The 121,896-nt window shown below is 38.4% G+C and overlaps 3 protein-coding genes across 7 annotated transcripts; all 3 read right to left on the bottom strand.

Moving 5' to 3' along the window:
* Window positions 1-234: 234 nt before the first annotated feature.
* On the bottom strand, window positions 235-23,976 carry tm9sf4 (transmembrane 9 superfamily protein member 4). Its single transcript, XM_042491645.2, has 18 exons — window positions 23,913-23,976; window positions 19,467-19,577; window positions 16,993-17,092; window positions 14,193-14,349; window positions 13,613-13,754; window positions 13,361-13,484; window positions 13,068-13,189; window positions 11,897-12,008; window positions 8,718-8,788; window positions 8,386-8,518; window positions 8,128-8,209; window positions 7,918-7,993; window positions 7,286-7,369; window positions 6,684-6,859; window positions 6,504-6,567; window positions 5,005-5,124; window positions 3,759-3,848; window positions 235-2,099 (listed from the first exon to the last, which is right to left on the bottom strand). Exons 1-18 carry the CDS (start codon window positions 23,928-23,930, stop codon window positions 1,950-1,952), a joined length of 1,932 nt encoding a protein of 643 aa, XP_042347579.1. The 5' UTR covers window positions 23,931-23,976; the 3' UTR covers window positions 235-1,949.
* Window positions 23,977-25,402: 1,426 nt separating this feature from the next.
* Window positions 25,403-54,192, bottom strand: hck (HCK proto-oncogene, Src family tyrosine kinase). The gene is made up of 13 exons (XM_088082614.1): window positions 53,956-54,192; window positions 41,753-41,893; window positions 38,515-38,548; window positions 37,686-37,779; window positions 37,409-37,504; window positions 36,525-36,628; window positions 34,482-34,628; window positions 33,494-33,646; window positions 33,217-33,399; window positions 32,525-32,601; window positions 30,416-30,569; window positions 29,945-30,076; window positions 25,403-29,131 (listed from the first exon to the last, which is right to left on the bottom strand). Exons 2-13 carry the CDS (start codon window positions 41,882-41,884, stop codon window positions 28,929-28,931), a joined length of 1,509 nt encoding a protein of 502 aa, XP_087938740.1. The 5' UTR covers window positions 41,885-41,893; window positions 53,956-54,192; the 3' UTR covers window positions 25,403-28,928.
* Window positions 54,193-59,991: 5,799 nt separating this feature from the next.
* Window positions 59,992-78,895, bottom strand: rbbp8nl (RBBP8 N-terminal like). 5 transcript variants are annotated; one of them, XM_042492663.2, is made up of 14 exons: window positions 78,762-78,895; window positions 75,481-75,569; window positions 74,658-74,700; window positions 72,973-73,068; window positions 70,475-70,587; window positions 69,030-69,105; window positions 68,529-68,713; window positions 68,372-68,415; window positions 66,962-67,023; window positions 65,283-66,006; window positions 65,096-65,192; window positions 64,948-65,009; window positions 64,674-64,818; window positions 59,992-63,605 (listed from the first exon to the last, which is right to left on the bottom strand). In XM_042492663.2, the coding sequence occupies exons 1-14, from the start codon at window positions 78,764-78,766 to the stop codon at window positions 63,544-63,546; spliced, it is 1,803 nt and encodes a 600-aa protein (XP_042348597.2). In that variant the 5' UTR covers window positions 78,767-78,895; the 3' UTR covers window positions 59,992-63,543. The 5 variants fall into 5 exon arrangements, with proteins under 5 accessions (XP_042348597.2, XP_042348599.2, XP_042348598.2 ...); XM_042492665.2 differs by having other exon boundaries at window positions 64,948-65,006; XM_042492664.2 differs by having other exon boundaries at window positions 68,529-68,710.
* Between the last annotated feature and the right edge of the window lie 43,001 nt (window positions 78,896-121,896).

Raw genomic sequence — 121,896 nt, 5'->3', positions numbered from 1 at the left:
GTTGTTATTGTACTAAAATCTTGCCCAGAACATCCACCATTCATTACATTGCAATCTTATATCAAAGTTCTGCTAAACTTGTGTTATCAGTCAAATGGCAGCAGAGAACAAATATGTTCTAAGCCTGAGATATATCATCAAGGTTCGAGCATTGTTGTCTTTAAAGAAATACTTTTTCGTTTTGAGATAAATGCTCAATATCTCATCTAAATCTGGTCAAGAAAGCCCAATGAGTGTTCTTCAGAAAATGTCAAACTTTTCCTTTAATTTCATAAATTATGATGCAGTGTAAATTAATTTATTTGTGTAATTTAGCTACAGTAAAAGACATTGGTTTTCCATGGTAAGCCCTTAGCTTGAGATGCTTTTCAAACAAAATCCACAATGAGGCTCAACCTGCGCTCTAAATGCATTTTCAAAGTTTTTGGCTGAAAAAATCTTATGAAACAAAAAACAATCACATTTTTTGTAACCCCCAAAAATGCAATTTGAAAAAAAAAGGGGAAAAACATGAGCTGTTATTCAAGAATACGTTATTACTATACAGATCTATTAAGAACACTGGCTTACATTTCAATGCTCTGCAACCCATGGCACCCAATCACTGTCAGAATGATACAGTATCTACCAGTACTGGTAAAAACACACCGAGGTGATCTTGCTGGCTTTCAGAGTGTTTTTTCATATTATACACAAAAATGTATCATACATTAGATTCAGACTTAAATGAGGCATCTTTCCTCAACAAAAAACAAACAAACAAACAAAAAAATGGTCCTTTGAAACAACCTCCACAAACAGCTATTTTGCACTTTCTTTCCATTACTGCATAGTTCAGCAGGCGTCCAGCACTGCTAAAGGCTACACTGACGGCACGGTTAATGAGCGGAAACAGTTGTACTTTTTTTCGTACGTTTCTACTAGAAAAGCTTCAAACACATATTTGTGTTGCAGACTTCCAAATACATACTGGTCCTTGTAGTTTTTGTGTTGTCTAGCTTTTCCTTTTTTCTCCGGTGGCTTCACCCGACAGTCCGCTGCTTGAGAGCATCGGGTTCACAGTCCCATTCAGAGCTGTTCTGCATCATTTAGAGCGAATGGACCAATATTTTGACATTATAAGAGACCCATTGTTTTGGAAGGAGAAGCGAATATCTTGATTACAGTGGTGGTTAAGATGGTCACACCAGGACATGGAAACTGGAGTAAAAAACAACAGAACATTTAATTTATCCTTTCTTGTGTTACAATGTAGAACTTCCCAGCATAATTTCCATCCATATTAGTTCCAACACAACAACACCATAACCACAGTTAGACTCCCCGATCCTTCCCCAATCTCCAAAGTCTCTCCAATAAAACCAAAGTGACATTTGAAAACAGCAACTATGGAAAAATTTATGTAAAGAAATTAGATAAGAAGATGATTTGAAGAAAAAAAAGGTCAAAGATAAATCCTGTGATGACAAAAATAAAAACCTGGATAAGTTAGACTCAAAACACAAATGAAAAAAAAAAACAAAAATGTGCAGAAACCATCGTTAAACAAGCTTTGGCCCACTGTGTTGTGTGCAAGGTGAAACAGCAGGAGACATTAACTGTCCCATCAGAGGACAATCCCTCTAAGTCTCTGTCCTGGAAAGAGTAGAGAGGGGGTAGGAGTGAGAGTGAGAGGGAGAGGGAGAGAGAGAGAGAGGGAGGGAGAGAGAGAGAGAGAGAGAGAGAGAGAGAGGGGGAGAGAGACAGCTGGTTTCGCTGTTCTTCCCCCATGAGGCCAGTGGGTGGGGCTGTTTCGCCGTAAAAAGCACCCCTCTCCTTCCCTCCACACACAAGTCAGTGCTTGTTGGACATGAAGAATAAAAAATATATACATTAAAAAAAAACAGAACGCGACGAGAAAAAAAAAAAGACAAACCAAAAACAACGAGAACAGCAGCGACAGTGACGACTCAGTCGATCTTGACTGCAGCATAGATTTTCCTGATGAACATGTAAGCTGCGTAGAAGCCGATTGTGCCCGTTAGCAGCCAGAAGGACAGGACCATCAGGGTCGTATAACCGAAGTACAGGAGGGAGGGGATGAACTCCACAATGTCCAGCTGAGGAGAGATGAAGACAAGAATCTGTTTTAATGTGTCAATTACCCATTTTATTTTTTTTTTCTAATAAAAATGTCCATTACAAATTTTATTTGGCTTTCTACTAAAGGGTCATTCCAGAAATTAAGTATCCACTTCCAGATGTTAGCAGAGTTGCCAGAGAGAGACTTTAAAAAAGGTAAAATCTAATCAGCAGGAGCAGAAATACTCTAAGTTCCCTAAGTCCCTCCAGGATTTTGTGGGCTGTTTTTGTGATTGTTGCTGCCTGAAATGCTGATTTCACGGCAGCTTTTCGAAAAAACTGCAATGAAAGTTGTGACATTTTTAGCTGTCTTTTGCAATGAAATTTCGGGGGGCAAGTGATGACTTGCGATTTTGCAAGTCATCAATATGTTGACGCAGCTTTCAGTGAAGAGATTTTTACCCGTTAAATCTGCAGTAAAGTTGCTGTGATTGGACAAAATTGCGAGGTTGTTCAGAATTCACAGGAATTGGCTGAATTTGCATTGTCGCAATCGCAAAACCGTGGAGTTCTGGAGGGACAGGGTATTAGCTCCCTTTTCAGTCACTGAATACACTGCACGATTCATTAAGCTAATAAAATAATTGCTTTTTGTCATTCAGACACAGTTCAGATTCACTTACTTTAACACCTTTAAAGAAAAAACAATTCTTCACACACCAGCTTATATACATGTCCCCAAACCCACAGACACAGACTGCTGACAGGACATGTCAAATTTCAGCAAGGTCAATTACAAATCTTTCTATTCTGATTTTTTTGCTGAATTTTATCTTTGTTTATCTCCCCTCAAGCTCAGAAAAATGATTTTAAAATCTGTGACGTCATCACAATGTTAAGCCTAGGAGCTGAGCGGGAACTCACAGGCGGAGCCAGCCGGAGGAACACATATTAAGCGAGGGCTTGATTCGTTTGTTTACAGCGGCGTAGATGAATGATGCACGCTGACTGTGTTTTTTCTTACGTACTGACGTCGATGTTTGTAGGTTGCAGCCTGCGATTCAGCAGGTGATGTCATCGCACAGTCTGCACACGTCCAACTTGACGTTGTACCCAAGTTTATTCAGATCCATGTCGTGGAGTGGAGCTGCACTAAACTTATTAAGATTGCAAAAATCGAACAGTCTGCCCGAGGCTTAAGGAAGCGTTCACACTGGAACAATGCTGACACATTCCAAGTGGGCGAACACAAACGTTAGCCTGGGGCCTGCTGGCCCTGCACCAGAGCAGTCTGCAGTGTAATGCCTGAAAATGGACTTAACCCAGGGCTAAAAAAATACCACGGCGAAACAGATCTAGGTGAAAAATAGACCTTTAAAATGATAACATGAGTGACTTGTTCCACCTAACAAAACCCGATGCTGTTAGAGGCGCAGTGTAAATCTGATAGCCCTGGGCTTAGGCTAACCCCGGTTTAACAATGTGTGTGTGAAAGGGGGAAAGTTAGCACAGTCCTAAGAGAATGCAGTGTGAAGACCCTAAATGTGTGCAAGCAAGAAGAGCTCATAAGTGACGTGTCGTCATTCCAAGACTGCAAGAAGTACCTAGTATGTGTGTTCCTAAAACATTTCTTCAGCTGCAGTAGAATCAAAAGTTATCGTTATCAGAAATGTGCGATCCAGCCGCCGAGCTTTTACCTTGTTGACAAAGTAGAAGATGGCGTAAATGAGGACGTAGAACGCCGAGCCTCCTGAAACCAGGAAAGTTCTCCACCACCACCTGTAGTCCTGAGAGTGAGGAACACAGAGGAAACACAGCAAGGTTTGTGTTTGCACACATGAAGCAGGTAAGAGTCAGACACAAGCAGCAGACATGTTTACTGATGGATGATGTTGGCAACACACACTGTTGGTTCTACAACCACTTGTTGGATGTGCTTTTGACTTCATCATACTGCAAACGACACCATTAAATACTGAGGAGGAACTCATGCTAAGAGTTCTACTTTTATAAAAATTTATGTCGTAACCTTTGCTTTTGTTTTTTGTAAATAAATGATTTAGTCCTGCTTTATAATTTGTTGCATGCTTTTAATGAGGACTCATTTTGGCCTGCTGGCAGGTGTGTATCCTTCTTAAGCATTAACATGCGTTGTTTTTATTAGCACTTTAACCTATGGAAACCGCCGCTTTTTGCTCTATTTTCAAACTCTTTATTTGTAGATAGACATGCCATGTATTGTCTAGCTATATATTTTTCTGCTTGTATGTTGACATATTTTCAATACACAGTAAACAGAAAATATCAGTATATTAATTGCCGGGAGAGTGTGTGATAAAGGAACAATCTGCATGGGACACTCACAGTTGAACGATGTCAAACTATGTACTATGTAAAAAAAAATCTTTTCACTATATTAACAACATATTACAAACCATCAACATGCCACAAAACAGGTAAAGAAAAATAAAATGAATAAATAAAATGTATGGGGTTTTTAAAACTTTGTTGTTCTTTTAAGTTAGTAGTATTCTATTCAGTAAACATGTTCACTGTTTTTGAAACAAAGATCCTTGAATATTTTAAGGGATGCAAGCAGGAAGTTGAATATTGCTGTGAGTCAGTAAGTTAGATGTGTTTTTTTTGTTTGCATGCATCCCATTACATTTTGAAAAATCTACACCACAGAGTCGTGGTTTTTAGTTACTAACAAGTAATGTTTGCACTATAACCTTACAAACAGGAAACCATCACAAGGTGATCTGAAGTAGATTTATGCGAGTAAGATATTAATACTGGAAATGGGTTCGAGTAATGGGTCAATTGAGTACCTGTTGGACATGTATTTAAAACACAGTACTGCAGTCTTTGCACTGCACTTAAAAGAAAAAAATAAAGTGTACAGTACTTGTGTGTACTCACACTTAGCCTGAATGAACTTACCTCTGCACAGAGCTGGAAATAAACCATGACAATGCTGATCTGAGAGCAGGACACCACCAGGATGATGAAGACCAGAAACAGGAAGCCAAAGAGGTAATAGAACTGATTCTCCCAGATGGCCTGTGGATGGAGACACAGACACAGACACACACACAGACACACACACACACACACACACACACACACACACACACACACACACAGACACACACACACACACAGACAGACACACACACAGACAGACACACACACACACACACACACACACACACACAGACAGACACACACACACACACACACACACACACACACACAGACACACACACACACACACACACACACACACACACACACACACACACACACACACACACACACACACACACACACACACAGACACACACACACACACACAGACACACACACAGACACACAGACAGACACACACACACACACAGACACACAGACACACAGACACACACACACACACACAGACAGACAGACACACACACAGACACACACACAGACACACACACACACACACACACACACACACACACACACACACACACACACACACACACACACAGACACACAGACACAGACACAGACACACACACACACACACACACACACACACACACACACACACACACATTAATTCTGACACAACTATACGTAAGAGGACTAGGCCACTGACTTTTTCAGGAAAGTTCTGTCTGTTTTACGTAAACACACTCAGTTGTACAGCACTGACAGAAGAAGGGATCTGGTCTTGAACTAACACATTTAAAGCAGAGCTGGAGCTCTGATCAGGCCTACATGAACCCTTACAGTTTCTGTCCAAACCCGACCTGAGCCTGACCCACAGCAGCAGTTTTGGGCCTGAGCCCAATCAAAAACCCAAATTTATGCTGCAAAAAAAGACCTATAGAATATTACATTTTATTTATTATAAAATAAAACTAAAAACACATATTACAAGCTAAGGGCTGGCACGTGTCCTCGCAGTACTTCTCCTTCTTCTCTTCCTTCTGTTAGTCTTTCATCTCGTGCATGACAGGTTCGGCACAGCAGGCAGCGCCCCTCAGTGCATTTAGTACATGTTGATGATCACTCTCCGCTGCATGTTATTCACGTCTCTCTAACTGCTGGAGAGGCAGAAGCAGAAACTGCCAACCAATTCTCCTTGCAGCCCCCCTTTCTCTGATTTACAGTCCCTCTCTCGCCTGCTCCGTCGCTTTCCCGTCTCTCCACCTTTCTTTCTCTTTCCCTCTTGATTCAGTCCATTAAAACTCCTGCCAGAGTGCCATTTTAAGCATGGGGCGGTTCATAAAAAAACAAATAAAAATTAACTTTGATTTGACGAGAATCCGACCTGATTCACGCCCGAGTGAATAGTGAGAAAATACGGCCCGGCCCGAACCTGACGGGCCGCGCCAGGCTTAACCAAGTTCGGACAGAAATTCAAGGCTTTAAAGCTGAGCTGTTATACTCACGCTGAAAATGAAGAAGAGCTCAATGAACATGGCGCCAAATGGCAGGATCCCAGCCATCAGGATTCTAGTAGAAAGAAAATACAATGTTTTGATCACAGGAACACTTGGTGCTCTGCAGAACCTCAGCCATTCCAGTGACTGTACGTCAGAAACAGATCGTTAGATCGCTTCAACACTCACCCTACAAACTTGTTCATGTACCAACGCTGCTCTGGGACCTGCCGAGGGATCTGGTTGGTGCGTACTGGGTTATCATACGGCTGTTTGCGGAAGCCGAAGTAGTAGCCCAGGTAGACCAGGGGCATGGAGATACCGAACCACATACATAGCAGAGCCAGCATCGTGGTGAAGGGAACCTGTGTGGTGAGAAAAGAGAGCAAGGACAGAGGAGGAATGGTCATTAAGATGTGAAATTGAACTGAGAATCTTGATATTATAATCCTGATATATCATGCTTCTTATTTGTGTACAATTAGGTATTTTTTTCTGACAAACTCGAATGTACTCACACAGACCTATCTCACTTTAGTTATGTCATGTTATTCATACAATAACATTCATACAACCTGAGTCCAGTAAAAGTCTATGTGAGGGGTTTACATGACCGAATAACTCAACTTCCAATCGAATTATCTGGGCGTGTTTGTCCTATTTTGAGAAATTGGATTTCGTCTGATTTCAGTCAGGGCCGAAATCTCAAAAGTCCAGCTTGAGTGGGGCTAACACAATAATTCGACTTTTTATAAAAGTGAAGTGCAGTGTGTGTGAGTCCTGATACTCACTGCCCCAGAGGAGTGCTCTCCCCAGATGAAACAGTTGAGGATGAAGCAGATTCCAAAAACCACAGCAGGATACAAAGTTGCTGTCTGCAGGGGAGACAAAACAAACACAACCTAAGCCTCTCTGTTCACAGAAATACCAATTTACAAAAACACTTCTTCATGTATACAAAAGAGGTGAACGTAAACAGCCTCGTCCTGTCGTAGAAAAGACGGACAAGGAAAGAGAATTTCTCAGAAAAGAAGCCTTTCAAGAATGTATGATTGTAGGGAAATACAATACTATAAAAAGTTTCAACAAAAACTCATCTCTGATACAATATTCACAGGAAATAATCTGCTCAAAATTCATCATAGTTGATAATCTAACACCAACTTCCTGCAGTTAGGCATTTAGGTTATTTGTATAGTTTATCAGTTCTTCTCTGATGTTGTTGTTGTGAATTTAATAAAATATGAAATATCACCAAAATATGTCGTCCGTTTACTCTGATAGTAAAGAAGAATTTCGCTTTCAAAACCGACATCAGGTATGCAGCTTTAAAAAAAAAAAAAAAGCAAGTGTGCTAACTCAGGAGTGAGAGTTTGAGAGTCAGTGTTTTTCACATTAAATATTCAGGTTATCATTGACTTACACAAAATGCTCCTTTCCTCCACCGATGGCCCTTCAGTGTACGGTACAGTCTGCCAGCAAAGTAGCCACCAAATACACTGAAGGAGAAACATCCACAGGAAGAAGCAGGGTCAGATCAGAAAGACACTATTTGAAAACTGGTTACCTCTTTCTATTTGATTCTGTGGGTTTCTGTTGTTAAAGAGGATTAAGAAATGAATATGGCTCTCACCCCATGAACATGAAGAGGAAGCACGCAGTGGTCATTAGCGCTCCTCTGCTGGAGGGAGACAGCATGCCCAACATGGCAACAACTACGACAAACACGCAAGAGCACGTGGTGGTAAGAACATTTCCATTAACCCTCACATCATGAGAACTTTTCTCTGACCAAACTGTATATGTTGCTTTAGCCATGTGAATAAATGATAGAAGTTTTTGGTTTACGGAGAGATGGACAGGGACCTGATTATAGAGAAAACAAACTCACAGATGACAATGAGGATCATGCAAAAGAGCTGGATCCCTGAGCCCAGCAGAGAGCTGAGGATCATGGGATACTGAGGCGGCCTGAAGACATCTCCGTGTACATTCTTCCATCCTGACTCCTCCATGGTGTCTTCCTGGATAGATGAGACACAAATGTGGTAAAGTACCTCAAATATACCGACATAATAAACATCAAGAGTCCAAAGTGAGTGAAATCAGTTCCTTGAAATCAAATCATTCTGATCTATACAATGTCTAAGACATATGCATTAATTCCCCAGTGACTTGCTCAGTCTCAGCAAACTGTCTTTTGTCTGGTGTGTATTTTCGTACTATGTCATCCTCTCGGTTGTAGTTAGCGATGTCCTTCCTCAAGGTCCTGATAATGATCATACTCAGAATACCTGAAAGAGAAAAGGCAGGGAATGTGAAGGACGCCAGTCAGCTAGAAATACAGACATTTCAACACTTCCACTGCTGTCATTAAAGGAATACTTAACCTCTCAAGTGACCATTTCTATATCAATAACTAACCCCACCTGACACTGAATTCATAAACAAAACTTTGTTAACCATGGTGGCATGCAGGAAAAAACAAAGAAAACAAAAGATGAGAAAATTCTTGATGAATTGGAGTCATACAGTTCTGGGTTAAACATTAGCAAAACTATTTAAAAAAACATCCGTGACAAACACTCATACAGCTCTTTCAACATAAACAAGTCTCATTTATCCAGCTGTATGCTCACTACTTCCCTAAAAACAGCCCTTTCTGACAGGGAACTCATAGTTTGAAGTTTTTCACTGCAACATGTCTTTCAGGTCATTATCGTATCACGTGTACAGTTATCTATCCTATCCTATTATTGTCATTCTAACCATCAGAATACTTATAGTTACAGCTATACTTTTGGACTGATGGAATTTCTCATGTTGTGTCACTTCATTATAATTTTTAGAATTTTTATTTTTTTCCACGTCATTGTCATCTTTATGTCATTGTTGTTATGTATAGTTTTTTACCATACTGCTCTGCGTGCCTTACAAATTGCCCCACAGGGACAAATAAAGTGTTTTGAATTGAAAACTTATGTACAGTAATGTTACCTCAATGAACACTAAAGCTGCTCTTTTACTGCTGCCTCTATCAGTTAGCCTTTTTTTGTGTGACTTTGATGAATCTGAACTAAACCTTTAAAATCCAATGACACTATCATCCCTGCAGCAGAGTAGCATGAGTGAGATTGTTTTTGTGCTTAACCTCAGATTCCATCTACTCTGACAATATTATATCTGTTTACATCCACGGAGAAGCAACTAAACTGGCTGTACCCAGTCAACTAACTGTTATTACTCTGAAGGACTGTTACAGTGTCGCCAGCTTATGCTGTGCAAAGCGGTCAATATTTAAAAAGTAGTTTATCAATTTTATTTAATCTGAAATGAAATTATTTCTTGATACTTATCAAACGCCAGGAATGTCTTCTTCAACTATATGGGTATGTCTAAAACCATATCTACGGGGCAAAATCATTTCTTATTGTGTGAATAAAAAGAAAACAAATACAGCGCGCCTTAAAGAGCTTACTGATCAGATACTTGGACTAGATACATTATACAGCCATCAACCACCTGTCGACATAATGAAAAAAAAGTCTGTCCTTGCAGACCAAATTTGATATCCTATCAACACGACAGGCTGAATATCTCCTCTCCAAATCTCAACATGGATGCTACGAACATGGGGAAAAAACTGGACGAGTTCTCGCTCATCAGTTACGACAAAGAATTGCCAATCAGCCTATACCTGCAATCAATGATGAACAGGGTTTGAAGTGCACAGACAGCCTCAAGATTAACTCCTGTTTCAAAATTACTATCAATCATTATACACAACAGAACCTTCAACAACACCCTCCGCGATGGAAGATTTTTTAAGATCCCTACATGTTCCATCCATAGACCCAAGTATAGCTGATACATTGGAGAAGGACCTCTCGGCCCTGGAGACAGTATCTGCAATCAGATCTATGTCTCAAAGAGGCAAGTCCCCAGGGCCGGATGGCTATCCGACGGATTTTTTCAAAAAATTCTCAGACCAACTTGCCCCTTTACTACTGTCAGTTTTTGAAGAATCACTTTCACTTAAGACCTTACCTCTGACCATGTGCCAAGCAGTTATCTCTGTAATTCTCAAAAAAGTAAAAAAAAAAAAAAAAACCTCTGGAGTGCAATTCATTTCGGCCAATTTCTCTTCTTAACGCTGATGCAAAAATCCTTGCCAAGATTCTGGCATGCCGGCTGGAGGGTGTTTTTCCTTCCATAATATCACCCGACGAAACAGGTTTTATAAAGAATCGTTGCTCTTTTTTCAATGTCAGACGCCTTTTTAACATCCTTTATAGCCCCTCTCCATCCGGGGGGGACCAGAGGTAGTCCTCTCACTTGATGCTTGATGCATTCGACCGGGTGGAGTGGCGCTATCGTTTCATCACACTGGAGAGGTTTGGATTTGGCCATAAGTTCATATCGTGGATCAGACTTTTATATACATCTCCAAAGGCCGCTGTTCGTACTAATAATAATCCATATCAAGTTGGAGAAGATTGGATACACAATCAGGGGGTCTACTAGAAAATGTTATAATACCTGGCAGCCTTTCTTAATGTTTGATATGGAGGCAGATAATATAGTACTGTAAACTTCTGTTTTTTTTTCCTTCATGTCTGGCTATGTGAATTTTGTATTTTGGACTTTGTATTTTAGATTTATATTTTTTATTTTTAACACTGTAAATCTGGTATTTGGGGAAAAGGAGGGTGGGCTGGGGTTGAAGGGGTTTTACTGTCCTGTTTACGTTTTGTTGGGCCTATGTTGAACTGTAAACTGTTAATTGTAAAACCTACACAAAAAGACCTTGATTAAACTAACTAATCAAGGCAGCAGTAGACCAGCAGGCTTGAAAAAGAGCATTTTTAAGTTTCATATTCAGTTTGGTCTATTTGGGAGGTAATGAGCATGCCACTGTATAAACAAGACTTGGGTTAGTTTTGCTTTTGTTAAATGTGGACCCTAGTGAATGCAATTCATCAAGAGTTTTCTCTGTTTTTGGATTATTCATTCACCATAGAGGCATGCAGGGAAAACAATGTTCCTTCACTTATTCAATGTAACACAGGGTGAGTAACTGATATTCAGTTTGTCATTTATGAGGTAATTATTCCTTTAAACTATGCATTCCCTAAATATGACTGTATGTATGCAATATGAATTTAATGGATATACATTAAATCCACAAGTTTTATTTTTCTCTGAGTCCAGAAAAGTATGAAAAACACAAGACAAATACTATGAATTAAAATTTCAACAATTCAATGCAATTCAGGACATAACGCATAATAACTACATGTAAATTCTGCAATGGGCCTAACAACTTACAGGACTTTAACAATGCTGATATAAACATTTTTGACATATTTGTCTGAGTAGGATTAATCAAAAATTGGACATACCAGAAAGGAAGAAGACAACCACCACAGAGTTGACGATGGAGAACCAGTGAATTTGGACATCGCTCATGGTCAGGTATGTGTCCCATCGAGACGCCCACTTCACCTCGCTCTCCTGCACACAAGAAATAAGAGGCTCAATAGTACTTCCTCTACATCTATCTCTCTTTATTTAACCCTTGATCCTGGTAAACTGAAACAGCTGAGAATAAATTCAGAATTTTATTATCTGTTCTTGTTGTTTCGCAATTAATTTTACACTTGATAAAAGATAATTTTTCAAACTGCAATCTGTAAATATTTGGATGGCTACAGTTTTTATAATGTTTTGACTTTGTAGCACTCCAGCACACTGGATTTTAAATATATATATATTGTTTAAAAATAAGCTCTACAGAGAATCTTAAAGAGCCAGCCCCGACATGATCACATTAATGAAAATTAATCAACATGTTTTGATTTCAAACTAATCCCTAGGTAAATACAAATTTGGGTAGTTTTACAAATCTATTCAGGGTTACAGACTGGTCTGGTTACAAGTAGGACTGGGTGATATGGCTTTAAAATATTATCTCTATATTATCTATATACTATAGCATTGGCAGACATTTAAACAGATATCATGGCGCCTTTAACCCTGACGATTCATTCACTGTGAGCGGACAACAAACTTACAACTCTCTAATTGATATATTACTAATATTTGCAAGTTACTGGTGCACTGTGGTTGCTAACTGTAACTTTAATAGTCAATAGTCAAAATCAGAGCTATGCAAATACAAATACACGCCTCATCTGCTCACACTACGGCCCCTACCACTTTGTAAGCTGGAATCAAACTAACAGCTCTTCAGTTCATATATTAATAGTATTTGCAAATCGCACTGGTGCTCCATAGTTGTGAAATCTGTCTAGTCACAGTCTGGAGCTCTGTAAAAGCCCTGCTTTGTGTGTGTGTCTGTAAGAGGCCGACAGCCATAGAAGACAGCAAGAGAACTGAGACACCAGTGGCTAATAAAAAGAACGAAACAATTTATATTTGATGTTCGCTATAAAGTCATTTTATACATCTCACGGGGAACAAGCCGGGACACATTAAGTACATTCAATATAACGCCCAGCCCTAGTTACAAGATGTTTGAAGTCACTGAGAATCCATGCAGCAGTCACTGACCTCCCAGTGGACAGAGTAGGTGAAGAGGACCTCGTTCTCTTTGGCAGGGTCAATCTCCTGAGGAGCAGAGCCACTGGCCTCGGGCAAGGTGCACGTCTTCTCTTTTTCCACTGCCTTCAGATCTGAGAATAAAAACATACAGAATTAATATTACAGGAAGTGAGGGATAACACATTGTAATTTACTGGCCACTATGAATGTGACACTTGTGTTTTCTGCTTCTATTAGAATAGTTTTTAATCGCTATAGGTTAGAAACTTAAGCTATTTAAAAAAGAGTGTGAAGACACCTACCATCTACTTTTACACTTTGGGGAACGACCTCAAATCGCACCACCCTGTAGTTGTGTTCATCCCCTTGCTCAAGCTTCTCTCTGTGGAAGTACAGGATGAAGGACAGGTGGTTGTGCAGATAAAACTGCAAGTGGGGAAAGAAGGAGCAAAACTGAAATTAGTATCCTTCAAAAAAGCAAGCAGACTTATCATTTAAGTCAACTATATATGTAAAATATATCAGGACAAATAGAGACGCTTTATAATATCTACCTTGTTGTTGTCAACAAAGCCCAGTCTGTAGCCATGTTCAAACTGGATATCTTTCACTATGTCCTTCTTCTGCTCCTCCTCCCCTCCTGCCTCTCTGTTGGGGTACTCTAACCTGGTGGCAACTGGCAGGTTATCTGCAATACTGAAAGAGACAGGAGAGTGTTCAGTTAGCTTGGGTTTGCATGTAGTATATTGAAAATAATTCATTTGTGTGTGTGTGTGTGTGTGTGTGTGTGTGTGTGTGTGTGTGTGTGGTGGTGGTGGGGGGGGTGTTTTCCAAAAACATAGTGGCATCATGACAAAAACCTGGCATTTGAAGGGTTACAATCCTGAAAATTAATGAATATTTGATATTCATGATGAGGTCTGATATTGGTTAAAAAAAATAAATTAATGAAAGTAAAAAATACGAATAATGTACAATATTTTCTACAGCCTGATTTTTTTGCAATGTGTGTGATATTAAGGCCTCAAGGGTTAATTAAGTCATGTATTAAGTCATGCAGGGTTTTTCTTATGGAAATAGGTCAACATTAGCATTGTGGGAGATTTCCCTGGGAACTACAATGAGGCTGCTCACAGGTGAACGTAATACTCCTCCTGGATTCGCTCAGCAACCAGCTTGCTTTCTTCTATGCTGAGCTTTTTCTTGTTGCATACCATCTCACATTTCTTATCCTTGTTCATCTCCACATTGTAGAGGGTATTCACAATACGATCCCCGCGTAATACCTCACCTACAAAAAATAGAAATAAGTAAAAATATATAGGAAACAACTTTTTTTACATGGAAAAATGTAGAACAACATTGCTTCTCTTGAATGAGAAGAAGTCAAATTAAAGGGATAGTTTGGATTTTTTGAAGTAGGAGTGTATGAGGTACTTGTATGAGGTAAGACAGAAGGTGTTCAGTTGAGAAAATGTGCCAAAGGAAAGGTCTGTCTGATGGTAGGGTAAAGTGGTGAAAATATTCTCAATATAGTGTATACTTTAAAGTTGAAAGCGATACCTTTTCCACTTCTCAATTTTACCCCCACATAGCATCTCCAAGTGGGACTATTGTTGACGCCACTGTCGTGAAGACTTGCAGGATCGCTTTCCTTCTCCTCAGAGTTTTGCAACTATCCATAGATGAGCAATCAAAACTGAAGAACATCACCTACGCACGCAACATTGACCGAGTAGAAAAAATCCATTCACTAGGAAGGTAAAGTTACTTGTAACTGACTGATCTAACAGGAAGAATGCCAACTCAACATTGGTTTTGAAACCTCTCAGATCCCGAAGCTCCCTCCATCATATAAATACCCTTCCAAGAGTCATCCTCGTTTTACCCCACTTTCAGTCACTCTCTCTCTTTGCCTTTTTTTGGTGCCGCCGTTAATTGGCCTTTTTTCTTTTGCTATGCAGAATTTTTGCAGTTTCTTTACTTTTTCCTCCCTTTTTCATTTCCACTACTAATGTGAGGATGGAGACCTCAGGGAAACACCGGTTTGGGTTGGACAGCTATGGAGAGAAGGATTCCAGACAGAATCAGGTTTGAGAGGATATATTAATTTCCAAATACAGGAAATCACAACAAGAACAAATACAGGAAAACACAACACACAACAGTGTGTGTGTGGTTCTCAATCACTCACACGCACATACCAAAAAGGAAGAAGGAAAAAGGCCTTAATTGTCCATGCTGAACTTAACTGGAGCTCTCACTGCTGAACTGTTGCTGCCTGAAGCTGGCGCTGGTGATGTGCGTACATGCGCTTATTTGTTTGCTTTGTACAACTACTGTGGACAGTAATGACAACTGCAAAATCAATCCATCACTGCAAAATTACTCCTTTACTGTGGATAGCTAGGGCTCGAATGTGAAAAAACAAAATGCACAGTTCTCTTCCTGCTTTGTTACCAAATGTAGAGGTGGGCAATAAATCTAATATACTCAATGCATCGCAGCTTGTTCCACATGCGCTGTATAAAATGACTTTATCATGAACTTCGAATATAACTTGCCTGACTGTTTTTTTTGAGCCAAGGCATGAGACTCGCTTCAGCGTTTCATTTTTCCTCTCTCTCTCTCTCTCTCTCTCTCTCTCTCTCTCTCACACACACACACACACACACACACACACAAAGCAGGGCTTTAGCAGAGCTCAAGATCGTGACCATTTAGTTACATTTTGTGACCATGGAGCACCACTATGACTTGCAAATACTATTAATATATAAACTGGAGAGCTGTATGTTTGTTTCCAGCTCACAGTAAATACATTATGTTTAACAGCACTGCAGTAACAGTAACAATGAATGGTAGTTACAGTTGTTTGACCAGGTGAGCTCTGTGTTTTTCTATCTGCAGAGCTCCCATTGAAACTATTTGGTTAATTTTGTGATCACAGAGCACCAGTGCGACTTGAAAATCTTTCAATATATGAACTGGAGAGCTGTTCTCCAGAATCTTCATACTGCGGTTACAGTTTCACTTTCTGCTAACGGAAGGAAGTGACAGGAAGCTTTAAGTCCACAGCAACATCAACACTTCCGTCCCGAGAAAAGCTCAGTCCTTCAAAATAAAAGCACCATGGGTTCCACTTTGATTTATTTAATTGCAAAAACACTTTATTTAACTTTACTATAACAGTACTATATTTAACTTTATACTTTACTTTATTTAACATTATTTTATAAACTTTATTATGACAGTTGTTTGTTCATTTTTTTTTACACGAGTAGCTCTTTTATTTGTAAATGTAGATCATCATCTATCAACATCAATAGTTTTCTGTCTTTAGTTCCTTGCAGTAGTTTAGAGAAGATTTTAAAATATTGAGATATATATCGTGGATATAGCCTAAAAATATTATATCAAAGCCATATCGCCCAGCCCTAGCACAATAGTTAACGCACTTCCCTTTGTGTTATGAATCAATCCTTCATTTTTCTCAGGAGACTGTACCTGGAAGCAGATTTGCATAATGAAAGCTAGACTAATAGAAAACCAATTTTAGCACAGTTTTTTTCTTTCTAATATTCTATAGCCATTTCATTGTGCAGTCAACATTAAATTCTGAATTAAATGGTTAACATAAAAGTTATCTCTAGAGGCTGTAACTAATATTGTTTTTTTTTTTTAGATGGCTAAAACATGATTTACTGCTGCCCCTGGGAAGAGTAGCACATTGTTTTGCTCCCTTGGTGGGACTCCAGCCTGCTTCTCCAAACTGGGAGCCTGCCAACCGCCATCTACTGTATGTAATACACTGACTATGGATGAGTACCTCATATAACCCCACTTCAACAGATCCGAACCATCCCTTTAAATGAGACAATTGGGGAAAACTTCCCAGACCACACTCTGCACATGTCAGCATCAGTGCACTTACCCAGGTTCTCTCCCTTGTAGACAACAGCGTCCGGCTTGCAGAAAGGCAGGGAGTAGTATTCATAAGGAAGCTGCGTGCGGGAACTGGTCAACTTCACTGCCTGAAAAACAAATGATATGAGTGATATGCAAAACTACACACACAGCAACTTGGTCTGAATGACAATGGGAACTGTGCTTTGGGTGTGGGCTTTCTAATTATGATCAGTGGGACCAATGTTTGTTAAAAAAAAAAAAGAAAGAAGTTTAACATCTCAGGGTCTGAATAATAACTGGAAAAGAATCAGTCACGTCAGTAGAATCCCATATATTATGAAATCTAATTTATAACTCCAGCATGTACAGTATGTGGAACCTCAGTAATGACCTAGCAACAAATTTTCTAGTCCCTGTTGAATCTGTCAATCGACTTGTACTTACACTTTATAGAGATCGTGGGATTTTTAAAACTGAATTAATACCCCATACATACACACAAAAATGCTTAGCTTGCTAACTCTTGTTACAGCTAATAAGAATCTAAAAAGATATCTGTTAAAAAAATACATACATATACAGATTTAGCTACTACATCTGCGAATTTCACCTGTACTTTTTAGTTAGTAGCTCTGTGTCACCTGCACAGCAGTTGACGCCAAGCATTTCCAACATGGTTAACTCCAAAACCAAAAATTCATTAAAAAAAAAAAACAACAAAAACACATGTAAATATTTCCAAACTACACAACATGTTATTATCTAACGAAATGTTCTGCTTTAACTGATATTTGATGGTGTTTAGCCTTCCAAAAACAACTTCAAAACAACTCACTGTGGTCACATGCATTTAGCATGCAAAACTGGGACAAAGTCGCAGGCCAGACTCGATATTTATTGAAAAATTTACAACAATTGAGCATGTTTTCCCTTCTCTCCAGATATATAATGATAAACTTTTTCATATGGAAAGAAACTTTCATTCTGCTTAACCACTGAATCTAGAACAAGCAAAGCTTATTAATATTATAAACACATGAGAAATCAAATTACAAATAAAAGACACATCAGTGGCATTCATTTCTTATTTTTATTTAAATAAATAAAATAAAATAAAACAAAAAAATGTGTATGCCTCTCTCTCTATCTGTAGCCTTTTGAGCTCATTTTCAGTGGAATTTTTTTTTTCACAGGCCAACAACAAAACAACCAAAAAATATATATATATAATTTTGTTCTTTATATTCATGAACAGATACTCTGCCTCCCACCTGTCTGGAAAGCTCCTGTTTTCAAAGTCCACCTTTTGTTTGGCCATTTTTTGGCAGGGATAGCTTAAATTTCCCCGAGGTGACTGACAGCACGAGATTGCTAATGAATGTCAACAGAGGAGGAGGGGACGCTTGCAGGTCTTGATTAACGCGCCAACGCACTTGCAGGGCATTCTGGGATTTGTACTATAAGTGGTGCATGCGCTATATACCGGCGGGCCAGCTCTAATAGACATTTGACATTATCTCGTGGGCCAAATAAAATTACACTGTGGGCCGGATTTGGCCTGCGGGCCTTGAGTTTGACATCTCTGATTTAGCCTATGTAACTATTATAGCGACGCCCACTTTCCCATTGTGCCCAAATTTGGATGGAGTAGTTTGTAGTTTGCAGTGAAGTAAGAGTTTTTGTGTTCTCAAATGCAAATGTCACTTTTTGTCAGTGTTTATAATGTGTTCAGAACATGGCGGTTTATGCTGGTTACTGACATCTTGTACTAGTTTATACTTTACACCATCAGTGAGTTGATTGCTACTTTTTATCTCAGCTGAATTTCTTCAGCAGCAGTTACAAGCACTTACATATTAATAACTTACATTCATTGATTCTGCCCTGAAAAGCTCCATGCCCCCTACCTGATATATAGTATCACAATTGTGGAGGTTAAAGTGCAATAGCTGAGAGGCGTGTCTGAGCTGTGTGTCAGCTGCAGTACATCTAGAAAAACGGAGTGGAATAAGCTCTTGCAGTAATTTTATTTTGGAGAGACTTTATATTAGACTGTAAAACACAGATTACCAGTTAGGACTGGGCTGTTTTTTGTTGGGGAATAATGCTCTGCAGAATATGACAAGTTTTAAAATGTTATTTTCAGTAAATTCATTGTTATTTTAACTGAGTAATAAAAAAAAATAATAGTTAGATCAATAAAAAAAATAATTGATAGATTAATCGAAAAAATAATTGCTAAAAAAATAAACATTAGGTGCTGCCCTAGTTGAAATTACTTATTTTATAATAATGTTTCTTAATTTTAAAGATTTTATGATTTTATTTTGTCTGCAATGCTCACTTTATCGATATATGAATATAATTAATTATTTGTTGACACAGCATGTTATTATAATCAACCCTATTTAATAGTTGCTGAGACCTGAGTACTACATCTGGTTCTTTTCATGTATTCACTTGGCTGGAATGACAATTTAGTTATCCTTTTAGTCTTACCTTAAGATCTACTGTGTCACCCTCATGGAAGTCACGGGGAGCGACTCCGGGAACATAAAAAGGCCGGACAACAGGCAAAGAGGACAAAAGCAGCAAGGCCCACCACGTCTCCTGCAACACACACAACAGCAAATATTTCACCACACAGACACAAACACTATATTATGAGATCTGACAGATAAAATATGTTGAGTGTATGCAAGAAAAACAACGATAAAAAAGTAAACATGAACTAACTCCATCATGACATATAAAGTAAAAAACACTAAAGCTAATTACAAATATTTAAATTTATAACAGATGTGCCGACCATGGCCGTGACACACCAAGCCAACGGTCAGCCGTAGGCTCAAGTTCGGCCGATGGTGCGTGCCCTCAGCCCTCGCCACCAGGGTGTGCTCTGCACTGTTTGCCCTCATCTGCCATTTTTTTTGACAATTCAGCGTGTTGAATCGGTTGTGGAGTCTGTGGAGCCCTTCGCCAAATGAAATCACTCTGATTGGCTGTTCAGCTCAGTGCACATGAAACAGAAGTGTAAACCGTAAACAAAGGGCTAAAGTTAAGAAGGAGGGAGGTCCAAACAAACTGGTTATATGGAGGTAAGATGCTTTTCTTTAACAATTGAGCTCTTAACAGAAATGTTTCTTGAAAGTTTGTGTTATTATTCACTGGTGCACAGTATATATGCTTCTTTATTCCAATATTGCGTGGAGTTGTTAATGTGTTATCTGGCAAACTAGCGTTAGCTGGCTAGCTGTCAGCCGTTCAGTTTTTCCATTTTGAATGACTATTACGGATGACCGCTGTCTGCTGCTATTGAGGGCAATCTCCTCTTACGCAGGCGCAGAACATATGTGCTGGTTTGCTGTGTTGGTGTGTTTCTGTGGAAATTTTTGGCTGAGAAACAGCGAAGCGGGGTGGCGCAGCAGGGCGCTTTCGAAGCCACTAGTTCTCGGATGTCGGCTTGGTGTGAGAAAGAGTGTTGCTGTGCACTGATAGCTGAGCTGCTTCAAATCTCTTTCAAGAAATGCTTTCAGGTAGAACAACCCTGGAACTACATCCTGACAATTCCCTCTCATGATGTAACCATATGCACACACACAGGCGTCAAAGCTCATTTATAACAGGTTCACACCTCAAAGCGTAAATAAATATTTTGAAGTCACTTTATCCACCAGAGCACAGTACGGTAGTTTTCTATTTATGGAAAACCATGGCACAGCTGTAAATCTAACTGTGACGGACCATCATAAGAAGAGATCTGTTAAGAAATCTGTAAAGATTCTTAGTCATACAAGACATAAAGGCCTGTGGACAGTGCAGAAGCTACAGGATTCCAAAGCTGAGATGATACTGAGACACTGTGCATACAATTGTTGCCCAGGTGATTCAGCAGCTTCATGGCACCGAACCAAAAATATTCACCTAAGCCAGTGTTTCTCAAAGGGTGCATAGGAAACAGAATTCTTGTCATGACTTCCTCTGAACTGGCTGTATAGAGCACTAGAACAGACACAAGAGACAAAACTTGGCTTTTGAGAAGACATCGGTCGGAAACAAAAAACCATAGCAACAGAAAAATCAGCAGATGTCTACCTTTTAAAAAACTGTTGATAGCCTTATTATTGTAAAAATAACCTAGTTATTATTATTACTATCGCTGTAATTTTGCCTAAATCATTTGTTTGAATAATAATTTAACTGTTTTGTGGCTATCTATGTTCATTAACAGGCTGTTTGTGTCATTTTATGTCATGGACCGACTTACAACAATAACTCAATGTAGCCTATAAATTCCATTTTTATATTGCACTTTGTAAAGGCAAAATCAGGCTATGGCCTAACTATAATTTTTATTATAGCTGTAATTTTTCCCAAAATATTGCTGTTTGAAGAATAAAGAATACTGTGTTATGACTTAAATTGTTCATTTTATGTTTATTTACAAGCTGTATGCCTTCTTGGCCCCGGTTTTTAGAGGAGGGGGGATAAACCGCCAAGGCATGATATGTTGTTTTTTCCCGTCAGTGAGAAAGAAATCCATACTGTCACAGCCATACTTAGAATATCATTGTTTAGCCGGAGTGGGTGAGTCAGCTTTGACCCAAATCGCTTTGTATTTTACTTCCGATTTACTCATCTCATTCAAACATGCCAATGATAACAAGCTACCATGCAAGGCCCTGGCCTAACAAGAGCAGGCAACTTGTGGTTCTGAGTTTCACTGAGTAATGTGGAATGCGAGAGCCGGGTATTGAAATCAGTGAACTTTTTGCTGAGCCACAGCCGGCCCAATTTGTGGCAGAACTCAAGCAAGTTAACAGAGCTTAAACAGCAATAATCAATGATGAAGAAAAAAACTGCATTGTCCTGATATGCAAAGCTGATACAGACCTGCCTATACGTAGAGTTAAGAGGGGATACGAGATTCCCACACATTTCATGGACAAAGTTCCAAAACTTTTCCATGACTATGGAAAAACTATTTTTTTGTTTCTAGTAGTTATCATTTACTTTTAGTAGTTGCACATTTTAGTATATGCACCTATTAGCTGCAGCAAGCAAGCAAACGTTTAACTATAAAGCATAGACTGAGCATAGACTGAGATGTCATAAATGCATAAACATGGTGGGCAAAAGTCAGTGTTTGGTCAATGTTAAGAAACTTTTTTTATCAATTCACATGTTAAATACCAATTTTTGATCACATGTAAAGTGTAATGTGGTATTAATGTTAACTGCTGCCCATGCAGAGTGACCTAGACTTAATATACACATATATGTACAAAAAATAAAATATATAAAAATACAAATAAACTGGAAACAGCAATCAACCTCTTGTTTTAATGCTCTTAGCATTAAAATGCACTCACTTCTTTGTAGCTTCCATGCTGTTCCTACTTTACAACCACAAAGCTCATGAACACAACAAAGTCACGACTTCCCAACTCAGAAACTACAACCTTCCAACACCATATAAATGCAGCGTATGTGTAAATGAATTGTGGTAAACTTCCCTCCCTCTAACCAGTGCCTACATGCCAACCAGCCACCACTGGTTTACAGATACGAGCTCGCAATCTGGTAGTTGTAGTTTTCTACCTCTTGAGCAAAAGCGTCCTTTCTCTGGTCACGTACAGCCAATTTCAAAAATATTTGCATCTTTCTACTGCCTGGTTTTAATGGCCATCACTCCAGCAGTGAAATACTTCTATAAGGCTGTAGTTACTGCGAAGGGTGTTTTGACTTAAATTCTAAATGGAGAGCGGAGGCGAGTACTTTTTGAATTTACCATAAATATTTTGTTTATTTTGACACATGGTTTCATTTTTCAGATTCATGTGCACTCTAATATCACCCAGCAACTTTGTTCATGTCTGGCTGGGTGAAAATTTTAATTTAAAAAAACCCGATTGAATAAAAATAGCTCCCTGAGGTTTTACAAAGTAAAAGCTCCTCTCGTGCTGATACATTCTTTGCATGTATTGCAAACTGCCTTTCCTGGTGTTGGTTGAGGGTAATGCACACACTTTTTCATTGATTAATTTGATCAGCTATCATAAAATAAAAGGCCTGTACAGATAATCGGAAACATGCCAAATATTGGCCCCAATAACACGCCAGGCTGATAATCTGTCGACCCCTAATTTGCATTTTGTATAATACTGACAAAATCAAACTTGAATTTATGGCACTAATTCACTATATTTTGACACAACAGACTTTTATTTTTCACTGCCAGATAGTCTATTTATGATTGTATGACTCAATAGCGGAAAACAACAAATAACGTCAATGAACAAGTCCACAAGGAGCACATGTATTTTATGGGTATTGTGAGTTATGATATGGCAGTGAAAGGAGTTAGCAACCGTAGCTTCTTCTTATAAACCAACATTATGTCATCAGATCATACCAGCATAATGACATGAGAAAGACAGCTGACGCTGTTTTTGTCTTTTATAGCTGCTGTGCTGCTGTCATTTTGACATTTTTCAGCACTACTGTAACTACACCGACAACAAAACCGACGCTGCTTGGCAGAGCTGCTAACAGCTAACGATAAGCCAAAGTTCGGCTATCTCATGTCTCTTGGCCGTAAAGCAAATGACAGTCAAACAGCCGAGTATATGTCCATTTCTCCTCCGTCAGCACAGTTGGATAAAGCAGGCAAATGATACAAACGAGTGTTCTGAGCCGCAACTCACTGACAGTCAAGCTAGGTAATGATAGCTAGCTAACTCCAGCAAGCAGTTAGCAAAATGTCCAACATTCAAACAGCGGCCAACTCCAACAAATCCGCACCCAGTAAACGTAAAAATATCTTTTATCGCCCGAGATGTAAATAAACTCTACCACAAACACACCACTATGTCTGAGTTTATTTGGGAAGACAGTGAAAGCGACTGTGTAGTTTGAAGAAAAAGAGTTCGCTTTTCCACTCACCATAGCCGCGGCCGCCATTTTGAATACGTGTCATTGGTGACGTTGCGGAAGTACTGAGGGTTTTCGATTAATTAGTTTCTTTTTTATTCGGCACACCCACAAATGTTGTATTTTTAAAAAGCTGTTCGCGGTTTTTTCAATTATGTGAAATACTTTTTTAAAAAATAAGTGATATAATATGATTTCAAATAGGCTAATTAGGATTTGTTTTCACCATTAGTAATACAATCCATACCTAGAAACAAACACATTAATTATAAATGTTTTATAATAATAAAAACAGTGTATGTGTATTAAAAAAATAGAATTATGGCTTGTAGCCTATAGGTTTTAGATTTCACAGGATTTTAGTTTTTTTTTTAGTTTTTTAAAATTTTGGTCTTTTTTTGGTATGTCGTAAAATGCGAACTGGATAAAATACTCTCAGTGTCTGCTGCTACAGAATGTAACCCATTGACCATGTTGCTCGGAATAACAGATGTCACTATCACTGGAAAACATGAAAGGCAACTCTATAGGATGCTTACATTTTGTGCGAGGAAATATATTCTTTTGAACTGGATTACGGACAAAGTACCATCTAAAACCCAGTGGCATCGGACAGTACTTGAATATGTGTCCTTGGATTATTTAACCAGCAAGTTACACAGCAAAGATCATGTGTTTCACAAAATGTGGGACCCTTTTATGTCATACATTGGTCTGGACATTTCTGCTATCTTTCATAGAGGCGTAATGTGAACTCATTTATATGACAACATTACAGTCTTATATTGACTGACTCTTAAGTTTTGCCACCTGTTTTTGATCTGAGCCGGAATGTTCTGTTTTCTAGTTTTGTTTCCTTTCTTTTCTATAAACAAAAAACCCGATAAACATATATTGGAAAAAAAAAAAAATATTGGTCTTTTTTTTAAATTCAAATTTTCATTGAACTTTATGACAAACATCTCGACCCTGTAAATTTCATATTCACAGATCTAAATTTACAAAATCACCCCCCTTTTTAAATGTTTAATTGATTTTTTTTAACTTCAATGAAGTCTCTCCAACATGTAAATAATAAGAAAAGTATATCGACCTTCCATTATTTGTGTTTATTTTTTCTTTATTGTCCATAATAATTCAGTCACTTCTGTTTTAACTAACTGTGCTTTCTACAATATCTGACTCTGTAGCATTCATCTTTTCAATGTCGTTGAATTTTTTTTTTTAGAAAAAAAGTAAAATAAAAACACAACAGTTGATTAAGAATGAGAATTAAAAGAAAAACTAATTATGGCATAAAAAAATGAACAAATGAGCAAATGAACTGATTATACATTTAAATGTATATATATATATATATATATATATATATATATATAAATTTTATCTTTATCTTTTCTTTTTAAAAAGTTTATTTGCACATACACACACACACACACACACACACACACACACACACACACACGTATATATATATATATATATATAACAGGCCCAGAATGTAGTATTACAGTATTTTCATCTTTATTCATCTTTATTTTCTTTGAAGATTTCCAACAAGTAGGATTTGTCTCCACCTTCATTAATACATGTAATGCCTACAAACAAACACATTATTTATTGGTGTAAGAAAGTGAGTTAAAAAAAAGAGAGAGAGTGCTGCTATAAAAATGCACATTTGGGTAGATAATTGTTTCTATAACAATTTATTTGGAAATGTCCATCACAGTTGCACTGAACCAAGCACCTAACAAAATATGCAAAGAGTTTCGTTAAGAAAAACACAAAAATATTAGTAACCCCATGAATACATGTACAGTGCTGGGCATTCATTGAATATTGTCACATATCACCTCTCTATAGAAATGGCCCACAGAGAACTTCCCTCAGATAGGCTGCTGTTTCTCACAGTCTTAATGCATACCAAACCCTGAAATGATAAGAAATCTTTAATATTTGAAAATAAAAATGAAATATTAAGATTTCGGTCCACCCAAAAAAAAAAAAAAAAAAGAAAAAAAGAAGAATATAGAAAAGGCAAAGATCATTTCAAGATACACAAATATTCAAGAGCATTACCATTTGAACAAATAAATTATTTTTTTCACAGAGAAAAAGCAGAAGCCAAAAAGATGTGAAATTCCGTATGCACTGCTTTTTCATAGTTCCCAAAAACAGAGCAAAAGTTCGGTGGGCCAAAAGCATCAGCAAGCATGACCAGTTAATACAGCTTTATGATAAAGACTCTATGCCTAAATAATTGCATTTATTTGTGTACACCTGTTGTATATATATACAGAGGAAATGTAATATATTAGAAATGTTTTGACTGAGAGAAAAAAAATATGGAAAAAGGCACAATGAAGGAGTAATGCTAAAACATGCCACAGCATACTGGAAAAATATCAATGGAATATAAATAGAAGATTTAAGCATTTATCAGTCATACAGTACGTGTTGCACTTTGTAAAGTCCACAACTCTCCTTTCACAATGTCAAACACTGCACATTTCACAGGAGGACAGTGGATTATGACAGCTTTGCATTGACACAGTAGACTTTTGTCAGAGCTGAACACAGCACATATTTCACTCTTAACATCAGTGTTGTGGTTTCTTTGATGCACAATATGTGCTGGAGCGGACCCACTAAATATTTTTTCCAGGTGACAGCTTTCAGGTGTTTTTTTTGGGAACATTCGTTGTACTTATGTAAAATAATATTGTATGTGTGAGACTCATGCTTTTACTATACAGTATGATCTACCACATGCTGCATAGGGTCAGTGGTGAGGTAAAGTGGGACATCAGGTAAAGTGAGAAAGATAAGCATTTTAAGGATTTGATATGTAATCTTGATTTGTTGCTACAACACTTTTTTGCCAGGAAACAATGGTTTGGAGTGGTCTGACATCATCAGAGTGGGTGTGGTCTGTCCTTTTCATCGGTAAGGCTATTATTGGAATTGAAATTAGTCAACATATTGTACTACTGGATCATAATAAAGTGGTTAAAACACCAAAAAAAGTGCAAAATAATGTTTGTTTGTTTTTCTAATAAAATGTTTCACTGTCCCACATTACCTGAACATGTTAGGTAATAGCTTTGTTCAGGTAGACATTTCTAAATGAATAGCTCCTCCTCAACTGAAATATATTGCTGTTCCCTGTTTTAAAATAGTTTTGTATTTACTTAGTTATTAAGACGCCTGTTTGTTTTTATGTAAAAATAACTGTCCCACTTTACCAAACAAGCTGTCCCATGATACCTGAGTGAGAGAGGGGTCATAGTATGTTTGATGGTGTATAGCTTCTAGAAACTCGTGTATTCACATTTCATTCCAAGATAAAAATGTCAGCAAGTCCTAAAATGACTTATTGACTGATTTAGGCTGGGGTTTATACCAAAAAGTGTCCCATGTTACCTGAATTCACTTTATGTAATGTAAAAAACCTTCAAAGCTGTTGGAGTACTAGGGACTGTACAAACATTACATGAGTGATGAGGGCAGAAAAATGAGTTGGCTATTTATCTTTCTTTTAGTTTGGGGAAAAAGTAGTGTGATTTTTTTACAGCGCAGTAAAGGGCATATTTTTTTCCCCATATTTGATTGATCTCAGCCTGCCTTTGCATATGTGTTAGAAGTATCCAGTCTTGCTGTCCTTGCCTGTGCACCAGCAGGGTTTGTCCAAGCACACTTGCTAAGTTCACTGAATATGAGAAGAGTTTTGCATGGGTCCAGTTTTGCAACCCTCCCTTCACCTGCAAACGTCATTAATGAAACTGACCGGTTACCAACAATTATCGCTAAATAAGGATATGTTCAAAAATGCCAGGTCACATGTTTATGTAATGCTGGTGTATATTCATTTGCAGGTTTATCCTACAATATAGTGATACACAGAACATTTGAAATCTGCAGTAAAGCAAAATTAGTGCAATAAAAGTAAAAATATGTCTGCACATTTCATATACTGAACTACTGAAGATATGCATGGATGCCTCCAATCACCTCTCTGTCACCCCCGTATATATATATATGTATATATATAGTATAGTATAGTATATAAGTATATATATATATATATATATATACTTTTTGATCTATAACTTTTTAAAATTTTAAATATATAATTATAATAATTAAAAATATATTTTTTTCTTTTCTTTTCTTTTAATTACTATTTTCTACTAATCCTCCCCCCTTTGTAAAAACAAATTTTCAGTTCATTTTCTTGTCACCTGTTGCTTTTTCCCCCCATATTTTTTTATTTAAGAAATCAAACCAATTTGCACAGGTTTCAAAGGGTCATACAGCTTGTGTAATGTGTTTGAGTGCAGCACAAATTAACTGATATCTCTCCAGGTTTCAAAGGGTTAAAGGAGTTTGGTGGGATCACATTGCACTGGTGTTTTATCCTGTGTAATTCCAAGTGAAAAATAAATTATTAGTCACTGTATATTTCAATTTATTTACAAGACTGCTGCTGGTGTGCATCCAGATGATTTATGGCTTTTTTGTGAAACTATACAGCAGAGGCAGCTATGATCATGTTATCCTGTAACCAAGCCTTCAGGACATCAGCAGACATCATGCGTGCTGCAGTGCCCCTGACTGAAGTTTGAGGTAGGATTGTGTTGTCCTAATTTTGTCCTAATTATTTGAATATTTTTAGTAAAAAAGAATCATTACTGATTATATTATTTTTATATTTTGCATTACTAAATGTTTCCTTTGTGATTATAGTACATTAAATTGTTTTCATTCAAAGGCCCAGTAAAAATATGAAAAATATTAGGAACAGTGCCCCCTAGCTTCTTAAAAATATATAGAAAATAAAGTTTCAGCCCTCCTTCCACAGTAATTTTTGTACAGCCCCTTGCTATGATACATGAGTGTGACTGAGAAAGAGAGAGCGGTAAAGATGGATCATGTGTATTTGCTCTGACCTGCACTGCTGGGTGTAGAAACTGGACTTGCTGTGAAGTATTTATGGAACAGTACTACAAGAGAAAACGTGTGTAAGTCTCATGGCTGTTGCTGATACTGGCTCTCTGTGGCTGTGTAGAAATCCTCCAGGACGCTCTGCAGGTAGTCAAAGGTGGGACGGTCCTCAGGCTTGTTCTTCCAGCACTCCAGCATGATTTCATAGAGTTCGGTGGGACAACTTTCCAGACGCTGCATTCGGTAGCCCTTCTCCAGGGAGCGGATCACTTCTGGGTTGGTCATGCCTGAAAAAAAGAGTGACAATGGGTTAAGAGATGCGGCAGAGATACAGGCTCATGGGCTGACATTCAATGACTTCAGCTTTATGGCTCATTCAGCCTCATGCAGCAACATTTCTTTTTAAATTCTCTTAGATTTTCTTAATTTTTTGATAAGATAAAATATAAAAGAAGTCAACTCCAGATGTACCAAACATTAACCACTCAAATCTGCTCTGACTAGGTGTGCTCAGTGCTGAATCCCACTTCATCATAAGTCACCTATTAGCAGGTAACACCTGTTAGCAGGTGACTCTGGCACATGGCCAAGACTAGAGACATGACACCGAAAAAATGTAAAAAGAGGAATCTTCTTCCGAGTATCATTTATGTAGACCTATTGTTTAATACACTTAAACAAAGTGAATGTGATTTTACGGGAATGTACTGAAGTTTTTAAAGTAAAAGTATGTATGCAAAAGGGTTTAAATAAATTCAATACATCAAAATAATTAAAAGAAAAACAGCAAGTCCTCTCTCTCTCTCTCTCTCTCTCTCTCTCTCTCTCACACACACAAACACACACAAACACGTATATGTATGCACATATATAAGTGTGTGTGTGTGTGTGTGTGCGTGTATGAGGACTCACTGCTTTTAAGAAAAATTACAATAAAGTTAGTGGGAACTGATACCAATTACACAATTCTCATTGGACTGATGCCATCTTGGGGTCCAGTATCCAGATCTAATAATATATCCATGGTAGAAATAGATAACTGCATGTGTGCTGCTCTTCTGAGATATAGAGCTCAAAAATGAAATCAAAGATCAATTTACCTGGGTATGGTGTGCGTCCATAGCTGATGATCTCAGTCAGCAAGATGCCAAAGGACCAGACGTCAGATTTGATGGTGAAAGAGCCGTAGTTGATGGCCTCAGGGGCTGTCCATTTGATGGGGAATTTGGCTCCTGTTACAAAAGGGGAAATTGCAAACCGGTCAACTTGATGCAATGTAAATTAACTGGTTCCTAATGACACTGCTGGGAAGTTTAAAGCTGGTCACACATCCTGCCAGACTCTAACGTCCTCTGCACATTCAGTCAGCCATACTCTCATCTTTAGTCCCTTCTATTTATGTCCCTCGTGTTGTAATCCGACATCTCGCTGACATAAAGTAATTTTCCCAGAACTGATGAAACTGTGACTGCTCCCATTTAACCACTTCTGGGGAATCAGTTCCCTAACTTTTTGAATCACTTTTGCTGACGACACATAGACAGTACGTGACAGTGGGTATTGCGTTATACCTTCTCTGGCTGTGTACTCGTTGTCTTCGATGATGCGAGCGAGACCGAAGTCAGCAATTTTGCACACTAAGGCCTTGTTGACCAGGATGTTGGCAGCTCTCAGATCTCTGTGGATGTAGTTCCTCTGCTCAATGTAGGCCATGCCCTCTGCGATCTGCAGACAAACAAATCAGTGTTAAAAAAGCAAAACGTAGTTCCCAATAGCAACTGTCACACAAACACATTGAGCCAAATAGCGTGAAACAGGATATTTCTGTGCTGGCAGTGTTTTTTTTGTTTTTTTTTTTGGTACTATGTCTTTATCATTTTTTGAAAACACAGTTAGTATTGTAATTGAAAACATTATACTGCAGGTTTTACCATTACAACCTCACATAAATAGAAGCACAGACTCACACAAACACCCCCCCCCACCCCGACAAACACATTAACAGATGTTCTTTCTTTCTTTTAATGTTTCTCTTGTAGTATGACCAAGGTCAGTATAGATCCTGAGGCTACATCTTGTATAAAACTTAAATAATTTAATGGTACTTCTAAAACAATGGAAAGACAAAATAATTCATCTTTTTCTGGGGTTTATCACTATAAATCTTAATATATCTTATCCCAAGTCTTCCTCCTGTAGACGCTCTCTGAAATCTGCACTCTTCATAATGTTTTTGAATGGTTTCCGAAGCTCCTCATGAACATGCAACTTATTTTTCAGAGTGTATGATAATGTGATTTGGAAATTGGGCTATTCTGTCATGTAAACATCTCAGTCAGACTGGACTCAGCATTCTGCCCGTGCTCCTAGTTGCTGCACCAGCCTCTAGGTGTTGACAGATAGGGACTGTTCATTAAATGAGAGGGGGAAAGGGTTGCTGCAAAATGGGTCAGGCATTTTTAAAAATGTAAGCACTGAGGGGGGTTTTGTGCTTTCAATTTTGGTTTTGGTGAGGGAAATACAACTTAAAAAGATAGTTTTTTCTATTTATTTCAAATAAAAGTCACGTCCCAGCCACCCCCCTCCTCTGATAAATAAAATACAGTCCCACAACACTAGCACAGAAGCTAAGCGATGTACTGCTGTGGATGGGACCACAGCTAAACATATTATATACACCTTAAAATAAAAATATTACCAGTATAGTTTAGACTATATTTGAATATTTGCTCCTCTTTACCTTCCATAACAGCTGATGGAGGCAGCGGTAGAGCAGCAAATTTATATTAATTTCACGTTTATACATTTTATATTTAAAAATACATAAAAAATATACATTTCAGCACTATTTTTGGTCATCTTCTTGTTTGTTTATGGCTTTAATTTGAAAAAAATCATTATTATTATTATTTTCTTTAAAAAATATTTTTTTGCTTATTTTCAGGTAATTTTCTTGAAAATTTTAAATAATTTTTTGCTCATTCTTGGGCCATGTCTTTGAACGAAATCAAACCAATTTGCTCAGGTTTCGAGGGGTTAAACTCTTTCTGTTCAAAGATCTAAAGGTTTATCAGGACTATCACAGTTTACAGGTTCAAAATACACAACAACAAAGTGTACACATGGGTGTGTACTTTCTGAGAGGTGGTGCAGGTCGGACTGGAACTACAGCTCTGATAGCGCGGGCTCTCTGTCTTTGCAGCTGGATCATATTGACTGGGTGGAGTTTACCATTGACACTGGGTTTCCTTATTTAGCCATCCACCTATTTTTCTGCATTACTGCACCCTGGATAAAGTGTCGTCTTTTCCTTGCAATCACTATTGTGTATTGCTCTCTGAAGCACCATGCAAACAAAGAATTCTGAACTTCTTGTATGGAGTCAGGTATACAAGAACAATGACATTGTTTCACTAACAGCCAACTGTCGAAAAACTGTATTTTATGTTGCAAAATTACAGAAATCTTAACTTTTTCAATAACTTTATACAGAAAAAAAAAACTACTGAACTCAAGAAATGATGGAAGTGTTCATATACTGTCTGTGTGCTATATTTTGCAGACAAACAAAGGCTTCTTAGATATAAAACACAAAGCAGCCAAACAACCGGAGGAACTGGTCTGACAGGTGGCGTGTGCAGAATGTAAACGGATGTTAAATTTGACAGAATGAGTCTCACCTGGGCAGAGAAGTCAATGAGTTTTGGGAGCTGGACACGGTTTCCCTCGTCACTCTTTATGAAGTCTAATAAACTACCTGTAAACACACACACACACACACACACACACACACACACACACACACACAAGAACAAACACATGCTACATGTAAAAGCTCAAAGTGCTAGACGCATCTTCAACATAAGCATATAACTGTTGGTGGGGAAAAGCAAAAAAGACAAAAAAAAAAACCCCAAAACAAACTATGGATATCCTTATACATATTTATTGACAGAGGTTTGACCAGTATTTTTACACTGACTACATGTCCACTGTTAATAATAAGGAGCTCCAACTATTGCAACTTTTTTTTTTTTTTTAGCTGACCACAGGGACTTGCTTGCTCTCTACATTGTTTTTATGCACTTTAATATGCAACACACAGTGTTTTGATGTTAAAAAATATCAAATTAATTATTTTTCCTTGCTTCTGCTCTGTTTTTTATTTAAATTGTTTGTTTCTCTTTCTGTCTTCACATTATGTATAATAAAGCAAGCCCTAAGGATTCATTTAAAAGAAGACAGTAACTGCACACAGGGGTTCTGTACATGCATCTCACACACACACACACACACACACACACACACACACACACACACACACACACACACACACACACACACACACACACACACACACACACACACTCACCTTTCTCCATGTACTCAGTGATGATGTAGATGGGCTCCTCCTTGGTGACCACAGCATTGAGTCGGACCAGTTTGTCGTGCTGCAGAGTCTTCATCAGGTTGGCCTCCGCCATGAAGGCTTCAACCGACATGCTGCCGGGCTTCATGGTCTTCACTGCTACTTTTGTGTGTTTATTGTATGTGGCTTCAAGCAAGAACAATAGTCTTATTAGAAAATGAATATTAGCTGCCCATCTCCATCAATAACCGGGCTGTAAAATTAATCTAGTTTTTCTCACCCATCCAGACTTCTCCGAACTGTCCAGCACCGAGCCTCTTCTCCAGTTTGAGTGATGATCTTGGGATTTCCCACGCGTCCTTCTCCCAAGGTTTCTCGGGTTTGGGGCTCAGGCACGGACTGGTCAACGTTTGGCACAGGCCATCTCCCTGCTCTGGAATAACCAAAAATAATATTTTATCATTTAATTTTATTATGTATTTATGGTCAGGTCATTAATTTTTTTTTTTTTTATTGTATGCAATGTTTTTGAACTATGAAAATTAGTAGTATCACCAGTACTTTTTGTCTTAACTGCAAGAAGAATTACACAGTCCCACAAAAACTTTTAAGCCTATTTAACATCTTGATCAACATCAGAAAAACAAAACAATATAGGCATGAATGACAAACTTGGAAAGAAATGCCCTGTAAACTGCACAAAAAAGTAAAGAAAAAAGTAAAATGTCTGTTACAGAAAAAAGGAAAAAAAAAAATTTTTTTTTAGCACTTTCCTGAGAACTATATCTCTAATTCTCTTGATTATCAAAAAATCTGTTACGGATAAAAATTGAACTTTCTTAGGGTCATTTTCTTGATGTTCTTTTTTTATTTTATCTTATTTTAAAAAAAAAAAATTCAAGTAGTTTTCTTGTAACTTAAAAAAAATCGAAATAATTTTGTAAAGTTTGTTAACTTGCTTTCTAAGGGTTATTATTTTCTCAGGCAAAATTAATTAAACCCCCCCAAAAAACAATTTCAGTTTTTTCAAACAGTTCTGAAGTCGGCCAGTAGAGTGTGCTGTGCGTCATTCGACACGATTGACTGAGGTGAATTTATTCTTTCCTGAGACCATTAAATGAGAAACATTTTGAGAAAATTTACCCTTTAGGATCACTAAGGATTCCTCATTTTCTCCTTATATCATCATTACAGCGACAGGTAGTTTCTTAGCTGGAGGTGAATTCATTCAGTGACTAACGTCTGGCATGTGACGGCAGTGAACTCACTCTTGTAATGGCTGACCAGCTCCTGCAGGGTGCTGAAGGTGTTGCGGGGTGAGATGTAGAACCCTCCGTTGTCCAACGTACGGATCTTATAATGTTTCACTGTGTCACCGCTCTGGTCATGGTCCCTGACTGACAGCGAGTAGCTGCCTGTGGTCAAAGAAGAAGAAAACAGCAGTTACTACGTGGTCCATAGGGGATTTTTTTAATGCTGATGCCAATATTCTGTTCACTGATACTAGCTCATATTTTCAGATGATTCAACAATTTAAACTCTTTTTTGTATGTATTGTGTGTCTTTGTTTGTATTCCAAAGATTACTCTTGAGAGGGACCGCCTGCAGACCAACATAGGATACTCAGGGTGCTCTAGTGAATTAGTATTACACTTACAAAAATTAAGGGGAATCTTAAAAAACAGACTTAAAAAGAATAATCAAAATTGAAGCAACAGAGGCCAAAATATCCTGGTTTTTAGTCTCCAAAAATACTGGATCCTACTTTTCCCATAATGCAACTCATAGCATCTTTAATTCTTCCTTAATGGCTTTCAAACCTCACGCCTCCAGTCTATAAAAACTGAAGTTTCAAGTCAAAAACTGATAAAAACCTGAGGACATTATCATGTTCATGTTTCAGATGCTGCAGAGGTCACTCCAAAAGACATTATGAAACTGTTTTCTCAGGTTGGGTGATGTTCCCCCTTAATTTACTCACCATATGTAGTTGGAGGATTACTCATGCATTCATGAAAAAAATAAATTAATATTTATTGGGGTAGCAGAAACTGTGAAAAACATAATGGACATACTATCACTTTTCTGAGCTGATGTGGCAAACCAGGGTTCCTACAGCTTACAGCATGTGGACTTTAAGACTTTTTAAGACTTTTTCTATGGTACTCAGAGACTATTTTTTTTTTTAAATTCACCATCATCATTTGTTTTAGAGTTAGGGAAAATTTTTGCCCAAATATTTACTTAAATATAAAACACGACTTTTGTGTGACAGTAATGCAAGCGATATTCTGTCTTTTTTATGTCAACTATTATTTTGAGATTTAAAAATGCAATGTCCGAAAAAAAGATTCATAAAAATTTTATCTTTTATGTCTTAGCACTTTTAAGACTTGTGTAAAATAATTTTTAAGACATTTAAGACCAATAAAGGCCTTATTTTTAGATTGAGTTATTTAATGCCTTTTAAGGCTTTTTATGGATCCGCGGGGACCGTGGCTAACATGTTAGCAAACAGACGCCATCTGACACATCTAGGAAACACTGATCTACATTGTTCCTTTTTCTTTTTCTTTTTCTATTTCTCTGTCTTTTTTGTTGCAATATCCATCAGTGCAATATTTTAACATGTGCAGTTCTTTAAAGTGCAACACTAGCAAATGTACAATTACTTCACAAGTGCAATATCTTTTATTTAGTTATTTAGTAATTTTAGGATATGAATTAATTATGTAGTGAGGTATATTTGATGTACATGTGTCAGTGATGAATGTGTATGTATGTTTTTCTGTTCTGTGCCGTAACAGGACAGAGTCCAAAGCAAACTTGCCTACATGGACAATAAAAGTATATCCTATCTCTCTAGCTGCTTTTTTTAATTTCATTTTTTTTGTTTCACCCATGTTTAACCAAGAGACCATAGAGATTAATGATCTCTCTCTCTTATTTTTTTTTAAGGCACACCTGGCCAAGACAGCAGCATAAGAAAAAGTTACAAACAACAATAACCACTATAAAAACAAAAGAGAATATATAGTAACATGTAGAAATATTAAAAACTTCTACACATAATGACAACCGATTCATTCACCCTCGCTCTTATGAGAGTTTTACAATCAGGCAGAGAGCAGTTCTCTTAGTTTAAAATCTTTCTGAAGGATATTCCAAGTGAGGGAATCTTGTCAGTCTGCTGTTTGGTGCTGAGCAGAGAGTTTTTAAAGAGTGCAAAATAGGCCAAAAAGAAAAGAAATGAAGTTCCCATGTGTCTATCTGTAAAAGTGTTTTTGCATGTTTGAACGTCTTTTGCTCACCCTGTGTGGTCTCACTGTCTCGGATCATGAAGGATCCCATTCGGTTCCCAGGGGCCAGCAGCTGCCTCTCAGCATCTTTCCTGCTCACGCCCTTAAAGAACCACCTCAACAACAGGAAACACGTCAGTTAGAACAGAAACCTTCCTGTGCAAGCTGTGGTATGCTTTGTCCTAATTAATTTACACTTTACAAATAATAGGAGGTGCAATTTAAATTCAGTACACGTTACAAATACTTGTTTTGAAAGGCAAATTATATTACCATAGTAAATTATCATTTACCCTTTAGACCCTGGATCAACATTAGTTTTGTTATGCTGCGTTCAGATGCCTTTCAGAAGCATTTAAACCTCTGAAATCTGTGAAAATTGGTTTGATTTGTAACGAAAACATGAGTGGAGGGGGGGGCAACTTGGCAAGAAATGTCCAGAGAACTGCAAATAAATAAATAAATAAATATGAAAAAATGACTTGAAAATGTGGAGATTTTTTGAAGGTTATAGAAAAAAACTGGAACACTATATTCTATATTTATAATTCTTATGATTATATATTTTAAATTTGTTCTTTTTTAGCACTTTTTATGGTCATGTTTTTAACTTTTCCTTTTTCTTGTATTTTTTTGGTAACTTTTTAATAATTTCTTGCTTGTTTTGGGGCCATTTCCTGATAAGTTGCTCATTGCCTTCTTCCAATGTTTTTTTTTAAGAAATCAACTCAATTTGCTCAGGTTTCAAAGGGTTAATACTTCACTGATGATAATGATTAAATAAATAAATGAATGGTTAAAATGAATGAATGAATGAATAAGTAAATTAATGAATAATATTTAAAAGAAGTTGTGAAAAGTGAGATACTGCATTTAATGAGTATGAGTATACTTACTCCTCTGCCTCCAGAGTATCTTTGGCCACATAATTACTGGGGATATAGCCTTCCTGACCTGAGCTGATTAACATAGCTCTCCACCACTCCCCTGATCTACAGAGAGACAACAACAAAGACACATAAGTGTGAATATTTCCTGTCAACAAAGACATGACAAACAGCATGCTTCACAAGTCCAAAAGAAACATTTTGAACACACTAGAACTTTTTATTTACAATATTATATTGTTATTCTGAAATCTGAGACATGATTGTAGTCACTGTCGATACTTACTCCTCTAAGATCCTGAGCTTATCTCCCTTCTTGAAGCCAAGATCACCGTCATGGATGGCCTCATAGTCATACAGCGCCATGGCAATAGTCTCTCCTGCAGCAGCATGGCCAGAAAAAAGAAAAAAAAAGCCCATAATGTTGGTACATTGTGGTCTTTCTCTGCAGTGTAAAATATGTCCCTTTTGCATTGTCGTGAAAGCTGCAAGCCTTTTTGCTCTCTGAAGAATGTAAATTATGGCCTGAGAAAACAGCTTTGGGCTTGCAAAACAGAAAAAAAAACACTGAATACAATCAAAAATGACCACAGAGCTGAAACCAAGGCTGGTGTTCTCAGCTGGTGAAAGGTTTTGAAGAAAGTTTTTGATGAGGTTTTCCCCAAGCGTAGCTGACATGTAGTGTGTATATGAATGTAAAAGAGCTGTTTTTTTTAGCAGACACACTGCACTTGAGTCCGAACCACAGCTATCTTTGTTACTAACACTGGCTTCTCCGTGCTTTGACTATGTAACTGACTTCCTCATACGCTTGATAATAATAGCAGTTGGGTTGGTCTTCAGTGTGCTGTAGGCCTGTGTGAGACGGGCTATCGCTCTGTGCCGGCACACTCGCTCACATGTTGTTTTCAGACTTGTACGTTGGTTTTTTCTAGATCTAACCAGCACTGACCCAGATGTCTGAGGTTGGAAATATACCTGCATTTGACTGACCTTAGTGGTTCATTAGTGGTTGACTTTAATATAAGATACAGAGCTCAAAGCAGGGGCTCCAGGAGTGAAATACATATTTCATAATTAGGGCCAGCTGCATGTAACGAGAGATTGAGACTCACCTTCTGAAGAGTTTGCATTGGATGGCATTTTGGTCTGTAGAGAGAAAGACAGAGAGGCACATGTTGGTTGTATGAAACTTCAAGGTCAGTTTATTAAATATTAATAATGGTGATTCAAAGCTAGAAATAAAAACTTTCTAAAAGCAACAGATTTTTTTTCCTAACTTGGGGGCAGAGCAACACTATCACCATGTCAAATTGTTTGAGTAAACTTGTTAGCAAACACTAGTTGGCATGACACTAGCTAGTTGTTAGCCCATTGAAACCTGAACAACTTGGCTTCATTTCTTTAAAAACCAGAGGAGCAATGAGCAACTTAAAAAGGAAATAGCCAAAAAATGAATATAAAGTTAAATGAAAAATAGGGGGAAAAATAAACCAAAAAAAGACCCCAAAATTAGCAAGTAATTGATGTAAAGTTAGAAAAAAAAATATGCCAAAATAAGGGGAAAAACAAAAACAAAACAACAACAACAAAAATATTCCAGAGACATTAGACGTGTTTTCATTTAAGGGGAAAAGGACCTGAAAATTAGAAAGAAATTGGTATAAAGAAATATATGCCAAAATAAGGGGAAAATCTAATTAAAAAAAAAAACTAAACAAACAAAAAGCAACAACTATAATAACCCAGAGAGACATTAGACGTGTTTTTCATTAGGCATATTTTATATTTGTAATTTAAGGGTTAATGGAAACCCACCTGTTGTAGTGTGAAAGATTGTCCAAAGTATGACTGTCCTTTGTAAATATTACTTACCACATTAAAGCAAATCAAGATTATTCTTCAATACAATAATCAATCACGTTTCTATATATTTTAATTTTTAAAGAGCATTTATAAGTCAAGTAAAGACCAGAACTCAGCTAGAATAAAACTACTGCACAGATAACAAACCCTGAAAGGGAGGTAGGAAGGAAGGACTTTATCTTATCAGCTTTAATGATCAAAATGTTGCCGGCAGTTATCTTTATTTGGGGTTTTTGGGTTTGTAGTAGGTTTTCTCTCTATCAGAAACATGTTGTTTTCAACATAGCACAAAGTTAGCACAAAGGTTTAATAAGCTGAGCCGTGTCCAGACCAGACAGCCAGACAGACCGTCTGTAAATTCAGACATCAGAGATAATACAGTACAGTATGTGTCAGTTGAGGGAAGTCTTTAGGTGTTGCTTATTTCTCAAGTTTTGATCATACGTCTGCTGCCTTAGTGCTCTGTCACTTCCTCTTTCTTCACTGAGGGTGAACGAGGTATTACAGTCAGCACACAGGAAGCAGTGGCCAGAGGAACCACAGTAACACGGAGCAGCACTGCAGCTTCGCCCATGGTGCTGATCAAAGTCTGGCCAGTATGCAAACAAGCGACAGCGCACATCTTTCCTCTAAAAAGAACGAGAAAACTGTCTCCTGTCATTTGTGGAAGTCGCCACTGACACTGTGTTTTTGTCTTCATTTCATACTTTCACTGCTCCTGCAACTGACACCATTCACCTTCCTCATTCTTTATTTAGAGCCGGAATACTTCTGCAGGTGCACACCCACTTGTGTTAGCAAAAGTGTTTAAGGTGGGAAGTAACTATGTACATTTACTCAAGTAATGTAACTATGTACAATATTTCATTTTCATTGTTTTGTTACTAATTACTTTTCAGATCAACTATTTAGGCTTGTTTTGGTGAAAACTCGGCTATGGGGCTTTGTTGCTTAAAACACTTGTCTGCTGCTCCTGGAAAAGACAGTGATGAGAGCAATGCAAAAAAAGCTCAAAAAGTCCCTCCCCCCCCCCCCAAAACAAAAGATCAGCAGAACTTACCCTTTCTTTTCTCCTTCCCCATTTGTCATCTCACAACCTCTTAGATATATCCCATGACCCTTTAGAGGAGATCTGACCCCTAGTTTGCTCACCACTGCATTCAAGTTCCCAACAATATATAAAGTAACTCTTATAGTCACAGGGGCCATGCCATTTTTCTGTTAAGAGGAATTTTAATTTTGTGTTGATTCTGTCGCCCCCTGTGGACAAAAGTGGCAATAATTCCCAACATGAAGAATACATTTCCCATGAGCAACCCTGCCTCAAGTCATAACGATCTTAATCTGGCTAGCACTTGCATTGTTTTTGGAAGCAAGTTAATAAATGACAGAACTTATTTTAAAATCTTTTTTTTTTTTTTTTTTAATGTAGCTGTTTGATGCATAGCGATGAGGTAATGAATTTATGTGTGGCTATGTAAGATTAATAACTGACATATGACAATGGTGAAACAAAGCAAACTTTTTTGCTAGGTATATCAATTTTATTGAGAAAGCTTCAGGTATCAACATTCTTTTATAATCTTATGTCTTCATAGTAACAAGCCAGTAGATATAGCTCGGAAGCAAGGCCAATATGACTCATGTTTTTATCCATGGTCTATCACTAGTTGGGTTTCCATCCAAATTTAATGCATATTATAACCAAAATTTCAGAAAATGGACAGAAAAAGATGCCACTGCGCTTTTCAATCCAAACTGTTATGTGAATATTGGAAGTTGGTCCATCAAAATCAGCAGTAGGTCGCATTTACCTTTTAATGATATTCCACCTTTTCTACCTCCCCCCAAGCGTAAACTTTTTCCTCAAATTTGGGTGACAGAAAGGCACTGAATGCTTTTTAAAAATGTGTTGATCAATTTTGTTTTTCTTTTTTCTTTTTGCTGATCCTATTTCAGTATTGGGCGGCACAGTGGCTTTGTGGTTAGCACTGTTGCCTCACAGCAAGAGGGTCCCTGGTTCAAATCCCGGTTAATGGCTAATATATTCCTCACTGATAAACTTTGCCCGAGATAATGTGTAAGCAGATTTCGTCCCATTTTGCAGGACGCTGGAGCTGGGCCTTGGCATTAACATTAAGAGAAAAAGCCAATCTTCTTACTTACTCATTTGCTTATGTGACTTAAATAGTTATAACATATTACATTGAGGCTGTTTCATTGCCAGTTTCTCTGTAGCTACTCAAAGTATATTTTGTTAATAGTACTTTTGTGGTTTTACTTAATTAAAATTTTGAATGCAGAGTTAGACTTAGTATGGAGTAACTCCAAAGGTCATGTTAAAAGTTGTAGTTGTTGTATTAGAATAGGGTGTTTTAGAGGAAGCAAAGTATAAATGAATACTTCTCTATGTGACTTTTTACAGATGTTGCTTGCCTTGTGATAAAAAACAACATTTTGTTCAGATTGTGATGTGTCACAACTTACAGCTTTGTTCCCGAAGTTTCCTGCTGTGGGGTCTTTGACATAATGTGCCGTCTGTGCACGGTTCTGCAGCTCATCGTTGCCCGTCCCTTTGCTGAGAGGCTCCTGCTCCTTCTTTGAGCCCACACAGCCCATGATGTCTTCAGGACAACAAGAGAGGAAACATGAAAAAATGCCACTGGCGTAAACGTGTTTCTCCAAACATTTAAGTAACTTCACATGTATCTGCATTACTCAGAGTATAGTGGAATACATTGACAGTCACAAACATTTGGTACAGAACACATAATGAACATGCAGTATAAGAATAAAACAACTAACTATTATGAAATCAATACGATTTTTTTTTTTTGAATTTTCAAGCTTTTGTCATACAAACACTACTAAGCACACAACAAGAACTTCAAGGTTGAAAGGTTGAAATGGTAGAATTCACACCATCGGATCCAAGAGAATAAAAAAGCTAATAAAACAATAAAAAGTATCAAAATGACCTTTAAATACTGGGAACTGTGGTGGTAAATATAAAACTAGTCTCTTCTTTATTGCAGATAATAATTATTCATGCACTGAATGTGGCATCTGCTGTGAGCAATGATTAATTCTGGAGTTACTATAAAACACATCACAGGTCAAAGTTGAGGTCAGTTTTGTGGCTGATGCTTTAACATGCATTTAAACCTCTCAAACTTGAGCCAACAATTTGCTGATTCATTTTTGTGATGATAAAATGAAAATGTAGTCAAAGGCGGAGCCCTTAAACTCCTGAAAGGGTATATTTTTCATTTTGTGCACACAGTAAATTATCTTGTGGGAACAAATTAGCCTATTATCTATAACACAAGATAACAGCTTGTGTACTCAAGATTAAAGAAAAGTCATGCTTTGGGACTTTGGTGTCACTGTCTCAGTGTTAACTAATCCCACTAGCTTATGACAAAGGTAAAGCTGTCAAATTAGTCCCATCAACTCAATACTTTAAATTAATCAACAAGTTTTTTAGTTATGCCAAAAGACCATTTAAAGTTGAGCTTAAATTCTGGCTAAGAAAACATAGAATGATGAGTAAAACCAACAAATTTGTATTTATATCTTTAGTAGTACAAACATCAGAATAAAAGTTGGCTCAACTTGGCATCTTGTTAAATTAACTCATCTTTTTAAGGCAGCCAGGGAACTTTTTCAGGAAATTAATCTTACTTGTAATGGTTAGCTCAGTCAAATAAATGAACTGCATCATTTGACAACAAAACGTAGGTTTCTATTTTCTAAAAAAACAACAAACTTGTTTTCATATTATGAGTTGTATAAACAGGAGCATAAAAGTTGGCTAAACTAGGCATCTTGTTTAATTAACTTATCTTTTTGAGGCAGGCAGGTAACTTTTTAAGGAGAAGTTAATCTTACTACTTAAAGTTCAGGCAAAAAACTGAACTGCATTATTTGCCCACACAACTTAGGTTTCTATTTTCTAATAGTATGACATAAAGTTGCATCATCAACATATACGAACATTCAAAATAACATTTTATCTAATTTCAAAACAGACAGCGGCCTTTTTGGTATGAATCTACTTACGCCACGTTTGGACAAGAAAGGCCCTACTGAAAAGGTCTTTCCACTGCATTTTTAAAAAATCTGTGTTCATATGATAACATTGTACGAACGATCCTAGTGTACACGGATCCGCAAAAACAGCCAAAATTCTTCAGTATGCATGCTAGGCTAGTAATGGCCGGTGTAACTTTGTAATGACACACCACAGAAGAACCCTCTGCGCTGACACAGAAAGGCGTTCTTCTACTTAGCTGTATGTATAACAAACAAGAAGATGATGGCGAACGCACACATGGGAATTGACAGCTTTGTTTGGATGGATGATGAAGTGGGACTGTTACTTCGAGTGGTTACAGCTCGGTAGTACTCCATTGTTGTTACTGATGTCCTCCCACTCACCATGGCTATTTGTCTAAAACGTAATGTGTGAAGTGTGAACTGTGATGTCACTGTTCTCACAGGATGTGTGCATTGCCAGTTTCTACGGCGACAGGAGGAGTGGCATTTTAAAAAAAATGACACTCTGGAACCTGGTTTCAAAAGTTGTTTTGGGGCACCCAAAAACACAGTTGTCATGTGGACATAATGCCAAACCGCAACAAAAGTTATATTTTTAATGCAAAAACTGTTGCCATGTAACCGGCCCCCATAGTATTAAAACACTACCATGAGTTATAGCTGAATATTATATACAATATAATGATAATATATAAAATGGTTCGTTGCAATGGGTGAGGTATTGAATAACCATGACTGCATGGTTTTGGGAATGCTGCATGCTTCTGCAGTTTCCACATTATTTAAGGTGTTTACTGTGACTTTTTATTTTCATCTTTAATTTTTTTTTTACTTGTAATACTGTTTTGATTCTTTTGAGCCTTCAAGATTATCACAAGGTCTTTCTTTCTTTCTACTGTAGCCAAACATCTCTCCACACAAGCCCCTTTATTCATCTGTAACATCTAGGGAATACTTTGTTTTTCCTTTCCATCCTGTATCTGCATGTGTGTATCTACATGCAAATGTGAATACAGTTATCTGGAACAAGGTTGAACAAAGAGGGAGTGTGTGCTGTGAGACAGGAGCTATGTTTTTATAGCATATGCTGGCTCACACACACAGATGGGGAGGACAGAAAAAAAGAGTTATTTTGTGCACACGGTCTCTCTTCAGCTCAGAGAGGCAGATTATTGCACTGAGCGAGGGAGCATGAAACAGCAGAGCCCCGTTACCATGCAAACAGATCTCGCTTGATTGTAGAGGTCACTTGTCATAAAAAAAAATAGCACTCTAAATCTTGGACACTGTATCGGGTTCAGAGTTGAAATGAAACGATCAAAACAAACAAAACTCCAGCATTCACAAATAAATAGTCTGCTTATTGAACATGGGCAAAAATGAATTAGTTTCACCCTTTAAAACTTGAACAAGATGACTTGGTTTCTTTCAAAAATATGGGAAGAAGGCAAAGAGCAACCAAAGAAGAAATGGCCCAAACATGCCACCCAAAAGCAAAAAAAAAAAAAAAAAGCCTTTGTAAAAAGTCCAAGAATATTACCTGAAAATAAAAAAACCAAAAACAAATAAATAAATGAAAATAAGAATAATAATTTTGAAAAAGGAGATTACCTGGAAAAATTTTATGATAACTCACCAACATAAGTTCAGTTTTTTCCCTAGCTTTTTTCTTTTTTTTGGATTCAATATCTTGTGGAACATTTGTTGCTCACTGAGGGTTTGAAGGTTTAAATACCTGCAAAGGGCATCTGAAAGCAGCACAAGAAAAGTGATGGCGCTCCAGGTTTCAAAGGGTTAAACTAGAAGCCATCATCAGATGCTGACGTTTCTTTAGAGGTAACATGTCACGATGGAGTGACCAGAACTACCACAAAAGAAGACATTGATATCTTCTGTAGATACACCTCAGAATCACAAGTAACAGGAAACACCAACATTGACAAAACTTTTGATGTTTCTGCAAGCACACTGATCTGTTCATCAATAAATATCTACAGCTTTAGTCATAAGCATACTGCCCAGCTGCACTCACCACCTCACCAGCGATAAGCAATGGAAAATGTTTCATTTCACACAGGAAGTTCTGATGTTCTTGAGGTCAAATTTAGCGATGTTAACGCATGTGCTTCCTTTTTTCTTCATTCTATACCTGGTTCCTCTAATTCCATCTAATTGCAGAAAGGTTGGGTATTGGTATGGGTTGGTAAGTATTGAACGGCAACAGTTCCCCGTGATATTTTTACTGATATATGAAATGGAGGTAAGCATTAGGATGGTGGTAACAAATTGCCCTAGTTTGGCTGTGTAAATATGCAGCTGGCATTGATTCATCTCAGTCTGTTAGCATCAGAGCTACAATACAGGTCAAAAGGAAGTCCATGCTTTCACATGGCCTGAATAAAAATCTAAATCCAGGGGCGCCTGGTGGCTCAGTGATAGAGCGGCAGCCCATACACAGAGGTTACATTCCTGTCGCAGCGGCCGCAGGCTCATTTCCAGCCTCGACCCTTTGCTGCATGTCGCCCCCTCTCTCTCTCCCCCTTTCACGCTTAAACCGTCCTGTCCATTAAAGGCACTAAAACGCCCCAAAAATAAGAATTTACAAGTGTGAAATTTAGAGCACATGAGTCTTTACATGTTTCTCAACACGGAGATGGTTAAAACAGCAGCTAGTGGTTAACGATGCTAAATCCATAAACAGCACTAAACAACGGCAACAGCGCTGACAGAGCTAATGTTGTTAAGCAAAGGAGAAAGGAGGTTAAGCGTTAGGTTTTCACAATGCAAATTCTCAATATAAACAGTAACCACCTTTTGAGTGCAGTGTAAGGGGCAATCACACTCAGACGCATCGCACCAGGCGCTACCGCTCCAAAATAACCTTGGAAGTGCATCTGGAAAAACAGCAGAGAGCGCCTGAAGCAGGGCTGCGTGAGCATACTTGTGTGCATGTGACCAAAAGTGAGATTGTCAAGGGGCGCGACTTCACGCCTTTAGTTGAAAAGTTAAAGATATTTAAATATGTTGCTATCAACAAGAGATTAGCGCCTGACTGAAACGCTGTATCACAGGGAAACAGTGGTTTTGCTGGCGACACTTTTCCAGTGACACATCTTGGTGTGATCGCCCCGTAAAGCGGCAGTTATGAACTAGCATGCACTAACATGCATGCGCAGCTGCACCGGTTTACCAAAACAAACCACAGAGAAGCTCAGATTACAGCACACATACAGAGGCAGCTTGTCTAAATTCTCTGTTTAGGATACCATTACTCCACTTTTACATTTTCATAGTGAGTAGTGGTTTGCTGCTATATTAATGAATGTCATGTACATTGCCTTAAGTGCAATTTAAGGGTCCAATGTGTAGGACTTAAGGGCACCTATTTGCAGAAATGCTATATTGTATTCATAACTATGTTCTCGTTATTTTACTATCACCTGGGAATCATTGTTTTTTCATTCACAGAGCGAGTGTGCCATGTTGTCTCTACAGTAGCCCAAAATGGACAAACCAAACACTGGCTCTAGAAAGACTTCTGCGTTCTTCTTCGGCCTCTGTAGTTCTCCTACACACCTTACACATTAGAGAAGTTTCAATTCTACAACCTTACCACTAGATGGCACTGAATTCTACACACAAAACACCTTTCAAATTTCATTTTTTAAGATTTGTACAGAAAATATTATATTCATGAAAATGGAGCTTTACAGGTTCAAAGGGGACAAATCTAGTAACTTAACTCCTACTGTGTCACTGAGTGAAACTCAAAATGCTACAGGAAGTGGCTCAGCAGGGGGAAACAGTCGGCCCAGCTCTGTCCAAAGGTTAAAATAATCCAACTACCAGCATTCCTAAAGCTCACAAATTAACATATCTCATGTTGTCAACACTCCAGGAAATCAATGATCCGCAAAAGAAACTGTTGCAGCATGTATCTCCCAATAACACCAATGAATTTAACAAATGATGTATAACGTTCATGGCGTCATGACAGTGCCGTCAATCTTGTCATGTAACTCACTCACGATGAAAGCAAAAAAGCGCAATTCACTAAAACACTTTAGTAGTAGAAAACCTTGTAGTGGAAGATTATCATAGCTCTCTCCTAAGCGTAAAGCTGAGACCAAAATGGACACCTATATCAGCAGTCGTTCGTGATATGCAGCCAGTGAATTTTGGTAAATGTGACACGAGGGACTTTTACATTTAACACCTAAATCTCAGTGAGTTTTGTCATCTGAAAAAAACAAAAAGAAGTAAACTCTTTGAAACCTGTACATCAGTTTTCTTGTGCTGTGTTTAGACGCCTTTAACAAGCTGTTTCACTTTTTTGAAACTTGAGTGAATTGGTTGATTTCTTTCAAAAACATGGGGGGAAAGGTAGTGAGCAAATTGGCAAGAAATTAAATATATTAAATGTAAAAGTGACAACAAAAATATCTGAAAATTATAATTTTGAAATAAGAGAGGGATTTTTTTTTTAAAAAAAGAGAAAATATAGTCCAAAAAAATAATACTCATCATTTTTATAATTATATATTTATAATTATGTTACAGAGAAAACACCTTTTTTTTTTTTTTTTCAATTTTCAGCACTTTTTGGGATAATGTTCTTGTCTTTTTTAATCTTTTTTTTTCCCCAAATTTTTAGCCAGTTTTCTTGTATTTTTTTTTTTTAGCTCACTTTGTTCTAATTTCTTTTCAAGTTTCTTATTGCCTTCTTGCCATGTTTTTGCAAACAGTTAAACCAATTTGCTCATGTCTCACAGGGTTAAAAAACAGCATAACCTCTTTTATTTACATCTGAAGTTTCACTGCTATTTTGCATAACCAAAACTACATGATTTACAGAAAATGGATGCCATGTTGGTAATTGAATGTTTTTGTGCTATATCTTCTCCCATTGTTGGGGATATGAAACATAAATCTATGAGAATTTGCTTATTATTGACCACGCTGATAGTTTCAGTTCTGTGCTTCTGTTCCTGTATCATGGCTCACGTGTTACTGTCTAAAAATAAACCTTTTTATCTTGAATAAAGATAAAATGAATAAAGGTTTTAAAGCTGTCACCTGCAATATTCACCTGCAATATTATTTCAATATGATTCATTGAAAATCATGAAAATTGGTTCAGAATTAAACAAGTTATAGTCGATTTTGACGTGAAATCTGCATTTTGCAATAAACATGGATTTGTTTACTAACAGATCTTGACCTCCTCAATATACAGTATGTTGCTTAGATGCATTTCTGCAAACTCAGAGCAGCAGCCAATGAGGTGCCAACATTTCTACTGGGGATTGACCAATATTGGCTTTTCAGGTCTGATATCGATTATTAGTAGTTAATGAGACCAATAACAAATATTTGGAACTGATTTGCATTTACAAAAAAAATGAAAATCTTCCTGTCAATATTTAGAATTTGGAATAAACTCCAACACAAAACTGTGTTTAAATGCCTTTATCAAATGTTAAATCAACACTGAAACTGTTTTTTTTTACAAAAAGTTCCTCCCATGCACTTTTTAATTAGTTAATTTTATTGGCGATGGTTAAATTAAAATGCTGATACACATAATCGGCAAAATGCCAAAAATTGGCCCCAATAATCCATCAACCCCCCAGTTTCTATATCTTCAGGTACAGAGTATACACACATCTTTCTCTGGCCATTTACAGTACCCACCTATCAGCCTAAAAGCTATTGGAATATATAGAGGAATAGACCCATATTCTCCTCTTTTGCTTACCAATCTACCTCATAGTACACCCACGTCATCTACTACCACTACACCACTGCTACCCTGCTAGATCATGATATAACCAGAATAGAACAACAGAATGTGATACTTCCTTTTAAGGACTTACTTCGATTTAAAATAATCACCATACTATTCAAGAGCAGCGATTATGTCTAAAACAGGAGAGCCTTTCTATTAGCCACATTTAAGACACAGCGCCTCTCAGCAGCGTCTCAGCTGTGTTCTCTGTTTAGAATCAAAGTGACAATTAACCCACGTATAATATACTGTGAGAACAAGAGGAAGATTTATTCTATGGAAAGTTTAGGATTAAATTATTGATCACACGGTCAAATTGTAACTGAAGAACAAAATTTATATCATGATTGTTAAGAGTTTAATGTGCATCCTGACTACTCCAAAACATTAAGAAAATATAATGTTTCTGTCCCTTCTATCATACTGTAACTCTAAAGTTAGGGTTCCTATAAAGGCCCGGTTCATAATTATCAAATTATACAATGCTATGCAAATAAGTGCCACTGCAAATGTCACACTGTGTAGCCATAAACCTACATTTAGACAGGCAACTACATTCAGCACAAGCTTTCAGGACAGATAACAAATGTGCATTGATGCTTTGTTGATTTCAGGGTGCAGAAATATCTAAATATGCACTTTAATATTACAGACTTCCATCTTATCTAAGTTATACCAGTCGCACAGATCTGCAGCCAGTTATCATCTGAACTTGCACTTTAACTGGCTGGAATGTTACACTGTTGTTCATGAAGAATCACAGGTATTATCCGAGTTTTCCACAGTGACGCGTCAGAGCCTAAACTCTCTCAACAGACTGAACGCACGAATAATTCATGTGTCCTCTGTTATGAGGAGGGATTTAAACATTTATTTATTTTTTTTAACACAGATGTAAATGTTGTGGGCTGTGAGAGGCTGCCAGGCAGTGTGTGTGTGTGTGTGTGTGTGTGTGTGTGTGCCTGTTGGGACTGCCTCAGGCCATAACAACATCACCTGCCAACCTGGTACACACCCAGAGAGAAAGTGAGACACACACACACACACACACACACACACACACACACACACACACACACGTAACAGCTGGAGTTCATCTCTTCACAGATCACACTCTTTGTTTCCATTTACTCCTCTAACCCATTTTATTTCTTTTTTTTGTATAAGTAATTTAAGATTGTTTAAGGTCAACATGTGTGTGTGTGTGTGTGTGTGTGTGTGTGTATGTGTGTGAGACACACACACACACACACACACGCATACACACACGGGTTGATTGCATGTCTGTCCGTCCTGGAAGAGGTATCCCTCCTCAGCTGGTCTTCCTGCGGCTTCTTCTATTTTTTTTTTCCTTAGGTGATGTGAGGGTCTAAGGACGGAGGGATGTCGTATGCTGTAAAGCCCTCTGAGGCAAACTTTGGTTTTGTGATAATGAGCTTTATAAATAAAACTGACTTGACTTGATACACACACACACACGCAGAGGCAAATCACATGCTTATACGTAGGTCAACGTTTAAGATGATACATATAAGACATATAAGAAATGTTGTATGTATGTATGTACATAAGTATACAATGCATGTTAATATTTGTGCATGTGTATGGTTGTGTATGTGTATATACAGTGTATGTATGTATGTATGAACGAGTGACAGTGACAGTCACCTGCACCTTGTTATTGTTTTGATTGTTTGTTTGTCTGTTTGCTGAAGTTACTTATAAATGACACAAAGTGTTGACTGAAGACTCTGGACTGCAGGACGAATCTGTCCCTACATGCTCAGGTACTTTTTACTACATTTATTACCTGACATGTTTGCATTAGACTTCATGGACATATCTGCCTGGACAATTATCGGAGCCAATATTTGGCATTTTGGCAGATTATTTGTATTGACGTTTTATTTGATGGATCGCCTATGAAATTAATTAATCAAAAAGTGCAAAGAAAGTGTCAGCAAGGGTGGAACATTTACTTTGTAAAACCTCAGGGAGCTATTTTTTAATTTAAATTTTTACTTGACTAACAAACGTTGCTAGGAATTTGCTGTATATGATGTTCAAAGCTTTTTGACTAAACATTTGCTAAAGGCATTTAAACAACGTTTTGTGTTGGAGTTTGTCATGTTCCAAATTATAAATATTGACAGAAAGATTTCCATTTTTATTGTAAATGTATATCAGTTCCAAATATCATTTATTGGTCTCATTAACTACTAATAATTGGTATTGGTATCAGCCCTGACAAAGCAATATCAATTGCCCCCTACCAGAGATATACTTGCTGTTTAACCTTGCATTCGCGAGCGTGTCCGGCTGCGTCATGAGTGTTTTTGTACATATACTTGCGTACATGCGACAACCTGTTACTGGAGGATATCTTTAGAGGGCTCAAAAGAGAGCTCAGGCCGCACACAACTACCAGATGTAAACAACAGTCATGGAAATATCTGAGAAGGTTATGCATATGCATCCGCATTCTTAACAGCAACTACATCTAGAATTTCCAAATAGCCCATGAGGATACTATACTAAACCAACATAATTAAACATTAGCACAGGCTACTGCTTATTCATGTATTCATTTGTCTATAGCCCTACAATTGAGCAAAACTGGTTTTACAGGGTATGGTTTTAATATATATGATCAATTTTTATTGCACATTTTGTATCTGTTTCTGCTTCGATGACAAGAAATATCCTTTCAGCCCGTTTTTTGTCCTCGTCTGTCATTAGACTCATAATTACAACAACAGCAAAGTATTTAAAGAATGGCTGCTGATTTGAGAAAAGTGGGCGAGCTTGTGTTGCACCAACCTCCGACAGCTTAGAATATTTACAGGTACATCTTACTGAGGCTTCGAAGCCCCAAAAATGGTATTTGGACCTACTTCTGATTTTATTCTATATAGACAGATTCACCCTAACAATAAGAATCACTTACAGGTTGACAACTGACAATGGATTCCAAATGCAGAAATGCATGAAATCAGCAAACATCAACATGTGTGTTGCTAACAGTAAGATACAGGGTAGTCTGACCTATCAGACATTTCTGCTGTGCTTATTTTATGCACTGTGTCGCTTTTCTAGCATCTCTTAAGACTAAAATGCCATTACCCAACAGCAACACCTGACTGCCAGCTGGACCAGCGCTGACTGTTAGTAATTTCGTGATAAACAATGGAAGTTCTGCTATCATTCGCAATAAAAAAAATTCATTGTTTCAAAGACTTTAAATTAAAGATGTAAGACAAATTTTGGTAGCATTTGTTCAAATTAGTGTTGTTGTTTCAAGATGATCCATCCACCTGACAAGTGTGCCATATCAAGAAGATGATTGATCAGAAATATTGTACAGGTGTAGTTGGGATGGTCACAATGAAAGGACACTTTAAAATGTGAAGTTTGCAGCTGTTAACCGTGAACTACACCTTCATTTTCCCACCATAAGATGTATTCAATTTCAAATAATTTGGCAGTACATCCAACCAGTCTTGTACCTATTGGATCACATGCTATGTTGTTGTTATATGTTTGTTTTTTATAAAGGAAGTTGATTTTGTCTCTAGAAAAAATCTAATCATTCTTTTAGTTATTTGCATTAACCCTTTCCTTCTCTGTTTAAAACCAATGTGTTGGTTTGCATCATTTGGGAAAAAAAGCAGACTGATGTTGCAGCTACAGGATAATGCAAGATAGATGCTGGAGGGGGATTTAACTACAGCCACCAGTATGATGTAACACCGGCATTTCTGCAGTGAACACAACACACTCATGTTTCATACACTAAGAGTTACTCTGGAAGATTCCCTGAAAATAAAGCTCTTTTCTTTAAGGGATGCACAAGCACATATTTTTCATACACTACAATGTGTATTTGCAGTGTGTCTGTTGTATCATTTTTGGGTGTTATCTATAACTTTAAGACCACTGAACATCCGAAATGAAAGTTGACGCACTGAAAGAAACGCAGAACAGAACAGAAACTAGTCGAGTTGCTGTTTTCTGGTTTAGTCTAGTTGGACAGTCTAAAAATAACTCACTCACTCACTCACTCACACACACACTCACACGCAAAGCACTAAATGAAGTTAGGGGAAACATTTGAGACTCATAGAATGTATGAGAAAATGGTCCCAGCTAGCTGGAAACGGTCACACAACATTGGCTAACGTTTCCTACAAGTTGCATTAATGTTTTCAAGAAAATATTCTAATCTAACGTTTAAAGAACGTTTTAAGGATGTTTATCATTTCAAATAATGTTCCTTTTAATGTTAAATACTGACTAAGATGTAATGTTTTAACTGCAACATTCTGAGGATATTTTGGTGATGTTGAGTGGTGACAGATCATAGAATGTTCTTTCAGAAAACTCTCCCACAATGTTAGATGAGAATAAGACAAGAACGTTTTCAAAGCAACATTCAGAAAATGTTACTGAGGATTCAGATGACAGACCTTATTTGTAGATGAAAATGTAATGTAATGTGACATATAAAAAATACATATATTTTTTAAAACATGTTTTGATATTTTTAGAGAATATTGCACGAACTTTAATAAGAACGTTCTGAGAACATAAAGAAAACTTACCCCTGAAAACATGATACTTGTGAACAGTGACAGTGTAGGCGGTGGTTGTTTCAACTCAAGTTCCTCTTTTTGGAACTGAGCATCCCTTGTTATCAAACTACAAACATTTTCATTCATTTAATAATCATCGATGCAAAACGTTTTTAACTAAACAGACTAAATTTGTTTTCTCTTCTAGTCATCTTTCAGGCAGTTTAGCGACTCCCTCTCTTCACAACCAAACCCAGATCAAGAGACTTACCGCGCTTTAATCACTTGGACTCTTCTCTCCGCAGTTGTGTTTGCTGTTCTAGATTCGGGCTGCTGTGTGAAGGATAGTCCTCATTTCTTTTCCGTAGGATCCATCCCGGTGCTGCACTTTCCTCTACGTATTGGGTTGGAGATGCGGACGGGGCGGCAGAACGCAGCGCACTGGGCTTGGACAAGGAAGTTTGAGCCGTGCGCTTCTTACAGAGCTGCTGCAAAAGAGGAACAAGCTCACAGCGACAGCAGTCTTGGTTTCACCGGCTGAAATAGCGGCTTCTTTTTTTCAGTTGTTTCTGCAGAAGTGTTTTGAAGTAATGGAGAGAAAAAAAAAACGCCTAATTAAAAAATATGCGAAAAAATATGGATGATTAACATACCAAATAGTCTTTCTTCAAAACGTATTTTATCCTTTTTTTAAACCGCCTGACACATGAGCAAAATGGTTCAATTCATTTTACAAACATGAAGAGAAAGCAACAAACAACCTAACGAGAAATAGGCCAAAAATTTGAATAAAAAAAGAAAGTTACGAGAAAATTACCCCAAATCTCCCACAGAAAACAAGGAAATGACCCAAAAAGTCAAAAAAGTCAAAAAAACAGAAAAAAACCCCGAAATAAAAGTAAATATCTATATAATTTTTGGCAAAATAAGAAAAGAAAATGACATGAAAATGTGCAAAAAAAGGAGACACCACTAACAAAGAAAAAAAAACCAAGAAAATTACCTAAAATATTCTTGTAAATTTGAAATAATTATAAATATGACCCCCCCTCCCTTTTTAGATATTTTGCCATTAACCCCCCCACATATTAAAATAATAATAATAATAATAATAATAATAATGATAATAATTATATATATAAATTCTAATATGTATTGATATTATTTTCTGGTAATTTCTTTTCATTTTCATTCATTTATTTCATTTCATTTATTTATTTTTGACTATTTTCTAATACTTCTCCCTTGTAAAAACACATTTTCAGGTCATTCTCTTGTCACTAATGTCTCGCTATTTGTGGGACATTTCTTGCAAGTTGGTCATTGCCTTTTACCCCCATGTTTTAGAAAAAATCAAAACAATTTTGTTAAAAAGTGTTTGGATACAGTACAAAAAAACTTACATCAATCCTGGTTATTTTAGGGGTTAACAGATAAAGTTCACTGTCTGGAGGTCAGTTTATCCACCCTTTTCCAATATGTCTCCTGTTGTATAAAAGCATTATATGTTAGAAATTCAATAACCAAAACATGTATGCCAAATAATGCAACAGTGAAATGAATGTCCATGCTGCTCTCCTGTCAGAGTGGACAGACAGAGAGAGGGGACGATGGATAAACGGATGCATGGGTGGACAGATGTGAGGGACACATTTGCATGGTGTGCAGCAGCAGCGGGACAGCTCTTACATGCATTCAAATGAGTGAGACAGCTATCATGCTCAGTGCATCCTCTGGGTGGAGGCAACGAGGGGGAGGCGTGGGCGGTTCAGCCACCCTGGGGCCACAACAGCAGCTCAGCAATAACAAAGCAGAGACGGCTCCCAGCTCTGCAGCTGTAATCCTTAATCAACAGCTGGGATTAGAAAGCGAGTTCCCTCTGAAACTGCAGTGATGGACAGAGGGAGGGGGAGATGAGGATAAGAAGGAGATGAATGAAATCAGAAAAAAAACAAACAGAAAAAAAGGTAAGAGTTTAAAAAATGAGGAATTGAATTGAATTGTGAGGGATAATAGAAGATAAAACAAATCCCAGCATGAGGGATCAAGAGGAAGAATTGGTGTCCAGCAGCTGCTCACAGCTGCACATGAGCCTCTGACACACAGGCCTCGCTCTGCTGTCCTCTGTATTCAAACTTCAGCAGGAAACCAGTTCCTCATTTACCAGATTCAAGAGCCACAGTTTAATTATTACTCAGGTGTTATAGCACATGTGGCTGACACATGACACACAGATCCACTGACAGATTTATTTGTCTCAACACAACCGCCATGAAGTGTTGACATTGTACATTTCTAAGAACCACTGATATATAACATTTGTTTATTATTATATAAGGGGTATGTTGAATGTTTTATCAAAGCTGTAGTTAATGTGTGGTTAAGTTTGATGGTTAGAAAAAGATTTGGCTCAAAATACCCGATTCTGGGGGCACACTCTGCTGGAAATTCAGTAGTGTATTATAATAACTAAAATAAAATAAAACAAAAACAAAAACAAAATTGTACCACTGTCCCGACAGGAAACACAATGATCTCTTGATAAAAAAACAACAGCTTTTTATGCACTTATTCCTGCAAAAAATGCAGCAACATCCTGGTAAAACAAAACAAAACAAACAAAAAATGCTTTTCAGGCATCTCTCCCAGCAGGTAATGTGCAGAGATGTCTTGGTTTAGAAAAAAGAAAACAAACAAACAAAAAACACTTTTCATGCCACTGTGCTGGCAGGAAATGCAATGATGTCTCATTATTATATATTTGGGATATGTTGAAATTTTGTTTGAACAAAGCTATAGGTGTAGCCAGCTTTGGCACAAAAATCACTTAGTGATGGTTAGAAAAAGATCATGTTTTGGCTTAAAATACCCAATTTTGGGGGCACAATCCCCACAGGAAACGCAGTGATGTCTTGGTAAAACAACAGCCAAATTACTTAATGGAAAAAGAGACTTGCAACTCTACTTTGACTTTACCCCAAGTGACTTAAGACTTGTAACTTCACTTTTTCCATCTGTCACTTAATGTGGGCACAGATGTAACCATGCGAACAAACCTCGAGCAAACTGATTTAAATAAGCAACGAAGAAAGAAATGTTCTGCAAATTGCTAGAAATTAGGAGATTTAGGAGTTATTTTTTACGAGCTAGAGAAAGATGTCCTGAAAACTTTATTTATAATCGCCACAAATTATATTTAAGATTTAACAACTAATTTCATGCTAATCTTTGAGTCATGTCTTCATAAGTTGCTCTTGCCGTATGTGACCATATGACCAAAAGCAACGTTTTGAAGTGTTGATCAAGATCCTTTATAAAAAAGAAAAAAAAGGAAAAAGAAAGAAATGTTCTGCAAATTGCAAAAAATATGAACATTTAGAATGCTTTTTTTAAGATAGAGAAAATCTTTGAGAAAATTATATTTATAATTATCACAATTACAGATTTACAATTATTTTGCAGAATTATTGTTATTTTAGCACTTTTTTCAAGAAATTTCCTTGTTCTTGTTCTTTAACTTCTTGTATTTTTATTTATGTATTGACTCATTTATTTATTTTATTGTTTTAACTAATTTCTTACCAATTCTTAAGTTGCTTTTGGTGTATATATCCATACAAACAAATGCAGCCAATTGAAACGTGGATCGACATCAGTTTTTTTGTGCTGCGCTCAGATGCTTTTCACTGGTATTGAAACCCTGATCAAACTGGTTTAATGTCTTACAAAAACATGAAAAAAGGCAATGGGCAACCTGAAAAGAAATTTCCTGCAAATTGCAAGAAATAAGTAAATTCAAAATTGATCATTATTGTTTTTTAAAGCTGGGGAACATTTTTTAAGAACTATATTTCTAATTATTAGAATTACATATTTAAAATTATATTGCAAAATTGTTGATTTTTTTAGCACTTTTTTTCTAGTAATTTCCTTATTTTTTTTTTTTTTAACTTTTATTCTTTATTTATTTATTTATTTTTTTTACTAATGTCTTGCCAAGTTTTGGGTCACGTCTTCTTAAGTTACTCATTGCCTTGTTCCCATATTTTTGTAAAAAATCAAATCTGTTCAGTTATCAAAGCCTTAAATTAAACAAGCACAACAATCCTACGATATCTTGAACAGCACTGATGAACATTCATTGGAAGATTGTAGCTTCTAAAAAGATTTGTCCTTGAGTAACATGATTTGTGAATAGACGGGTTTTCACAGGATGCTGACCGCAACGCTGACTTCCTGTAACAGTAAAGTTGTATCACACCACATGACAAAGCTTTGAAGGTTTCCACTGGTTTCTACATCGCTGATTATAACACAGCAGCTGCTTTGCATAATGTCCTAAAAAAACGTCACGCAGTATGTTGCCTTCATTTCCCAGAACACTCATCAATATTCACTGAAGGTGATTCACCCTACAGAGTGTACGAGAGCTAAACTGTAAGCTATTAGTGTAAGTGCTAAATGTGGGAGCTACAGAAGCAACATTTATGAACAGAAATGTATTTTTTGTCATTTTAGCTTTTGGATCCTGAGCAAATTTAATTAAAAAAAAAAACCATTGTTAAATTGTGAAACAAGTTAAAAAATATACAGGAAAATGACCTGAAAATAAGCAAAAAAAAAAAAAAAAAAAAGAGACATGGACATGACCTTAAGAAAGTGCAAAAAACCCAAACCCAAAACAAAACAATATAAACAAATAAAATATATATATATATATATATATATATATATATTTCCTGTAACATAATTTTAAATATAGAATACGGATATATAAGATGAAGAATAGTATATGTAATTACTTCTCTGACTTTCTTGGGTCCATAGGTTCAAATGCTTGTGAAAGGTGTCTGAACGCAGCAAAACACAACTGATGTAGATCCAGGTTCTAAAGAGTTAGTACATTCAGACAACAGTTTCAGAATGCATTGAATAATTCAAAGAGCAACATTTTAACCCTTTGAAACTTGAGCAACTTGGCTTGATATCTGGGAGAAACCAGCAGCTTAACAAAAAATGGCCCACAAATTACCAAGAAATTACAAGAAAAGTAGCTGAAAAATAAGAAAAAAAAATAAAAATAGAAAAACAGAAAAAGAAAGAAGAAAATGACCTCAAAAAAGTGCTAATTTTTGTTTTTTTCCCCTCTTTTTTTCTGTAACATAATTTTAAATATATAATATAATAAGAGAAGTTTTGTAGTTTTTCTGGACATTGTTCCCTTGTTTTTTGATAATATAATAATTCCCCCCAAGCAAATATTTGGATAATTTCCTTGTCCCCTTTTACTTTATTTATGTATTTATTTTTTTCACTTTGCAGGACATTTCTTGCCAAGTTGCTCATTATGTTTTTTTTCCTGCGTTTTTTAAAAGAAATTAAACCAGTTTTCTGAGATTTCAGAGGGTTACATATCGGCGAAAGGCATCTGAACGCAGCACAAAAACACTGATGTCCATCCAGCTGTTGAGGGGTTAAGGTAGCCCCCCCCCCCACACTAACATTTTAAAGTTAAAACAAACAGTTTCTTTTTAGCGTGTAAAGCAACACAGTTGAATCACATTTTAATGAACAGAAAGAGGTGAAATGGCAGTGAGAGCTGTTGTGTCTACTGACCTTTCAACAAGTATTATACTTAATGGACTCTAATGGCATTACAGAGACATGATAGACACAGCAGAAATCAATATCACAGCATTAGGGCTGCACAGGTTTTAACACACACACACACACACACACACACACACACACACACACACACACACACACACACACACACACACAGACAATAATCAAAAGTACACCTGAAAAAAGAAAAAATAATCTCACATTTAGAGTAAGTGTTAGCTCTTGCTGCCTAGTGATGAGGGCATCTATTCAAAAAAATGTTTTATATATTTACACAAAGTGGAAGAAGTGACTTTATTTAGCAGACTCTGTCACCTTGCTTTTATCTCCTCCATCCAGCCGGCTCACCACACGCTGTCACAGCTGTGAACGGAAATAAGTTGCAAAATATGTGCATTCTGAAAATGAAAAAGTGGAAGAGGAACATGTTTTTGTCTTTTCTTTTTTTTTTCTTTGTTGGTTACTAAAGATGGGCTGAGGGCAGGGGAGGTTTGGTGGTAAAAATAGCCAGGCGGTGTGAGAAGTGCCGGTAAAGCAAAGTGAATAAAAAAACGTAACATGACATTAGAACACTGTGTGATGAGTGTCGGAGGACTGAACATTTAGGCATTAGCAGGTGACTCTCAGACACTGTTTGCTTTGCTTAGCTGTAAGTGAAAATGGATCATTTGATAGAATAGTTTGTTTTTGTTTTGTTTTTTAATAAAGTGCATTTTAATCAAAAGTGTATGCTTAACCCTTTGTAACCTGAGCAAACTGGACTGGACTAGATTTCTTTTAAAAACATGGGAAGAGGGCAATGAGCACCTTTATAAGAACTGGCCCCAAAATTAGCAAAAGAAATAAATGAATAGAAAATAAAAAAATAAATAAAAACTTAAGGGAAAATTATCTGAAAATTAGCCAAAAAAGTATAGTAAAAAAATTTAAACAAACAAGAAAATTACCTCAAGAAAGTGCTAAAAATGTAAATTATTTTAAAAATAATTTTCTGTGACATCATTTTAAGTATATATTTAAAATAAATGTTCCCTCATTTCTAAAATCATATCTTCAAATCATATCCCATCCAACAATTTCCAGGTCATTTAATTATCAACTTTTACTTTTAAATTATTTTTCAAATTTTTTTTTTGAAATTTGCATGACATTTCTTGTCAAGTTGCTCTTTATGATTTTGTTTATGTGTTTTTGAAAGAAATCAAACCAATTTTCTCAGGTGTCAGAGGTTTAAAGATCAAAAGTTTATGGAAGTGACTTTTTTTTAGTATTTCAGAAAGGGGTACAGCACTGATAGTGCTGTTTTCTACAGAGGGACACTAGTAATGGTGATGGTGGTGAAGTGTTGAACTGTTCTTCAGCAAAGTACTTAACCTCCAAATTGTAAGTGTGTGTGAATGTTTATCTGCTGAGCTTTCATGGCAGCCTCAGCCACCAGTGTGTGAACGCTGCTTTGATAGGTCACTACTAGAAAAGGGTCATGCAAACTCAGTCCATTTTTCTGCATTAGCTATCGTTGTAGTGATCAACAGACCAAATGGCAGCCTCGAGGAGACTGAGCTGACACTATAGCTCACACTATCACTCCATCTGACTTGTGAAAATGGGCTGGTACGTGTTACAAAATGCGTGACTTTTCAAGTCAGACTGCGTCTTAGTTCACCGAACTATAAGCTGTGAAATAAAATGCTAACGGGCACATTAACATTTAACATTGTTTTCTTATATTATATATAATGTCAGATACACTCTAGGTAAAGTCCATCAAACGGGGCTCAGTGTGATGTAATCTTCTGTATAGATTTTTCCTAAATATTTTACCCTGTCTTTTGTCTTGCAATAAGAAAAGTATTTTACCCCTATTTTGAACTAAACATTGCATGGTGGGTGCAATTGTTGACTTCACGGTACTGCCATTTTGGAATGTAAACTGCAGATACGGAAGGATACCTAAAACGTAATATGAAGACGTAGAAGTCCACTGTTAGTGGCCACATGTGGCGGCTTGGGATGAGTATGCGTTGCATACCCAAAAGGCTTTGTAAATTTAAAAAAAAAAACAAAGTCCATGAAGAAAAAACACAAATGCAAAAGCCACAATGAAAGTGAGCATCAGTTTATGTTGACAATTAAACTGTTATTGCCAGCAGACTATCATTACATAATATTAATATTTATGTACTCTGCCATCTAGCAGTAGGCTATTATAAAAGCTAGCTATGCAAGTAAAATTAGAAAAACATAGTTTAACAATGTCTTTTAATAAAGCATACAAAATAAAATAATAATAATTTTTTAAAAAGTTGGTGATGTTACTTAATAGGATTAATTAAGCCTACGCTGTATACGAGACACAAAGGGTCTGTGTGTCATCCGTTTATTCAATTATTCAAGGAGATGATGAGAAAACAAATGTCTTTTTTCAATATCTGAAAGACAAAAAACAAAATTCTCTCTTTTGTCTTTCTCTTTTGTCTTGTCTTTGAGTTTCTTAGATGGAATTGAATAATGATATGAGCGGATAATACATGGACAACATAGCTATATTAAGGTTTATTTATGGTAACGCAAAGTAGCTCATGACTTTGGTAAGTGTCACTCGACAGATATGAAAAAATCATGCACTGGTTTCAATTGATGCTTTATCGCAAGGTTTTACGCTGTCTCCATGGTAACCACAGTCCCATTTTAATAAATATGAAAACACAAAAGATAAAGAATAATACTGTGCATTTGTGACAATCACAAAGCAAACGTAATTAACTAACAAAAAGTGTTCGGCTTAGCCCACTCTTCAAACGTGCAAGAACTTTCTCCTTCCACAAGTGTCTGCAACAGTTGCCTTTTGCATTTTTGTTTTACATGAATGTGTTTGTGTTCTTCAAATTTGCAAAGCATTTTGGATTTGTAGTTTAGTTTAAATGTCTCTGCCACCATGTCAGATAGATGAGTGACTGTAAGATATGGCAAAAACACGTCCAGTGAAGATAATGACTATTTTATGACATGAAAATTTGAAAATAGTAAAAACTTTTAGCTTTAAAGTAAAAGAGTAAAAAACGGTGCTTTCAAATGCACTTACAATAGGATCAAATGTTTCTTGCTCTCTGCTTTGGGAGGCGTCTCTGCTTCATCATTTTATGAACATAGTGGAGTTGAAATGCAGGTCAAATTTGGACTTTCCAAGTACTTTCCAAAAAAAGGATGAAGCTGCAAATGATCTCACTTCCTCTCAGTCCTCATTTAGATTTTATGGCCCACATCATGGCACACATCATGTTTTAGTGCTTATTTTCAGCCACAGTAGGCACCTGTTCTCAGCCAAAAAGTGTAAGAAGGAATAAAAAAGAGCAGGTGGCCAGAAACACGACTCCAAATTAATGTAAAGTAATAAAAGTTGCTCCATGTCTGCCGGTGTTAATAATAATTAATTTGTTAGCTGTTAACCTCAACTTCATAAGGTATAAGTAGGCTAAGGCTGGTTTCACACAGCACACGTCAGCGGTGCTTGACTGCAGGCTCGCCGAACTGCTGCGTGTTTCGTGCTTGTGGTGTTCACACATGCAGCGTTGTTGCAACGCTGTTGCAACGTTGCTGCTGAGTCGCTGCCACGTTGCTGCCACGTTACAGCATGCTTCTATGAGTTGTGTATTTCTATATTTATAAGCACAAATTCCACTCGTTTATCAAGCCGTACAAGCTCCCACATTACCGACAACATTGTCCTGTAAATGTTTCAAAATAAAATGCCTTGTATCAGCAACTGATGGGATTCTGTCCTCAGAGGGCTTTTGTTTTGAAAGGAAAGTAAGGGAAGTTGCAGTAAAACAGATGTTTTTGTATTTCCTCATCTCTGTGACAGAGAGAGACTTTTAAACTGCAGTAAAAGGTGTTCTAGAGTCAATTTAATCATGAAAACACCATTTTCACTGTTTATTTCTGCTGACAAACCTGTGCATCATGCAGAAAAAATCTTCGAGCCACCGTTTCTCTAGATGTGCTGCAGCTGAGACGCAGCTGACAAACGCTGCTTAGGCGGGCAGTGTGGATGCTCTAACTTGATAACATGGGCGCCGAATTAAAAAACAACACGTTCAGCACTGCTGACGTACGCGCTGCTGTGTGAAATGGGCCTAAGTGTTTACAGGTTGCTGTGCTGCCCCCAGGTGGCTCAAACAATCACTTGATGCAGGTTTGAGTGACATCACCAAGTCAACATGAGATCACACTCTTTAGCAAGAGCTCTTCTCCTCAGCTCTGACTGTGATTTTGATCTTCCTCTCCTGGTGGATGTCTGTAAAGGAAGAAAAAGGAGATTGTTTCAAACAGTTTCTTTTGGTGAGGAAGCAACAGTGACCAGCAAAAAGTGAGATTTTTATGATGGTTACTTTTGTAAAATAAAGACTGGACAGGGGAAAGTAGACAGCAGAAGTCAAGTAATTATTACCTGCAAAGTCAGTCTTAAAACATAGGTTTGGTCACAAGCCCATTGTTATTCCAAAGGCGTTAAATACTATCGCTTTTGCAGTGATTTTGGTGTAAGATCCTAAAACCACCTCTCGCATCTGCATGATATGCTGCTGGATGTTGTTAGTTGAGCATGTGGCTGTGCAGAGCCATTGGGGTTACTATTATATGCTGCAGAATGGCACTTGCTGCAGCAGCACAGTGTGTGGACAGGTGGCGTCAGGTGGCAATACAATTGGATGACATCACAGCAGCGGCATCCCACAATGTCAAAAACAGACACAGAAGGATACTTAAAGCATAATATGTAAAAGCAGACATTCCCTGCAAAGCAGCAACGTGCGATGACTTGGTATGGGAAAGTGTTGCCAACAAATATTAAGTGAGGGGTCTGGGGGTCGTTTCCTAGGAAATATTAAGCATCAGGCACTACCTTTACTGCATTCTAGGGGCTATTTTATTAACCAATTTGTCGTGGAAATGTATTTATTTAAAGGAAAACACAAAATTTAGGTTCTAATTCAAAATAAATCAATACGGAACATAATGCAGTAAGTCTCTGAGGCATTCTGTGTTGTTTTCCAATATTTATTCTCCTGTTGATCAACAATTCCCATGTTAAACCTGCTGAGTCACCACAAACTTAGGCTGATTTGAGGCATCCATCCATGGTTCGGAGGCACCAATGTGGATGATGTTTGTACGGTATTTAAGGGATGTTGATCTATCACTAAAATATCATACCTGTGTCCGCAAAACAAAAAAATTAAATCTATGTGCTCCAAAATGGTAAAAATTCCTGATGCATAAAGCTTCAGAAATGTAATTTTACTTGAGGATCACACCCAAAGAAAGAAAGAAAGAACAAGAACTTGAAATGTGAACTGATGCTTACTGTCTGACTCAGAGTCTCTATCAGTTTCCGTCTCCACTGATGCCCTCTTCCTCTTGCAGCCCTGGCTGCCTTCTAGTCCTGAAACACTCTCCTTGTCATCCTGCTCGTCTGAGCTGCCTCCCCGCTCAACTGCCGGTGACGACGACTATGATGAGACAGACGAAGGTTCACAATAGAAAGTAATCTTCATTTCAAGTGAAAATAACCATGTGGACATTTTGAAATTGGATGAGTGCCTCAACCGTAACCTCTTGGTTGGCTTGATTGACCTTACCTTGCCATTTGATGATAAGGATTCTTGCATCGCCGGATTCAGAGTCTCCAGCACCACTACTGCTACAGACACATGACACCATGAGTATTTTTCACCTGTAAATATATGGATGAGCACACGCTGACCCATATGAATCTAAGCTCCTCACCTGGACGTAATGATATTGTGAGGACAGGCACCTTTTTCCCGTTGCTTTGTTCCATCTTTTCAATCACCTCCTCTTCCTGCTCTTGATCTGTGATTACCTGCAAATACCAGATCATTATATAATGAATTTTATTAGAACCTTCTTAACCATCACTCCCATGCCTTTTATTCTTGCCAAGTCATATTACCTTGTGGTTACGGTCGCTGGTAGACTCTTCCTCTTGTTGTTTGATTGGTGAGGTAAGGGAGGATGAGTCAGGGGCAGCCGGACAGGGTGTTGATATTGGTCCAAGTGCCTTCCCATCCTTGTCAGGGCTCCTCTGTTCTTTCTCCCCACCTTGTAAGGCTAAAGGTGAATCATCTCTTGGCGTTTGGCTTGATTTGGCTTTTCCTCGATCAGATAGGTCCAGAGGCCCCTCGTACGCCTCTCTAAGCCTTTCCCCAGCGACCACCTCAGTCTTGGTTGGTGGAAGCTCCTTTTTCTCCTGCAGTTTACTTTGACTCTCCATCTGCTCTGATGGACTTCTCAACCTGAACACCACAGTTGGCTCTTTGGAAAGGGGCTGGGAGAAGTTCTGTTTGTGCCAGGGAGACCCAAACATTGGCCCTCTGGAACTGGCATATTGGCTTGTTGGGATCAGGTTGGGAAAGCGTGGCAGGTTTGGTTTGGTGGAAGGTTGCACCCCCAGGCTGGTCCCTGCAGCCTCAGTGACCCAGTCAGAGGACTCAGGTAGGGGCCAGGGGAGAGTAACATGGCTGCTCTTGATCGGTTGAGGACGGCAGGGGACAGGAGCATGGAGCACATGTCTGCTAGGGTTCACCTCTCTGCTGTTTGAGGAAGAAGAATTCTTAAGGAGGAGAGCCTGAGGATGAGTGGAAGGTCGCTGGTCCAGTCCTTCAACAGTCTGAGCTCTAAGTTATGAGAAACAGAGGCCAGGTGGATAGGGAGAGGTTACAAGGTCCCTGCAGGTCATTAGGCCTCAATGTTGACGCTCAGTATGTTTACATGCAAAGTTAAATGGAGCTATGGTTACAGCACAATTAGGCCATTTAATTGGACTACGGTCCTTGTCCTAGGATACAAACATTGGGGTAGAATCAATTTATTGATAGAAGTATGTCCGACTGACACGGTAGGTGGGCATATGCTCCCTTGCAGCGAGTTGCTATTGGACCTTCTTCAAATGTGTCACATACCAAACAAATTAGTGAGCGGAAAATTAACTGCATGTCAGACAGTTAAAAATGTATGGTTCTTGCTCTAGCCTTCATCATGTTGATACCATCGTCTTGCTTTGTTTTTTTCCCTTCTTCTTTGTCTTTTGTTTTTCCGGCTTTCTTCTATGAATTTATGCTGTTCGACTTCCAGGTCAAGGCCAAGCACGGGGACTATGGAGAATGTGTATAACGCCTAGAGCCGATCAGGTCTGATTGAGACGTATACTTCCGAGAGGAAATCAACCCCACACCACATTATTAAGGTGAGTTCGAGAAATTCAACTTAGTACAATTTCAGTCAGACTAACATGTTAATATATATATAAAAGTCCAATTTTAGTCGGACTAACACAATGATTTGACTTTTTCTAACAATGTGTAAACAAACTGACTAATGCAATAATGTAACAGCAATTAGATTACTTTCTGTGGTAACAAGTAGTTAGGTAGTCCAAAAAGACTTAAAACTTTGATATGAACAACTGAAGCTGAAGACTGACTTTTGGTAGTTACCCTTTGGCTCCCAAAACAAATACATACTTTTTAATAAACCCCCCCTAGTCATTGATTTGCTCTATTCACTGTTCCATATAGTCTTTTACAGATGCAAACAGCCTGGTTTGCTACTTCCAATGTCCCTCTGTCTTACCTCCTTTCTCCAACATGGGTTACACTATGCTCTGTCTTCCAGGAAAGAGGCTTGTATGACTCCTGTAAGGTTGAAAAGGGCAGAAAACAAAAGAAATGACCAAATGACCATAGTTTGACATTTTGTAAACAAAAAAGATGCTCTCCTTCTGAGAGTTAGATGACAAGATGGATACCAATCTTGTCTGTGTACGCTAAATATAAAGCTACAGCCAGGAGACAGATGGCATAACTTAGCATAGAGACAAGAGACAAGGAACCCAACTAACCTTGCTCTCTCTAAATTATTTTTAATTGTCTTAAGACTTTTTTGAGGATGACATAATGAGTTTCAAAGATATTTATTCAAGAAAGAAAAAGCATTTTGCTGTAAAACTGCTGAAGTATAATAGTGTTTAAATATGTCATTAGTACGTTTACACTGGGTGTTTTTACAGGTTTCTCTCTTGCTGAAGCAAGATGCCTGTGTGTTTCATACTGGTATGTACTCACACAAGCAAAGGGTTTTGCTGATTCTTTCAATTCCCAGCTGATGAAGAGACCAGGAGTTGTTGGATAAAACACATTAGGTGATATAACATAACATTTGTGTATGGAACGTGTCTAAGTCACCTAGTTTGCCAACTCGCGAGTGTTGGTGACATTTGCGAGATAAGAGATGTAGTTCACTGAGCATTTCCACACAAAACTAAATACTACTACAACAAATCTTACACCCCTTTCCCACTGAAATTAACGTGTGCATGCAGGTTTTTTAAACAAGGCTGCATTTCCACTGCCGCCAAAATCCCCGCTGGAGAGCGAGTCTGCCTTTTGTGTCAGCTAGCATTTGTGTGTGTTTTTGTGTTGGTGTGTTGGTGTGACGCCACAGACGGGCCGGAGAACAGGTTAACAAGAGACCGCAGAAGGGAAAGAGGTTTTGAATACTTTTCAGTCATTTTTTCTTTTTATTTGTCTCTTACTTATTAACTCCCTTTTCACACTCGGTGCAGGCTAATTTGAAACAAAGTTTTAGGGCAGCTTTTAGCCAGATGTTAGCAGGTGATAGCATTTTTTTGTGCAGTGGGAATGAGACTTAAGACAAACTGTGACTTTCTTGAGTTACAAAATAATCTTTTAATTTGACAAACATGATAGGTGGAGATCATGGCACAATTTAAATGGGCCCAAAAATGATTTTTCTCTTGCTGTTGACAACTGAACATATTTTTCTAAGATAAAGTCCTATGGGGGACTCCAGAAAGGAGGAACTTGGTTTCTCTGAGAGTGGTGTTGAGCCTCATGCCTTACTCTCAGCAAGAAAGCAAACATTAATTTTTCCCACTATGTTCAATATATTTGACACGCATTAGAGACCATGTTAGAACCTGTATTTAAACGTCCACGAGAGTGAGCTGATGTGGAAACTTACAAAGTGGCTTCTGCTCATCCCTCTGAGCTGTCTGTGTTCAGATTCTGTTTGATCACAAACAAAACACAAACATGAACTTATGTTAAAATCAATGCGTGGCAATCAACACTTAAACATGCCCAAACATTTCCTCCACTTGGCTTTTCCTCATCCTCACCTTCAGTTCTTTGCTCTACCTCAGCTTTCACTGCAACATTGCCCTCTGCTGGCTGGTTACCGGCCCTGCTGGTTGCCATAGTGATGAGGGCCACAGGTCCCGAAGGGGGTGAAAGGTCAGGGGAGCTGTTTACTTTGACCTCTGCGGTGATGCTGCTATTCGAGGAGTGGTCGCTTTGACCTCTGCTACACACACACACACACACACACACACACACACACAAACACGCAATGATTGTGTGAAAAACTGCAGACCACAGTCAATTCCTGGAGTTGGCAGTGAGATCTTTTTTGAAAGGTGATTATTATATTGGTCATACAATCAACATTTGTTAATATTCTGAAATGAAAATAAAACAGTCCCCACACACACACACACACACAAAAACAGTAGTCACACATTTGAAGAATACTTTGAGAATAATTTTCAAGCCTCTTCTACATAGAAGATTAAAGTTGACTCATCCTAATACTTTGTAATAATCAAAAATTATATACTCACTCAAGTGATGCTCTTACATTCCTTAGCTCATCTCTTAGTTTCCTGTTTTCCTTTTTCAGGTTGTTCATCTCTCCCGCTGCAAAACAGACCACAAGTCATGATCAGAGCACTTCAGAAAAAAGCTGTCTTTAAAAATGCCCTTTGCAAAATTCAGAGCATATGAGTTGACTGATTTTCAATACGGAGATGGCTGAAACAGTAACACATTCTCGTCCCAAGTCATTACATGTTGCCACTTTGAAGGGGACTTCCGCATCTACCTATAATGCTCTAGTTATCTTTCTGCATCTGCTGCTGACGTTCCGGGATGCCACTATCTTGATGTCAACACACGCACATGGTGGGATGACGCTGCATATGGTTATGTTTAGGCAACAACAGCACTTGGAAGCCAATGTTGGAATGCCAGCAAACGCACATGCTGGCACGGATGATTAGGATTAGGGGAAGGAGGCACATGGTAAGGTGGAGGAAAAAAATCATCGCATTTAGACAGGAGGAAAACACTGGACTCCTGCATGAAGGTCCAGGGTTTGTTGAACCCTTTCACAGCTCCTACCACCCTTTATATTAATTGTTTTTGGCAGTGTTTCAACCCAGTGCCATCCTGTGGCATAACATGTGGATGCGTCAGGATCCGTCCAGCCGCATTCTTAAGTGAAACTGCCCATCCAGGTATCAGGCTGTGGCGGTAGGTACCATCTGGCCTTCCAGCGGCATATAATAACACCACCACCGGTTCTGTCCGGCCATGCTCTCCGCTGGAGCATATCATGCAGATGTGAAAGGTGGCTTTGGCATCAGGATCATACACTGAAAGCACTGTAAAAGCTGTGAAATTTGCAGACTTTGAAATGAGAATGGGCTGGAGACAGCTGCTAGCAGCAAATGGTGCTAACTCCATAAACAGTGTTAAACATTGGTGACAGTGCTGCCACAGCTAATGGTGTTAACCAGGGGGAAATTAGAGGGTGGGTGCTACACGTCCATGATGACGCTGTGCAAATATCCGTGGTAACTGCCACATGAGCACAACGCAGATTGATGGCGATGTGCTAGTTGATGGGATACAAACATGCAGCTGGACCAGCTTACCACAACAAACCACAGAGAAGCTCAGATGAAAACACACACAGAAGTTGCCGGACTTCATTCTCTGCTCTGGACGGTATTATTTCATTACATCTTTGCATGGCAAACAGCGATTTGCAGCTCTATTAATGCTCTGAATGTTGCATACAGGCACCTTAGTATTTGTAGCGGAATGAAAAAACATGGATAAGAGGTTAAAAGAACGTTCTACCAAATGCCAGAAGGCAAGGAAGACATACGAAATGAAGGAAACTAACCCATGTTTTGTGACACAAGGCTGATAAGAAATGTGACACAAGAGACTAGTGAAGGATGACAAATGGGTGTAGGGCTGGATCACTGATTTGAAATACCCAGAAGAGAGATGTGCTGGAGGCTCTGTATCTGCGAGGCTTCAAATTCCTGCTGTCTTCTCTTGGCTACCTCCTGAGTTACTGTACATCTGTCACACAGCCCCGCTCTTAACCTGCACAAGCAGCAGAAAACCACACAACATCACAAACAGACCTGAAAGGTGTAAAAAACACACTATAATACACATAATAGTTATGTAAAAGTACCAAATGCATCACCTGTACAGTTTAACACACATTTAATGGCCGATTATATGCACATTTTGAAAGACGTAACACTTTTTTTTTCAAATTATAATTATTAAATTGCATACTTGCTTAAAGGTGCAACTTAAAATACTTGGCCACATGCTTCAAACTCTGAAGGTCAGTATAACACTGCTATTGTCTAAACTTCTCGTGTGGCAGTTTTAGCAAGACCATATCAGCAACAAGCAGCCACACCACTTAGCCATTTAGAATAGTGTGGTTTGGGTTGTCATCCATTGTAATGCCTGTCCTTTGGGTGTCCCTTAGCTTTTCAAAAGTCTTTGCCGAAAAAACTCTGGACTTGATTTTATGTTATGGACCCTGGATTATCTGGCTCTAGGCATATTTATCCAACGCCTGAATAGGGTGCTCCAGGAATGATATTTTATTATTACTACATTTTTTTTGCAGGGCAACCTAGAAGTTAGTGTCACCCTGGATCCAAATAGCCCATGGGATTTTTCCATTGTCTTTTGGGTTTGCAGAAAATAAGCTCTGTAGCAAACAAAAGTTTATGATATTTACATGTTTTGTTTAATAAGATTTTCCTTAATAATGAACACTACTTTTATGACCTTTGAAGTGCGCAATCACTAGAAGAAAAAGATAACATAAGGCCACAAACAAACTACACCCAGGCTGCATAACTTCAAAGTCAACACCACAGTGAGACTGTAAAGCCATGTTTGGCATGCTGGGGTTCTGTAGTCTCATTTAGCCATTCTTAGGTAACCACCTTTTTAAAGATACTTAAAAGATTCAAAATTGAAAAAGCAGGGTATTTACAGATGTATTTTATTTCGTATAACAAAACCAGGCATCAAAATACAGAATATTACCAAAAACACCATTGATTTTGAGGCAAAAGGGGAACCGGGAAGTTCAAAGATGCCAATTCATTTCTGGTTTTATGGACATATTCCTGCTCCACTCTATTGAGATAACGATCTAAGATCACAGACTTGAACCAGCAAGAAAGAGTAAGCCTGCAAGCTATCTTATCCCATCTTGACAGTAACACCCTGAAGTGTCTGACCTAACCACACCGGTATAATAGCTTTCAGACCTTTGATTGTCTGAAGGAGGGGGAAGTCAAGAACATAAAATTATCGATAAAGTTTACATCAGGGGAGATAGCAGGTTTCTCAAAACATGAAAAACTATTACTGAACTTAACTTCTTAGTCCTGTCTTGATGGACTGAAGGCAAACTGGACACCACAGTGACTCACTATCGCCTCTCAAGGTAAAAGTGGTATTACAAGACAGAACAAGCTGGGGCTAGCTAGTTAGTATGCTAATTTCAGTAGATATCCTTGCTACAGATGTCTTTAGCGTAATGTCAGAACTGTTTCTAAAATTCTGTCCATATCTTACACATTACACCTTTCACTGACCTGCCATAGCCGTGGTCCAGTATGACCAGCATTTTGTGGTGGCTAATGTTAGCAAAATATCAAAGATATGACTGTGTTACTGAAGCAGGGTTCCTACAGCTTATGGCAAGACTTTGAGACTTTTTAAGACTTTTAAAGCCACTCAGAATTAAGTTTAAGACCAGTTTATTTATAACCAAAACTGAACAAAACTGAATTGACAATTTTATTTTGCCGAAATGTTTATTTGAACAAAAAATATGATTTTTTTTGTCCAGTGAAATAGTTAGATTATCTATGTCAAATGCTGGAAAAATAACCATTTCTAGAGTGGAGCACATGGAAGACAGTGAACATATTATATAATCTTAAAGGTATCCATTTAGTTTACCAACAGAAATGGGAACTATTGAGCATTTCCGGACGATTTTGTGTTTTCTAGATAATTTTGTGTTTCTCAATTTGCATGTAAGATTCAACTGCTTGGATTCCCATTATGACAAGTTTAAGAAAAATAATTTTTTTAAAATGATTTAACAAAAACCAAATAAAAACAAAACAAACAAAAGATGTTACCAATTATTTCAAGATTTTACAATGCAATGCTTAAAAAAAGATCCATAAATCCTTTTTAAGTCTTTTGAAAGATTTCAATGCCTTTTAAGACTTTTTAAGGATCTGTGGGAACCCTGTGGAGTACCCTTCACTTGTGTTACCATACTATATTTTAGTATTTATTTCCATTATCCAATTTTGAAAATCAAACACAAACGGATGTTTTGCAGCTGTAATACTGTACACACAGACGTACACAGACAACCATATACATGCTGTAATTCAAATTTAAAACAAAAGCTGAATGTAACCTTAGTACCTGTTTTCCAGAGTCTTAATGTTTTCGGTGAGTAATCTCTGCTGTTCTTTCATCTGCTGGTTTTTGGTGAACAGCTCCTCCATTCGCTTTGTATCACTATTTGCATGTATGAAGCAAAATGACACACAAACACGCACCGAGCACGTACACACACAAACACAAACACAAAACAAGAATTACTGTCAGATCCTTATATCAATCTGATAACGCATCACACTTTCTATGATCAATGAGATACAGCATAATACCTCATCTCTGGAATATTCACTATTAAACAATAGTCAAGCAGGCAATACTTTGTAAGGTTGGTTCATTTATTGTCTATTTCCTTTCAGTTCCAGGTAGGTTATCAGATAATTTCTGTATGTATAAGTCTTAAGGACACAGTATTAAAAGTGTGATTACATTCAAAATTTTACTTAAGCAAAAGCACAAAATTAACAAAATCTCATTTAAGTACAAATTCAAAATTGTGGAGATGACAGCAGAGTTTAGGAGGAACCCCACTAACACTGCTTGATCACCATACTATGTCTGCTCTGGAAACCTTCAGGTTTCTGGGATCGACCATCTCCTACAACCTAAAGTGAACTTCAAACATCCATGGACTGTCCATCTTAATAAGATAATGAATTTGGTATAGAGCCACAACTGGTGGAACACTCAATACGTTTACATGCACAGTTAAGTGGAGCTATGGTTATAGCTCAATCAGGCAATTTAATTGGACTGTCCTTCCCCCAGTATACTAGCACCGCAGAAGAATTGACTTATTAACAGGAGTATGTCCAACTCCACCACAGTAGGTGGCGATATGCCCCCTTTCAGCTGATTGCTATTGGACCTTTTTCCTGTTGACCCATTACGTCACATATCAAACAAGTTAGCAGGCAACAAACCGGTTGAATGTTGAGCGATGACAACATGGATAACTTCTCATTGCTTTACATTTTGTACCTACTTTATGTTTTACTTGGTACCTTTGTCTTGTTTTGTTTTCTTCCCTTCTTCTGCTTTTGTTTTTCTCTGCTTTCTGCTACGAATATATGTTGTCAAAGCCAGGCGCATGGACTAGGTAGCATGGGCACAACACCAAGGCCAGTTTAGGTCAGGTTGAGGTGTATCCATGAAAGATTAAATAGACCTCCAACAGCATTATCTAGATGTGTTAGTCTAACTTCGAGAAATGTGAGTACAATTTTACTTGAACTAACATGTTTACATATATTTTTAAAGTTCAGTTTTAGCCAGACTTACACAATAACTTAACTATTTTTAATATCATCCAAATGTACTGAATGTTTTGATGGTGATGAAATGATTTCACTTGCTTCTCCAACATTCAAAACTGTCTCCAGGACTTCCTTAAATGAACTCCCAGAATGCAGACAATCCCACTCCTTTGCCAGTTGTTTTTTTTCTACTAGTTCTAAGGAGAAACAAATCACAGACTTTGTGACTCTACCAGACTGAATTACTTGTTGCAACATGAGCACCTGTACAAACTAAACATGGATGCAAACAGGGCCCGGTGCAGGGCCAGTATGACTACCTGCCTTCCTGGTCCACAAAAAATTCAGGCCTGTGCATGACTCCCACTAAAGTTGTGTTTAGCTAAACTTGATTATCTTGTCAGCGTTGTCTAAACATGATCTTGTAGAGACCTCAGGGAGGTGAAGACTCACCAGCCCTTCTTGTTGGAAAGCTCTTGGATTTTCACCTGCCACCCTGGAAGTCAAAAACACATTACAACTGGTTTTAATTCTTGAGAATTACATGATATACTCCTTGTGTTACAGTTATATCAGAATTTTTGTCTTTTTTGCCCCCATTAACTGTGGTGTTTTCATGATTACCAAGCGTAACGGTGTTGCAATTGCTGGTATTGTATTCACCTCCTGAGTCTGTGCATGCCTTATTATGGCATAAAGTGGTCCTGGAGCCACCTATTGCAGCTTGAGTATCAGCCAAGTATATGAGTATTTCACCAGGTGTTTATATGTTGGTCTGTCTCTCTGTGGGTAAATTCGGCATTTTTATAAGATGAGTTTACATAAACCTTTTCATGGTTTTCATTCATGGTTCCCAGAGGATGAATCCTAATAAATCTAGGGTCAACATTGTATTGCCATTTGTGACCTTGAGTGCAATGTCTTAAAAACTATCATGTTGGATTGTTTTGGATTTGGTTCTCATATTCATGCTCCCTACAAGGTGAATTGTATTTATGGTCCCAAGAGGATGAGTCCCAGTAACGTAAAGGATCCTTACCCTAGAGCCATAATAAAGTATTTTTTTTACTTACGAAGAGAAGTGTATCATTTGCACAGACAATCATAGTTCCAAGAGGTTGAATACTACTAACTCTGGTGATCTCTTTACTATTCCTGAAGTGCCATAATGAGATTGGCAATTATAGTGACTGAAATGTCTCAAAAACTATTGAATGGATTGTCCTGGTCTCCTATCACTGTATTACAGGTGGAATGATGTCTTCGTTCAGCTTACCCTCCACTTCTCGCTCGTGGACCTCCCGTAGTTTGAGGAGGAGGCTGTTGAAGCACTCCATTGGTGATCTCCTTTGCCCCTGAGCCTGACTGTACAAAAACAAAGACAAAGAAAATGTTCTTCTATATTTTTCATGGATTGAATGAAATTGTATTGAACGCTTCAAAACTGAAATTTCCTCTGAGATGTATGAGACTAATATTTCAACTTTTCACACAGCCTACATCCAACACTTTTACTCTACAACAACACTTCAAACTGCTAGAAGAAACATTGTAAATCAGTCAAGAGTTATCAAGGGCTCGAACGTTATAGCCTGAGGACTATGTTGTGTTAAGGACACGCAGCACAATACACTTTGCTGGTGCTGCACTTTCCTAAGCCATCCTTGTTACACAAATGTGGGAGAAAATTTGGTTGTTATATCGAGGTTGATTGAAACTAGTTAGACTGGTTGTGCAAGGTCTGGGACTTAAGTCTGCAGTTTGTATTTCAAGTGCATGAAACACAGCTTTTACTGTTTGTGTTTGCTTATGTGACTGTGTTCATCACACGGTGTCAGTTTAAACTGTTTATCCACTTTTTGCAAAGATTAGTAGCCCACATAATGAGATCACTTGTTTATTGAAAGTGTCAATGCAAAATGAATCATTTACATGCAAAGTGAAGTCCTTAATGTGTGCCACAATTCACTTCTGTTTCACTACTCACTCACACACACACACACACACACACACACACACATACACACAAAGACATGATCACCTATAACTCGAAATACATGTATTGAAAACTATTTAGCATGTTGATCAGTGTGGATCAGGCTCTGTCGACATGTCAGGATACGTCAGGAAAGTGGCTGTTTAGATCACATCAGCAGAGCAAGAAAAGACCTGTCTGCTTTTATGTGCCCGCTCTGCTGTCTCCAGATCATCACACACACACACACACACACACACACACACACACACACACACACACACACACACACACTAGCTACCTAAGTGTTTTCCTAAATTTTCCCTTTTGCGTCACCAGAAAGTCAAAGCTTTTACTTATTTGGTGAAGTATATCAACAGCTACAGGATGTATTTGCACAAACCTTTGCACATTCATGGTTCCCAGAGAATAAACCCTTCTACCTCTACTAGTCCCTTGACTATTCCTCTAGTGCCAACATTAGATTATCATTTATGGTACTGTGTGGCATGTCTCAAGAACCATTGTATGGATTATTTCTGATGTATTAAACATATTAATTACTTCCTTAAGATCAGTTGTATTCATTGTCCCCCGAGGATGAATCTTATTGACCTCAGTGATACTCTGACTTTTCTTCCAGAGTCACAATAAAGTCAAAGGTCTTTTTTACGTATGAGGTGAAGTTTGCAGCATTTGCATCAACATTTGCAGAAAGTTTTGCACAGACATTCATGGTACCCAGAGAATGAACCCCTCTACCTCTAGTGATCCCTCGACTATTCCTCTCATGCCCAGATGAGATTGACATTTATGATATTGAGTGAAATGTCTGCAGAAGTATTGTATAGATTATCTTGGTTTTGGTACATGTTTTCATGTTGCCTGTAAGATGAAGTGTATTAATCCTATGAACTGGTATCAGCATGAGATCGACAATTGTGATCTTAAGTGAAATGTCCAGACAACTATTGTTCTGTATTGGGTACTGATATTCATGCTCCCTACAACTGGAATTGTATTTATGGTCCCCAGAGGATGAATCATTGTCACTTAAAGGAATCCCTGACATTTCATCTAAAGTCACAAGAAAGTAAATTTTTACTTATGAAATTAAGTACATAATTTGGGAAAACTTTTTTCCTGACATTCATGATACCTAAAGGATAAATAATACTAACTCTGGTAATCTCTTGACTATTTGGCTTGTGCCAACAAACAACAAAATGTTTTAACATTTGTGGTTTTGAGAAAATGTCCATCCACTATTGGATGAATTGCATTAACTTTGGTGATCCCCTGACCTTTCATTTAGTGCCATAATCAAGTTCAAATTTCAACCAAATGAATTTTAACCAAATTCCTGCAAAATTACTGATGGCTCCATCAGGCCTAACTTTTGTTCAGTGCTTATATTAGCATGTTAATGCAGTAAACTAAGTTGTCACTGACTCTAACTGTTGTTGTGTAGTTACATTGTATTTCCAGTAGTTACTACTGATGCTACTGTATTACCTTTCTCCCACTATTAAGAGAAGAATTACCACATTATGTGTAAATATGCAGTCCTGGATACTACACACCTTTAGAGAGATACGGGCTGTGCAGATAAGAACGTGGCTGCATATCTCACTGCTGCAGCTTTAATGTAAGCCATTCTCAAACACCTCCCATCGGCTCAGAGGTTTGTTGTTGATTGAAACCAAGCTTGAGTTGTGAGACAAAGTTTTGTTGTTGAGACTTCCCTCACTGCTGTCACACAATATCAGCAGATGCTGTTTTGAACAAACGGAGCAGTCAGGGTCTAAAAAATGTCATTGAATTGCTTTCAACACTCCTGTGGCTTCTCATTGTCACCTTGTCTGACAAATAATGTGACTGGAATGATTATCAGTGGAGAGTGACAATAAGTGAACTAAGTCACTTTTTACTGTGACAACCACAAAAAAATATGTATCGACAGATTATATATATAATGATAAAGGTGGAATGACTGTCTGTTATACTTCTGAATGAGCTCCACCCTTACACGCGCACACACACACACACACACACACACACACACACAAGCTTATAAAGACATATTACACACACACACACACACACACACCCACACACCCACACAGACACTTATGAAGACATATCTTGTCTCCAATGTCCTCAATGATCCCTGAGCACATGTATAACTGGTTTGAAAGTTGATCTATTGCACATTGTATTTGCTTAATTAAATACCTTATATTTTTCATATTATTGACAAGCCGCTTTATACTTATTTAATAAGGACTTCATGCTGTATTGTTAATGTATGCCTTGGTATATTTGATAACAACACTGTGTGAAGAAAATGTGGTAACTGACCTTAATACTCCACACACACACACACACACACACACACAGACACACACACACACACACTATTGACCATGAAAGGCCTGATAAGGCCATGATCATTTCTGTATATCAGCTCAGTCCGTGCCCTCACTGCCAGCGGCACATACCTGCACCCACTCTACCCACCTGTCAGCCAATCTCATCTGGCCCTTGGGCAACAACTCAAAGCTTAATCAATGGTAACTCACGTCATACAGCCGAGGACTCCTCACGCCGCTCACTTGCTCACACTTGAGAGATGGACTGAGTGATACGGAGGCAGAGGAAGAGAATGAAGAGAAATGAAGAGAAAGAGAAGAGAATGAGGCAAGGGAGAACGCCCCACACCCTCCCCTCTCTCATCTCTCCACCCCAGAAAACCGGTCGGAGCTGTCGTCCCCTTAAGGAACACAAACAGTGACGCCTGGGCAAGTTCTCCCTTGATATTCCAGTTTCCCACATAACCAGTTAAACCGGCTCCATAAAGCCCTGTGGGGATAGAGGGACAAAACCGATTGGGAAACAGAAAACTGAATGCAGAGGCCTGCAATGGCACTCTGAAATCATAGGCTACAGAAACATGACGGTAAAATTAAGATCAAAGGATTTTTATCTATGAATAAACTTAAAACTGGTGTGATTCACAACCCTCGAGCGTGGCAATGTGATAAAAGACAAGTATAAAAGACTCATTATGTCCTAAACTTTAACATACCTACTTAACAAACACATGGAAGCTTGACCCAGAGATTGTGATCCCCCACTTGGAGTGTGATGATAATTATCGTATCCATTGTTGTCTAATTTGCAGTTAAAACTCATATCTTGAGTTCTGTCTTTTTATATATGCTAAAGTTCATATACACTCACTATACATTACATATAGGCAGCTGTGCATGTGTGGGAAACAAGCCATAAAGCAGGGTGCGGTGGACCCGATGACAGTGGCACTGGTATGTAAATTTGACAAAAAACAATAGACAATGGCGATGGCAAGCGTGTTGTCTTTGAAACAAGACATGATGCATGCTTAATGTGAAAAACGCCATTTCCTGATTCCTGAACCAGATTCCTCCTAACCGGCCTGACAGGACAGAGGCAGCATCGTCATCAGCGCCATCGTCATCCTCTTTCTCTTCCTTCAAAGTGCCACTCCTTGTTGTTACAGGGACCAAAAATATCTACAGTCAAAAGGCAAGAAAGTTTTCACTTATTTAATGCACTGAAGTAGTGGTGATGTTCCAAGCTGTGATGAAGAGCTGTGTTGCTCGAAATAGCACTTCTACTTTGATGCATTAAATTCATGAAAACTGGAGCCTTGTAGTGTGTGAGCCATTTTTTTTGCCTTTGTACTTTTCACTAGTTTGATTCAGCAACTGCTCCACATTTAGATTGGATGTGCATAAATACTTTTGCTTCTGTATACCAGAATTATTTACACCTATGCATACAATAGATGCCATGATAGACATTGAACATAACAATAAAGTTACAATGCAGAAGTTCAGAATGACAATAAAGACCTTTATGACAAATATGGATACGGGAATGAGTAGGAAAAAACCTCTGGGCACTACCAAACAGTTGGACCTGAGCCAACCTATTTTCCCTCCTTCATAAAGACCTGGAATGTGGACAAACTATACAAACAGTCATTGTTCCAGCACAGCATACACACAGAGGAAGGAGATACAAGAGACGAGGCTGAATCTCTTGAGGATGGAGATAGAAGTACTCTTGAGGGAGGCCAGAGGGAGAGAGAGAGGCTCAAGACTGACAGGAAATACTTAAAAGAGAGAACAAAGGAGGGGAAGACGGGGAAAGAGAGGTACAAGGGAAAGAAATAGAGATGTAAATGCAGCATAAACGCTAATGTGCTTGTGCCTGTTGGACAACAAACAAAGGCTTAGAGAGATGTACTGTTAACAAGACACCTAGGCCCAAACATCTGTCTGAATTGACCACGTTTATTGTTGAGATGTCAGTATAAAAGACAAACAACTAGGAAGCGACACAAAACAATCCAAAAGAGATGCCAAATGGCCACAAAGAGACACAAAACGACCACAAAGAGATGCAAAAAGACCAAGAAGAGCTGCAAAAAGAGCACAGAGATGCCAAGAGACCACAAGAGATGCAAAGCTAACACAAAGATGTGCAAAACAACTACAAGGAGACACAAAACAACCACAAAAACAAGCAAAACCATACCAAAGAGACACAAAAAATACCCAAAATAAGTGCAAAAGGACAACAATGAGATGCAGTATGATTACAGAAGCACAAAACAAACACTAAGATATGTAAAACGTCCACAAAATGAGAGACAAAAGAGACACAAAATGACCATAAAGATGAGGCACAAACATCCACTAAGATATGCAAAGGAACTAAAAAGTGACACGAAACAACCATAAATGTGTAAAAAACAAACACAAAGAGACACAAAATAACAACAAATATTAAAAAAACAACCACAAAGACACAGAAATGCCCCTGTGAGACACTAAACAACCACAAAGAGATACAAAATGGCCACAGAGAGACACAAAACAATGACAAAGAGGCACAAACACCCAATAAGATGTGCAAAAGCAACCACAGAGTCCCAAAACAACCATAAACGTGCAAAACAACCACAGAGATTCAAAACAACTATAAAGATGTGCAAAACAACCACAGAGTCCCAAAACAACCATAAACATGGGCAAAACAACCACAGACATGCGAAACAACTATAAAGATGTGCAAAACAACCACAGAGACCCACAACAACCATAAACATGTGCAAAACAACCACAGACCCACAACAACCATAAACGTGCAAAACAACCACAAAGACACAAAACAACCATAAAGATATGAACACAAAGAGAAACAAAATGACATTGTGAACTAAAATTGAAAATGTGGTAATCTAAGATGATTTAGTTTTCCAGTTTTAGTTTTAAATTCTTGCTGCAGTATTCTGAACTTCTCTCCCACGGATGCCAATAAAGTTGGCTTGAATTGAATGCCTCATTTACTAGTGTAATGTTTAAATTTATCCACAAGAGGGCCCAGTTGGACCTTGAAGCAGAGGGGGGCTCAGCACAATATTATTGAGACCTTTAAGTTCATGATGACCCCAGATTTTCCCATACTCCTCTAAATCAGTGCTTGTAATAGATTGAGGGTGAAGCAGTTTGGGTGGTTTGGGAAGTTGAGCAGGCGACCATGAGTGGAGTGTGTACAGAGTCATCTGGGGGTGAAAGGTCAAGCCTGCAAGTCATCGCTGTCCTTTTTTACTCCTCTGCAGATAACTCCTTACTTCCTTGCCTCTTGGTGCTCAATTGGAACATTCTTTTAGTATGAAAACATGATGAAAAAGCTGCAAAAATTGTAAAAATGTCCCACATCTAAGGGATTTTCTAGGAAGAATTCTAAGATTTTATGAATACCTCGCATTTGATTGTGATACTTCTGTGCACAGTTCAGTAAATATAAAGTGCAATGTTTATTTTCAATTCAGTTTTAGGTTGTGCAGTCATAAACTGACAGGGGGAAGTGCAGTGCAGTTCAGTATAGCTGGTTGTCTGTTTAACACAGCCAAGCCAGAGGAACATGAGTAACATGAACAAACAGAAAGCTTCAACTTCACAATCCTATCAGAATATGTGTGTATTTTACAGGGTGAGTCTGTCTCAAGGGCTTTCGGGTACAATAACACAGACCTTAGCTAAGTCTGTGAGTGTGTGAATGTGGGTGTGAGAGTGTGTAAGTGTGTTTGCTTGTCTGTGCTGATGTAAAAAGTTAAATCTGGTCATGGAATAACTTGGCCTTCACTGTTAGTGATACATTGAACAAACTGCACTGCAAATTATAGTGAGAACATTTTAGATATAACATTTTTTTTCCCTTGAAACAAGCAAGTTTGGTTGGTCAGTGGGTCCACTACTTTCATCCAAACAGAAATACCTATCATCTATTGGACTGGCGTGAAATGTTGTACAAGTAATCATGTTGCTCAGATGATGCCGATCACCTGGCCTTTCGTGTCACCATGAGGTTTTTGGTTTTGAGCGAAATGTATGCCAGCTGTACAATAGACTGGTACAGATATTCATGGTCCCCAGATGACATGTATCAGTGACTTCGGTGGCACTAACTTTCCCTCCAGTGCCACTAGTAGGTCAAAGTTTTCCCTTATCAATTAATATATAATAATATATATCTGGACATCTAAAAAACTAATTTGGATACATTTTAGTAAAGATATTCATGATCTTCAGAGGATGAATCTCAGTGACTTTCAGCTTACATTTATCTAGTACCATCATCAGGTTAGACTTGACTTTTCCATTACTTTGGTTTTTGACCAAGTACAAAAATAATGTAATTCTCAATAGTAGTCATTGCACTTTGTGTTAAGTGCCACATTCAAATCATTAAACATCGTGTCAAATGGAATTAGAATTGTCCTTTTTTTATTTTATAGATATTATGGATAATTTAATTATCTACTGACAGCTGAATCAGAAATGTCCCAGTTTTCATTCCTGATATCTAAGTACCTAAAGCTACAGTCAATTTCCGTTAGCAAAAAAATGAGCCTCAAAACCATAAAAACTACATGAACTAAACAGTAAGACAGAATTTCTGATTCCTTAGAGGGTCTTTAAGCTACAACAATGGACAAATGTTAGCATGCAAACATGCTGACATCACATTTAGCTCAAAGCACAGCTGTCCACTAGCATTACAAACAATGAAGATTGTGGAATATCACCTTTGATGCCACTTTTGACTAATAGTTATGGAGTTACTTTAAAGTTAGTCCATTTTCACTGTATATCATTTTTTCTTTGCTTAGCATGTGTAATAAAAGCTGTAGCTGTATTGTGGTTTAGTTATTTTCATCATTGGACAAAGGTATTGGGCCTAATGATTATTCAGAAACTATAGACTTGTATTGTATTGTATTAGATGGCATGTGAATTATCTAAGGTACTATTGTTATGCATGGAATGTGACAACAAAAAAAAAACCAAACAGCCAAAATTTTGAAATAAGCTGTTTTCCCTCAAACATTTGCTTAAAATATGTGTGAAGCACACCCAAGGTCCTGTTACAGATATGTTCCCAGGTAAGATCAAATTGTTAAGACAAGAAAAGTGATACTTTTAGTCAAACAGACCTGCAAAGTCAGGTAAAATAATCCAATCCACCATAAACAAGTTTATATTTAGTCAGTTTGATTTGCACCATTGTTTATCAAGATGCAACAGTTACCATAGTCAAATGACATTGGAATTGTGTGCCTTTTTTATTTTATAGGTAATATGGATATTTTAATGATCTACTGACCGCTGAAATGGAAACTTCCCTAGATTTCATCCCACAATCTAGTAGCCTTACGCTAATGCTAAATTCCACTATAAAAACAGCCTCAGAACCACAAAAACAGTAAAACTGAATATCCAACTCCTTGAAGGGTCTTGAAGTACAACCAAGCATCGTACAAGACATTTTTAGATGACTAAAATGTTACAATTAACTTTCATGAACTACAAACCCATTGAAAAAGTGATAACTACAGCTACGTCGATACTCTGTGAATCTAGGGTCACACCACTAAAGCACTGTGGAAGCAGCAACAGATGGCATCCAAATGTCACTCACAGCGGACTTTAACTTTAAGCCTTAATAAAATGCAAACAGGTGAGTTACATAAAGATTCACCCTCTCATACAGATGTCAAGAATGTTGAAATAAGCTATAGGAAACAAAAAAAAATTCAGCCTGTAAACACGTATATTTCTGCTGTAAAATTGTGCATTTTGAAATATAAGTCTATGCAGATTGACTCGATGTTGGAGCCTGCCTGAAGTGGCCATTTGATGAACTGCAGTTTAATCAGGATCACTTTGCAGTTATTTATATTTAACTTTATTTGCAGTTACAAATATTTATACTTTATGCAGTTATTGATATTTGGCAGTAAGGATCTGTTCTGGGGTCTCCCTGCCCTTCCACATGCTTACGTGGAAAGCACTAAACAGGAACAGCACACATTTCTGCCCTTCCTGTGCATACCAGGAAAGCCTGAGACAGGGAGAGAAGCAGCAAAACCAGGACAGAGCAGGTGTCAATGACAGTTATGACACTGATTTAGTCCGAACAGCATAAAGGAGGATCTGGGATGGAGGAGGGTAGAAAAAAAAATGGCGTGCAGGGGGAACAGTGAAGAGTAGGCTGGCTAGAGCAGCTTAAATAAGGTGGCGTGAGTGCATGTAGCAAATCGTATGCTTAGGGGTGAATCAGCTGGCCATCAGCTGATGAGGGCTTGCATGATATCAGCTGATATCAACAGCAGCGCTTGACTCCTTGGCCTGCCTGTACTACGCTATGCTCCAATTTTCGGCATTTACAATTTATTTTTCAGCCTCGAGGTTACCACTACAGACTATTCCATAAAAAATGTAATCAAGAGATGGTGCTAGTCTGTATGAGTATTTACAGATATCTCAAACACCTTGTAAAAAAATTCCAAGTTGCCATTGAGTCCACCAACAACTCTGAGAGCTCTCTCTTTGGGTCAGCGCAGGGTGCTATAAGTTACGACACCCGTGAGCTGCAGGAATTTGAACCCATCCTTAGACTTGTTATGATGTTCATGCACCCTCTCACTTGTTCTCTCTCTCCCCACCCTCCCTCTCCTCCTCTCCTCTCCTGCACCTCTTATTTATGATCATTACCTTGACCTGCACCAACCATCACTAAAACACTCACAGGCTTGTAAATCAGAGTCCCTGTCTCTCTCTCCATTACATAAACAGCATTTAACAAACCTGTTGAGGAGGCGATAGGCCTGAAGGGCACTAATCACGCGGACATTGTCACAGTTTCTTTTGGAATATTAAGAAAATGTTTTTTTGATAATTTGTTTGGTTCCACAACTTTATTGACAAATCTATTTCCCATTAAAGAGGATAGAGACTATGAAAGCAAGGTTTTAATTATCTGTAGTTTTCACAGGAGATGTTCCCAAAAGAAAGAATGTGTCTTAGTGAAATTCTCAGTTAGTGCATTAACTCTGGACTCCGCCACAAAATGCTGCCTTGTTGTTACTGTGGGGGTCAATGCGTTTATCAAACAGCTTGTTCAGAGTGACATGCAGGGCAGCCATGTGAGTAACTGTTATTAGGTAGAAGGCTAGGCATGCTGCTCAGCAGCACTCCAACAGGATGCATTACACTTGATGGACATATTGGCTACTAGACTATAGACTAATTGCAAATATAAAATACGCCCAAACATTGCTTCTGCCATGTTAACTGACTCCATTTGCTGTCATATCATATCACTATGAAAGGTGGCTTTTGCTGTCAGTGTCTGAAGCTAAAATCACTGGCACAGCTTCAGTTTTTGATGACTTCAAAATGAGAATGGGGTTTGTAGTCAGATGCTAGATAAGTTTAAAATAATCGTAAAATATGGCAGCTATCATTGGTCAGTAGATCAGCTAGTGATAGAACCCGCCAGTATCGGCCACAGTCAATAATATTGTGCCATTAAAGCGTGTTCATTTTCATACAATAAATAAATAAATACAGAGCAATTAAATGAGCAAACAAGCAGATTTAGCAAGCACATATTTTGGCGAGTGGAAATTGTGGATCAAATGCTGCCGATTGTGTCAAATCTTTTGCCCATCATTTCCAGTGAGTGCGCAACAGCTGTTTGACACACTGCACTGTGAAAATTTGTGCACTACACAAGTAAGTACATAGCGCATTCTTTGTACTGCAAGTGAGTGTGAATGTACTAATGGAAATATTCTCCAAAATGTCTACTTTTCATCAGCCATGAAAAAAGCCCTATTTTCAGATTTGTAACAATACCTTAAACGGTTGACTTAGTATTTATTTTTGGCATTTTTCCTTTATTTTCAAACTACACAGAGAGACAAGACACACAGGGAGGTGACAGACAGTTATGTATTATGCACCTTAACCTCTCAGCTATTGGGGCACCCTAATTGGTTTATTTAGTTTAACTTATGAGGGACAAGGTAATCCATACGGACCAAGTAGGGAGCTCGAGAGGGCACTGCCGATATTCCCTTGGGCAAGGCACCAAACCCCCAAACTGCTCCAGGGGCACCATGTTATGGCTGACCCTGCCATAATTGCATTTGTGTGTTATAAGTGGGATACTCATATTCATATTTCAGCTGCTAACTGACTTGTGTAGATTGACAATAAAGAAATTAAATTAAATTAACCCTTTGAAACCTGGAGCGACAGAACTTTGGTGCTATTTCTTTCAAAACAGGGGAAATGTGAAACCTGGTCAGAAATGTTTCACACATTGAACAGAAACTAGTAGATTGGATTATTATTATTATTTTTTTTTACATTTGGCTAAAAAAAAGCTAGGGAAAAAACTACATTAACAATGTTCATAATTACATATTTAAAAATGATATTATAAATTTATATTACACATTTTTAAGCTAATTTTCAAGTATTTTTTTTGTACTTTTCACTTATTTTTGGATAATTTCTTCCTTCAGTGTACATTGCTGTCTAAGTGTTTTTGAAGTAAAGTCCATTTTTCTAAGGTTTCAAAGACTTAAATAAAATAATATAAAATCCTTCAATGTGTCTAAAAATGTCAAAATCACAAATTTGGAGATCCATAGTGTTAAATGAAAATGAATTAATTAGACTTTTGTCTAATTCATTCATTCATTAATTCACCATGTCATAATATATATATATATATATATATATATATATATATATATATATATATATACATATATATTATGACAAAAGTCTATTTCTGATATTATAAATGTTTAGACAGAAATTAAATTCTATAAAATTCTAAAGTGATTGGACTCTTCATGAGCAGCAAGGATTGAAAGAGTGGATGCATACCTAAACACACACACACACACACACACACACACACACACACACACACACACACACACACACACAGATAAGACATCAAAGCAGCGGGCAGATTTACAAGACACTGCAGAGGGCCTTTAAAAAATACTGCTGCATAAATGTTTATGCAGCTCTCTCCATGTCAGGCACTAGGGGGAGGAGACCATGGCGGAGCAGCGCGAGACCAGACACTTTGGAAATTAATGGCCGCCTATGAATCTGATGAAGCGTTTGCATTTCTGCGAGGGAGGCATTGTAATGGCTGTAAACGGTCCACGACGTAAATCTGTCCTGCTTAGTTGAGGCCCGGCGGCTCTGACAGGTGCACTCTGGAAATCTCTGACTGTGAATAGTGAGGCGGTGGTGAGTGGACAAGTGTGGTGCACAGGGCATACTGTGAAAAAAGATATGCACTGCTCCTATTAGACACACAGAAAAGCAGGTGGCTTTTGCATGAGCGTCCATCAAACAGCTTATATGAGTACACAGTGGCTCTTAAGAGGCTTTGTTCCTGTTATATTGTACTACATATATATACTGTCTCTGTATAAATACTGACACCTGTGCATTTAGCCCATTACTGCATAAGCACAGTTAACACCACAGCCCACAAATCAGCTACATACTGGAATATAAATGACTGACCAACATGAGCCAGCTTCATCTCTGGCTGACTTCATTAAATAAAGGTGTGAGAAGTTATTACGCCAAACAGTCAGCAAGTCCTCCTGCTGATTTCCAGATAAGGTTGTGTGCATGTATGTGCCAGTGTGTGCACGTGGAAATTCTTGCAGTTTTTTACTTCCCACCCTGTGTGTGCCCATAAGGTGCATGTGTCTGAGCGGGTGTGCACGTGTCACTAAACCTCGGTCGTTGGACTCAGACATGGCATGGGCGTGGGAGACTGCAGCAGAGCTTTGATGAGAGGGTGGAGCGTTGGTGCTGTGTGGCTGGCAGTATGTCTGCTGGACCCGTGCCCATGTTTAGATACACACTGTAGGGTAGCCCAGGAGATACACATGCAAGCACACTCTAAAAGACAAAGGTGCGATATTTCACCTTTGAACAACGAAAAGGATCCGTAGCAGGTGTAGTCGTTAAAAGTGATTTCCTCCTTGCATCTTTTTGTCCCATTCTGCCGTCTGAATTAACTTTTTATTACTGATGACTTGACATAAGCTGAAATTTAATTGATCTTTATTTCTGGCCACTTACGGGCATTGGAAACAAGCCCAACACAACACTGATCACTTTTCCAACCAAAATTAGCATGTCCACGCAGGTTTTACAAACATGATTACACCCGCTAAAAATAGGCTATATGCTGCATTCATGTGATACTAGAATGTTGTAGTTTCCGAGTTGGGAAGTCGTTCTTCCGACTTTGTTGTGTTCACGAGCTTTGAGTTGGTAAAGTGGGAACAACATGGAAGCTACAAAGAGTATAGGTTGCACTTTAATACTAAGAGTGTTTAAACAAGAGGATGATGGCTGTTTCTAGATCATTTAAATTTTTATATATGATTTTATCATTTTAAATATATAATATATATAATATATATAATATATTATATATATACATTTAATCTAGGTCACTTTACATGGACAGCAGTTAACATTAATACCATAATACACTTTGTATATGTGATCAAAAATTGATATTTAATATGTGAATTAGTAAAAAAGTTTCTTACCGCTGACTAAACATTGACTTTTGCCCGCCATGTTTATTAATTTTTTAAAGATTATGTTTTGGGGGCAATATCCATTTATTTATAGGACAACTTGAGAGAGACAGAAAAGGAGGGACAGAGAAGGGGGAACAACATGCAGCAAAGGGCTACAAGCTGGATTCGACCCCGGGCCGCTGCAAAAGCCTGAGGCATATAGGGTGCATGCTTTACCCAGTGAACCAGAGGTTGCCCCATGTTTATGCATTTATGATATCAACTTGGCAACTTGTGTTATAAAATATTGTTATCAATGTTAGTATACTCACCCGGCATGCTTTATTGACAAAAGTTTGCTTGCTTGCTACAGCTAATGCATGCATGAAATACATATTTTTTTTTGACACTGTTTCTACACTTTCTGACATTTCTGCTGCCCTGAGACGTCACACAAACGCCACAACTCGGCAACTCCACTTGATGATAGTGGATTTTCCAATTTCCCCTCACGCCATAAGCACCTTCAGTCTTGCTGTACTTTACGCTGAACTGTAAAAAGCACTGATGTAGGTACATATATTATTGTGACTGAGAATAATGTCGTGTCCTCTCTATAGCTGAGCCAGAGAGCATCAGGAGCTGGCAGCATGGTGCGGGCCACCCAGAGCGATGAATAAACCCTGGACGTCAAACAAGCAGAGAGGTAGGATAAATATTTCAAACCATAGGAAGACAGAAGAGAGGAGAGAGAGAACAGGCTGAGGTGGGGGGACAGCAGGCGATAATAAGAAGGAAGAAGAAAGTGAAAAAAAAGGGGATGAAGGTGCCAATGACTGAGTGAGTGAGGTGAATGTGTACCTGTGTGTACACAGGTGTTTGAGTGTGTGTGTATTTATACGGGGAACTCCAAGGTTTTATCATACAAAACCACAGATCTTGACATTCAATATGAAGGTCCATGTGTGCTCACTTGTGTGTGAGGATGATGTTGGTATTTATCATACATACAGTGTCCAGCATGAATGAGTACACCCCCTTTGAAAATTAAGATTTGTATCCATTGCTCAGTGTCTATGATTTGCTGTATTTTGACAAAACTGAGTTTCATTAGACATCTATTGTATCAGCGTAGAAGTATGGTCACCATCAACATAATTAGGATAAGAAAATAGTACATTTAACTCAACTGAGGTTGAGAAAGATGAGAAAAATGATTACACCCTAAAACAAAGCCTCCTAAATCAATATTTTGTATGGCCTCCTTGATTTCTAAGAACAGCACCAACTCTTCTAGACATTAAATGAGCAAGTTGGCAACATACTGCATCATCTATCTTTCTCCATTCTTGAATGAATTCTTTCGGGTCCTGGATGCTGGATGGAGAATGAAGCTCAACTGATCTTTTCAGAAGGTTGAGGTCTGGTGACACTGAATCACGTTCACCCTGTTCTTCCTCAGAAATCAAACAGTGACCTTAGCTGTATGTTTTGGGTCGTTATCATGTAGGAAGTGCACGGAGGGATGGTAGCATCTCCTCTTTCAGTATTTGGCAGTAGATTTGTGGAATTCATGATACCGTTGATGAAATGCAACTCCCCGAAACCTGCAGCACTAATGCATTAGCAATGCTTTACTAATTTTACTAATTTTCTTGTAACCATGGCCTTTTTTGTGTAAGGAAATGATCTTCTTTTTCAAGTCCTGTTACATTTCTCCTCCATGTGGCACCATGTTTGTCAGCATTGAGTGGGAGTGGATTCTCTCTCTAAAATACTGTCCTTAATTGTAAATTACCTGGTGGCCACCTGTTTGATGGTTGATTAGACTTATCTGTAGGTAAATTCCTGTTAATTGGAATTTTATCAGGTTTTACTCCTACGACAATCATTGGGCTGTACTCATTTTTGCACCATGGTATTAGGTCATTTTGTTAGAAAAGTTTCAATTTGTTTTTTGTTGCTGAGTAATCTCATTTAAAACCAATAAACCACACTTGGGTTCTTTCCTGTACTGTTATTGTATACACTGACTTGATAGCTACAGTGCTCAGCATAAATGAGTACACCCTAACAGATTTTTTAAAAAATCTGTTAGTCTCTCATTTATGCTGAGCACTGTAGCTATCAAGTCAGTGTATACAATAACAGTACAGGAAAGAACCCAAGAGTTTGAGGAGTTCTCAAGGTCTCACTCACTCACACACACACACACACACACACACACACACACACACACACACACACACATACTGATGCACATAGACTTGTGCCAGCAGCTAAGGCACACACAGTATTACACAACGTCACCAACCTTCTACCAACAGTTACAATAAAGACAAAAATACTTTTAACTCTAAATTCTCATAATCTTGGGTCTCGGTCAAATCAGAACTGAACTAGGAAAAATGTCATTCTCTTACAGTGCACCTTATACATGGAATAATCTGCACTCTGCCACCACTACAGCTGTTCTAATGCCTTATTTCACATCTTGCTGCACTTGATTTTAAATGTTTTCAATTATACTTCTATATCATAAAATGTTTGTTACCCTGTATTTTTTTTATGTTTTAGCTTGTTTGCTTGTTGTTTTGTTTGCCTTTATTTATATTTTAACTGTTACTTGTTTGCTTGTTAACTGTTTTAAAATATCTTGTTCATGCTCGGCATCACTGAAAATGAAGGTCTCCCTTAATTGATTTCCTGAGTATTAAATAAAGGTTTGTAATTAATGAATTAACACAGAGTGAAACACAGGGACACAAACACACTGTACCTTTTCAATAAAGCCAACTCGGTCACATGATGCTGTGGCTGTGTGCTTGTCAGTAGGAACTGGCTCCCTCATGATGCAGCAGGAGCTACAAGAGCTGTTATTGCATCACATAACTCTTTAAAAATTGAGCGGCTCATCCAGAAGTTTTGAATCCACAATTTCTCTGTGAAATCATGGACTATCACCTCCCAGAAATCCCTCATACGTGGCCCCTCCCATGTATAAGGGGCTTGTCTTTCTGTTATCGCTCCACAACACGCCTACGTGGCCTTGGATTGGAAATAATGACGGCTTGTGTGATGGCTGCAATAGAAATAAAGCTGCTAATGTTTTGAACACCCATCACCATGCTTATCATCAGAGAAGTCGCAGAACATCACTCAATGGAAATGCAGTCATCTCACAATTGTTTTCTCTACAGTTTGAAAATAGTGCTTAGGTTTTGCGCAAATCTTTAATGGAAACCAGCTTTTTGTGTCTCTGACATGAGTACTTTTAATATTTCAGGTGCTCATTCTCATTATATACATTTAGTAAGTAAAATGAAAAATGCAGGACTTGTTTATTTTTTAGTATTTTTAATATTTTTACAGTATGGTAACAGTAGTTTTACTGCAGTAAAAGACGAGAATACTTCCTCCACCACTGCAGACGGACAGGCAGACAGGGAGAGACACACAGACGCACACCTGTCTCTGAGTTGATTTGTTTGTTTGTTTATCAGTAGTTTACAATAAGCAGGCGTTGTTTTTGGACTGTGTGAGCCTTGCTGTCGTGTTGCCGCTGGCTTCCTGTCTGTACCAGCCTGTTTCCTGTGTGCGTTTGCCTCCATGACAGGACGCCTGCAGGCTTCCTCTCCAGGATTAGCATGTTTGGCTCTGCTGATAAAAGCATATTGTGTTTCTCTCTCTCTTTCTCAATCTATTTCTGTTTTACATTTTCTCTTTACTGTCACTACCTGACTCCGTTTTAAAGGCCTGCGTCACCAGTGCAATGGATTGAAACTGATGGCCACACAAATATATACAATGATCACATCTGTTTTCATTGAAGCTAATATAGATGGACAGAGGACAGAGGGTCCGAGAGAGACAAAGGATATCTATCACATGGGTGCTTCCAGCCAGACAAATGGACTGAGGACAGACTGAGAGAGGAGGGTAAAGGATGGTTTTGAAATGACCAATATTAAACATTCTTCTCACAACTTTTTCCTCCTCTCTGTACAGCGAGCTCCTCTCTCACTCAGCCCGCTCCGCCTCGGCAAACAGATTGCTTGGCCTTGGATGGAGTGAGTGTGCTCGAGTAGAGTGAGCGTTGGAGGAGGGAGATAGAGACTTTGCCCTGATTTATGCCCTGTTTCTAGGTCACAGCCTTCATGTAACACCCTACAACTTGCAATCCCCCTGTCTTCTCAAAAGTTTAAGGACGAATTGTTACTTTGAATGCACTATTACAGTGATACTCAGCTTATGGCCCGCTGGCCAAACCTCGCCCCTGATAGGGTGCTCGGTGGCCCCCCAACCATTTTCTTATTCACAACTACAATGAACGTGATTCACAGTAGGAATTGTCTTTGTACTTTTAGTATACATAAGGTGCCAGAGTGCATGAAACAGTATCAAAATGGAGCTTGTTTTTCAAAAAAGTGTCAGTGGAGGATCCCCCATGCCCACTGACAGAGGTCCTAGCTGAACACCTAATGTCCTTGAATTGTACTGCAATCCGCAAAAACGACCTAAAATCCTATAAACATCTTAAAATCTAAGAAACAGGCTAAAAATCCTGCAAATGTCCTGATATCTGAGAAATGTCCTAAAATTCTAGATACATCCTGAAAATACTAGAAACGTAAAAAAAAAAAAACAAACTAAAATGTCCTAAATTCTGAGAAACATTCCAAAGTCATAGAAATGTCCTAAAATCTAGAATTGTCCCGGAAGCCTAGAAATGTCCTAAAATCCGTGGCCCTTCCTAAAATCCTAGATATGTCCTTAAATCCTATAAACACACTAAAATTCGAGAAACAACCTAATATCCGAAACACATCTGAAAAATCCTAGAAACATCCTAAAATCAGAGACACTGAGAAATCAGAAAAACTGAGACATGTCCTACAGTCCTAAAAACATTCTACGATCCTGGAATTGTCCTAAAATCCCAGAAATGTCCTAAAATCCTGAAACATCTTAAAATCCAGGACATATTCTAAAATCTGAGGCACTTCCCAAAATCCTAGAAATGTCCTAAAATCTAAAAACATCTTTAAGTCTGAGAAATGTCCTAAAATCCAAGAAATGCTCTAAAATCTGATAAACCTCCTAATACCCGAGAAACATCCTAAAATCTGAGCCACCTCCTAAAATCCCAGAAATGTCCTAAAACCTGAAAAAAAAAAAAAAAAAAAAATCAGAGACAGGTCCTAAAATCCTAGAAACATCCTCAGGTCTGTGAAACGTTCTAAAATCAATATCATGTCCTAAAATCCAAGGAATGTCCTAAAACCCTAGAAACATGTATGTGGCTGCTGCGTCTGCCCCCTGGTCTCGTGTCATTTAGCAAAACTTGACTATCCCTGCCCAAAAACGTAGATGAGTGAACCAGCCTCAGATGATTTGCACTCAGCTCAGATCTTGCTGTTGTTACCAGTAACGGTTAACTATCATATTGTCAAATTACAATTCTAAATGCCTTCAGGTCTCCTGGGAACCAAATCAGGAAACATTGCATGGAATTCCCAACAAAGAGAGTCCTGCATGTCCCTGACTCCAGAAAAATGCTGTTTACTCTCTCGCTCACCCCTCTCACCCTGCCGTGGCCCCATTGGCTGTCAGCGGGGCCATTCATCCTGGGAGGAGCCAATGAGCGATAGGCCCTGGCTCCGAGGTAAGCCAATCAAACTGTGCAAAATGGTGACATTGAGGGAGATGCTGGGAATAGCCGGCCAGTGTTTATGGGCTCCTGCCTGCCTGACAGAAAGCAGAACCCCCTGACGGGAGAAAAAAAGCAATTAGGCAATTACACCATCTAGTCCTATAAGGATCCCACATCACACTGTTTTCTTAGCCTCTTCGCGGGCCGATAAGGGACAGCCTGCCGCCACGGCTGAGGCAGAGCTGAAAAATGATCAGTGGAAGGACCTGTGGACGATGGCAGAGAAGAGGGATGGGAAGGAAAGAAGGATAGGGACAGGCGCTGGAAGAATAAGAAAGGGAACAAGATGAAGAGAAGGAAAGAGGTATAAAGAAGAGGTGAAAGTGAGCAATAGAGTTCAGAAAGGGGATGAAAGGAGAAAGTCAAGGAAGAAGCATGTTCATGGAAAAAGGATAAGTGAAAAAAAGAGGTTATGTGCTTCAGACCTGATGGAGATTCATTTTCTTGATGTGAACCTTGACTGCATCGTTTGAATGTTGGGACTAAAGTGACCGGCTCACCTTGCATAAATTAAAAAAAAATCCAGTCATGTTGCCAGGTTGATCAGATGATAGCAAGGACATTACAAACTTACCGTATATTTAGTTACTCCACACATTACATTCTGGTTTACTTGCATGTATTCAACACCCTGAACACCTGTCGTCCAGCCAAACAGGTGTCACTTATTTTGCCTTATTATACACACTGTGCTTGATTGACATCACCTTGAAACTGTTACTCGGGGACGACTCACACTTTGATCATTCTCATTGGTGCATGCAGTACGGTGCACCTCCACCCAACTCTAATCAGAGCAGACGTCTACTCAGTCAGAATAAGTGAAAGCACCTGTACTTCACTCCCAAAATGATCATTTTAAACCAATTATTTATTTAGAACAAAGAAAAATGTGTGTGCTTGTGTGTGGGGGATGGGTGGGGGTCCCATGCTTCCACAGTAAAGAAGGAATCAAAACTTTCAAAATTCAAAAAAATATTAATTGACAAACTCTCACACAACTTGTGCAGTAAAGTCCAATTCTCATTTAGCTTGTTGTATGCTCAGTACTTTACAAGGGTTTTTTAAACCCTGCAACAACACGACATTGTAGTAAACACATGTGAGGCCAAGTGCTGCATGAATCAACAAAATCAGTAATCAAATGTCTTTAACTAAACATGAAGAATTGATTCGCCTTATAGTATTTAACGAGACGTAACCTTTACCCTAATCTTAAGACCTTGTCTTTTTAACACTTCACGTCTAGCTATTGCTAAATTGTCAGGGCTTCTACTTCCTGGACAAGGGGCAAAAGGGTCTGATCTTGGACTGGGGTGCAGCTATGGTAGGTAAGTCATGTAGTTAACATGTGAGTCATGTTGCTGCTGCAGCTATATCTACATGGTGTAAGGAGTCAGATTGGGATGGTGGATTGGTTAAAACAAGACTTCTGCCTTGAGACCGGTGTTCCCAACAGTGTGAAACTAAGTGAACTTCAAGTTATTTTAAGGTATGTTGTCACCATGTTTCTTTTCCAAAACCTAACCTATGTAACTTTACTTCCCTGCTGAAAAAAACCCAGCTTGACCAGTTTAAGATGCTTCAGCTATTTGACCAGCTTTTTTGGATCAGTTTAAGGTATGTTTTGGCAATTCTGATGGTTAAGCTGGTCATACCAGCTTGTGATGGTCACTCTAGCTGCTTTATCCATTCAAGTTCCTGTAAAACTGAAACAGAATCTATGTCCTTGACTATGGAGACATAACAGTTATGCATAAAGATAAATGTGCACAGCTTGATAGGCTGATCACACCAGTGTGTCCAGCTGGTGGCCCACCCAGTTAAACCATCAAAGCCCAGCAAGAACTGGGTCAGGACCATCTAAGACCATCTTTGTCATCATCTTCCAAGTAAAACCAGCTACTAGCTGAGCTGATTTCTAGATGTTGTCTTTTTTTCCAGCAGAGTTGCCTGAACCTAACCTACATCACTTTATGTTAAGTGCATAACATCATTCATGGAGTGCCATATTCACAAAATCAGGTAGGCTGGACAAATACAACCTCTTGTTTCACTTGGGAGTGTGTTTCAATGTAAGAATGCAACACAAGCTCATCAGGCAAGAAGGGAAACATTGAAATTAGAGTGGACATTGTGTACTAATTCATGCCCCATGTTTCCCCAACCAGGAGAGGATAGAAAGAAAAGATGCAAATCTTAACTGGTTGGTTAGATAGGAACTGCATATCAGGATCTTGGTAGCTAAAAGATGGAGCTTGTTCCAGCTGGATTTCTTAAACATCATTTCATTGCATGTTGTTGGAAGACGCAGCATATTTGAGAGTAAGAACAATGAGTAGAAGAGATACAAGGACTGGATCCAATCACAAGGACTCAATGTTAACCCTCTGATCCAGGCCAGAGTCATGGTGCTGTGGATGCTGAGTCACAGGATCAAACCTGAAGCTGGAAACGGACCAGCCAGAAACCAATCCGTCTTCCTGCAGTGAGGAGCAGGACATCTGGGTGGTCTGGCATCGCTCTCACCCGTCCTCTCCTTGTATGTCTTTCTTTTGCTCCCCTGCTTTTCATTGCTCCTTCTGTCTTTCACACTCTTACATTGCTTTCTGTTCATGCTCTCCTCTCTTGCTCTCCATGCCTCCTTTTTAGCCTTTTCCTTTGTCAAGCGTGCCTATCCGACAAGCAGACTGCACCACAATAACCCAGATAAAGTCATAAACAGTTTTCTGCATTTTCTTTTTTTTTGCCTCTCCTCCACTTCCTATCGTTTAACTCTCCCTTTGTTTCAAAGCCAGTTATTCTCTCTTTAAGTATGCCATTGAGAGACGTATGAGGTCCTCCAAGACCATTTCGAAACCAATAAACAATTGTCAAGTGAGAGGGAAAGCAGAGGGAGCACGGGCCACTTTAAAAGCACATCAAAGGCCGCAGGAAGGAGAGGCATGAGGATGGGAAACGTGGAGACACACACACACACACACACACACACACACACACACACACACACACACACAGAGAGAGAGAGAGATATGGGAAATGTTCAGAAATCATTTCAAAACCTACAACTGTATATCACCCTTTATATCTCCTGTATCTTGTATTATGTAAAAGTATATGCAGTTACAGATTTTCACAAAAACAAAATTTTTTAATCCTAATTATTGTTGCTATTATTTCTGCAATAGCCGTTATTGTGTTTACATCAGAAATGACCTTGCTGCATAATAGTTTTTATTGGTGGTGGTACATTTTGGATTCATGTTGCCTTCCTCAGTACAAGTGTAATCCAGCTCAGTTTTTTTCTCTTCGCTCTCCTACAGCTGTATCAGAATAACGTTAAGCTACTGATTGATTTAATTTTATTATTGTGTCATGCATAAACAATATACACAGCCCAAACAGGCTTACAAGACACCATTATTTATACAAAGAGACCAGAAACCAGAAAGTGGACATTCGACAATATACTAACGAAACAAACCATCCTGACGTTTCTTTCAGGCTTTAGCAACACAAGTGGGCAACTTAAAAACATGTCATCCTGTCATCATCGGTGCTCCAAATTATTTTGGGACTTTTAACATACGTTTCACTCACATTTCACTCAACTGGATTCATTCTCGACTAAATCACAAAGTTCACGCATTCTGTTTTCCTCTGAGATGTTCTTAAATCTGACGACTTCAGGAGCCAAAAGTACTGATGCTCTTCACCTGAGCAACTAAAGATCTCTGACTTCTTGTTGAGTTTGCTTTAACATAAAATTCAGTAACATAATATTCTTGATTTGAAAATACCCATCCAATCTTCTGCTCTACTGTAGCTTCTTCACATTAAAAGCATTCAACTGTTGAATGTTGGCTTTTACTGTAAAGCAGCTGCATAATCACAATGTTTGCATCAAGTAGCAGGAGATATAATAGGGATTGCACTCGAGTATCAAGAGATGGAAAAAAAAATCCTCAAGTCTCTCACACTCACTTATTTTAGTTGATGGAAAATTAAACTGGAAAAAAACTTGTGAAGTCACTGGGGATCATCATCAAACTCATGGTAATAATGTTTGTGCAAATACATACCCCTCCAGTCTTCATAAACTTTGTTTGCTGAAAAAAAATGTGAGATCTGAAACTCTCTCAGCCTCTAATGAGGCCTCTTTTGCACTTTTCAAAAGAAAAGTCAGTATCCATATATGGCATAAATAGTCATCAGATATGTGTGTTTATATATAAATACAGGGTTTTATCTTCTATACCATCACCCTTTAGCAATTTCTTTATATTGAATTCACTGATTCATTCATATCATACTTTGTTGTCATTTATCTTACTTTATTTTTCTGTAAAATTTAGGGTGGTTTGTTTGTTGTCACTCTCAAATGGGGGGGGTCAATTTGTATAAACCTTTTCTGACACTTTTTTTTTTGTTTTGTTTTTTTAATCTGGAATTTATGCAGTTTTTAAATGTTGTGCAACTAAACTAAAATAAAATAAAATAAAACAAAGTGAGGTTAACACTGTCTGTGACTGTTCATCCATCATGATTCCAGAAAACAAGACAGCAGTTATTTGACAGTTGAATATTTTTAATTTTTGCAGGGCATCATCAGTCAGGGCATCCTCAGTGAGCTGTTGGATAAATAGCTGCAGGTGACACACTGCAGACCGCCTCCACAGTAAGGTAACGCGCTGTGCTTTAACCTCCTGTTTTTATAGAAAACTTTGTGCTGCATGTGTTTGCAAAAAATTCAATTGCTCTACTTTGCGCTTTTCAAAATCAAACTTTAAAAAATATTATACATAAATATTATTTTCTACTTTCGACTTTGAGTCCATTTTTTAGCCATCATCAATCCTTAATTTTCATTAATTTTCAGAATTTTAACCCTTTAAATGCCAGGTCTTTGTCATGATACCACTATGTTCTTAGATGAAAAGAAAAAAACCCCACAAAAAAATGAGCTATTTTCAATATACTACTGTACATGCAAAGCAGATTTCTTTTGATTATCAAGATATATACTGTATAACGCGATATCGCCTAAAAACATTGTGATATTATTTTAATGCCATATCGCCCAGCCCTTGCATTCCCCGATAACTGTGAACAGATTTTGATAATGCCCATAATTTACAGGACAGGTGGATGCCTGGAAAGGAATTCTCCTTTCACACCTCCACCATCTCAGACCTCCCCCTCCCCAAATCTGTCCTCCTTGTTTCTGCTGGAGGAGCCAGGCTGGCTGAGACAGAGGGAGCCAGCCCTCTGTGGGGAAGAGCTGGAGAAGGTAGAGGGGAGGGGGAGAAAACTGGGAGAGGAGGGAGATAAGTCGACTTCACAGCCCGTGACATAAATCACATCAAGACATGACAGTAGGACATTGACCAGGAACCACTGATAAAGCCCAGCGGGGAGGGAGAGAGACGGAAAGACAGAGAGACAGAAACGAGTGAGAGAAAGAAAAGTAAAAGAGAGGAGGAGGAGGGGGAGTAGTGGCCCTTTTAGGTTATTATTACCCCTACGAACTCCCAATCTCCAGCGATCAGTGGTCACTAATGAGTGAGTCCGTGGAGGTTCCACAGTGAGTGGGTGGCACTGTTTAATAGAGCTGTCTGCCTCTGCAGCTCTCCATTGTTAAAAGGATTCTGGTTGTGTTATTGTGATGGGGGAAAACCTCATGAGCTCATAGTCTGGGATGAAAGATTATCTGTGAGGTGATTAGATGATCTGGGGAAATGGGTGTCGATTGATGCAGATGCTTTATGTTATTAGGTTAGACAACTCAGGCCGCTTCTTCAGCAATGTTTTGATAATAATTTATAGGACATCATCTGTCATTATTTAGGGGCCATCATCAGGTTTCAAGAGCCTAAAGCTGTGTTCACACTGCAAGCCAAAGTGGCCCAAATCAGATTTTTTTCCTCCCTATGGCTGGATTTACACTACATCGTTCAAGTGACCTAATTCCAATTTTTCTGTCTTGTGTAGCACAGATTGTATCATGTATCATGAACGTGTAAACAGGAAAAAAAAGGCTTATGAAATCAGTTATTCTCAGTTTAGTTTCAGGCCGCATTCATATGTGGAAATAAATAAGAGAGAGAGGCACAACCTGTAGTTTAAGCAACAGCTCTAGAACCACTGAAAATCCACTTTGAGCTGTGAAATGCATAGGGAAATCTTGGAGCTGATAAAATGGATGGAAGTTTAGCACAGTTAATTTACTCATACACTATTACAATACAAAGCTGAACGAATATCGACAAAGTATTCCTCTAAGGCTAGTTGAGGTTTTGGCACAAAAACAACTTTCCTAAAATGTTAGTTTTTGAGGAAAAAACAGGGTCTGTAAGTAATGGAAACGTAGTGATTTGGGTTAAAATTACAACTTCAAAAAGGTAGCATACCCCCTGTCATCAACAAGTTATTTAACTCTGACTGAATTATCTGATAACTCAAGCTCAAGTTTAAACAAATCTGAAGAATTATTTGCAAATTCTCTGTGGCTCAGGTCTGTTAATGCACTCTGAAATGGACCAGCACCTCCTTTTTCAGTGTTCTCTTTGCATAAAGGGATTTTGCCCCTCAGCTTCTGTTCTCTCGCTATGTGGGCACAGAGAAAGAATGGGGATTCATAAACTGTTTGACGGCTCTACATTTCTGCCGTGTTACTGTTTACTCCAACGGCTAATTTGTTACAAAAACGAAACGTCTCTCTGTATACCAAAATGCCCTCCTTGGTTAGAAAGCCTGTACATCACTGCGACAGCCATTAAAAGCCAAGCAAAGAGTGAAGATGATATATGGACAGCCCATCATTCTAAGGCCTATGGCTCATAGATGCAGGCAATGATTTTATCATTTAGGTTTCCAGTTTTTTGGAAGTTCATTCTGTCGAAGAAAAAGAAAAGTTTGAAGAGCTATGTGTGAAAAAAAACTCCTTATAAGTATACATTTCGACCGAGAACACTCTAATTTTAACTTAACATAATCATCTTTAGTGAAATAATGCGAAAAATTTCTTTATTTTTTCTTTTTCTGGTCAAATGGGCTTCCATACTTTTCAGTGACCAGAGAGCAATGAGAAAATGACCCCCGGTGCTCAGTTATAGTTATCAAGCTTGCAGCAAATTGCAATAAAAGTCTGCCTTTGTGTCTCATCTTATCTTCATTGAAAAATCAAGTCAATCAAGTCAATGCTTTATAAGTTTATCTGAGGTTTTATTCCAATTCGCCAAGGTTGAGGGGTAAATTCAGGGCTGGATTAACCTGCTACAGGGCCCTGAGGTTAAAATGAACTATGAGTCCCCAGGGACTCCCTGTTTCTTGCACTCTGTGCACTGTGTATATATCCAGTTTCCTTTAAGTATCCATCAACTAGTAGGCTACTTCTACAATATAATACAGGCTTGCTGTGTGTCAGACACTATGTGATTATTTGATTTAACACAATGAATTTGCACAGTTCTATAGAATTCTATTCTCCCTATTACACTGTTACAATGGATGCACTGTATACCCTCAAAAACTCCTTCAACAAAATAAAAAAGGGCTGTCCATAGCATGTACACTGCTTTCTCCTCCTAATCCCATGATGCAATGTATTACATTTTATAGATGTGAAAATCATAGTCAATGCATGTCAATACAGACTGTCTATTATACCGCTTTCCCTGCCAAATTAGTGTGTGCACACAGGTTTTTTAAACACCGGTAAACCCGCTAAATATAAGTGAAGTGCGTTCCCACTGCCAGTGAACACACCGATGGAGCAAAAAAGTCAGTATTTCTGTCAGCTGTTATATATTAATTAGTGGCGGCGTGTTGTTGCATCTTGTAGGTTAAGGAGCTGAAATTACCGTGTTCACCTGGGTGTTCTGTTCCCATCAATGCCATCGTCTGCTGCAGAGTCATTTGACCAGGGTGTCAATGCTGATCCTACAGATTCTCATTGCATTAAAAAGCCAGATATTAGTGGGTCATAATGCTTTTGTTTTTTCTTTTTTGCAGGCAGCCACTAGGGGGAAACCCAATATTTTGGCAACACTTTTGGAGAACTGTCATGTCATGCCAAATTGGAAGCTTAAGTTTCAATTGTGGAAAAATCTGATGACACTTTTTTCGGTTTAAATTGATCTGCATATCAGCCGTATTTTGTTACCAGTTGCAGTAACAGCTCCTGTTTTAACACCTCTGATTGACTTTTTTCTCCATTGCAACAGCAATCATAGTATTTTGAGTTGATCACAATACCAAACTGATTAGAATTTTTTTCCAGAAATATAACATATATAACATTAAAATAGTTTCCATAACATAAAACATTGTAATATATTCCAGAACATTAATTAAACAACAGCAAAATAAAAATTACAAAATTACAATGGGATAGCATTTGGAACCCCACACTCTCCGGATCAACTGTGCTCTGAAAAAAAATTCAAGCCACAGAAGACATTCAGCAACTTATCACTGGAAATTGTTAAAACTGTCTGCTTGAGACAATCCTAAGCCACACAAAGACTACATGGACATTTCTCAAACTGGCTCAAGACATCAAAGTTTAAGAACTCATCGTCCTCCTCTACACTGTAAGCCCACGGCCCCCTTGTCGACCTTATCAGAGAGCCATGATGTCAGGCTGAGCTCACTCTCTGAACACTGCAACCCTCACCAGTAAGACGTGGAACACAGGAATGAGCGTGCTGTGTTTGCCAGACTTGCTGGAGACGTAAACTAACTGGCTTCTACCAACCCAACACTTTCACCAAGTTCAAACCTGGAGCTGCGGGGCTGCACGTTAACGTCAAACACTCAGCGGGTGATTTACTGGGTGAGGAGACAATGATAATTCCACCAGTCAAATATAAATGTGCGTTTGTATTAAAGAGGAAGAGGGATGGATTACTGTAATAGAGAATATGTGTCTTTTTGTGAGTGTAGATACAGTGTGTGTGTGTGTGTGTGTGTGTGTGTGTGTGTGTGTGTGTGATGTATTTGGGTCTGGGTCCCCCTGGGCAGTGGGGCCTGCTGCCTGTCAGGGTGAGTGGCCTTATCTTCCCCAAACATTTACTTAACCCTTTGTCTTACAGGGCCCAAGACAATGAGACAGGCATGAGACACACACATACACACACACACACACGGACGAATGCAAGTGCGCATGCACACACACACACACACACACACACACACACACAAGGGCGGCTGCTTGTTTTTTGATACCCGACCTCCCTGATTCCATGGGTTTGACTCCTTCCCGCCCTGCACATGTTCTGCTCAGACCTCGCCCCATAGACATTTATACCAATCAGTTATCACATGTTGTGTTGTGATTACAGTATATTTATGTCATGAGCTTCAGTCATACTTAAGGTTACTTTGTTAACCTTTAAATTGTGCAAATTGAAATTGTGAGAACAAAAAAAAAATAGGACATCACTCTGATTATAGCTTTTTTAAAAATATTTTTTTCACACGGACATTTCGGGACAGACGCCCCTTCTTCAGCGTGTATGCTGGCATGAGATTTTCTTTGTATTATTGCCAGGAGGGCATGTGGCCTGAAACATCCATGTAGCAATAATAATATAAAACAACGCTATAATTGGAGTGCTGTCCTATTTTGACTGCTCCATTTTGAGGATTCAGCACCCAGTCTCAAAAAGTTATATTGTGAGTGAGCATGTTGTCAGTATAAATACACCTAATGAAAACATGCCAATAATAATAATAATAATAATAATAATAATAATAATAATAATAATAATAATAATAATAATAATAATAATAATAAAAATGCCCTTTATTTACCCAAAAAATGTTTTTACACTTGTGTGAGCTAGTATTTTAGGTGATTTCAGAAAAACACATTTTGCAAAACTGCAAAGGAAACACTTTTTTGGCTTTTCTAGGTCACATGATGCTATGGCTGTGTGCTTGTCAGTAGGAACTGGCTCCCTCATGATGCAGCAGGAGCTACAAGAGCTGTTATTGCATCACATAACTCTGAGAAAGTTGAGCAGATCATGCGTTTTAAGTTTGAATCCACAATTTCTCTGCTAAACTATGGACTATCACCTCCTAGAAATCCCTCATATGTGGCTGCTCCTATGTATAAGGGACTTGCCTTTCAATTATTGCTCGCATAACATGCCAACCTTGCCTTCTATTGGAAATAATGATGACTAGTGCGGTGGCTGCAATTGAAATAAGCCTGTTTCTGTGATGATATCAACATGATGGTAGTGATTCACGGTGTCTACTGCTCACCCTCTGCATGAGCTTTACTTAGTTCCACTGCAGTACCTCAGGCAAATCAGATCAGTGAAGGCACATGCAGTGAGATACATAAGAACACACACACACACACACACACACACACACACACACACACACACACACACACACACACACACACACACTTAAACCCAGCATCCCAGCTCCTCTCAGCTGACAGAAACAAAGGCTGATTGCCGCATTCTTCTCTGACATCAGCTAAACGTACAGATAACTGTCTTTACAGCAGCTCAGAGGCTCAACACAAAGACGAAAGAAATAGTTCCAGCCTGCTCAGCCAGAACCAGAGACGGGACAATCAAACCAACGGCCCAGCCATGTCAAACTGTGTCCTCTAATCATTAAGTTGAGTACATGCCTGAAATAAGGACATATGCCACTCGTGCCAGCCCTCTAACTGTAATCAAACGTATTGCTGGATTGTTGTTGTTGCATCTAATCACAAATTCAGTTGCAGCTTGGGAGGCTATGACACTGGAATCTCTCTTTTTAACTAGATTTGTCAAACAATTAAGAGTTTTCTAAACCCTACAGTGTGCTTTTGTTGATGAAACCTAAGGAAGTAAACCTAAAAACCAATATTGTGGTATGTATTTATTTTGGATTAAAGTAGAAATATTACATTTCCTGTGAAAACTGAAATATGTTGAAAATACATCATGCATGTAATGAGCGTAAATTGACAGCCCATTGAACTTCCAAAACTGACACTGCAGGGTACCTTGTGCATCATATTTTGATGTGGAGGGCCACTGACCATGCGTCGGTATTCAACAAATTGGGAGTAAGAATGTGTTGGCAAGCACACCTTCCTGTTAGATTACTTTGTAACATGAATGCCTTTTTACTATTCACCCAGTAATCACTGTTTCAAGTGTTAAAATACTTATCACTGTCATAACTTTAAGTTATAAAATCCTGTGCAAGGATAAAATAAACTGCTGTACAGTTCTTTGGTGATTGAAAAGCCTTTAAACTCATAGCTTTGTTACCCTAATTGGACTTCCCAGATCACATTTCACCACCTCTCCAGTCTTGACCAAGCCCCCAAGAACAGTGCTGGGCTTTGAGACAATTTTACAAAAATGTCCAAAAATGGAATAACTATGCCTTGGTCCATCATGTGATGCCACTGGGTGCAAAATTTCACTATCTGAATTTGTTCCACTCTTTCCAAAAACATTTCAGAAGTCTAGAAGAGATGCACGATTGAATGGTTTCATCCCAAATCAAGATAGCGGAAGGCTAAACCGCAAGTTGTCCGCTTGGCCAACAGAAGTTAAACATTTGACCGATGAAAGTCTTTAGCACGTTGGCTCTATGAGCCACATGATACAGAAAACTGTATTTTCATCCTGCTGAAACTGTAGTTTTCTGGCTTCATGCACTACTGAGTAACTTTCATAGGAATGAACAGGGTCCTGCCGCCACCACTGTATCCAGTTCTCTTTATACTTCCATGGTCTTGACTGTTAAGGCTCATGTACAACTTCAGTTTCTTTTAACTTGCAATGAACTTTAGTTAAGATTCAAGATGGGCACCATTCATTTTTATTGATAATGATACCATTATCAAGACTCCTTAAGGATCCGAGTCCTTATCGATACCACCATCGATACTTTTCTATTATTTGTTGGAAAGACAAAGTAACACATTTTTTAACAGAAATGGTTTTCTTTTAATTGCTTAACAAGTGACATTCAAACAACTTTATTGTTAAAGTTTCTCAGAAAAAAATTTTGAACACATGATCATGACGTTTTATTTAGCTTTGCCCAACAATCATTTTATTGAGCTGACCTTGAACACAACACAATGAAACCTTATGGAACCTTGTCTATCTAGCAAACTAGCTCTTATCCTATTGGTTTCATCTCAGATTTCAACATTGGATTGTTACTTTTAACTAATGGAACTTGCTACAAAGCTACAAAGAGTTTATTCAACCTGAAGACAGTCGAGGGTTCTGCATTTAGGTTTAATTTGATGTACAATCCATGTATGTGGACCATTGATTGGATTTGTTATGTTGTAATGTTACATTTTAGGATCCATGGGACTCGACAGCAGTATCAATAAGCTCAAATGTTATTGATTTTCAGATTTTGAAAAAATGGAAACGGGTCTTCATTAGAGCCAGGTTTCTATCCCCATCCCTAATAAAGATACAAGGCTTTGGTGCTTAGACAATCATGAGGTAAAAATAGGAAACAAGAACATTCCAGACAGATCTAGCCAACCTCTCAAGTAAAACAGGCCCTTATATTTTTTAACAAAGGAAAGGATTTCTGTGAACTTTTGATCCCAAATGGAGTAAAGACGAAAGAAGACAAAAAAAACCCCCAACACAAAATACTTCCCACTCTGTGCTCACTCCTCCATCTAATCAAACAAACGCACATGATTTAAAATATGTCACAAAGGAGAAAGTCAGATCCATAAATCCAACCCCCCTCTTCTTTTTTTCATTGTTTCTGTCTTTCCTCTTCTCTTTTTTCTTTCGTTTCAAACAAATAACAACTCCAGATATCACCAAAAACATTTACAACACGCAAAAGCTCAAGAGCTCTGAACAGTGAGTTTATGGCTTCAGTCCAAACTTAAAGTCTCTCTCTCTCCTTCCCCGGGTAACCCGGCGGCTCAACTCAACTAAACCCTCTGCAGCCAGTCAGTCTTTGGCCTGTGCATTCTTTCCCTCACGGAAATCAATGAAATAAATAGGGTGCATCTCTGCGCAGGAAACAGAGGGGAGGCTGCTCTGCGGGTTATCCAGAGTGCACATTCAGAAGCTCCGACAGGAACAGATGAGCCCAAAAGACGGATGAAGGTAGGGACGGAGAAGTTGGAGAGAGAGGAAAGAGATGGCAGATGACAGAGGTGGGGGAGAGAAACAGATGAAGGTGAAAGGAATGGAGAAGTAGAGACCAGGGGGATGAACTTAAGACGACAAGAGGGAGGCTGACTAAGTCCAAATTGCGCAATGGAGGACTGGGAGAAGCGGAGATCAAAACAAAAGGAAATCGTCAAATACTGGAGCAAGACGAGCAGACGGAGGTGCAGCAGATTTCGAAAATCAGAAGATGAAACCATTAAAATGATGTATGTTTACTGGAGAATCACATACTCTGAGGTGAATACGAGTCTACAGAGGTGGAGAGAGGAGAGGACAGATGGAAAGAAAGAAAAGAGACAGGGGGCTGAAGGGAGAGATAATGGAGAAGGATGAGAGGGAACTCCACATGCAGCGCTTTACGATGGCCATAATGATCATTATTTAGTGCAGTGCTTAGGTGCAGGGGCGGCGACAGCGCGGATGACTTCACCAACTACAGCTTCATCAGGAGATCAAACACGGGGCCTGTTGGGGCCACTGCCAGCACACTGCACACAGCTTAACTCTGCTGGTGTATCTTCAAAGTGTAAGAGAAGAGAGAGAATATACACAAGGTAATACCACAACCCTGTGTACTCTGGAGCAGAAAGAAACAAGAGCAGAAACATGCTTAAGTGGTGGTAATGGTCTGTGGAAGGTTGAGAGCTAAACATCCACACAGCAATTGCAGCCTAGCTTTACATATGTAGCAAAAACAAGCAGAAAACGTGATGAAATACGCCATACTAGCAGCCACAGGTGTTGACTTAAGTCACACAACTTGGGCTCGAGTCAGAAATTTGATGACTTTAGACTCGACAAAGTCAAAAAGACTTTCCATTCAGCTTGGAGTTAAACACCAATAACTTGTGACTTCACTTGGACTTGAATTCTTGATACCCTTGCCCCAAGCCCAAAGATTAAAAAGTGTTTTATTTAAAGTGTGTGCCACAAATTAAGTTCGGTTCCTGAACTAGCAAACATGAACACTATTCAGCCCCAGCATGCTGACACTAATTCCCCAAATCCACTTTGTTGGAATCCGACAGCAACCAGTCAAACTGCAGGAGGGAACTATGAAGAATTAGTATTATGTTACTGAGTGCTAGATGGAGAAAGTGATACCAAAGATTTTTTTGTTCATGTACAAATACTATGCAGTGGTCAATGAAAAACAAATTGTCATATCCAAAACGTGTGGGTCAAAAATGACAGATGCAACAACTTCCAACTTTGTTCAACATTTCAAGTTTCATAAAGAACTTTTAGGCTAATATTAACATAGTTAGCACGCTAAATCTTAGATAATGTTGGATGAATACCTAAGGAAGTTTTTAAAAACTTGTTTAAACAAATAAATGCACATTTTTAAAAGCATTCTTCTTTTTGTAAATATAACATTGGTATAACATTAAGTGAAGTGAGCATTATGATTTGTGAAGGAATCAGGAGTTTGGGACTTGGGACTTGACTTGACTCTGGACTCGGCAGTCTGGACTACGGATTTGCAAAACAATGACTTGGTTCCACCTCAGTCCCAGTACTCACAGCTAATATCATCATGCTAATGTTTAGCAGGTACACTGATGTCCATGTTCACCATTTTACGGCAGTTTAGCATGTTAGCATTCTAACAGTGGCTACTTAGGAATACAGAAAAAGTACACAACCAATAAACAATATATTTTTTGCCTCCTCAACCACTCTCAGAATTAGAACGTGTGCCCTATTTAATTTTAATTAAAAGGAAGGCAGGAAGGACTGAGGATGCAAACGGTTGGTCACACACCTCAAATGCCAAAGTTCTTTTCAGAGCTCGTAAAAATGTAATCAAAGTGTACCTTAGACATGCAATCTTTTGCATGGTTTATTTATAGCGGAGTGAGGAAGGGTTGAGAAAACATGCATTTTTGTGTAACTTATTCCTTTATTTCCTATTCACAGTCCAGTTTTAGGTTTAAACAAAACTGAATTGGAACTACTCAATGAAAATATGAGTGTGCTGTCAGACACACAGTCTGGACTGTGTCACTTGTTTTCACAAGACAGAAGCATTTTTTTTAGATGAACCATTACATGCATGCACACCTCCCAGCTGAGAACTAATGGCAGACTCGGGGGGGGATAATTCTTTTTTTTTGCTGGATCTAACGGCTGTCGATATGACAAGCCAAGATGGGGAGGACTGAAAGCTCAATTCTGGCATGTTATCAAATGGAGAAGCTTTGGGTTGCCAAGATATCTTTGTGTCAGTAAAGCTTTCTTCTGTAATTATCAGTCTCACACTTCCACTCACTCACACAAGAACAAGATTGTTTTTCAATGGTGTCGCAGGTTAACCTGCGTGCATCATCCTTTGCAGCCCAAACTGTTTCCAATCTGTATGTTAAGAGTTTTATTCCAATGATAGATACAGTTTAAAACGGCTACTTTGATCAAAGTGACAAACTTCCATGAATATTATTTTCTTATGTTACTGACCTCAACAGGTTTATATTTGGGACAGGCATCTATAGGAGATGGGCTATTAATTCCTTTTAATAAAACTGTTCCTCAGCGAAGATGGAAATACAGTCAAATGATCTATTTAACCCTTTGAAACCTGGGAAAATTGGCTTTTTTAAATTTTCATTTAAAAACATGGGAAAAGGGAATGGGCAACAAAAGAAGAAATGAGCCAGGAGTAAGCAAGAAATCTGCTGAAGCCAGAAATTAGCTGAAAAAAGCTTGCCAATTATAATAATTCTGTAGAATAATTTTAAATGTATAATTATGATAATTATGAATATAGTTCAGGTTGCCAAAAACCTCATTTCATACATCCAAAGAACTTCTAAAAAATGAACTGCATGGTAACCAGACCGAGCCTCTAAATGAGACAGGTTTATTTGTCAAAATGTGTTGCAAGAGTGGGCTTGTAAAAGGGACTGGGTGTCTAATTGGAACTAGACTTTTGTTTGAAGTTTTATGTCAGTTTTGCGTTATCCTTATTTTATGACATTTCATAAATTGTTTCAATATAAACCATTTTTGAATAACATCATTAAAGTATTTTTGCAATATTGATAGCTTTTTGGAATGAAAGCACTTTCATACTGTGGGGGAATCCATTAGAGCTAGGCTCAGGGCCCAGACTGGACCCTGCTGTCACTTAAAAACACAGCTCTGGAGTCTCTGCGTTTAAGGAAAGACGTGTCAACCTTTCTGAGGGAGGTCAGGCAGTCGTCCATCTCTGATGAGTCACTGACCTCTAGGCCAAACAGGAGGAGATAATGTGTGTGAGTGTGTGTATGTGTGTGTGTGTGTGTGTGTGTGTGTGTGTGTGTCTGCATCCATGAGTGTGAGTGTGTCTATTTCTTAAAAATACCAACAGACCCTTGGAGCCTCCGTGCCGGCCACCGCCGACGCCACCCTGACATCCACTCTGAGGTGGTGCTCTGAAAACCGCGGTGACGCCCACTATGGAGGGCTGTACCTGGCACACGTCACTCTACACCTCTCTCTCTCTAACACACACACCACACACACAGAAACATTCTCTGCCCCTTTCTATTCTCTCTATCTCATCTGTATCTTACTGATCTCCCCCTTTTACTGACTTATTTTTTTGTCCTTCGTCTGCTTTTTCCTGTTTCCTCCATCCTCTACATTTTACTTCTACTTATCACCATAGTCGTGCCACATTCTCCATAATATTCAGCTTGAATTTGGATAGCAACCAACAAAAAATGTAAATGGGTAAAATATCATGTCATTGTACAGCTGTTTGCAGTGTATTGCTTCAATCAGCCCTTCTTGATCTGATGTTGCTCTCACTCTGTTTAGCATAAGAGTATTGCTGCGGGAGTGAGAGCTCCACACATGGGAACAGTTAACTGTTAACTGTAATGTTAATGAGACCTGTTAAGCTTGTCATATTAACCCTGTAATGACAGGATATAAACATCATTATTTTCAAGACAACCTGGGCTATAAGAACATTGTGCTGCAGTGATGTCATTGGAATGTAGAAATAGTGACAGGACCATAAAGACAAAAATAAATAAATAAATTTAAAAAAAGACAAGAAAAGAAACTAAATCTGAGATTTTTACTGAAATAACACACACAGCAATACAGAGCTAAGCATTTTTGTTCCCTAAAACAGCGGCATGGGAACGGCACATTTGCTAGCTTCCAGCAGAAAAATAGTTAGGAGCTACAATTTATTGTTCAAACTTATGCAGTTATTTATTTACTATGCCCATTTTGTCACATGCAACAGGCTTGGAATTATATAGTTAATTATTTATTAAATTTTTTAAAAATCGATAGATGGCGTCATATTGCTACACAAAAACATAGCAATACTATGCTGTGTCGATTTATATATATGTATACCCTACCCCACTTGATGGATCTGGCTCATGAAATTTTGCAGCTATGTTATTGATATCAAAATGAAGGCAGAGGCTGAAGATGGGTGTCGTTCGGGCAAGGGTGCTTGAAGTAGGGGGGCGGGAAGAAGGGAAGGGGCCGCTGTCCTCCCACTTTACATCAACATTTGTTTTAAACTCACAGATTGCTGTATTATGTCTACGGAGATCTCATCGCAAGGTGGTCCCTCATTTTCATAACCATTTCCTACTACCACCTTGATTTCCCAGAGTGTAATTTTATTGTACCATTTCTTTTGGTCAACAATCTCCATGAAAAGACAAAACTAACAATGAATGTATTCTGCTATTGTGTGAATCCAAAGTCTGATATATCTTATTCCTCTATACCATAGAATTGACCGAAAACTACATCAATGAGCCACGCTGTTGCACTGGCTGACATGTTACTGTTCATGTCAACCCACATGTTTTGTCGCATAGAGCCCTTTTCCACACACTTTTACTAGCTTAGCTTGACTGGGTTTGACTCGGCGCATAAGGCATGGCAAGGCATGTACATACAACGGGGCTACCCATTTAAAGGTTTGTCTTTAACTGATGACACTGTTGTTATGAGTCGATAACATTTAAAAGCAGCGCCCTCTTAAGGGCTGTTTACTACTGCACTGTGTGCTGGTTGTTGGTTGCCAGCTAGTGATTGGCTGACTAATTTTTTTCACAGTATCGGTTCCTTTCAATTGATATATGAAATGTTTCAAGTTTTGCTACTTTTTGCAAAAACACTGTTGCAGTACATGCAAGTTTAACAGCTAGCACTGCTCGCCCCACAGAACTTCTCTTCAATGCATTACCAGTAATCATGTAAAAGTTTACATGAATAAAGGTAAAATATTCATTTGGATGCATTTTAGCATACCACTTGTACGCAGCTAGGCTATGTAAGCTAAAGACAATGTTACCGTACTGTTTAGGGGTCGACAGATTATCGGCCTAACCGATTAAACCTCAGGGAGCTATTTTTATTCATTCATTTTCTTAAATTTAAATTTTCACTGAAATGTATTTTTTAAAAACTTGCAGGGAATTTGCTGAATATGATGTTTAAAGTGTCAGTTTTGATTAACATTTGCTAAAAGCATTTAAACAAAGTTTTGTGTTGGAGTTTGTTACATTCTAAATTCTAAACACTGACAGAAAGATTTTCATTTTTACTGTAAATGCATATCAGTTCCAAATATTGGTTATCGGTTTTATTAACTGCTAATAATCGGTATCATTATAAGCACCGAAAAACCAACACCGGTCGACCCCAAGTACTTTTATTGATCAATTTTCTTTTATTCTGTAAAGGGGCAAATAGTTCGGCAAAGTTAGATGAACGACTATCCGAGGAGCACGTGAATGCGAGGCACAGGTAGCTTCCATGTTGTTCCCACTTTAAGCACATGAACACAACACAGTCTGAAGAACAACTTTACAATTCAGACGTCACATGAATGCAGCAATAAATCATGATGGGATGATGAGATCTTGACTTCTTTTTAGTGGCAACAATAAATTGTTCTACATCAGAAAACAATATTAGCTGAACACAAGATCCAGACTATAATTTCGAAAATTTTAAAAACATTTACTAAGACTACATGACACTAAACTCTGAAAAACCACTGAACTGCCAAAACCATCACAAACTGAAGCATTCCTCTCATCTTAACTCCTCTAGGATCCAAACAAGCTCCTGGATCAACTTCTTGTGGCTTCCCACTAGATTTCCCCATTGAATTCCATAATAACATTAAACTAAACCAGTAAATGCTCGCAATTTGTCTAAGAGAATATTCAGTTTTGATTTCTCTAACAGTTGTCAACTTTTTCGGCATCACTGTGGTTGTCTGATTCAATAAAAGAATCCGCTGACACTTTGCTCTCTGTTTCTCGAGATTACTCATTACTTCTCTGGTATCCACATCTCTCTGCCCCGCCTCTCTCTCCATTTATCTGCTCCTTTCACCGAGAATAATCCTCAAACCTTCCATTTCTCAATCCTCCCCTCTCGCTCCTTCTTTATTGCTCCCTCACTGTTCATAGATCTCCTCCTCCTCTCATCAACTCCTCTTTTCACCCATTCCATTCAGCACCACCTCCCCCTCCCTCCATAAACTAAACTAGCTCCCCCTCCATCCACCCACCCCACCCCACCCCTATCCTCAGCCCTTGGTTCCTCATCTGAGGGTGATGGAGAGAGGAGAGGAGGGAGGGGGGTCGGGGGTTGGTGAAGCGTAAGGGGGGAGGGCCTGTGGGGGTTGAGTAAGCCTGGACTTGACCCCTGCTTTCTGGGCTCCGAGTAGTCTCCTCTCCACCCTGAGCCAATGACGGATGGAGAGACAGCTCAGCATGTATACACACACACACACACACACACACACACACACACACACACACACGCACGCACACACACACACACACACACACACACACACAAAGCAGAGAGTGATCACTATGCTACACTCCCACATGTAAAATACAGATAGCACCCATCCTCGTATTAAGTTTGAAACACACACACACACACACACACACACAGAATTTAACGGGAGACATGAAATCATGTGATGGATGTCCATTTGGGCGCCTGCTAACAAATCCATCTGTCTTTGCATCACTTCGCATCCACGTGCATGTGTGTACAGTGTGTGCATGTGAAGCTGACTTGTGCATTTACTGTACACTTGTTTGTGCAGAAGTGCACACACAGCATACACTGGAAAAACACAAACGTAAATAATGTTTCATAAATCAGGATTACAAGCTGTCAGGATCTAGATTTCAGTTTAGAATGTTAAGATGTGATTTAATACAAAATGAGACGTCTCTGTCAACTTGTGTTCTTTCGACACATTATCATCCAGCCACGCCAAATGGCTCGGTTGGTGCTGTTAACGCCTACAAATGATGCGCTACGTAGCCTCTGGTGTTTGTTGTTGACATTCTGGGACGGCATGTCAATTTACAACTGTTAATGCATTGTGTCTTTTCAATATGCACTTCCCCTTTTTACATGAAATATTAGGTTTCTGCTTGTTAGATGCATACAGTCTTTCTAAATTAAACTTAAAAAGTTGGTAAAACACCTCATATTTGTTTTTAACTCCTTGTGCACCACATGCAAATAAACAGTAATTTAAGTATGTATAGAGTCAGCATATTTTCATATCTAATTGGGGAAATCAAGCAGTTAGATGAATCAATGCTGGTGCGTAAAAGCTGCCTTTCACATCTGCATGATACATTGCTGGACGGCATCAGTTGCGAAAACAGCAAGACATAAGTGGTTGCAGTGTCATTACACGCCAGTGGATGGCCAGACGGCGCCTGCACTGTTCAAGGCCAGAATATCACACCGTTATGCCACCTCGCTGTTCTGTATATAACATCTGATCATGGAAAGGGATGACAGAATGGTCACGCCTCCAACACAGGTGTGACATATTGATGGCGTGTTAATGTGCGCAACTCACCATGGAAGATTTACACAGCAGCTGTTAGCATAGCAGCTAATTCAAAGAAGAAGAAGGGCGGCTGTAAACTGGGAAAACAGATTCTGGAGCTCCTTAGCCAAAGCAAAGGACAAAATCAGCTGTCATATAACAGAGAGGGTAAAGGACTGTGATTGACATGTTATGCCTTTGCTATTATTTAGAAAGTACTCCTGATGCATATATTATTTGCTGACAAAGGTGGACGCTTGTTTGTTAAATGTCACGCCCGTCATGCCTCCTGTGATCACAGCAAGCCACGATGCAGTGTACAATCGCACACTGAAACGGGATGATGCTGCCGTTGTTTGGTTGGAACGTGTTAGTGTGCACCCACAAAAGTGCTTTTTGTTCAGGTCCCAGACTAATGCCTGATACATCACAGCTATCAGGTTTCATGGTTTAGAGCAATGAGATGAGCTGGCCCTGGCTGCTTTCACCAACCTTAAAGCCCTTTGTTGATACAGATAAAGAGAGAACAGCGAGGTCAACATGAAGAGAATATCACTCATGTCATTTTTATACAGAGCAAATCCTGTTCACCTCAGAAATCTGGACGAGGAATCACAGCGTATACTTTGAATCTACCTCCCCAGCACTTTCACTCTGAATCCTACAGAGCAGCTTGTGCCAGCTGACAATAAATATCACGGCAGTGTATATAGTATGAGCACAGTCTTAAGCTGGTGATGGGTGCCGCTGCCAAGTGCTTTTGTTATTACTGCTTGAGGCTTTTGCTATGGAGTGCTGTGATGTGCTATGGGGTGCTACAGAGCTATGCGGCTATAGGTGTTAGGCAGATATTTCTGAGGGAGGATAAATCATTTTTAATATAATTTCATGGGAACCTCTTGGTAAAAAAAACCCCAAAATAGTCTGTTCAAAAAAGAAGCCAGTAAGATAACTGGCACACAGCAGCTCTCTCTTACAAAGATCTTTGACAAACAAGTTTTGCAGAAGGCAAAGTCAATCTCGTCCAGCTCTGATCACCCGCTCGTAGTGGAACTCATCCCTCTTCCCTCGGGAAGGACATAAGGCTTTCCCAGAATGAGAACAAATAGGTATACGTTTTTCTTTGTTCCATGTGCAATCAACATAATGAAATTTAAGAATTTTTATGGTTGGCATTGACCGTGATCGCTCCTTTTATTGACATTTCTGTGTTTTGATGGCTGTTTTTGGTGGTTGACCGAACTTGCTCCTTTTATAGACACTTTTAGATGACTTTTGTTGATACTTTTATGGGAAATTTTTATTGTTGATAGTGACTGCTTTTAAAGTAAGTAAGTTTGGATGTGTGCTACTATAATGCTCTATGTGCCTATTTATTGTATTTTTAAATTGTCTGTCCCACCAATCTGCAGACCAAATTTCCCAGTGAGGGACAACAGAAGCTCTAGACTGAAGTGATCAGCTTTGTGGGACTGACCAAAGAGGAGTAATTACAAGGTCATTCATGTGGACAGCAACATATAGTCAGAGAGCATGTATGTGCTGTGCGTTACTGTAAAAATAAAGGACGGTTTCTCTATTGATTTCCCCTTCAAGGGTATATTTTGTGCTCCCTCTCCCCTCTCTTCCTGTAACCTTTTTTTTTCTCAAGGAAACAATCAAACTCACGGTCACGGAAGTCATCGTTCTCGGGTGTCTCCGAGTAATCCATCACCCCGTTGTTTTCTGTCTTATTTTGGGCCCTCGCTTGGCCTCTCCTGTTGTTGCCATATGTGTTTTTCTTCCTAAAAATGGAAGAATAAGTCTGTGAATAGCCCCTGGGCCGGGTTGAGAGCTAATAATATCAGCAGATTGTGTGATTCATGGTCCTTTGCTGAGGGAAAAATAAATACATGTGCATGTCTTTCTGCCTGCCTGCCCGGTGAAACTCTTTCTTTCTCTTTGCTGCAAAAAATATTCAAGGACCAAGGTCATCAGACGCATGACGAAACATTTACCAGAATGTTAGCTCTCTGGTTCTGGCTCTGTGCAGTGCTACCGCTGTGCAGGGTGAGTATTATTGACTTTAGATAAAAGTATGAATAAAGGGTGCTGAAGTGGGTTCACTGTGCCCCTTAAATAACCTGTTGCTCTGTATTAGCTCGTCTGGGTTTGGCTATTGAGTTATATAGGTTGGGCCAGATTCTGTTTAGTGTTTGTCTTTCCATTTAGTTGGTCATGTGGGTTTTATCAAATTCAATAGAACAGTTTCCAGTTCTTGGTCTGTGTTTACTGTGTTCTTTCGAGGAAATTGTCCTTATATCCAGCTGGGATGTGACTGTATAAAATGCTATAAAACTTCAAATTAAAACTTTCCAATTTGATACTAAGTCCCTTTTGCAACCAGGCTTGGCGACACATTTTGACAAATAAAGGCTGTCTCTATTCGAGGCTCGGTTACCATGCAGGTCATGAGTTTTATAGTTCTTTTGATGTTTAAAATCAGGTTGTTAACTACCTGCTGTATTTGGAGTATCACAAACGCCGAAACAAAACTTTGTTTAAATGCGTTTATCAAATGTTTAATCAAAATTGAAAGTTTTCCTGAAAGTTCCCTGAGACTTTTTTTATAAAGTTCGGTGATAATTTAAATAAAAAATAAATGAATAAAAATAGCTCACTGAGGCTTTACAAAGTTCGACCCATGCTTACACTTTCTTTGCATGTATTGCAGACGACCTTCTCTGGTGTTGGTTGAGTGTAATATGCACACTTTTTCAATAATCAATTTAATCGGCGATCACTGAAATAAAACACTGATATAGATTACAGTGTTTCCTCTACACTCATTTAGGAGTGGCGGCCCGCCACTCCTAAATCCTACCCGCCGCTCCTTCAAATGTCGTTTTTTTTTTTGGTTTTTTTTTTTTTAAATTGCAAATACACCACCGCCGCATCACAGCACAGTCCTGCACTGCGTTGGGTGTCGCGAGTGCTGAGGCAGATAACTATCTTGCTCCGTATCTACTCTTTGGGGTAGATACCACCGCCCCCTCCCACCCCCCAGCAGAACTAATTGGTGCCGACGTTAATTAGCTACTCGCATCCAGGCATCAGGTCGGAGAGTCAGAGGAGTGTCGGCTTAAAAATAGCGTGCAACTTACCGGAGAAAAGGTAGACTTATTTGCTTAAGAAAACTTATAATAGATTTTATTAGTTAAATAAACATTCGCAAAATATTGATGGCCAGCTAAGGTTACGTAGCTTAAGTTAATTGGGCCCGGTGCCAACTCAACTCAGTGTCGCTAACGTGAGTAAACTAATTGATAGCATTAAGCGATATACACGCCATGATGTAACTGCTGACTGCATTTTCAGATGAGCTTGTTCAAATATTTTTCAAAGAAGAGAAAGACACCTGATGAGGATGGCGCTAGTCAGGTATCATTAGCCTTTTTACTGACTCAAATTATGATGGTTAGGTAAAAAATTATGTTCACACTTGTAATCAAATGTGACGTGAGTGTAAATTATCTAACGTTAATGTTTTATGTAATCGTATAAGACAAGTAACAGACAGGGAGGAGCAGTGGAACAAAGTGAAGGAGAGCAGAGTACAGGAGGGGGAGTGCCGAGTGAAGGAGCAGGAGAGCAAAGTGATGGTGCAGGAGAGAGAGATGAGAGTAGAGGAGAAAAACATAAAGGGAAACACAGGCTATCAGGCTGGGACCCTAAATGGGTTGAAAAAAAAAAAAAAAATTATTGTTTCTATTTGTAGGTGAAGACTGACTTGAGAAACAGGCTGCAGGGGGATCACCTTGCAGCATGTATGCTGCTGAGCATCAACGGGCCACCTCTTGGGGAATTTCCATACAACAGAGCCTTAGAGCTGTTCTACAAAAAACCAAGAAAAATCCATTGTTCTGAGCCTGGGTGCAAACTTTGCCACTGATTACAGCCCCATCAAGAAATTATTATTTATTGTTTTTATTATTTTATTGTTGAATTTTTGTTATTATTTTTTATTTTTACATTCAGCCTTTAAAAAGCGTCATTTGTTTACGCTGCCACGGCTCCCCGGAGAGCCTGCCCCCGCTGCTGAAAAAAATCCTAGAGGAAACACTGAATTACATGCAAAAAGCCAGATATCGGCCCAGATAAGGCCAGCCAGGCCTATATTCTGTTGACCCAAAGTAAGATTATCTACAATTCAGTCATTTAGTTCATTTTACTGAAACCATGAGCACCAAAGAAGAAGTAATACCAGCAGAGTAAACAAAAAGAGGTTTAATGAAACAATCTGATTATATTTCCATCTTTTCTGAGCAACAGTTTTATGTGAAAGGAGGCAAAAACCTGTCCCATGTATACGCCAGTTGAGTTCAGTGGTTCAAGCAAATAATAGCCTGGGCTATTAATTTGAGTTTTACAGTAACAGATGTAGTCAACGTGATTTTGCCCAAGGTTTGGCTCCTGTTTTGAAGCCTCAAGTTTGGTATTTTTTGGCCTTGCCAAAATTATCAAAAAATTAAGAATGAAAAGTGCATAAGGTGTCAAACAGTCCCTCAGGTTTAAGGCATAATGGAATTATTTTAAAAATGAGCATCTGCCTGCTGCATTGTTACTTCCCCTGAAATTGTTTGTCATACAGTTATTTAAGTGCTTATAAAGGCAATGAGTGTGCAGCTCAAATTATATTGCAGGTTAGGTTAGTGAAAGGTTAATGAGTAGGAGGCAGAGACAGAGAGGTGAGGAATGAGGAGCATGCTGAAAAACAATGGTCATCTCACCTCAGAGAGAAGCAGAACAATGGTGACAAATCAGACACCTCCATGACCCCAAAGCAGAGGTCAGACAGAGCTGCAGCCCACGGCAGCCAGTGATTCACACCAAGAGAGTAGTTCCTCAATACTAACAATACTTCAAACTTTGTTTCTAAACCAGCAAATTAGGGTAATAGACATTCACTTGATATTTCTTTCCATTCTAATCAACAACATCTCACTTAAAAAAACAACCTCAGTGTTCACAATTTTGTGTAAATGTATAGATTGGTGTTTGGCTCATGCTCAAGGAGGTAATCAATGTGTGTGTGTGTGTGTGTAAGGTGCACTTTGGTTTATGGAGCCCTTATTGTATTACAACCTTTGCCCTGCTTGTTTTGTGAACTTTAGACTGCCTAGAACTTGCTCTGCTGTGCACAATAATCTTAATCTAACCTTATACATAATGCCATAGTCATTAGCAATTAATAATTATTCATTCATTCATTCATTGTCTGTAACTGCTTGTCCTCATAAGGGTCGCAGGGGGGCTGAAGCCTATCCCAGCTGTCATTGGGCAAGAGGTGGGGTACACCCTGGACAGGTCGCCAGATTTTTAGTTAGTAGACATTTCTCTTTAATAATAACACTGAACAAATCAGTGGATGACCTTGATGTAAACTCCAGCAAATACGTGTTCTCACCGTTTATACTATTTGTCAAAATTACTCCTGTTCATAGTTGTTTTTTTAAAATGATTTCAATTATTAATTATTATTGATTAAAAATAAGATAAACTATTAACAGCATATACTTAACGAGTGGCACACAACAAGTATCATTGTATTGTGTCGTGTCGTGTCATAACTTATTGTATTGTATTGAATCATATGGTATCATCTCGTATCGTATCATATCATATCATATTGCATCGCATGGTATACACAACCACCCACCATTCCCACAGCAGTACTCTCCACCTCTACATTCAAAACACAGGACTTCCTGTGTTGGCACTGAAGTTTGTCATTGGATGTAAATTATAAGGTTTAGAAACCAAGTGAACTTTGAGTTATTTTAAAGTACACTGCCCCATGTGTCTTTTCCTAAGCCTAACCTACATAACTTTACATTCCTTAACTTAACCTAAATAACTTTCATTTTCTAAACCTATGTAACTTTACTTGTCTACCTTTCCTTTCATAAACCTAACCTCTGTAACTTTACGTTATGCACAT

Source organism: Plectropomus leopardus, chromosome 9 (assembly GCF_026936395.1).
Source record: "Plectropomus leopardus strain MGB_pleo_1.0 chromosome 9, ASM2693639v1, whole genome shotgun sequence".
Classification (NCBI taxonomy): domain Eukaryota; kingdom Metazoa; phylum Chordata; class Actinopteri; order Perciformes; family Serranidae; genus Plectropomus; species Plectropomus leopardus.
The sequence above is the reverse complement of the archived record's forward strand: the minus strand, read 5'-3'. Positions and strand labels throughout refer to the sequence as shown.

What these genes read in the sequence shown, in the direction of transcription:
- tm9sf4 (XM_042491645.2), bottom strand. An exon ending in GGAGGAAAGGAGCATTTTGT is followed by an intron (nt 7,370 to 7,917) that starts GTAAGTCAATGA and finishes TCTCCCCTGCAG; the next exon opens with ACAGCAACTTTGTATCCTGC. An exon ending in GAGAGCACTCCTCTGGGGCA is followed by an intron (nt 6,860 to 7,285) that starts GTGAGTATCAGG and finishes CTCACCACACAG; the next exon opens with GTTCCCTTCACCACGATGCT.
- rbbp8nl (XM_042492663.2), bottom strand. An exon ending in CTTTCCAACAAGAAGGGCTG is followed by an intron (nt 73,069 to 74,657) that starts GTGAGTCTTCAC and finishes ACATGCAAATAG; the next exon opens with TGATACAAAGCGAATGGAGG. An exon ending in CCTTATCATCAAATGGCAAG is followed by an intron (nt 64,819 to 64,947) that starts GTAAGGTCAATC and finishes GTCTCATCATAG; the next exon opens with TCGTCGTCACCGGCAGTTGA.
- hck (XM_088082614.1), bottom strand. Translation starts at nt 41,884, where the DNA reads ATGGGCTGTGTGGGCTCAAAGAAGGAGCAGGAGCCTCTCAGCAAAGGG. An exon ending in GAAACTTCGGGAACAAAGCT is followed by an intron (nt 38,549 to 41,752) that starts GTAAGTTGTGAC and finishes TTCTCTCTACAG; the next exon opens with ACCAAAATGCCATCCAATGC. An exon ending in GTTCGGAGAAGTCTGGATGG is followed by an intron (nt 33,400 to 33,493) that starts GTGAGAAAAACT and finishes TCTTGCTTGAAG; the next exon opens with CCACATACAATAAACACACA.